This window comes from Lissotriton vulgaris, chromosome 11 (assembly GCF_964263255.1).
Source record: "Lissotriton vulgaris chromosome 11, aLisVul1.2, whole genome shotgun sequence".
Classification (NCBI taxonomy): Eukaryota; Metazoa; Chordata; class Amphibia; order Caudata; family Salamandridae; genus Lissotriton; species Lissotriton vulgaris.
This window is the reverse complement of record NC_141699.1, coordinates 76,081,949-76,226,127: the sequence shown is the minus strand read 5'-3', so window position 1 is coordinate 76,226,127 and position 144,179 is coordinate 76,081,949.

Sequence of the window (144,179 nt, the reverse complement as noted above, 5' to 3'; positions counted from 1 at the left end):
AGCACCCTCTTGTTAATAGGGCGATAGTTTTATCTCCGATTTTTTAGCTTTTAAAGCCAAAAAAGCGAAGATGAAGCCCTTGCTGATATGCCCTCTGGCTCTTTATACAGGCTTGTATGTGCTAGTTTGACTTCTAGGGAGTTCTTCGACTCTTAGACAGGCTTTTATGTGCTAGCTTTACTCATTGGTCCTTTTCCGTTCCCTTAGTCTCATAGCACCAAGAAATCACTGGTAAATATGTGCTTAGCAAGAATTATTAACATAACATAACATAACATAACATTTTAGGACAAGAAGTTGCGCTCAACCAAGACAGGCATGTAGAGGAAACAGGACATTGGCAAGGGGCATATTTGCCAAGTTCAGGGTCTAAATGGCATCAACTTCAAAGGATAACTGGACACATCACCAGGCCCCTGAATCTTTCACTTATGGTGAGATCTTAGGAATTCCAATCAACGCTTCTCCTTTTCACCAAATTGTGTGTTCCTGGCAAACGACTTCATCTTCAACTTCAACTTCAACTTCAACTTTAACTTGGAAGAAAAAATTCGACACCTCCCTTATGGCCTGGATACCCGTCACCCCCTCCCAACACAATCCCCAAGAATGGGAAGACGGATACAGTTCTTGAGCTTTTGGAAGGCGGGAGGGAGTTACCCTCCCGTCCGTATTTATTAAAATATGAAACAAAATTAAAACATTAAATAACAGTTTCATATCATGTACAATTACCTTTATACATTACGATGTTTATTGGCTAACCTTAACATATCTCTAATACAAAGGTTCTCCTAGCCGATTCTAAAACATCCTGTAAATGCATTTCTCAAGATTCAAATTGTACATCCTAACATTACGGGCCAACGGCAAGGTCGTAACCGGTGTCAGATCCCTAATACCAGACTCCCCCCCTTACTTGTGAGGGGCGGCCGCACAGAGGACTGTACCTCTGTGCCAACTTCCAACTTCCCTTAACGGGGGCCCATACTTACTCGACGCCATCTTGGTGGTCGTCCGAGGACTCGTGTGAGGTGTCTAGAAGGTAGCGTAGACCCCCCTCCCACCCCACACTGCTTACCACATCCGCCGTCGCGGATGTCCTGGCCCCGGGAAATTCCAAGGAGGGGACCAGTAGCCCCTCCTCCCCAGGGAGGGGTCTTGACCGCCTTCCCTTTCGGCGGTCCCATCCTTAGAAGGGTACCGCCTCCCCGTGTGAGGGGCCAATGGCCGCCTCCCCCCGGGCGCTCCCATCCATAATGGGTGGTGCCCCACCTCTAGGGATCTTCCAATTACTGCTCACCGATCATGACCTTACCGCCACAGGCCGGATAGTTGACCGGCTATCCGGACCCCCCACAAAAGCTCCTACTAAAGGTCATGGGTACTCAAACTCTTTAACCAAGCTAAGAAGTCTCCTATGAGTAAGACATTTCCCTCCCGGGACAAATGGACCCCATCCGCCAAATACATATGGTCCCCCCTGATACACCCATGTGGAATACACTGCAATTTACCTGTACGGAACAACCTACTCAACTTGTTATTAACCTTTTTTACTGACTGATTCAAAGCCGACACAGAGAGGGCCCCCCGCCACACCTTCCGAGGAATCATGTGTGACCATGCGATTGTGCACCCCGAAACCCTTCTTGCCAACCAACTTACTGTGGACAAAATTAACTCGAGAAGCACTCGTCGACCAACGGTCACCAAATCATTGCCCCCAAGATGCACTATGATTACAGATGGCGGTGACCCCGTCCGCCCTAACAGTCCCTCAATGAAACTTTGAAACTGGTCAATACAGAGCCCGCCCCTTCCGTGGAAGGTCACCCTGTACCCGTATTCCCGAGCCACGTGAATCATGTCACCTGCTTCGAATACGTCTGCGGCGCGCCTCACGTATGAGTGGCCAACGACCCACACCATTCTTTCCTCAGCCGGTGAACTTTGACCGCTGGTCCCCCGGTGTCGGGTCAACTGCACAGCCCGCCCCGCAAAGCCTGCTCGCGAAACTGTAAACCAAACAGAAAACAAGAAGCGTGAGTGCAAGACATTAACTTCATAACATGTGCAAACGCACATACCTTTTATAACAGTTCGAGGACCAACGTCCCAACCGCTTTACTTTTTCAACACTCAGACCCCTGGCTGTAGCCTCTGTAGCAGCCCCTATCCGGAAGGAATGGGTCCCAAAATCGCCCGGGTTCAAGCCCGCCGCTGCGATTGTCATTGTTAGCACCCGCTGAAACTGAAACCTAGTCAGTGGGGTGGCGTCGGTGTGCCTCAGCAAGCTTCCCCCCCATGATGCCGCCCTCTGCGTTAAATACTCCTCAACGCATGTAACCGGGCACATGGGAGATCCCGGAATCCGCTGGACTACCACACTGTCCCCGATCGCTCCCTGATCGGTCTTGGACCTGGCAATTGAGACTACCATTGTCTCCCCCTTAATTTGAACGTGCTCTCGACATAGACCTCCCCCCGTATCCTGCTTGTTCCTCGCTACCAGTTCGCTTACCCGCATAGCCCCATGGAATGCTAATGCAAAAGCGGCCCGGAATAGCACCGTCTCTGATTGAGATGAACATGTCGCAGGGAGTACGGACATTAACAGGGACAACCTTTCTAAACCTATCGGGTGCCTCTCATCCACTCTGCGACCCTCAATGCGTTGCCACCCACGCAGCGCCTTTTGTACCAGAAAGGACGATGTGGGGTCCTGGATGCCATGCGCCTGCGCCATGAAGGCAATGGCGGCCCGGTGCCTATTGGCCGTAGCCACTGATTTGCCTGCCTGATGTAAGGATACCAGAAATTTCAGGACATACTCATCCTGCCCCCAATGCTCCCCCCTAGCTGAACCCAAAAAGGACCAATAAGAACGGAACGCCCCTTCATATGCCTTCCTTGTCCTGGGTGCTAGACTCTCTCCCACGAGGTTTTGTAATCCGGGGCACCGAGAGACCAGAGAGCTTCGGGAAATGGTGCCGCCACCGAGTCCGCTGAGGGCAGAAAACCCCGGAAGGCCTGCATATGGGAACGAGAGAGCGCATCAGGTGCCTGGTTTAATACCCCTGGCACGTGTCTTGCCCTAAAGTGGACGTTTAGTCTCATACATAGCAGGACAATTTCCTTCAGTAATCTCAAAATCCATTTGCAGCGTGCTGCCTGACTATTGATACACTCAACCACGGTCATATTATCAGACCAGAACACCACAGAGCGATCACGAAACCCCTCTGGCCAGGTTTCCAAGGCCACCAGAATGGGGAACAGCTCCAGAAACACAATATTACCAGTGAGTCCATTATTGTGCCACCACTCAGGCCAGGTCCGTGCCGACCATTGATTGCCGAATATGGCGCCAAAACCTACACTCCCCGCCGAGTCGGTCCACAACCCCAGTTCTTCCGAGGAAACAGGTGGCTCGGTCCATACCACACGACTGTTGAAATCCGCCAGAAATGCCAGCCATATGCGCATATCCTGGCGAACCTCTGTTGACAGTCTTGTGCGGTGGTGCCCTTCCCTGAGGCCCACCATGGCTTGTGCGATAGAACGGGAAAAGGGGCGAGCCATCGGTACGACTCTCAGGGCAAAGTTAAGCTGACCCACAGCCTGCTGTAACTGATGGAGAGTTACTTTTCTTTCGCCGAGACATGTTTTTAGCGCGGCCCTGAATTTCATCACCTTCTCTTTGGGCAAGCGGAAGCACCCCTCTACAGAATCGAGCTCAATTCCCAGAAACTCGAGTGTAGTAGATGGCCCTACCGTCTTACCGGGTGCCAGCGGCACGCCAAACTCCTCCATAAGATTACAGAATTCCTCCAAGGCCTGTGCACATTCCGTGTCCCCGGCTGCCCCCAGAAACAGAAAATCATCAAGATAATGCATAACATGTGTAAAGCCCGTGGCTCTTGTGAACGCCCATTGCAAAAAACTACTGAATTTCTCAAAATACGCACAAGAGATGGAGCAACCCATTGGCATACATTTATCCATGTAATAGCGTCCCTGAAACATAAAACCTAGGAGACGCTGATCATCTGGGTGTACCGGGAGCAACCGGAACGCCGACTCGATATCTGATTTAGCCATCAGCGCTCCGGGCCCTAGGCGATTCAAAATGGCGACGGCCTCATCAAAGGATGCGTACCGCACCGAACAAACTCCCGGGTCAATCGCATCGTTTACCAAAAGGCCCCTAGGAGCTGACAAATTATGTATTAACCTGAACTCCCCTGGGTCCTTTTTGGGGACCACTCCCAGAGGTGAACAAACAAAATTGCCCACTGGCGGTATGCCATATGGTCCAGCAACCCGACCTCGGGCCACTTCTTTCCCAATCTTTGCCTGTACCACCGCCGTATTCTGTTGAACCGATAGTTGGTTCTTACATTGTGCTTCCCCCTGAAAATCCCCCGCCGGGATGCGGAAACCATACGAAAAACCGTCTCGCAACACCCCGGCGGAGATATGATCAGGGTATACGTTCAGCCAAGGGATCAGTGCCATGATATCAACCGGGGTAGGTAAAGGCGCCCCTCGGTCTACTTCAGACCTGTTTGGCGCCTCCTCTACCTCCCGTATCACCAGTCTTGGCTCTGCACGTACTCTCGGGGTGCGAGGACTGTCCTCACCCTGCACACTCATGCCTGAACCTGCAAGACCCCTGTGGCCTAGAACACTTGCCTCTGTTAAAGCTCCAGCAGACCCCTTTTTTACCCGAGTTGCCATTATTCCTTGTGTTCTGATCACTGCTTGTACCCGCCCGAAAGGGCGCCCCCAAAGAATGGCGGGAAGGCTCAACCTCGTTTCCACCTAAAGATGGCGACTTCGCCGTGCTCGACTTCTCAATTTTTTGCCAGGAAATGGAGTCGAAACAATCCCACGTCAGGGATGAGTCGTGCTCCTTGGACTTACGAAATATGCTATCATAACAACACCATTGATTGCCCCCATATGATTCATAAAATTCCATGATACGTGTCTGATAAACGGCTAATTCCACCAATAATTCGGGCCTACGTTCCCCCATAATTGCAGTGAACATTCCAAAAGCTCTGTCCCAATTGGCGATCGTTTCATCTACTCTGAAACCCGCCATCTTTGCGCGCCATACACTGGGATGCAAAAACTCTTTCTGGTTTTTTGCATGCTCAATCTCATAGTGATCGGTCAACAAGGAAAACATGTTCACATACTTATCCGCCCAAATCCTTTCTTTCACATCAATCGGGATATGTTGAACTACTTTTTCCCTCCTTGAGGGTACCGATCCCTCCCCCGCCATCAGCAATGGCTGCTTACCTGAACCGGTAGCTGTGACCGTTGTCGCTGCCGAACCAACGCCCGATACTGGTTGTTCCACGGGAGCCTGCGGGGAAACAAGAGGACACGGTGCCTTCGCAGCATCTCTCGATTGCCGCAACTGCTTCATTATCGACCTGGCTTCTTCAGCCGTGGCCCCCTCATTCTCTCTGCCCAACCATGCCGCCAACTGGGCAGCCAGTTCAGGAGGCATATCCTCCTCGTTCACAGGAGTGACCACCACAGGGATCGGTTGCCCCGCGTTCGGGACCGGAACTGGGGCCTCGATCGGGGTGACTGGGTTCGCTGGAGGTGATTCGGGAACCGGGGCCTCCCCACCCGATGCACCCTTCTTGGCCCTTCTACCTCTCCCGCTAGGGACTACTCCCGGCAATGCTGGTCCAATGACTCTCTTTGGTCCACCCGCACCATTCATTGCCGCCATCTGCTTCTTCATGTCCGCCATGTCCTTCACCAGCATACGAAGCATCTGGTCGGTCCCAACCCTCTTTCCGACCTTCTTGCCAGGCATCGTCCCGGATAATCCTCAAGGTCCTAGGTCAGGAAGCTTCGAACTCGCTGAAAGAAGAAACACAAAATTAAATTCTCAAAATTGGCTCTTGTTCCGTCAAGGGCTCACGTGCAACGAGGAGGTGCAGCTTCCAAGCACGGGAACAAGAGGATGCTTCCTTGGATTGCTGCTCCATTTATTCTTCTCCGGGCGGGCGTGGACCCTCCTCCGACCACCTACAGGGCATGGCCAACGGTGTAGGTGTCTAGGACAGCCCCTCTTGGGCGGGAAAAGGCGCGCCCCGGCTACGCCGCTTCTGGCATACCAGCCGTGACACGCCTCCCGCCCAAAATGGCTTCCCGGGGGGATCGGGGCACCCGACCATACGTTCGGGGGGACCGAGTGGTCGCCCCTTTCCATTCTTCCCGTCCTCAAGTTCTTACAGTGGCAGGAATGTGTTTCAACTTAATTAAATCTCTTAAAAATGTTTTAGCTTCTCTCACTAGCTGCCAGGAAAACAGTTGACTTCACTCTCATCCTTTCCAGGCTCGACTACTATAATAGTCTTCAGGCAGAAGCGTCGAAACTCACTCCTCACAAGCCTCAGGTGGTGCCACACGCCGCAGCCAGACTTGTGCTAAAACTCCCTAGACGGAGCTCTTCCTCCGCTGCTCTGAAAACACTACACTGGTTACCTGTGCTTAAAAGGAACCTTTTTACAATCCTTAAACTGGTCTTCAGAGCTTTCAGACTCTCTGGGCCTGGGTACCTGACTGCCAGATTCACACGTCACACAACTGCAAGAGCTCTGAGCTTCTCCCACGCAAATCTTCTTAAGCCTCCTCTTTACAGACTAAAAACCTGAGGCGGTAAATCCTTCTCGGTTCTAGGATCTAAGGCATGGAGCCAACTCCCTAGCGCTTTGCATTTCACTAAATCAGAAGCGCTATTCAAAAAGCTCTTGAAGGCCTGGCTCTTGCTGGCCCCTGATTCACTCTGCCTCTCCCCTATCTAGCCTCTGTCCATTATTCCCTCCTTTTTTAGCTGAGTACTCCGATTTAATTTCTAGCGCCAGGATGCTCCATCGCGAGTGATAGTGCGCTTATTAAGTTCGAGATTCATTCATTCATTCATCTCCCTGTGAGTCAGTGCTATAATCTATGAAAATTGTTGTAATTAAAACATGGGCTTACAACCAGTATTGAACTCCAGATGAAGAGCTGAACATTGGGTTGGAACTTTGCTCCACTAGTCCCCACCCCGGGCCCGGCACTTTTGGGCCGCTGGAACGTCACTTTTCGACATTCCGGTGGGGCAATGTGCAACTGCACATATATAAGGCCATGTAAAGCCACGTTATGTGGCTTTTCATGGCCTTATAAGTATGTGCCCCTTTCACACAGAAAACTGAGTGAAAGGGATGTTCCGTGGGGGCGTTCCCAGCAACATCCAGGGCTTTTTGACACTGCCCCAGATTAACGAGAAATCGTAAGTCTGAGGCAACGCTACAAACTTTCACCTCCCAAGGGGAGGCATAAGGAAGGCACAACAATGAGAAATATCTTTATTTCTCCTCATTTTTCCTCTTTCTATGTGTGCTGCATTCTGCAACACACGTAGAAAGAGAAAAAAGCCTGTTGTGGTTGTTGTTATGGGGGAAGGTTTCCCTTCCTGCACAAAAATAATGATCCCTGCAACGCAGGCACCCTTATACCATGGTGCAAAAGTGCCTACGTTGGTGCACGGCAGCCCATTGTGCACCAGTGCAGGGGAAAAGGGCAGGAATGTATCATATCTGATATATGCAGCGTATTCATGCCCTTTTCTGTGTGCTGCCCTATAGCAAAAAAAAACTTACATGAGGCCTCCGGTGACCACCAACACAAAGTGGGAGGGTTAGAGTGAAGGAGCTCGTAATACACAGAGACAGGCACTGCCCGGGATAAAGTAGCGCAAATGTGAACATTATTCAACTAATAGTTGTGTCCTAACAGCCACAGTCACCACCTTCTTCATGCACTCACTTGAGCCACCCTCACACCCAACTGGTGAGTTTCTGGTGCAGCTGCACTGGAAAGGCAGTGACTAAAGGGCATTGTGAAGTGCATACCCTCACACTAGTACCATGATGGTGAGGGTGAGGGAGGCACGTGTGCAGTGGCAAGGGAGGAGAGTGGAACACACATTCTAAGACTTGTGCAATGCAAGTGACGACGGCATGGGTGCTGTTGTATGAGAGCACAGTGAAGAGCATACTCTCACACTGGTGCCACGGACGTGAGGGTGTCCACGTGCGCAGGTGTATGGGAGCAGGGCAAAGGGAAAACTCTAACACTAGTGCTATGCAGGTGAGTGTGGCACATGCAGTGGTATGGGAGCAGGGGGTAGGGCACACCCTAACACTAGTGCTGTGCAGGTGAGTGTGGTACGTGGAGAAGTATGGGAGCAGGGGGTAGGGCACACTCTAACACTAGTGCTGTGCCGGTGAGTGTGGCATGTGCAGTGATATGGGAACAGGGGGTAGGGCACATTCTAACACTAGTGCTGTGCCGGTGAGTGTGGCACGTGGAGTAGTATGGGAGCAGGGCAAAGGACAAACTCTAACACTAGTGCTGTGCCGGTGAGTGTGGCACGTGCAGTGGTATGGGAGCAGGGGGTAGGGCACACTCTAACACTAGTTCTGTGCATGTGAGTGTGGCACATGCAATGGTATGGGGCAGGGCGAAAGGCACACCCTAACACTAGTGCTGTGCAGGTGAGTGTGACACACGTGCAGTGGTATGGTAGCAGGGGGTAGGGCACACTCTAACACTAGTGCTGTGCAGGTGAGTGTGGCACGTGCAGTGGTATGGTAGCAGGGGGTAGGGCACACTCGACACTAGTGCTGTGCCGGTGAGTGTGGCACGTGGAGTGGTATGGTAGCAGGGGGTAGGGCACACTCTAACACTAGTGCTGTGCAGGTGAGTGTGGCACGTGCAGTGGTATGGTAGCAGGGGGTAGGGCACACTCTAACACTAGTGCTGTGCAGGTGAGTGTGGCACGTGGAGTGGTATGGGAGCAGGGGGTAGGGCACACTCTAACACTAGTGCTGTGCCGGTGAGTGTGGCACGTGGAGTGGTATGGGAGCAGGGGGTAGGGCACACCCTAACACTAGTGCTGTGCAGGTGAGTGTGGCACACGTGCAGTGGTATGGTAGCAGGGGGTAGGGCACACTCTAACACTAGTGCTGTGCAGGTGAGTGTGGCACATGGAGTGGTATGGGAGCAGGGGGTAGGGCACACTCTAACACTAGTGCTGTGCCGGTGAGTGTGGCACGTGGAGTGGTATGGGAGCAGGGGGTAGGGCACACTCTAACACTAGTGCTGTGCAGGTGAGTGTGGCACGTGGAGTGGTATGGGAGCAGGGCAAAGGACAAACTCTAACACTAGTGCTGTGCCGGTGAGTGTGGCACGTGCAGTGGTATGGGAGCAGGGGGTAGGGCACACTCTAACACTAGTGCTGTGCCGGTGAGTGTGGCACGTGGAGTGGTATGGGAGCAGGGGGTAGGGCACACTCTAACACTAGTGCTGTGCCGGTGAGTGTGTCACGTGGAGTGGTATGGGAGCAGGGGGTAGGGCACACTCTAACACTAGTGCTGCGCCGGTGAGTGTGGCACGTGGAGTGGTATGGGTGCAGGGGGTAGGGCACACCCTAACACTAGTGCTGTGCAGGTGAGTGTGACACACGTGCAGTGGTATGGTAGCAGGGGGTAGGGCACACTCTAACACTAGTGCTGTGCCGGTGAGTGTGGCACATGGAGTGGTATGGTAGCAGGGGGTAGGGCACACTCTAACACTAGTGCTGTGCAGGTGAGTGTGGCACGCGCAGTGGTATGGTAGCAGGGGGTAGGGCACACTCTAACACTAGTGCTGTGCAGGTGAGTGTGGCACGTGGAGTGGTATGGGAGCAGGGGGTAGGGCACACTCTAACACTAGTGCTGTGCCGGTGAGTGTGGCACGTGGAGTGGTATGGGAGCAGGGGGTAGGGCACACCCTAACACTAGTGCTGTGCAGGTGAGTGTGGCACACGTGCAGTGGTATGGTAGCAGGGGGTAGGGCACACTCTAACACTAGTGCTGTGCAGGTGAGTGTGGCACATGGAGTGGTATGGGAGCAGGGGGTAGGGCACACTCTAACACTAGTGCTGTGCCGGTGAGTGTGGCACGTGGAGTGGTATGGGAGCAGGGGGTAGGGCACACTCTAACACTAGTGCTGTGCAGGTGAGTGTGGCACGTGGAGTGGTATGGGAGCAGGGCAAAGGACAAACTCTAACACTAGTGCTGTGCCGGTGAGTGTGGCACGTGCAGTGGTATGGGAGCAGGGGGTAGGGCACACTCTAACACTAGTGCTGTGCCGGTGAGTGTGGCACGTGGAGTGGTATGGGAGCAGGGGGTAGGGCACACTCTAACACTAGTGCTGTGCCGGTGAGTGTGTCACGTGGAGTGGTATGGGAGCAGGGGGTAGGGCACACTCTAACACTAGTGCTGCGCCGGTGAGTGTGGCACGTGGAGTGGTATGGGTGCAGGGGGTAGGGCACACCCTAACACTAGTGCTGTGCAGGTGAGTGTGACACACGTGCAGTGGTATGGTAGCAGGGGGTAGGGCACACTCTAACACTAGTGCTGTGCCGGTGAGTGTGGCACATGGAGTGGTATGGTAGCAGGGGGTAGGGCACACTCTAACACTAGTGCTGTGCAGGTGAGTGTGGCACGTGGAGTGGTATGGTAGCAGGGGGTAGGGCACACTCTAACACTAGTGCTGTGCAGGTGAGTGTGGCACATGGAGTGGTATGGGAGCAGGGGGTAGGGCACACTCTAACACTAGTGCTGTGCCGGTGAGTGTGGCACATGGAGTGGTATGGGAGCAGGGGGTAGGGCACACTCTAACACTAGTGCTGTGCCGGTGAGTGTGGCACATGGAGTGGTATGGTAGCAGGGGGTAGGGCACACTCTAACACTAGTGCTGTGCAGGTGAGTGTGGCACGTGGAGTGGTATGGTAGCAGGGGGTAGGGCACACTCTAACACTAGTGCTGTGCAGGTGAGTGTGGCACATGGAGTGGTATGGGAGCAGGGGGTAGGGCACACTCTAACACTAGTGCTGTGCCGGTGAGTGTGGCACATGGAGTGGTATGGGAGCAGGGGGTAGGGCACACTCTAACACTAGTGCTGTGCCGGTGAGTGTGGCACGTGGAGTGGTATGGTAGCAGGGGGTAGGGCACACTCTAACACTAGTGCTGTGCAGGTGAGTGTGGCACGTGGAGTGGTATGGGAGCAGGGGGTAGGGCACACTCTAACACTAGTGCTGTGCCGGTGAGTGTGGCACGTGGAGTGGTATGGGAGCAGGGGGTAGGGCACACCCTAACACTAGTGCTGTGCAGGTGAGTGTGGCACGTGGAGTGGTATGGTAGCAGGGGGTAGGGCACACTCTAACACTAGTGCTGTGCAGGTGAGTGTGGCACATGGAGTGGTATGGGAGCAGGGGGTAGGGCACACTCTAACACTAGTGCTGTGCCGGTGAGTGTGGCACGTGGAGTGGTATGGGAGCAGGGGGTAGGGCACACTCTAACACTAGTGCTGTGCCGGTGAGTGTGGCACGTGGAGTGGTATGGGAGCAGGGGGTAGGGCACACTCTAACACTAGTGCTGTGCCGGTGAGTGTGGCACGTGGAGTGGTATGGGAGCAGGGGGTAGGGCACACTCTAACACTAGTGCTGTGCCGGTGAGTGTGGCACGTGGAGTGGTATGGGAGCAGGGGGTAGGGCACACTCTAACACTAGTGCTGTGCCGGTGAGTGTGGCACGTGGAGTGGTATGGGAGCAGGGGGTAGGGCACACTCTAACACTAGTGCTGTGCAGGTGAGTGTGGCACGTGCAGTGGTATGGGAGCAGGGGGTAGGGCACACTCTAACACTAGTTCTGTGCAGGTGAGTGTGGCACGTGGAGTGGTATGGGAGCAGGGCGAAAGGCACACCCTAACACTAGTGCTGTGCAGGTGAGTGTGACACACGTGCAGTGGTATGGGAGCAGGGCAAAGGACAAACTCTAACACTAGTGCTGTGCCGGTGAGTGTGACACACGTGCAGTGGTATGGGAGCAGGGCAAAGGACAAACTCTAACACTAGTGCTGTGCCGGTGAGTGTGGCACGCGCAGTGGTATGGGAGCAGGGGGTAGGGCACACTCTAACACTAGTGCTGTGCAGGTGAGTGTGGCACGTGGAGTGGTATGGGAGCAGGGGGTAGGGCACACCCTAACACTAGTGCTGTGCAGGTGAGTGTGGCACGTGGAGTGGTATGGGAGCAGGGGGTAGGGCACACTCTAACACTAGTGCTGTGCCGGTGAGTGTGGCACGTGCAGTGGTATGGTAGCAGGGGGTAGGGCACACTCTAACACTAGTGCTGTGCAGGTGAGTGTGGCACGCGCAGTGGTATGGGAGCAGGGGGTAGGGCACACTCTAACACTAGTGCTGTGCCGGTGAGTGTGGCACGTGGAGTGGTATGGTAGCAGGGGGTAGGGCACACTCTAACACTAGTGCTGTGCAGGTGAGTGTGGCACGTGCAGTGGTATGGGAGCAGGGGGTAGGGCACACTCTAACACTAGTGCTGTGCAGGTGAGTGTGGCACGTGCAGTGGTATGGGGCAGGGCGAAAGGCACACCCTAACACTAGTGCTGTGCAGGTGAGTGTGGCACGCGCAGTGGTATGGGAGCAGGGGGTAGGGCACACTCTAACACTAGTGCTGTGCAGGTGAGTGTGGCACATGGAGTGGTATGGGAGCAGGGGGTAGGGCACACTCTAACACTAGTGCTGTGCAGGTGAGTGTGGCACACGTGCAGTGGTATGGTAGCAGGGGGTAGGGCACACTCTAACACTAGTGCTGTGCCGGTGAGTGTGGCAGATGGAGTGGTATGGGTGCAGGGGGTAGGGCACACCCTAACACTAGTGCTGTGCAGGTGAGTGTGGCACACGTGCAGTGGTATGGTAGCAGGGGGTAGGGCACACTCTAACACTAGTGCTGTGCAGGTGAGTGTGGCACGTGCAGTGGTATGGGAGCAGGGGGTAGGGCACACTCTAACACTAGTGCTGTGCCGGTGAGTGTGGCACGTGGAGTGGTATGGGAGCAGGGGGTAGGGCACACCCTAACACTAGTGCTGTGCAGGTGAGTGTGGCACGTGCAGTGGTATGGGAGCAGGGGGTAGGGCACACTCTAACACTAGTGCTGTGCCGGTGAGTGTGGCACGTGGAGTGGTATGGGAGCAGGGGGTAGGGCACACTCTAACACTAGTGCTGTGCCGGTGAGTGTGGCACGTGGAGTGGTATGGGAGCAGGGGGTAGGGCACACTCTAACACTAGTGCTGTGCAGGTGAGTGTGGCACGTGGAGTGGTATGGGAGCAGGGGGTAGGGCACACTCTAACACTAGTGCTGTGCCGGTGAGTGTGGCAGATGGAGTGGAATGGGTGCAGGGGGTAGGGCACACCCTAACACTAGTGCTATGCAGGTGAGTGTGGCACGTGGAGTGGTATGGGAGCAGGGGGTAGGGCACACTCTAACACTAGTGCTGTGCAGGTGAGTGTGGCACATGGAGTGGTATGGGAGCAGGGGGTAGGGCACACTCTAACACTAGTGCTGTGCAGGTGAGTGTGGCACGTGCAGTGGTATGGTAGCAGGGGGTATGGCACACTCTAACACTAGTGCTGTGCAGGTGAGTGTGGCACGTGCAGTGGTATGGTAGCAGGGGGTAGGGCACACTCTAACACTAGTGCTGTGCAGGTGAGTGTGGCACATGCAGTGGTATGGTAGCAGGGGGTAGGGCACACTCTAACACTAGTGCTGTGCAGGTGAGTGTGGCACGTGGAGTGGTATGGGAGCAGGGGGTAGGGCACACTCTAACACTAGTGCTGTGCCGGTGAGTGTGGCACGTGGAGTGGTATGGGAGCAGGGGGTAGGGCACACTCTAACACTAGTGCTGTGCCGGTGAGTGTGGCAGATGGAGTGGTATGGGTGCAGGGGGTAGGGCACACTCTAACACTAGTGCTGTGCAGGTGAGTGTGGCACGCGCAGTGGTATGGTAGCAGGGGGTAGGGCACACTCTAACACTAGTGCTGTGCAGGTGAGTGTGGCACGCGCAGTGGTATGGGGCAGGGCGAAAGGCACACCCTAACACTAGTGCTGTGCAGGTGAGTGTGGCACGTGGAGTGGTATGGTAGCAGGGGGTAGGGCACACTCTAACACTAGTGCTGTGCAGGTGAGTGTGGCACGCGCAGTGGTATGGTAGCAGGGGGTAGGGCACACTCTAACACTAGTGCTGTGCAGGTGAGTGTGTCACATGTGCAGTGGTATGGGAGCAGGGCGAAAGGCACACCCTAACACTAGTGCTGTGCAGGTGAGTGTGGCACGTGGAGTGGTATGGTAGCAGGGGGTAGGGCACACTCTAACACTAGTGCTGTGCAGGTGAGTGTGTCACATGGAGTGGTATGGGAGCAGGGGGTAGGGCACACTCTAACACTAGTGCTGTGCCGGTGAGTGTGGCAGATGGAGTGGTATGGGTGCAGGGGGTAGGGCACACCCTAACACTAGTGCTATGCAGGTGAGTGTGGCACGTGGAGTGGTATGGGAGCAGGGGGTAGGGCACACTCTAACACTAGTGCTGTGCAGGTGAGTGTGGCACATGGAGTGGTATGGGAGCAGGGGGTAGGGCACACTCTAACACTAGTGCTGTGCAGGTGAGTGTGGCACGTGCAGTGGTATGGTAGCAGGGGGTATGGCACACTCTAACACTAGTGCTGTGCAGGTGAGTGTGGCACGTGCAGTGGTATGGTAGCAGGGGGTAGGGCACACTCTAACACTAGTGCTGTGCAGGTGAGTGTGGCACATGCAGTGGTATGGTAGCAGGGGGTAGGGCACACTCTAACACTAGTGCTGTGCAGGTGAGTGTGGCACGTGGAGTGGTATGGGAGCAGGGGGTAGGGCACACTCTAACACTAGTGCTGTGCCGGTGAGTGTGGCACGTGGAGTGGTATGGGAGCAGGGGGTAGGGCACACTCTAACACTAGTGCTGTGCCGGTGAGTGTGGCAGATGGAGTGGTATGGGTGCAGGGGGTAGGGCACACTCTAACACTAGTGCTGTGCAGGTGAGTGTGGCACGCGCAGTGGTATGGTAGCAGGGGGTAGGGCACACTCTAACACTAGTGCTGTGCAGGTGAGTGTGGCACGCGCAGTGGTATGGGGCAGGGCGAAAGGCACACCCTAACACTAGTGCTGTGCAGGTGAGTGTGGCACGTGGAGTGGTATGGTAGCAGGGGGTAGGGCACACTCTAACACTAGTGCTGTGCAGGTGAGTGTGGCACGCGCAGTGGTATGGTAGCAGGGGGTAGGGCACACTCTAACACTAGTGCTGTGCAGGTGAGTGTGTCACATGTGCAGTGGTATGGGAGCAGGGCGAAAGGCACACCCTAACACTAGTGCTGTGCAGGTGAGTGTGGCACGTGGAGTGGTATGGTAGCAGGGGGTAGGGCACACTCTAACACTAGTGCTGTGCAGGTGAGTGTGTCACATGGAGTGGTATGGGAGCAGGGGGTAGGGCACACTCTAACACTAGTGCTGTGCCGGTGAGTGTGGCACGTGGAGTGGTATGGGAGCAGGGCGAAAGGCACACTCTAACACTAGTGCTGTGCAGGTGAGTGTGGCACGCGCAGTGGTATGGTAGCAGGGGGTAGGGCACACTCTAACACTAGTGCTGTGCAGGTGAGTGTGGCACGCGCAGTGGTATGGGGCAGGGCGAAAGGCACACCCTAACACTAGTGCTGTGCAGGTGAGTGTGGCACGTGGAGTGGTATGGTAGCAGGGGGTAGGGCACACTCTAACACTAGTGCTGTGCAGGTGAGTGTGTCACATGTGCAGTGGTATGGTAGGAGGGCGAAAGGCACACTCTAACACTAGTGCTGTGCAGGTGAGTGTGGCACGCGCAGTGGTATGGTAGCAGGGGGTAGGGCACACTCTAACACTAGTGCTGTGCCGGTGAGTGTGGCACGTGGAGTGGTATGGGAGCAGGGCGAAAGGCACACTCTAACACTAGTGCTGTGCAGGTGAGTGTGGCACGCGCAGTGGTATGGTAGCAGGGGGTAGGGCACACTCTAACACTAGTGCTGTGCAGGTGAGTGTGGCACGTGGAGTGGTATGGGGCAGGGCGAAAGGCACACCCTAACACTAGTGCTGTGCAGGTGAGTGTGGCACGTGGAGTGGTATGGTAGCAGGGGGTAGGGCACACTCTAACACTAGTGTTGTGCCGGTGAGTGTGGCACGTGGAGTGGTATGGGAGCAGGGGGTAGGGCACACTCTAACACTAGTGCTGTGCCGGTGAGTGTGGCACGTGGAGTGGTATGGGAGCAGGGGGTAGGGCACACTCTAACACTAGTGCTGTGCAGGTGAGTGTGGCACGTGCAGTGGTATGGGGCAGGGCGAAAGGCACACCCTAACACTAGTGCTGTGCAGGTGAGTGTGGCACGTGGAGTGGTATGGGAGCAGGGGGTAGTGCATACCCTAACACTAGTGCTGTGCAGGTGAGTGTGGCACACGTGCAGTGGTATGGTAGCAGGCCGTGGGGCACAGTCTGACACTAGTGCTGTGCAGGTAAGTATCTCAACAGGTTTCACTTTAAATGACAATTAGACATGCATGTATAAAACATTACGTGAACAGAAACAGGGAGACTCTATAATGATTTTTAAATGTGCTTGTGGCATCGTATAATTGAGGTCAAAGATAACAGATGTACAGTTGTAGCAGCACTGTAGGTAAATAAATATAAAACAACCCGAATTGGACTAGGTGCTCTAAATGTGTTCGTGACACAAAAGGTGGCGACGCAAGTGACAATTGTGTGATCAGCGGAAATGGCGCATGGTGCAGAAGTGCATGAATATAAACAGTGTATCCAGTGAACGATGTGGCTCAAAACAATGATTTACAATGAGAAATAAAAGTTTGAGAACAATTTTAGCAGAGCCACAGTAGGAGATGCGCCATCAGTTGCGCTGAGGGGTCAACGACGTTTCGACCCTATCAATCAGGATCATCTTCAGGACCGGGTTGTGAATATTAACGGTGCTGTACAGGGAGGAAAGGAGACGGGTAAGGTAAGGGAGGGGAGGTGGCAACGGATGCATGTGGGCGCGAATGAAGAGGCAGTCACAGGTTTTGTGCCGGGTGTTGGAGCGGGGCGGAGGAGGGGGGAGGAAAAAAAAGTGTAGATTAGTGGTACTATGTGGACAGTTAAACTGTGAGTGATGAAACATTGGCAGGAGGAGTGAATGGATCACAGGCGTGGCAGGGGAGCGGGTAGTGTGGGGAGAGGGGTATGAATTGTGGCTTGCCTGAGCGCTAGGGCAGAGGAGTAAGTGGGACAGGAGAAGGGGGGTGTGTGTACTTAGGCATGCAGTACACTGTGTTGTCAGTTAATAGGCACAGTTGCCGGGAGAGCAGAATTACAATAAGCCACGTGTGTGGTAACTGGCGCGGGACAAAGGGACATGACTTGGCACCGAGGTAATGGAATGGATAGCGTGTGAGGCAGGGTTTAACTAGGCGTTAAGGGAACGGGGTGAGGGGAGTGGGCAGGGGGAGCTGCGAAGGGGAAAAGGGAAGAGAGGGGATGCTACCTGGGAAGGCATGGATCCTCAGGGGTGTTGAGCCAGGAGGGCAAGCAGCGAGAGTCTCGAACGAATTCCAGAGATCCTACGCGGGGAAGAAACATGTAAATGAGCAAACGGACCTCTGTGTGTAAAGAAGGGAGAGACGTGTGCAGGGCTAAAAGGTACCTGGGGGCAGACACAATCAAATCGATGCTGTCAGATGGGTGCTAGGGTCCAGGAGGACAACGGCTGGGGAGGGTCAACTGCTCCTCGGTATCCCGTGGGTACGTCACTGATGTAGGGAAATCTGTATAAAGAGACAGCGGGACTGGTGAGCAGGGGGCCAAAACGTAGTCAGTGAATGGAGCAATGGGTTCGGAGCAGCTTACCTTGCAATTTGGACTTAATCCAGAGGTGGGGCAGGCAATCATGGACTCGCCGCGTTCGTGTGCAGAGTACTGAGGCAAGGATGCCGGTGAAAAATAAAAGCGCGTTTTCTTCCGGGTAGACACGTCACTCGGTCACTTGTGTGTGTCAGGGGAGGGGAGTGTCAGTAGTGACGCGGCGTGTGGGAGGAGGGAAGGGGAAGCAGGGTGAGTCAAGAGATCATCATGGATCTATTACATATTGCCCTGGAAAATAACTACTTCCTCTACCGCAATACCTTTTACCTCCAAGTCTGGGGTGTATCTATGGGGGCCTGTTTTACCCCAAACTTTGCAATTCTCTTTGTCCACAATGTGGAGAAGCGAATATGCTACTTACCAGTATGCATCTGTTCTTGGCATGTAGGGCTGCTGACATTCATATCTGTGCATAGATCGCCGCCTAGTGTTGGGTCCGGATGATCGCACATTGTTGTCCTGGAAGAGTCTTCGAAGTATCACGAGATAGGTGGCTTCTCCCCTGGACTACAGTGCTCATGGGCATCAACTCCATCCTCAGATTGTTTTTAGCCATTGTGACCAAGATGGAGTGAAACTAAGTGAATGGTGACCATGCTAGAAGTATGTGTGAATGCCGCAGCTGCTACGGGCGCCGGGGAGGAGGGCGGGCGATATGAATGTCAGCAGCCCTACATGCCAAGAACAGATGCATACTGGTAAGTAGCATATTCGGTTCAAGGCATGTGGGCTGCTGAATTCATATCTGTGCATAGAATACATAGCAGTCCCTCCATTAACGGCGGCTGCCCATGCCAGCTGCAGCAGTTTGGAAAAGAGTTTTTAGAACAGCCTGCCCTACAGCTGCCTGCTGTTTGGAGTGCACATCAACACAGTAATGTTTTGTAAATGTGTGTGTGGTACACCATGTGGCTGCTCTACATATGTCTTCCAAAGGAATATTTCCAAGGAATGCCATAGAGGCTCCCAACGTTCGGGTGGAGTGGGCCCGTGGTGGAATAGTGAGAGTGCGTTTGGCTTTCAGATAGCAGATCTGAATACATTTAACGATCCACCTGGCTATACCAGCCTTGGAAATGGGGTTACCTTTGTGTTGTGGCGCAAAGGCAACAAAGTGTTGTTTAGTCTTCCTAAAATCCTTGGTCCTATCAATGTAATACATTAGGGCCCTTTTGACGTTAAGTGTGTGGAGCATTCTCTCCGCTAGTGACTCTGAATTTTGGAAGAACACAGGTAGTTCTATAGTCTGGTTGATATGGAATTGAGACACTACCTTAGGAAGGAATTTAGGGTTAGTGCGAAGCACCACCCTGTTAGAATGAATTTGAATAAATGGCTCTTGGATAGTTAGTGCCTGGAGTTCACTAACTCGCCGTAGCGACGTAATCGCTATAAGGAAAGCCACTTTCCATGTCAAGAATTGAAGCTCTCAGGAATGCAGTGGTTCAAAGGGGGGACCCATCAGCCTGGTGAGGACCACATTGAGGTTCCACCCCGGAGCTGGTGGCGTCCGCGGAGAAATAACTTGTTTGAGTCCTTCCAGAAAGGCTTTAATGGCAGGCACCCTGAAAAGTGAGCGGTGCTGTCTGTTTTGGAGGTAAGCAGCCATTGCGGATAAATGTATGCGAATGGAAGCATAGGCCAAATTACATCTGTACAAATGTAAGAGATAACAAATGATGTTTTGAATAGATGCATCCAGCGGGTTAATGTTGTGGCCTGCACAATAAATGACAAACGGCTTCCACTTCGCCGCATAGCATGCTCTGGTGGTGGGCTTCCTTGCCTCACGGATGATGTCCATACAGTCAGGAGGTAAGTTGAGGTAGCCAAACTCTAAGACCTCAGGAGCCAGATCGCCAGGTTGAGCTGTTGCGGATCTGGATGCTGAATGTCGCCATGGCTCTGCGTCAAAAGCCTGGGTGTGAGGCGCAGCCTTTGATGCGGTACCACGGACAGTTCCAGAAACGTGGTGTACCATGGTTGGCGAACCCACGTTAGAGCAACCAGGATGAGAGTCATCGAGTGCTGCTTCAGCTTGCGTGCCACCAGCGGTATTAGAGGTGCTGGGGGAAAAGCGTACGCAAATTTGCCTGACCAGTTCATCCATATCGCATTGCCTTGCGACTGTGGGTGTGGAAACCTGGCCGCAAAGCTTTGGCATTTTGCGTTCTCCTTTGTGGCGAACAGGTCTATCTCTGGATGACCCCACATTTGGAAGTACGGGTGGAGTACTGATGGATGTATCTCCCACTCGTGCATTTGGTGGCTGTACCTGCTGAGTAGGTCCGCCATCTGATTGTCTTTGCCTGGGAGGTGTTCTGCCATGAGGAAGACGTTTCTCTGAATGGCCCACTTCCACATGCTCTGAGCCAGATGAGACAGCTGCGGAGAGTGTGTTCCTCCCTGCTTCTGAATGTAGTACATGGCCGTCATGTTGTCCGTCCGGATCAACATGACCTTGTTGAACAGATGTACTTTGAAGACTTTTAGTGCCATGAAGATCGCCATCAGTTCAAGAACATTGATGTGCATCTTCCTTTGTTGTGGTGTACATAGTCCCTGCACAGTGTAATGGAGTACATGAGCTACCCATCCCTGGAGAGAAGCGTCCGTCGTCAGTATGATCTGTGGCACAGGCTCTTGGAACGGTCGTCCCTTGCAAAGGTTTTGTGGATTCCACCAGTGCAGAGAGTTGTATGCCCGACCGCTCACCAACACTAGGTCTTTCAACTGAACGTGAGCCTGAGTCCACTGACGTGCTAAGCACTCCTGAAGCGGACGCATATGTAGTCTGGCGTGCGGGACTATGGAAATGCAGGAGGCCATCATGCCTATCAACTGCATGAACACTCGCGCTGGAAGCGAGTGTTGAGATCTGAATCTTTGTATCAGCGATTGAATGCTGTTGACCCTCACTGAATTTGGCTGTGCTGTGGCTGCCAGAGTGTTTATCGTCGCACCCAGATACTGCCGTATGTGGGCGGGTTGCAGGTGGGACTTTGGGTAATTTAGTGAGAATCCCAGATCGTGAAGAAGGTGAATGGTGTGGGACATGTGGGCGGCACACTGCTGGGCTGACTTCGCCTGGATGAGCCAGCCGTCCAGATAAGGGTAGACGTGAATGTTTTGTCTCCTTGGGTGCGCTGCCACCGTCGCCAGGCACTTCGTAAACACCCGTGGTGACCCCGAAAGGCAAAACCTTGAACTGGTAATGTTGGTTTTGGATGGTGAACCGGAGGTATTTTCTGTGTGACGGGTGCAGCGGAATGTGAAAATACGCATCCTTTAGGTCTAAAGTTGTGAGGAAATCCCCCTGACTGAGCAACGGGAGTACTTGCTGCAGGGTCAGCATATGAAAGTGCTCCGATAGAATGTACTGATTGAGGGGTCTGAGGTCCAGTATGGGTCTGAGGGACCCGTCCTTTTTTGGTATCAAGAAGTACAGTGAGTAAACTACTGTGCCTCTTTCTTCCATAGACACGAGCTCGATTGCCCCTTTTTGCAGCATGACGATGACCTCCTGCTGCAATAAGTGCAAGTGCTCATCGGACATAGGACGGTGTCTTGGGGGCATGTTGGGTGGAGTGGATGTTAACTCCAGACAATAACCGTACTGTATGAGCTGTGTGACCCACCTGACTGTGGTGATGGATTTCCAGACTGGCGGGAACTGCTGAAGTCTCCCCCCGACCGGTGTTGCGTGGTCGGGGGGCAGTGACAAGGCGTCACTGTTTGTTGGCGGCAGAGGATCTGGAGTTGTTGTTTCCATGACCCCTGCCTTTGGCGCTGTTACCACGATATCCACCTCGACTTTGTTTGGTGTATGTGGACTGCGTGTTGCCTTTGTAGTACTGCGTGGTTTGAGAGAGCTGGCCTCTGGAAACGCCTCTAGTGCTTGAGCGACGAAAAGACCCACCCCTGAATTGCTGGGACTGCAAGGCCCCCATGGACTTAGCAGTTTCAGTGTCCTTCTTAATCTTTTCCAAGGTGGTGTCCACCTCTGGGCCAAACAGATGATCAGGATTAACTGTCTGATTAAGAATGGTGGTCTGTATCTCTGGCTTAAATCCCGAGATTCTGAGCCAGGCATGTCGTCTCAGCATGACGCTAGTGTTGACAGCTCTGGCCGCGGTGTCAGCCGCGTCCAGTGCACATTTAATAGAAGCATTGGATATTAGCTTCCCCTCTTGGATGAACATCTCAGCTGCCTCTTTGTATTCGTCTGGCAGGTGCTGCAACAGGGTCTCCAGTGTGTCATAGTGTGCCCTGTCATACCTCGCTAGAAGTGCTTGTGTATTGGAAATGCGCCAGATATTGGCCGCTTGGGCTGCCACCCTTTTCCCTGATGCCTCAAACACCTTAGATTCTTTGTCTGGGGTAGGAGCATCACCCGTTGTTTGAGAATTGGCCCTCTTCCGGGCATTTGAAACAACAAGAGAGTCCAAAGGCAACTGTCCCTTGATGTAAGTAGGATCAGTAGGCGCTGGTTTATACTTCTTCTCAATCCTAGGGTTTATCACCCTGGCTCTGGTAGGCTCTTTAAAGATCTCCCCAGCATATATTAAGACACCCTTCAACATAGGTAGAGTCTTGACAGTTCTCTCTGAGACGGAAAAGGTGTCAAAGAGAAAGTCCACTTCAATGGGGTCAGCATGGAGCTGGACGTCATGATTTTTAGCCGCCCGTTCAATGAGGGCATTAAACGCAGCTGAATCCTCTGTAGGCGGCATTTTCACAGCATAGAGTTGAGTGTCTGGGGCAGAGTGAGGATCACCTGGGTCAGCACCAGCTGCCCAGGGTTCATTGGTATCTTCAGGGTCTGTGTAGACAGGATAGCTGTACTCATCCTCATCATCGCCTTCCCCAGCGTCCACGTCAGAGTAAGTGGGTGAGACATCATGGGCATGTGGAGAAAGTGGTTCCACAAGAACAGGAGTTGAAGTGGAATCCTTCTTTTTCTTCAAAGGAATTTTGTAGGACTCCATTGGCTGTTCTGGGGCAATTTTCCGTTTATGGAGGGAAAGTCTGCCCGTTTCAGCATCAATAAAGTGTTCTTGTTGTTCTTCCAATGAAGATTGTCGATGCTTCAAGGTTGGGACCACCGTCATCGACTTCGGCACCGAGGGCACCTTCTCGAGCACGCCGGCGCCCATCCTAGGGGTGAAAGCCTTCGGCGCCACCTTCGGCGGCAACGTGAAGTGAATGGGCGTCGACGCTTTGTGAGGTTTCTCGACCGGCTTCGAAGGTGGAGGAACTTTCGGGCCGACAGCCGAGCCCTTCTCCTTGATGCGCTTTAGGGAGTCCGCCACCTGTTTGGAGAAAGCGGCGGACGGCCGCGCCGAGTCGACGGGATCCTTCGAGGCACCACTAGGCGTGGACTCTCGGGGTGCGCCGCTCTTGGCCTTGTGTTGTTGACGCGGAGTCTCGAGAACCTTTGGATCACCGAGTCCCTTGTCGGTGTCGACCGTCTTCCGCGCCGATTTACTCGGCTCGACCACCTTGACCTTTGTCTTCGGCGTGGCAGACTTCGTCTCAACGCCCTTGACCTGTGTCTTTGGATCGACAACCCCCTTCTTCTGTGTCGGCGCCGACGGCTCCGAGGCCTTCGATCCGACCAAAGTAATGCGGACTTTCGGTTTCGAAGGGGGCACCAGGGCTTTTTCTTGCGTCGAGACCGTTGGTTTTACTTTCGGTTTCGATTTAGCAGGGTGCGGCTCAATAGTAATGTCCGTAGCCGAGCCCGAAGGCGGGGCCGTAGAACCCATTGTAAGATCTTGGGTAAGGCCTAGTGGCGATTCCTCGACCTGAGCCTTCGGAAGCGTTACGGCCCCAGTGTCAGTTTGAGTTAGCTCTTCGCTCGAGCTATCTTCCATGGCCCCAAAGGCCCCGTCGTCGTCTCCTACCTCGTCGACGACTTCTTCAGCTTCGAACATTTCAGCGTCCGCGTCGTAGTTATAGTCGACCTCCAACGCGGGATTCGACAGGTTTTACCAACTTCCCGGTCAGCTCCCTTCTCATCATCCCCGGCATCGAAGATGTCCACAGGCGCCGGTGCAGTTTGCTGGGCCTCCTGGCGCGCAGCGCGTCGATGCTTTAGCATCTTCTTCGACCTGAAACGGGAACAAGCCATGCAACTGGCTTCATCATGATCCTGCGACAGACACTTGTTGCACACCGGGTGGACGTCGATGTCTTAAGAAAGTTTTTTTTTTTTTTATCGACTCCGACTAGAGGGAACCAATATACATCCGAACCCAATGGCGGAAAAAAACAATCTGAGGATGGAGTCGATGCCCATGCGCACTGTAGTCCAGGGGAGGAGCCACCTATCTCGTGATACTTCGAAGACTCTTCCAGGACAACAATGTGCGATCATCCGGACCCAACACTAGGCGGCGATCTATGCACAGATATGAATTCAGCAGCCCACATGCCTCAAACACTCACATACCCACAACCACCAACCCCTTCCTGAGCAACATCAATCTCTACTCAAATTCACTAGCGATTCGAAACCCAATGACTTACCATTCCTAGATGTGTTGATACATGCCGAGGATGACAAAATTGGTACCTGCCTCTATCGCAAGCCCACGGAAAGAAACACCCTCCTACAATACTCAAGTTATCACCCACGAGGCCTCCGCGATGGCCTACCCTTCGGCCAGTTCTTGCGCATTCGAAGGAACTGTAAATGGCGCAAAGACTATTTCCGTGAACCTGACATCCTTATTAACAAACTCAGTGACAGAGGGTACCCTAAACGTCTGATAACAAGAGCACGCAAGAGGGCCTGGTACTGTCACCATGAGCATCTCCTCACACCCCAACCTAAAAAAAATGACAAGGATACTGCTTGTTTCTAAATTTAGCCCACGCAGCAACAAAGTTTCAAAGATCATCAAACACAATTGGCCAATGCTATGCTCATTCGAAACCTTTAAAGAACCACCTTTCTTCTCTTACCAACGCGGCGAGAATCTAGCCACACAACTCGTACATGCCATTACTTGGCCAACCAAGACTGCAGACAAGCACACCATTACCGCCGCTTGGGGCCTTTCGCCAGGTTGGACACTACAAATGTCAGAACTGCGTTGTGTGTGACCTCACAGTCAATACCAAGGAATTCCAATTTAACAACAAATCCTACAAACTCAAGAATCACACCAACTGCAGATCACAAAATGTCATCTACGCCATCCGCTGTCCCTGCGACCGCATCTACATTGGTCAGACCACCCAGATGATCAAACAGAGGATAATTCAAAACAAAAGCAGAATTCACTGCAAAGTTCTGACTGCACTTTTGGTCACACATTACATGGAGAAAAACCATTGCGACACAGATATCACCTGGCAGGTGATAGACCAACCAACCCTGCCCACCAGAGAGTTGATATCAAAGCCCTTCTGAACAAATGTGGGTGCAAATGGATCACCCTTTGTAACTCGGTGAACAACAGCCTTAACACCATTGATGAATGGAACAGTACCATCTGACCCCCTCAACTCCGCAAGTGTACTTTTTTGAATATTCTCTTTTTGCCTGATTCTTGTACTAGGCTCTTACTGTCCACTTTCCCTAACCTCTCCAATTAATGTACCCCAACTGTTCCACCACCTTTGTTCTCTTCCCCTCGATTTATTCCAACTTAATATACGCGGTAACTATGATCCATGGATCCCCTTTTTCATGCTGAACATTGCATTGACATGTCCACTCTCTTTTGGAGATTATATTGTATATTGTTTACTGTATCATTTTCTCCTATTAACCATTGCATTTTCATATCCGTTCTCTCTGCGATATCGCATTCACTGTTTTATCGGTGTTGACATACAATACACATGCCTTTATTCCCACTGTGAGCCCTTACTGTTTATCTCTTGACTCCCCCTGCTTCCCCTTCCCTCCTCCCACATGCCACGTCACTACCGACACTCCCCTCCCCTGACACACACACGTGACCGAATGACGTGTCTACCCGGAAGCAAACGCGCTTTTATTTTTCACCGGCATTCTTGCCTCGGTACTCTGCACACAAATGTGGCGAGTCCATGATTGCCTCCCCCACAGTTGGATTAAGTCCAAATTGCAAGGTAAGCTGCTTCAGACCCGTTGCTCCATTCACTGACTATGTTTTGGGCCCCCGCACACCAGTCCCGGCGTCTCTTTATACAGGTTTCCCTACATCGGTGACGTACCCACAGGATACCGAGGAGCAGTTGACCCTCCCCCGCCGATTTCCTCCTGGACCCCAGCACCCATCTGACACCATCGATCTGATTGTGTCTACCCCCAGGTACCTTTAAGCCCTGCACACGTCTCTCCCTTTTTTACACACAGAGGTCTGTTCGCTCATTTACATTTTTATTCCCACGTAGGATCTCCAGAATTCGTTCGAGACTCTTGCCGCCTGCCCTCCCGGTTCTACACCCCTGAGGCTCCGTGCCCTCCCAGGTAGCATCCCCTCTCTTCCTTTTTCCCCTTCGCAGCTCCCCCGCTCACCTTGCCCACTGCCCTCATCCCGTTCCCTTAACGCCTACTTAACTCCCACCTCCCACGTTACCCACTACATTACCTCAGCATAAGCATGGGCGAATTTTGCGAATCTCGCGTTCGCGAATTTGCGGATTTGCGAACTCGCAATCCGCAAAATCCGCGAATTCTTGCGAATTTGCGGATTTTTTTTTTTTTTTGTGTTCGCAAGGATTTCTGCCAGTTCGCGAGGGTTTCGTACCAGTTCGCAATTGCGAACTTACATTTCGTCGCGCAACGGTCGCGAATTATGTTGTTTCTACGTCTGGTTCATCATCACAGGTTCCCAGCACCCTCTGTTTCACCACTGCAACCCTCTGTTACATCAATGCCACCCTCTGGTTCATCATTACTGTAGATTATGGGGGGGAAAAGCAAGCACACCAGCCCTGCTTCAACTGAGATGAATTAATTTGGGGTTAGTTTATTAATGTGTCACTGTCTGGCACCTGCTTCCTTATCTGTAATTTTGCTTTCTGTTGCAGTGCATTTTTTTTCCCCAGGACCTTCTTTGTGGCCTACTTGTAGCTATTGTATGAGCCTGCTGTGAGGGTCAGAGCAGGGTCATACAATTGTTGCAACTAGCAACTGAATTCCGGAGGGGCCCCAGTCAGGAAGCACTACCGGGAATTGTTACTAATGATGAGTTTGAACTCTTGCCCCTGCCGAGTGCTTTCACTTTTGAAAAACTCGTTTTTCTGCAATTTCGCGGGGTTCGCGGGGTGCGAACACTCGCAAGATCGGATTCGGAAGCCGCAAATTCGTGCGAATATGCTATTTGTTTTTTTTGCGGCGTGTTAGTTGGCAAGGTTTTGTGCGTTTTTGCGAGCCGCTCGTAGCGCAAGACGCGAAGTTACCCTCGCGGTCGTTCAAGGGCGCAGCCATCTTGTTTGCCTGACGTATTTCCGTTTCCGGGCGCGAAGTGTAATCTCGCAAAGTTTGCGGCTTGCCAGTACAGTCTCGCGCGTGTTCGCAAGGAAAATCTCGCGCGAACTTACCCGCGCGGTCGTGAACGGGCGCGGCCATCTTGTTTCTCATTCATTGCTATGGTTCTGGGCATGGTCTTTGTATCCTCTGTCAATCTCTGCCATCCTTTGCTTGTTTGAAGTTTTTTTTTATCTATTTTACTTATTATCTATCCCTCTATTTTTCTAGCCCTATATTTTTGTGTTTACTGCTACTTTTGGTTAATTTTAAACTACTTTTGTAAACTCTTTTCTTTTCTACTCTTCCCTATTCTATTTTCTTTATTCCTTTCCGCCCAGACCATGGTGAAGGGAGCCGGGAAGCATCCCGAGAAGGGGAAGGGTCCCGCACCCCGTGTCCGGCTCCCGTGCGGGCGTTTGAGGGGGGAGCTAGTGATGCCACGGGAGATCTTTACCCCGGAGGAGGTGGCCCAACTCATTTTTTATGTTCAGCGCCGCCTCCCCAGGACCATCATGGGAGGCGGCAAGATCAGTGCCGGGTACGGGGCCCGGGAGCGCCGGAAGCGGTGGGAGAAGGTGTGCCAGGCCATTTACCACCACTCTCGGGTCTGGCGCACCTACAACCAGGCCACCCACCGCTGGACGGATGTCCTGACCCGTGAGCGAGATCTGCTCGACCTCCTTGGCCTTGAGATCCCCGGGCTTGGTGAGTAGTAGTAGCTATGTCTTTACTAGTATGTTTTCTCCTGCTGTGTTATTATATTGCAAATTTTTGTTTTTTACCAAGAGCAATAATGCTGCTCATTACATTGTAGGTACATTTTATTTCAAAATCTTCTGTGCATTTCAGGTACACTGCTCTCCTTCTCAGTAGTGTTGCTACTATGCTTATTTGTTTTAGATTTTGTGTTCATTTTGTGAGCCAGGAGGGCAAGCAGCGAGAGTCTCGAACGAATTCCAGAGATCCTACGCGGGGAAGAAACATGTAAATGAGCAAACGGACCTCTGTGTGTAAAGAAGGGAGAGACGTGTGCAGGGCTAAAAGGTACCTGGGGGCAGACACAATCAAATCGATGCTGTCAGATGGGTGCTAGGGTCCAGGAGGACAACGGCTGGGGAGGGTCAACTGCTCCTCGGTATCCCGTGGGTACGTCACTGATGTAGGGAAATCTGTATAAAGAGACAGCGGGACTGGTGAGCAGGGGGCCAAAACGTAGTCAGTGAATGGAGCAATGGGTTCGGAGCAGCTTACCTTGCAATTTGGACTTAATCCAGAGGTGGGGCAGGCAATCATGGACTCGCCGCGTTCGTGTGCAGAGTACTGAGGCAAGGATGCCGGTGAAAAATAAAAGCGCGTTTTCTTCCGGGTAGACACGTCACTCGGTCACTTGTGTGTGTCAGGGGAGGGGAGTGTCAGTAGTGACGCGGCGTGTGGGAGGAGGGAAGGGGAAGCAGGGTGAGTCAAGAGATCATCATGGATCTATTACATATTGCCCTGGAAAATAACTACTTCCTCTACCGCAATACCTTTTACCTCCAAGTCTGGGGTGTATCTATGGGGGCCTGTTTTACCCCAAACTTTGCAATTCTCTTTGTCCACAATGTGGAGAAGCGAATATGCTACTTACCAGTATGCATCTGTTCTTGGCATGTAGGGCTGCTGACATTCATATCTGTGCATAGATCGCCGCCTAGTGTTGGGTCCGGATGATCGCACATTGTTGTCCTGGAAGAGTCTTCGAAGTATCACGAGATAGGTGGCTTCTCCCCTGGACTACAGTGCTCATGGGCATCAACTCCATCCTCAGATTGTTTTTAGCCATTGTGACCAAGATGGAGTGAAACTAAGTGAATGGTGACCATGCTAGAAGTATGTGTGAATGCCGCAGCTGCTACGGGCGCCGGGGAGGAGGGCGGGCGATATGAATGTCAGCAGCCCTACATGCCAAGAACAGATGCATACTGGTAAGTAGCATATTCGGTTCAAGGCATGTGGGCTGCTGAATTCATATCTGTGCATAGAATACATAGCAGTCCCTCCATTAACGGCGGCTGCCCATGCCAGCTGCAGCAGTTTGGAAAAGAGTTTTTAGAACAGCCTGCCCTACAGCTGCCTGCTGTTTGGAGTGCACATCAACACAGTAATGTTTTGTAAATGTGTGTGTGGTACACCATGTGGCTGCTCTACATATGTCTTCCAAAGGAATATTTCCAAGGAATGCCATAGAGGCTCCCAACGTTCGGGTGGAGTGGGCCCGTGGTGGAATAGTGAGAGTGCGTTTGGCTTTCAGATAGCAGATCTGAATACATTTAACGATCCACCTGGCTATACCAGCCTTGGAAATGGGGTTACCTTTGTGTTGTGGCGCAAAGGCAACAAAGTGTTGTTTAGTCTTCCTAAAATCCTTGGTCCTATCAATGTAATACATTAGGGCCCTTTTGACGTTAAGTGTGTGGAGCATTCTCTCCGCTAGTGACTCTGAATTTTGGAAGAACACAGGTAGTTCTATAGTCTGGTTGATATGGAATTGAGACACTACCTTAGGAAGGAATTTAGGGTTAGTGCGAAGCACCACCCTGTTAGAATGAATTTGAATAAATGGCTCTTGGATAGTTAGTGCCTGGAGTTCACTAACTCGCCGTAGCGACGTAATCGCTATAAGGAAAGCCACTTTCCATGTCAAGAATTGAAGCTCTCAGGAATGCAGTGGTTCAAAGGGGGGACCCATCAGCCTGGTGAGGACCACATTGAGGTTCCACCCCGGAGCTGGTGGCGTCCGCGGAGAAATAACTTGTTTGAGTCCTTCCAGAAAGGCTTTAATGGCAGGCACCCTGAAAAGTGAGCGGTGCTGTCTGTTTTGGAGGTAAGCAGCCATTGCGGATAAATGTATGCGAATGGAAGCATAGGCCAAATTACATCTGTACAAATGTAAGAGATAACAAATGATGTTTTGAATAGATGCATCCAGCGGGTTAATGTTGTGGCCTGCACAATAAATGACAAACGGCTTCCACTTCGCCGCATAGCATGCTCTGGTGGTGGGCTTCCTTGCCTCACGGATGATGTCCATACAGTCAGGAGGTAAGTTGAGGTAGCCAAACTCTAAGACCTCAGGAGCCAGATCGCCAGGTTGAGCTGTTGCGGATCTGGATGCTGAATGTCGCCATGGCTCTGCGTCAAAAGCCTGGGTGTGAGGCGCAGCCTTTGATGCGGTACCACGGACAGTTCCAGAAACGTGGTGTACCATGGTTGGCGAACCCACGTTAGAGCAACCAGGATGAGAGTCATCGAGTGCTGCTTCAGCTTGCGTGCCACCAGCGGTATTAGAGGTGCTGGGGGAAAAGCGTACGCAAATTTGCCTGACCAGTTCATCCATATCGCATTGCCTTGCGACTGTGGGTGTGGAAACCTGGCCGCAAAGCTTTGGCATTTTGCGTTCTCCTTTGTGGCGAACAGGTCTATCTCTGGATGACCCCACATTTGGAAGTACGGGTGGAGTACTGATGGATGTATCTCCCACTCGTGCATTTGGTGGCTGTACCTGCTGAGTAGGTCCGCCATCTGATTGTCTTTGCCTGGGAGGTGTTCTGCCATGAGGAAGACGTTTCTCTGAATGGCCCACTTCCACATGCTCTGAGCCAGATGAGACAGCTGCGGAGAGTGTGTTCCTCCCTGCTTCTGAATGTAGTACATGGCCGTCATGTTGTCCGTCCGGATCAACATGACCTTGTTGAACAGATGTACTTTGAAGACTTTTAGTGCCATGAAGATCGCCATCAGTTCAAGAACATTGATGTGCATCTTCCTTTGTTGTGGTGTACATAGTCCCTGCACAGTGTAATGGAGTACATGAGCTACCCATCCCTGGAGAGAAGCGTCCGTCGTCAGTATGATCTGTGGCACAGGCTCTTGGAACGGTCGTCCCTTGCAAAGGTTTTGTGGATTCCACCAGTGCAGAGAGTTGTATGCCCGACCGCTCACCAACACTAGGTCTTTCAACTGAACATGAGCCTGAGTCCACTGACGTGCTAAGCACTCCTGAAGCGGACGCATATGTAGTCTGGCGTGCGGGACTATGGAAATGCAGGAGGCCATCATGCCTATCAACTGCATGAACACTCGCGCTGGAAGCGAGTGTTGAGATCTGAATCTTTGTATCAGCGATTGAATGCTGTTGACCCTCACTGAATTTGGCTGTGCTGTGGCTGCCAGAGTGTTTATCGTCGCACCCAGATACTGCCGTATGTGGGCGGGTTGCAGGTGGGACTTTGGGTAATTTAGTGAGAATCCCAGATCGTGAAGAAGGTGAATGGTGTGGGACATGTGGGCGGCACACTGCTGGGCTGACTTCGCCTGGATGAGCCAGCCGTCCAGATAAGGGTAGACGTGAATGTTTTGTCTCCTTGGGTGCGCTGCCACCGTCGCCAGGCACTTCGTAAACACCCGTGGTGACCCCGAAAGGCAAAACCTTGAACTGGTAATGTTGGTTTTGGATGGTGAACCGGAGGTATTTTCTGTGTGACGGGTGCAGCGGAATGTGAAAATACGCATCCTTTAGGTCTAAAGTTGTGAGGAAATCCCCCTGACTGAGCAACGGGAGTACTTGCTGCAGGGTCAGCATATGAAAGTGCTCCGATAGAATGTACTGATTGAGGGGTCTGAGGTCCAGTATGGGTCTGAGGGACCCGTCCTTTTTTGGTATCAAGAAGTACAGTGAGTAAACTACTGTGCCTCTTTCTTCCATAGACACGAGCTCGATTGCCCCTTTTTGCAGCATGACGATGACCTCCTGCTGCAATAAGTGCAAGTGCTCATCGGACATAGGACGGTGTCTTGGGGGCATGTTGGGTGGAGTGGATGTTAACTCCAGACAATAACCGTACTGTATGAGCTGTGTGACCCACCTGACTGTGGTGATGGATTTCCAGACTGGCGGGAACTGCTGAAGTCTCCCCCCGACCGGTGTTGCGTGGTCGGGGGGCAGTGACAAGGCGTCACTGTTTGTTGGCGGCAGAGGATCTGGAGTTGTTGTTTCCATGACCCCTGCCTTTGGCGCTGTTACCACGATATCCACCTCGACTTTGTTTGGTGTATGTGGACTGCGTGTTGCCTTTGTAGTACTGCGTGGTTTGAGAGAGCTGGCCTCTGGAAACGCCTCTAGTGCTTGAGCGACGAAAAGACCCACCCCTGAATTGCTGGGACTGCAAGGCCCCCATGGACTTAGCAGTTTCAGTGTCCTTCTTAATCTTTTCCAAGGTGGTGTCCACCTCTGGGCCAAACAGATGATCAGGATTAACTGTCTGATTAAGAATGGTGGTCTGTATCTCTGGCTTAAATCCCGAGATTCTGAGCCAGGCATGTCGTCTCAGCATGACGCTAGTGTTGACAGCTCTGGCCGCGGTGTCAGCCGCGTCCAGTGCACATTTAATAGAAGCATTGGATATTAGCTTCCCCTCTTGGATGAACATCTCAGCTGCCTCTTTGTATTCGTCTGGCAGGTGCTGCAACAGGGTCTCCAGTGTGTCATAGTGTGCCCTGTCATACCTCGCTAGAAGTGCTTGTGTATTGGAAATGCGCCAGATATTGGCCGCTTGGGCTGCCACCCTTTTCCCTGATGCCTCAAACACCTTAGATTCTTTGTCTGGGGTAGGAGCATCACCCGTTGTTTGAGAATTGGCCCTCTTCCGGGCATTTGAAACAACAAGAGAGTCCAAAGGCAACTGTCCCTTGATGTAAGTAGGATCAGTAGGCGCTGGTTTATACTTCTTCTCAATCCTAGGGTTTATCACCCTGGCTCTGGTAGGCTCTTTAAAGATCTCCCCAGCATATATTAAGACACCCTTCAACATAGGTAGAGTCTTGACAGTTCTCTCTGAGACGGAAAAGGTGTCAAAGAGAAAGTCCACTTCAATGGGGTCAGCATGGAGCTGGACGTCATGATTTTTAGCCGCCCGTTCAATGAGGGCATTAAACGCAGCTGAATCCTCTGTAGGCGGCATTTTCACAGCATAGAGTTGAGTGTCTGGGGCAGAGTGAGGATCACCTGGGTCAGCACCAGCTGCCCAGGGTTCATTGGTATCTTCAGGGTCTGTGTAGACAGGATAGCTGTACTCATCCTCATCATCGCCTTCCCCAGCGTCCACGTCAGAGTAAGTGGGTGAGACATCATGGGCATGTGGAGAAAGTGGTTCCACAAGAACAGGAGTTGAAGTGGAATCCTTCTTTTTCTTCAAAGGAATTTTGTAGGACTCCATTGGCTGTTCTGGGGCAATTTTCCGTTTATGGAGGGAAAGTCTGCCCGTTTCAGCATCAATAAAGTGTTCTTGTTGTTCTTCCAATGAAGATTGTCGATGCTTCAAGGTTGGGACCACCGTCATCGACTTCGGCACCGAGGGCACCTTCTCGAGCACGCCGGCGCCCATCCTAGGGGTGAAAGCCTTCGGCGCCACCTTCGGCGGCAACGTGAAGTGAATGGGCGTCGACGCTTTGTGAGGTTTCTCGACCGGCTTCGAAGGTGGAGGAACTTTCGGGCCGACAGCCGAGCCCTTCTCCTTGATGCGCTTTAGGGAGTCCGCCACCTGTTTGGAGAAAGCGGCGGACGGCCGCGCCGAGTCGACGGGATCCTTCGAGGCACCACTAGGCGTGGACTCTCGGGGTGCGCCGCTCTTGGCCTTGTGTTGTTGACGCGGAGTCTCGAGAACCTTTGGATCACCGAGTCCCTTGTCGGTGTCGACCGTCTTCCGCGCCGATTTACTCGGCTCGACCACCTTGACCTTTGTCTTCGGCGTGGCAGACTTCGTCTCAACGCCCTTGACCTGTGTCTTTGGATCGACAACCCCCTTCTTCTGTGTCGGCGCCGACGGCTCCGAGGCCTTCGATCCGACCAAAGTAATGCGGACTTTCGGTTTCGAAGGGGGCACCAGGGCTTTTTCTTGCGTCGAGACCGTTGGTTTTACTTTCGGTTTCGATTTAGCAGGGTGCGGCTCAATAGTAATGTCCGTAGCCGAGCCCGAAGGCGGGGCCGTAGAACCCATTGTAAGATCTTGGGTAAGGCCTAGTGGCGATTCCTCGACCTGAGCCTTCGGAAGCGTTACGGCCCCAGTGTCAGTTTGAGTTAGCTCTTCGCTCGAGCTATCTTCCATGGCCCCAAAGGCCCCGTCGTCGTCTCCTACCTCGTCGACGACTTCTTCAGCTTCGAACATTTCAGCGTCCGCGTCGTAGTTATAGTCGACCTCCAACGCGGGATTCGACAGGTTTTACCAACTTCCCGGTCAGCTCCCTTCTCATCATCCCCGGCATCGAAGATGTCCACAGGCGCCGGTGCAGTTTGCTGGGCCTCCTGGCGCGCAGCGCGTCGATGCTTTAGCATCTTCTTCGACCTGAAACGGGAACAAGCCATGCAACTGGCTTCATCATGATCCTGCGACAGACACTTGTTGCACACCGGGTGGACGTCGATGTCTTAAGAAAGTTTTTTTTTTTTTTATCGACTCCGACTAGAGGGAACCAATATACATCCGAACCCAATGGCGGAAAAAAACAATCTGAGGATGGAGTCGATGCCCATGCGCACTGTAGTCCAGGGGAGGAGCCACCTATCTCGTGATACTTCGAAGACTCTTCCAGGACAACAATGTGCGATCATCCGGACCCAACACTAGGCGGCGATCTATGCACAGATATGAATTCAGCAGCCCACATGCCTCAAACACTCACATACCCACAACCACCAACCCCTTCCTGAGCAACATCAATCTCTACTCAAATTCACTAGCGATTCGAAACCCAATGACTTACCATTCCTAGATGTGTTGATACATGCCGAGGATGACAAAATTGGTACCTGCCTCTATCGCAAGCCCACGGAAAGAAACACCCTCCTACAATACTCAAGTTATCACCCACGAGGCCTCCGCGATGGCCTACCCTTCGGCCAGTTCTTGCGCATTCGAAGGAACTGTAAATGGCGCAAAGACTATTTCCGTGAACCTGACATCCTTATTAACAAACTCAGTGACAGAGGGTACCCTAAACGTCTGATAACAAGAGCACGCAAGAGGGCCTGGTACTGTCACCATGAGCATCTCCTCACACCCCAACCTAAAAAAAATGACAAGGATACTGCTTGTTTCTAAATTTAGCCCACGCAGCAACAAAGTTTCAAAGATCATCAAACACAATTGGTCAATGCTATGCTCATTCGAAACCTTTAAAGAACCACCTTTCTTCTCTTACCAACGCGGTGAGAATCTAGCCACACAACTCGTACATGCCATTACTTGGCCAACCAAGACTGCAGACAAGCACACCATTACCGCCGCTTGGGGCCTTTCGCCAGGTTGGACACTACAAATGTCAGAACTGCGTTGTGTGTGACCTCACAGTCAATACCAAGGAATTCCAATTTAACAACAAATCCTACAAACTCAAGAATCACACCAACTGCAGATCACAAAATGTCATCTACGCCATCCGCTGTCCCTGCGACCGCATCTACATTGGTCAGACCACCCAGATGATCAAACAGAGGATAATTCAAAACAAAAGCAGAATTCACTGCAAAGTTCTGACTGCACTTTTGGTCACACATTACATGGAGAAAAACCATTGCGACACAGATATCACCTGGCAGGTGATAGACCAACCAACCCTGCCCACCAGAGAGTTGATATCAAAGCCCTTCTGAACAAATGTGGGTGCAAATGGATCACCCTTTGTAACTCGGTGAACAACAGCCTTAACACCATTGATGAATGGAACAGTACCATCTGACCCCCTCAACTCCGCAAGTGTACTTTTTTGAATATTCTCTTTTTGCCTGATTCTTGTACTAGGCTCTTACTGTCCACTTTCCCTAACCTCTCCAATTAATGTACCCCAACTGTTCCACCACCTTTGTTCTCTTCCCCTCGATTTATTCCAACTTAATATACGCGGTAACTATGATCCATGGATCCCCTTTTTCATGCTGAACATTGCATTGACATGTCCACTCTCTTTTGGAGATTATATTGTATATTGTTTACTGTATCATTTTCTCCTATTAACCATTGCATTTTCATATCCGTTCTCTCTGCGATATCGCATTCACTGTTTTATCGGTGTTGACATACAATACACATGCCTTTATTCCCACTGTGAGCCCTTACTGTTTATCTCTTGACTCCCCCTGCTTCCCCTTCCCTCCTCCCACATGCCACGTCACTACCGACACTCCCCTCCCCTGACACACACACGTGACCGAATGACGTGTCTACCCGGAAGCAAACGCGCTTTTATTTTTCACCGGCATTCTTGCCTCGGTACTCTGCACACAAATGTGGCGAGTCCATGATTGCCTCCCCCACAGTTGGATTAAGTCCAAATTGCAAGGTAAGCTGCTTCAGACCCGTTGCTCCATTCACTGACTATGTTTTGGGCCCCCGCACACCAGTCCCGGCGTCTCTTTATACAGGTTTCCCTACATCGGTGACGTACCCACAGGATACCGAGGAGCAGTTGACCCTCCCCCGCCGATTTCCTCCTGGACCCCAGCACCCATCTGACACCATCGATCTGATTGTGTCTACCCCCAGGTACCTTTTAGCCCTGCACACGTCTCTCCCTTTTTTACACACAGAGGTCTGTTCGCTCATTTACATTTTTATTCCCACGTAGGATCTCCAGAATTCGTTCGAGACTCTTGCCGCCTGCCCTCCCGGTTCTACACCCCTGAGGCTCCGTGCCCTCCCAGGTAGCATCCCCTCTCTTCCTTTTTCCCCTTCGCAGCTCCCCCGCTCACCTTGCCCACTGCCCTCATCCCGTTCCCTTAACGCCTACTTAACTCCCACCTCCCACGTTACCCACTACATTACCTCAGCATAAGCATGGGCGAATTTTGCGAATCTCGCGTTCGCGAATTTGCGGATTTGCGAACTCGCAATCCGCAAAATCCGCGAATTCTTGCGAATTTGCGGATTTTTTTTTTTTTTTGTGTTCGCAAGGATTTCTGCCAGTTCGCGAGGGTTTCGTACCAGTTCGCAATTGCGAACTTACATTTCGTCGCGCAACGGTCGCGAATTATGTTGTTTCTACGTCTGGTTCATCATCACAGGTTCCCAGCACCCTCTGTTTCACCACTGCAACCCTCTGTTACATCAATGCCACCCTCTGGTTCATCATTACTGTAGATTATGGGGGGGAAAAGCAAGCACACCAGCCCTGCTTCAACTGAGATGAATTAATTTGGGGTTAGTTTATTAATGTGTCACTGTCTGGCACCTGCTTCCTTATCTGTAATTTTGCTTTCTGTTGCAGTGCATTTTTTTTCCCCAGGACCTTCTTTGTGGCCTACTTGTAGCTATTGTATGAGCCTGCTGTGAGGGTCAGAGCAGGGTCATACAATTGTTGCAACTAGCAACTGAATTCCGGAGGGGCCCCAGTCAGGAAGCACTACCGGGAATTGTTACTAATGATGAGTTTGAACTCTTGCCCCTGCCGAGTGCTTTCACTTTTGAAAAACTCGTTTTTCTGCAATTTCGCGGGGTTCGCGGGGTGCGAACACTCGCAAGATCGGATTCGGAAGCCGCAAATTCGTGCGAATATGCTATTTGTTTTTTTTGCGGCGTGTTAGTTGGCAAGGTTTTGTGCGTTTTTGCGAGCCGCTCGTAGCGCAAGACGCGAAGTTACCCTCGCGGTCGTTCAAGGGCGCAGCCATCTTGTTTGCCTGACGTATTTCCGTTTCCGGGCGCGAAGTGTAATCTCGCAAAGTTTGCGGCTTGCCAGTACAGTCTCGCGCGTGTTCGCAAGGAAAATCTCGCGCGAACTTACCCGCGCGGTCGTGAACGGGCGCGGCCATCTTGTTTCTCATTCATTGCTATGGTTCTGGGCATGGTCTTTGTATCCTCTGTCAATCTCTGCCATCCTTTGCTTGTTTGAAGTTTTTTTTTATCTATTTTACTTATTATCTATCCCTCTATTTTTCTAGCCCTATATTTTTGTGTTTACTGCTACTTTTGGTTAATTTTAAACTACTTTTGTAAACTCTTTTCTTTTCTACTCTTCCCTATTCTATTTTCTTTATTCCTTTCCGCCCAGACCATGGTGAAGGGAGCCGGGAAGCATCCCGAGAAGGGGAAGGGTCCCGCACCCCGTGTCCGGCTCCCGTGCGGGCGTTTGAGGGGGGAGCTAGTGATGCCACGGGAGATCTTTACCCCGGAGGAGGTGGCCCAACTCATTTTTTATGTTCAGCGCCGCCTCCCCAGGACCATCATGGGAGGCGGCAAGATCAGTGCCGGGTACGGGGCCCGGGAGCGCCGGAAGCGGTGGGAGAAGGTGTGCCAGGCCATTTACCACCACTCTCGGGTCTGGCGCACCTACAACCAGGCCACCCACCGCTGGACGGATGTCCTGACCCGTGAGCGAGATCTGCTCGACCTCCTTGGCCTTGAGATCCCCGGGCTTGGTGAGTAGTAGTAGCTATGTCTTTACTAGTATGTTTTCTCCTGCTGTGTTATTATATTGCAAATTTTTGTTTTTTACCAAGAGCAATAATGCTGCTCATTACATTGTAGGTACATTTTATTTCAAAATCTTCTGTGCATTTCAGGTACACTGCTCTCCTTCTCAGTAGTGTTGCTACTATGCTTATTTGTTTTAGATTTTGTGTTCATTTCATTGGCCTGTGAAATTATGTATGAGTGTAGTTGAAAGAACTGCGCAATGCTACACACTAAGGTTCAGATTTTTAATTACCGGCGCATCCCTGCAAAGTTGCAGGGATGCGCCAGTAATTGTGCGTCACGCCACCATCACCCATGGTGCGCCGTATTTACAATGCGGCGCGCCATGGGCCCAAAACGTCACCAAAGCGTTACGCATCTGTGCCGTAAAGGTGGCGCATTGCTGGAGTTGCGTCGCAACGATGGTGCAGCTCCATCAATTCTCTGGGGTGCCCTATCTCCCCAATGCTGCGTCAAGCCGTACGTCTGCTTCAAGCAGGCGCAGGGTTTGAGTCACGCATCATTGTCCTCAAAGTGACTGATTGAAATCTTGTAGATTTCCCTCAGCCACTTTTAGGATGCGTTCCTGCGCAGGAACGCCCTCCCTTGCGCCGGAACACCCCTATTGGCGCAGGGCTTTACAACGTGATGCATCTCCCAGATGCGTCACGTTGTTAATATACGCCGCACCATTGCGCCTCTTTTGTGCTGTCGCTGCGTCACAAAAGTCACGCAACAATGGAGCAAAAGAGCCGCAAGGGCCTTATAAATCAGCCCCTACAGACTCAAGTCCAGTCCTTCCTTTGTACACATGGCGATAAGAAGAAATAGTGGTGGTGGATTAATAGTTTGAGTATTTTAATGACTGGTGAATGTAGTAGGAAACTTTAGTGTTGTCGCTGATCTTCAATCACGATGGACTTTGGCTGTCACTTTGCGTGCTGCGGACTGCTGCCTGCCAATCCTAGGCAAACCTTTTTAGTACTTTGTTTAGTGAGTTACATAGGGTAGTTTCCAATTCGACGGTCCGCAAATCAAGCAATACTAAAGTAATGACGTAGTCGACCACATGAGATTGGTCAATAATATATCCCGTGGAGTCGTTCCCTATTTGCTATTTCGCAAAAATATTTTGTTACTTTGTTAGTTCTTTTTTAAATGTTTGATTTGGTTGAGAAATATCATCCATGTTTTCTGTTTTTCTTTCTTTCATGTTGTACATCAGCTTCCCCCAGGGGCAAGAGGAGGACACAGGAGGAGGAGGAGGAGGGTGCTGTTGTCGATGCAGGCCAGGACCGGGCAGTCGAGGGCTCCTTTGCTGGCCCCAGTAAGTTTTAATTTTAATATAGAGTACTTATTTTTTCCTAGCGTTCCTCATTCGATTTTTTCTAAATCGTCTTTGATCTTCTTGTAGACAGGATCTAAATTCTTATCCTGCCTCGACTATGACTCCGTGTGGTATTACTAGATTATTCTTATTAGTCTGTCTGTGTAGCTAACTAAGATTGCACATTTGGCATTTCCATTGGACTCCCATTCTAGTCAGCAATAGCTCTATGCACTGAGTGTAGTCCTCTGGGATTGTCCATAATGTCTTTTCAAGTATTCTAAATGTTTATGCTTTGACCATTGCCAACAATAAAAAGGTGAATGACCACCACCAAGAAATAATAAGATACTACTTTACTTTTGGTTTGGATAGGAGGACAATCCATTCGACTACTGTTGCAGGGACAAATCTGCACAAACAGAACTATGGACACTAAATAATGCATCGCTTAGCTTATCAATTATAATAGGTGCTGTAACTGTTAGACTTTCCACATACCTCAGTGATAACAGACTTTGTAGTTGAACCCCCAATCTCCTTACTGACTAGATAGTGTGGCAGAGTCATTTAGCTCCCAAAGTCACCGATGGCAGAGGCACGGACTCATGCTTGCAAAAATTCGAAAACCTTTAGCTCATCCACTCTAGTCTGGAGGACCAAAAACCACAGAGTCTATTTAAGTTTAAAAGCTTTATTAAAAGTAAACACATTTATTAAATTCAAGTTTGTCATAAAAGTGAACGTGTAACTGAAAATGGAAAAGTGCTTAGTGCTGACGATTAATTGGACACATTTCTTGTGGTCGAGCCGAGCTCTCACCTGGTTTGAACTTGATCCTGCTCGTGTTCTTAGAAGTCAAGGTTCTGTCTGTTAGGAGAAAAAGTGGTGCGTGTTAAAAAGTAAAAAGCAAACATTCATCAGTTGTGCCAAAAAGTGCAGCAAGACAACAGCCTTCCCTGGAAAAAGGGACATTTTTACTCTAGAGTACACAGTCAAAAATTATTAAATTGTACACTTTTTTTCACATTTCTTTCTTCCTCCTAGACCAAATATTATATAGTAGTGAGTGGTGTATTCTAACATTATTAAATGTACTTTGTAGGTGGAACATCTGGAGACGGGGCCAGCGCGGAGGTGGTGGCATTGGACGAGGAGGACAACTCTGGGGAGGAGGCGGTGCAAGTGCCGGAAAAGGACATGCCTGTGAGGGTTCAAACGGTGGTGGCGGGCAGAGGTAAGCTATACATTCCTTAGTCATTGAGATTGAAGACTGCAGAGTGTGCTTTCTGCACGGGTGTATTATAAAAAAAAGCAGGTAGTAGCCTCCTCTAAATGTACTTCGACTTAGCTGTGAAGTTTTTGGCGAGAAGAATCCCAATCAGATCTGAGGTGAACTTGATGGATGGGATGAACGAAAAGCGAAAGAAGGGTGTAAGTAAGTGTGGAAGCACGAGAAATGTAATGATGACTGGCAAAGAAGAATGATATGTGTTTGCTTGGTCCCCGAGGTGGCTGGGAAGGTAAGAAAATGGTATGGTGCATGGCTGGGTGAATGATGAAGCAAGGATGGGTGGAAGGAGAACAGCCTGGGTGGGTGAGACAGAAACTGTATGTGTGCAATATACTTTGAATGGATGGATGCCTGGATCATTCATGGTACTATCTGACTCTTAGATAGCATATGTGAATCTAGAGAGAGTAGACGGTCACTGGATGAACTAAGTGTTACTTTGAAGAGCATGTAACACCGCACCCGCACGTCCGTTCCAGTGTAGGAAAGGCAAGGAAAAGAAGTTGTAACGTTGTCCAAAGACTACCATGAATAGTAGCAGTAGTTTGTATTGCAACTGCAAGCACAGCATATATCCAGTTATTACGGTGGACACTCCCTACCTCCCTTAATAACTTTAGTTTAGTAGTAGTACGTCATTCATGTGTGGGGGTATCACTGTTCACTCAATAATAAGCAAAGCACCTAAAGTCATCCCATATGTCATCAAATACATCCCATGTGAAGTGATAGATAATCAGATAATTTAGCTTCTTCATTTTCCTTTTCTAATACTCATTTGCACTGTAGGGTGAAAGCTAAATTAATTAAGCAGTAGCCCTTTTAACAGAGTATTCTCAGTGCCACCCGTAATAGAAAAGTAAGAGCTTCACCACCTGCATGTACTGGACCGGTACAGTAACGCAAGTCTGTCTCACTCACCATGGTGTGCGTCTGTTTTTCTCGGGTGCAAGTTCACTGCGCTGGCATTATGCCGGCTTGCATAAGATAACGTACCAATTTTCCTAAACAAGAGAGAAGAAGAAGAATAAGAGTGGTGTACTGTCATAGTCGACTGTAATAGAAGTCCATAGTGCTCGTAGAATTTGTTCCTTAAACTCCCACTAATGTTAGAGCAAGGATGAAGAAGTCGGAGGTTACATAGATACTGTCCTCAATAGTTATGCACTGTGCTTTCAATTTGCTACTTGTACTGTGACAACTTTCTGCTCAATCATTTTGTGTTAATCTTAAGGAGCATTGGTTACAGACTATGTCTTTCTTTTTTCATGTAGTTGCTCCTTCCAAATCCAAGACACCATCAAGGAGGAAGGAGCTGGCTCGAATGGCCCGGCAACGGAGGCTGGATGCCACTGTTGCTGAATATCGGCGGCTGGTGGCCCTGGAGGAGGAGGAGACACAGTCTGGAACAACAACAACGTCCACTGGGACAGCTGCATCCTCCTCCGTGCGGGCTGCCAGCCAGCTCAGTGCTCCAGCGGTACGGAACCGGGCTACCAAAGCCAAACACCACCGCCCAGCAGCAAAGAAAGCAGCTGCCCCTCACAGGATTTGCAAGGCACACCGGCGCCGCTTATCCCTCAGACTGTCCTACCTGGAGCAGGAGGTCCATAATTATAAGAACGTGGTGGAGGGCCTCCGCTTCGAACTTGCCACCCTCCGCAAGGAGCATGATGCCCTGGCTGCTAATTCCAACAGCACCCTGCCATAGTGTCCCTTGCCCCTTTTTTAGAGACTTTTGGGGGGTGGGAATTGGGAGTTGTGATTTTTGGGGACTTTTGAAGGACAATCGTTGGGGTTAGGGAGGGTCTTGCGGGAGATTCTTTTGTTAGGGCTATAAAGATATACTTTTTGAAACTTTATCTGACCATACCTGTTTTTTACTGCTTTTGAGTCTGGTGGGTGGGGGTTTAACATAACAGTAAGTTTGTTTTCCTGAATAGTCCTAGGACTTTAGTAGTACTACCGTCAATCAAATCTCTCGTCTCTCCTAATACTCCATTATACTACCTCCAACCAAACGCCTATCTTACCTGTAATTTCTGTTTGCAAGTAGGGCTAGGCCCAGGGCTGGCTCCACGGGAAACAGCAAATAAGGTTGGCAATCCTGGGCGGATAAAATTTCCTCATAGCGGTGGTACTAGTGGTGTGACACAGTGGCAGTTGCTTGCCTATGAAAAAAAAGAAAATGAAATCTGGTTTGTCCTCCTGAGCAATACAAAGGTACAATACAGAATATAGCAGGTGACAGAAGTACACTAGAACAGTGCCACGTTGTAGCCTAACAAATGTTAAAGTATAACTAATTCGGTTGAAGTTCTTTGACATTAGCCATGGGTCTTTGTCAAGCAGAGTAAGAATATATCCTCGGATTTCTTCACCAGCCTGTTGCTATCACCTTATCCTCCCCAGCAAGTGTGTGGATTTATTGCTGTAATTTAGTCACACATCAATCAAAACCACACAGCCCGGGGGAAGAGGGTTAGGGTTTGAAAAATGGATGGGTACGGGGGTTTTTGGGAAAGGTTTTGGGAGACAAGAAAAAGTAGCACAGCATGGACGAACAATTGTGAACATAAACAAATCTTTGGGTACAAACCTATCCATCAATCTTTGAAAGTGCATACACTACTGCATGCATGTCAGTTAAAAGTAAGTAGTACTTTCGACAACTGTGGAAGAAAGAATGCGACAGTACAGGGCGTGGGTGGAAATATTGATAACTATATTCAACATAAGGTCTCTGTAGCCAGATACCCGAGAGCCTTGCTGGTCACTATAAATCCATTCACAACAACACTCAATGGGGTTGGTCTGGAAGGTGTCAGGTTTACTCCCCGTGATCCAGTCGATGCAAATATGGTTCCACCTCCAAATGTCACCAACACCCAGAAGTGTAAACACAGGGTGTTCGAGGCATTAGGCGGGGGAGAAAAATAACAAACTAAAATAAAAAATGTGGGATGGGTAAAGGTAGGGTCAGCAGGGAAAGGATACCTGTAACAGAAGACAAGACAGGCATCAGTGAAGTGCTGGCCTAACATACAAGGGTACTCTCATATAGTCTCACTAAATAGTCTGCAAGTCTCCCGCCTACTCATGGGAAATGTAGTTTCATAGTACGGTAGGCGCTTAGGGGCTGCGTAACCTGACAGAAGGTATAGTAGATAGAAAAGGAGAAATTGCTTTTTTTCTAGGTGTCCCCTCACTCACCAGGGTTGCCCCTTGGTGACATGCTTCATCATTGGGGCCATCCCAGTCCTCTACGGGCTGGGGCGTGCTGCGACTTGCGAATTACGTAGGAGCACTTACAAATGACTATGTGTGGTGCAGATGTGATAGTGGAGTGGACTAAGTGATGTGTTAAGGGATCAATGTAGAAGCCGAGAGAGAGGCAAGAAATGCAGTCACAGTCAGAGAAAAAGGCAAGGGATACTGTATCTATGTGGTTGTAGTGGTCCTGTTGGAAGTGGTAAGTAAGTTGCCCGCAGAAAAAAAATCCTCCTATTAGCGGCACTCCTCCATTGCAGCCGACGCTTCGTCCATCGATGTTGGTCACCAGAAGACACCCTGTCCACTGCCTGCCTGATGCTGAATTGTGGCTCGCTACTGTGAAGCCTGACTCCATCCTTTTTTCCCCATTGCAGAGACTGAAACCCGGCCTGTAATTATTCAACGAAAAACAGGAAGTGATATAATATTACAACACCACTGATAAATAAATATAAGGTATGTAGGCTGTGGAGTGCAAAAAGTCACAATTTGTTTTTCCTAGTAGACAGTACAATGTTTTTGAAAGTGCGTACTCTGAGTCACCTTTTGAAGGATAAATAAGTATGGGCAAATTAATGTAGCGGATCTTGCCCCTCAAGCTAGGTGTACTGTAAACTGTGTTTTAGAACAAAATTAGATCTTCCTAGCAGTGCTCCCACCCAGACCCTTACTAAAGCCAGTCGCAAAAATGTAGAAGACCCCCAATCAAATCTCAAAAAACGAGGCCTAGCAGAAAACTGGTGACAAAACTTACTTTGAAAGTAAAAGTAGGCCGAAGTACCCTAATTACCCATTACCCACCGTGGATTGCATTCAAACCACTTGCAAGCAACCAAGCAAAAGTAGCCATAGCCAGCATCGCTCCAAGACTCGAAATCCCCCCCACTCAAACACATGCAATAGAAATACTGCTAACCCTAACGAACCCTAAGTTAAGAATAGTGGCAAAGGCTTTCTTTAACTATGCCAAATCCCCCCTTTACCACCATGGATTTTCTTCAAATGACTTGCAACCAAAATTACACATTCTCACGAGTGCTCTAAGACCCCAGAACTCAGTTTGAAAAATCTAGAACACCCCGAAACACATGCAATCCTGCTGCTAGGGCTAACCCTAACGAACCCTAAATTACAAAAAGTGCTAAAACTAAAGGCTTTTCCGCGCGGATTTTGTCCCAACCACTTCTACCCGGTATTAGACCTTCCCAGGAATGCCCCAAGACCCGGCAACCCACCCGCCAAGAAGCGTAACACCCCCAAACAGGCCAAAAGCAAAATCTCATACTTGCAATATTTCTGGGCCTTCGGTCCAAACGCGCTGCGTAGCTAGGCCATAAGTCGGGGTTGGCACGACGGATTTCCTGAAAAGCAAATGCAATCATGATTAGAGTGTCCCAGCAGTGCTCCCAGACCACGAAACTCACCCGCAAACACCAGGAAGCCCCCCAAACAGGCCCCCGAAAACGCTACATAGAGCAAAATGTCAGAAATAGCCAAAAAAAAATCGGCCTGGATTTTGTCCCAACCACTTCTACCCGGTATTAGACCTTCCCAGGAATGCCCCAAGACCCGTCAACCCACCCGCCAAGAAGCATAACACCCCCAAACAGGCCAAAAGCAAAATCTCATACTTGCAATATTTCTGGGCCTTCGGTCCAAACGCGCTGCGTAGCTAGGCCATAAGTCGGGGTTGGCACGACGGATTTCCTGAAAAGCAAATGCAATCAAGATTAGAGTGTCCCAGCAGTGCTCCCAGACCACGAAACTCACCCGCAAACACCAGGAAGCCCCCCTAAGAGCACCTCAAAGGCAAGCAAGTCATCAAAAACACAAAAAAAATTCCGCCTGGGATTTGGTCCAAAACACTTTTATCCGGTATTAGAGCTTCCCAGCAATGGCCCCAGAGCCGTCAACCCAGGAGAAGACGAGTAGAAGACCCCCAAACAGCCAAAGAGCAAAAGTACAAAAATGGGGACTTAGTCAATTTTTCACAAATTTCCCAAATCACTCCGCGCGCGCTCTGCAGCTAGGCCCTAAGTCCCCTCTGCCACCATGGATTTGCTTCAAACCTCTTGCAAAGTAAAGTATATATAGCCAGCAGTGCTCCCAGACCACGAAACTCACCCACAAACACCAGGAAGCCCCCCAAACAGGCCCCCGAAAACGCTACATAGAGCAAAATGTCAGAAATAGCCAAAAAAAAAAAATCGGCCTGGATTTTGTCCCAACCACTTCTACCCGGTATTAGACCTTCCCAGGAATGCCCCAAGACCCGTCAACCCACCCGCCAAGAAGCATAACACCCCCAAACAGGCCAAAAGCAAAATCTCATACTTGCAACATTTCTGGGCCTTCGGTCCAAACGCGCTGCGTAGCTAGGCCATAAGTCGGGGTTGGCACGACGGATTTCCTGAAAAGCAAATGCAATCAAGATTAGAGTGTCCCAGCAGTGCTCCCAGACCACGAAACTCACCCGCAAACACCAGGAAGCCCCCCAAACAGGCCCCCGAAAACGCTACATAGAACAAAATGTCAGAAATAGCCAAAAAAAAAATCGGCCTGGATTTTGTCCCAACCACTTCTACCCGGTATTAGACCTTCCCAGGAATGCCCCAAGACCCGTCAACCCACCCGCCAAGAAGCATAACACCCCCAAACAGGCCAAAAGCAAAATCTCATACTTGCAACATTTCTGGGCCTTCGGTCCAAACGCGCTGCGTAGCTAGGCCATAAGTCGGGGTTGGCACGACGGATTTCCTGAAAAGCAAATGCAATCAAGATTAGAGTGTCCCAGCAGTGCTCCCAGACCACGAAACTCACCCGCAAACACCAGGAAGCCCCCCAAACAGGCCCCCGAAAACGCTACATAGAGCAAAATGTCAGAAATAGCCAAAAAAAAAATCGGCCTGGATTTTGTCCCAACCACTTCTACCCGGTATTAGACCTTCCCAGGAATGCCCCAAGACCCGTCAACCCACCCGCCAAGAAGCATAACACCCCCAAACAGGCCAAAAGCAAAATCTCATACTTGCAATATTTCTGGGCCTTCGGTCCAAACGCGCTGCGTAGCTAGGCCATAAGTCGGGGTTGGCACGACGGATTTCCTGAAAAGCAAATGCAATCAAGATTAGAGTGTCCCAGCAGTGCTCCCAGACCACGAAACTCACCCGCAAACACCAGGAAGCCCCCCTAAGAGCACCTCAAAGGCAAGCAAGTCATCAAAAACACAAAAAAAATTCCGCCTGGGATTTGGTCCAAAACACTTTTATCCGGTATTAGAGCTTCCCAGCAATGGCCCCAGAGCCGTCAACCCAGGAGAAGACGAGTAGAAGACCCCCAAACAGCCAAAGAGCAAAAGTACAAAAATGGGGACTTAGTCAATTTTTCACAAATTTCCCAAATCACTCCGCGCGCGCTCTGCAGCTAGGCCCTAAGTCCCCTCTGCCACCATGGATTTGCTTCAAACCTCTTGCAAAGTAAAGTATATATAGCCAGCAGTGCTCCCAGACCACGAAACTCACCCACAAACACCAGGAAGCCCCCCCCAAACAGGCCCCCGAAAACGCTACATAGAGCAAAATGTCAGAAATAGCCAAAAAAAAAATCGGCCTGGATTTTGTCCCAACCACTTCTACCCAGTATTAGACCTTCCCAGGAATGCCCCAAGACCCGTCAACCCACCCGCCAAGAAGCATAACACCCCCAAACAGGCCAAAAGCAAAATCTCATACTTGCAACATTTCTGGGCCTTCGGTCCAAACGCGCTGCGTAGCTAGGCCATAAGTCGGGGTTGGCACGACGGATTTCCTGAAAAGCAAATGCAATCAAGATTAGAGTGTCCCAGCAGTGCTCCCAGACCACGAAACTCACCCGCAAACACCAGGAAGCCCCCCAAACAGGCCCCCGAAAACGCTACATAGAGCAAAATGTCAGAAATAGCCAAAAAAAAAATCGGCCTGGATTTTGTCCCAACCACTTCTACCCGGTATTAGACCTTCCCAGGAATGCCCCAAGACCCGTCAACCCACCCGCCAAGAAGCATAACACCCCCAAACAGGCCAAAAGCAAAATCTCATACTTGCAACATTTCTGGGCCTTCGGTCCAAACGCGCTGCGTAGCTAGGCCATAAGTCGGGGTTGGCACGACGGATTTCCTGAAAAGCAAATGCAATCAAGATTAGAGTGTCCCAGCAGTGCTCCCAGACCACGAAACTCACCCGCAAACACCAGGAAGCCCCCCAAACAGGCCCCCGAAAACGCTACATAGAGCAAAATGTCAGAAATAGCCAAAAAAAAAATCGGCCTGGATTTTGTCCCAACCACTTCTACCCGGTATTAGACCTTCCCAGGAATGCCCCAAGACCCGTCAACCCACCCGCCAAGAAGCATAACACCCCCAAACAGGCCAAAAGCAAAATCTCATACTTGCAACATTTCTGGGCCTTCGGTCCAAACGCGCTGCGTAGCTAGGCCATAAGTCGGGGTTGGCACGACGGATTTCCTGAAAAGCAAATGCAATCAAGATTAGAGTGTCCCAGCAATGCTCTCAGACCACGAAATGCACCCACAAACAGACGGAACCCCCCCTAAGAGCACCTCAAAGGCAAGCAAGTCATCAAAAACACAAAAAATTTTCCGCCTCGGATTTGGCACAAACCACTTTTAGTGCTTCCCAGCAATGGCCCCAGACCCGTCAACTCACCTGCAAAGAGGTAGAACAACACCCCCACAAGTGCTGAGTCTTTCTTCATTGGGCGTAAACCAGCCCTCTGCTTTGATGGAAATAGGAGTCTGGAGGAGGAGGATAGAGGAGCATGTTCTTCTGAACTTGTGAACCTGAGGAATGCAGACTGCGGCACCTTCAAATAAATTAGCAAACAAGTGAAGACAGTTCTGCTGATGGGCTTGTTTTTGTGATTATCTGATTAAAGTTTGAATTATATTAACTGTGCACAACAAAGAAAGACAGACACACAGGAATAAAAGTGAATAAGGATGAAAAAGAAAGTTATTGATTCGTTGTCTCATTTTCAGGGCTCGAAGTCGGTATCACGGTCCAGGAATAAGAATAAGGCTTCGTCATCATACTCTGCGAATTCAGCCAGGGTGAGGTCAGTGCCACCTGACAGAGTAGAAATTCCCTCATCTATGGTGCTGGCCACCTCCTCTTCATCCGGCACGCTCTCTCGTACTCTTATATCTGGTGGTATGAGGTGCTGATTCATCTTGATCATTGTTAACCTCTCCACATTTTTGGGCGAGAGGCGGCTCCGTTTGGGAGTTACAATCCCACCAGCCGCACTGAAAACCCGTTCAGAAGACACACTTGCGAGTGGGCAAGACAAGTAGTTTAAAGCCAGGTTGGTGAGCTGTGGCCACAATTCTTTTTTCCCATGCCAATACGCCAATGGGTCAGAATTAACATAGACCTCTGTGGAGTCATTCAGATAGTCCTTCACCATCGACTCAAGGTCCTCCTCCAAGGTTCCTCCACTTTGCGTAGCTCTTGCTGTGCCTCTGACCTTTTGAGAACCAAACCCACGCAGAGCTAGCCAATCCTCTTCAGCCTCCAATGTTTCTGTTGTCTTTCGTGCAGATGATCCGGTTGCCGGTGTCTTTAACGGCTGAGAGGTCACTTGTGCCACAGCCACAGGTGCAGAAGTGGATTGTTTTGACTGGGGATGGCCTGCTGATGTACTGCCATTTCCTTCAATTTCCAGCCGTTCTGTTTCAAACTTCTTGGCTGACAAGGCTAGCCAACGTTTGTACTTTGTAACATCTTCATCACCAAAAGGAAAGAATGCTCTGCCTGCCAGCGCCTTTTTGTAGCGTGGATCCAGAATAGTAGCACAAATGTAATGCTGTTCTGAGTGGATCTTTTTAAGACGTTCATCACCTTGTAGGAGCTCTAATAATTGCTCAGCCAGAAGCAAAGAGTCTTTCTTTTTGTCATCTTTTCCAAACACAGAACACACCTCCTTTAGTTGGTCCTCCAGCATGTACAACAATGGGATAGCTTTTCCCAAATTAGAGTCCTCCTTGCTGACTGCACGCGTGAAGACCTCAAAAGGACGAAGCATGCGTGTTAGGCTTTCAACTATGTTCCATTGCGGCCCACCCATCCTCAGCTCCTCTATACCCTCTTTCAAGAAATATTGATCGAGTTGCGTATACTGCTCATACAGACGCTCAAGCATGTAGAAGGTTGAGTTCCAACGTGTTACCACCTCCTGGATGAGTGCTTTCACTGGCATTTGACATTGATATAGCATGCTCCTCAGCTGCTTGCGGGCCTTAAAAGAATGCCTGAAATGCTTGCAAATTTTTCGGCAGTTCTCCAATACACTGTACGCTGCACTGCGTTTATTACCCAAGAATTTTTGGACAACCAGGTTTATACAGTGCGCCAAACACGGCACTCTGAAATAGTAACCGTCCCTCATGGCCTTAACTATATTGGAGCCATTGTCCGTGGAAACATAACCAACCTTGCGTTTTAGTGGGGACAGACAGTTAAGGACCTTTGTGTTAAAGACATCCAAAATGTTTTCTGCTGTGTGACGTTTCTCCAAACCAAACATGGCTAGTGTTGCATGTTTCCGAGCACCTTTAAAAACAATGTTAGTGTCAACACCTGAGTTTAGCTTTGCTTTAGCCCCTGAAAAAGAGACCCAGTGTGCAGTGATGCACATGTAATCAGCGCCTGCGCCACTGGTCCACATGTCTGTTGTCAGATGTATAGTGTGAACAGCACTCTTCTGCAAAGCTGCCCCAATCACCTTCAGAACATCTTCATGTAGTGCTGGAACCGCAACTCGGGCAAAATAGAACCGGCTAGGAACCTTCCATTTAGGGCAGAGCGCTGTCACTAATTCTAGAAAACCAACCCCTTCTACAAAAGAAAAAGGGAGAAGGTCCAGAGCTAGCATTTTAGCCAGCTTAGTGTTATACAGACGGGTCATTGGGTGGTTGCGTTCATATTGCGCTTCTGTAAACAACATCTTTTTAATGTTGCCCTGGACCAATGATTTACGGGATGATGATGATCTCTTCGACCCAGTTACGCTCGCTGATGAACTTTTCCGCATTGATGTCTCACTCTCTCCCACACTCTTAGTGTGGCTCCCATGGGGTGTGCTGCTGACATGGGAACTGGGTGTAAGTGAAGTGTTTGAATCGTCTTCTTCTACCTCCTCGTCATCAGCAGATGACAAATCAACGTTTTCATTACGTGCAATTCCGGCTTTCTTGACCGCCTCTAGGTGCGGAAACCATTCGACAGCGTGCCTTCTCTCAAGATGACCTCTCTGGCCTCCGGTACCATAGTTAGAACCAAGCTTACCACGACTAAATCGAAGCTTACAAAGGCTACAAATGGCTACGTTTTCCTTTTTTGGGCAAACACTAAAGAAGTCCCAAACTGGAGACTTGAAATGTCTTCGGGGGCCGGAGGAGGCGGCGATACTGGTGGTGGTGGTCCTGCTGCTAATGACAGATGAAGTGGAGGATGTGGATTGCCGAACTTCAGTACGTTTTGCACTTTCACCACCACGAATTGAGGTCGAGGACGAGGTGGGTACCTTCTTGCGAAGAAATATGGAAGCGGTAGGTTTTGGTGTACTACTTAACTCCAAATCTAATAATTCCATTTCCATTGCCTCCTCGCCGACATCATCATCACGCTCAGCAGCTTCTCGGGATAGGGTCAAAATGTCTCTTTGCTGCATGCCCGGTGGGGCTGCAGTGACCTTTGTGATGACTGGCTCGTCGTCATCGTGAGAGGCTTCATCACCAGCAGTATCTGTCACTTCTTGTTGAGCCTCATCACACTCCATAGGTTTGCGTTTTTGGACGACCTTCCTTTTACGCTTAGGTTCCGGTGTCAGATCATGGTGTGCCTCACTGTCAGACCGCAGTTGTGGTTCCCAAGCTGGATCGTTATCATCAGAAGGAGGTGGGCTTGAAGAAGATGTAGACACCCCCTTGATCTTTTCCTTGCTAGGGATGTGGAAGACAATGAATGATCATCAGGAGGAGTGGCTTCCAATGATACCTCGGCTTCATTGTCGATTTCCTGATGTGCCCCTACTTCGGGAGGAACAACTATTGTGGGCACTTGTGAACCTCCATGCACCTTTGCTTGCGCATCTCCTTTTGCTGCCTCTCCTTCCACATGTACTTGGGCGTGTACTTGCACATGGTGTTGTTGTTGCGGCTGTGTTGATTCAGGGACATTGCTGCTACTTTCTTGCGATGAGCCAACATCACTGGTCGATGGTGATTGGAGAAGTACACTGACTGCCTCTGAAGCACTCAAGGGCTTTGACTTAAGTTGGCGTGGTGGTGGAGGCACTGAACCCAATGGAGCAGGGGTGCTGCTCCCAGCTTGGTCCCCAGCAGAACCTGCTGCAGCAGGCGTACTTTTTTTTTTGCTCCCAAAAAACGTGGCGGGTGGCACACCAGCCTCCTTGGTACCTTGCTTCTTCTGCTCCTTACTAGCAACTTTCTTGCTAGAGGAGCTACGGAGAACTTTCTTTGGGGGCGGGGCCATCTTCTTCAGAGCAGGTCAGAGAGCAGGCCGCAGTTGCACGAATTGTAGAGTTGTCTGAGGCCAGACGTGACGTCGCGTGACATTATGCTGCACACACACACCGCTGCAGGACTTCTTCCTGGCACTGGTGGTTCTCTTGAGTCTTGTGCACCTAAAAAAAATGGAAGACAGAGGAACATCAGTTCAGTTATAGAGCACAAAAAAAAATCGAAAAACACTGCAAAATCAGCACAATCCCAATCCATCCATGCCCTCCATAATGTTTAAATTCAAGACAACCCACAGAAAGACTAGGCCCATGCAAGACTCACTAGTACCCCTGGGCATAAATAAAGGTTGAAAAGTAGGCAAAATGGTTGGAGGCCTAACAACAAAGCCTGCATTCAAAATGGCCACTTGCCTGCCAGCACATGGCCAGTGCCTGTAGCTGCACTCAAAATGGCCACCAGCCACATGGCATGTCCCTCCCCATGAACACACCCAAAAATCGAAAAACACTGCAAAATCAGCACAATCCCATTCAATCCATGGCCTCCATGATGTTTAAATTCAAGACAGCCCACAGAAAGACTAGGCCCATGCTAGACTCAAATACCCCTGGTGAAAAGGCCACAAGTACAGGCCCAAAAATCGAAAAACACTGCAAAATCAGCACAATCCCATTCCATCCATGGCCTCCATGATGTTTAAATTCAAGACAGCCCACAGAAAGACTAGGCCCATGCTAGACTCAAATACCCCTGGTGAAAAGGCCACAAGTACAGGCCCAAAAATCGAAAAACACTGCAAAATCAGCACAATCCCATTCCATCCATGGCCTCCATGATGTTTAAATTCAAGACAGCCCACAGAAAGACTAGGCCCATGCTAGACTCAAATACCCCTGGTGAAAAGGCCACAAGTACAGGCCCAAAAATCAAAAAACACTGCAAAATCAGCACAATCCCATTCCATCCATGGCCTCCATGATGTTTAAATTCAAGACAGCCCACAGAAAGACTAGGCCCATGCTAGACTCAAATACCCCTGGTGAAAAGGCCACAAGTACAGGCCCAAAAATCGAAAAACACTGCAAAATCAGCACAATCCCATTCCATCCATGGCCTCCATGATGTTTAAATTCAAGACAGCCCACAGTAAGACTAGGCCCATGCTAGACTCAAATACCCCTGGTGAAAAGGCCACAAGTACAGGCCCAAAAATCGAAAAACACTGCAAAATCAGCACAATCCCATTCCATCCATGGCCTCCATGATGTTTAAATTCAAGACAGCCCACAGAAAGACTAGGCCCATGCTAGACTCAAATACCCCTGGTGAAAAGGCCACAAGTACAGGCCCAAAAATCGAAAAACACTGCAAAATCAGCACAATCCCATTCCATCCATGGCCTCCATGATGTTTAAATTCAAGACAGCCCACAGAAAGACTAGGCCCATGCTAGACTCAAATACCCCTGGTGAAAAGGCCACAAGTACAGGCCCAAAAATCGAAAAACACTGCAAAATCACCACAATCCCATTCAATCCATGGCCTCCATGATGTTTAAATTCAAGACAACCCACAGAAATACTAGGTCCATGCAAGACTCACTACCCCTGGGCATAAATAAAGGTTGAAAAGTAGGCAAAATGGTTGGAGGCCTAACAACAAAGCCTGCATTCAAAATGGCCACTTGCCTGCCAGCACATGGCCAGTGCCTGTAGCTGCACTCAAAATGGCCACCAGCCACATGGCATGTCCCTCCCCATGAACACCCCCAAAAATCGAAAAACACTGCAAAATCAGCACAATCCCATTCCATCCATGGCCTCCATGATGTTTAAATTCAAGACAGCCCACAGAAAGACTAGGCCCATGCTAGACTCAAATACCCCTGGTGAAAAGGCCACAAGTACAGGCCCAAAAATCGAAAAACACTGCAAAATCAGCACAATCCCATTCAATCCATGGCCTCCATGATGTTTAAATTCAAGACAACCCACAGAAATACTAGGCCCATGCAAGACTCACTACCCCTGGGCATAAATAAAGGTTGAAAAGTAGGCAAAATGGTTGGAGGCCTAACAACAAAGCCTGCATTCAAAATGGCCACTTGCCTGCCAGCACATGGCCAGTGCCTGTAGCTGCACTCAAAATGGCCACCAGCCACATGGCATGTCCCTCCCCATGAACACACCCAAAAATCGAAAAACACTGCAAAATCAGCACAATCCCATTCAATCCATGGCCTCCATGATGTTTAAATTCAAGACAGCCCACAGAAAGACTAGGCCCATGCTAGACTCAAATACCCCTGGTGAAAAGGCCACAAGTACAGGCCCAAAAATCGAAAAACACTGCAAAATCAGCACAATCCCATTCCATCCATGGCCTCCATGATGTTTAAATTCAAGACAGCCCACAGAAAGACTAGGCCCATGCTAGACTCAAATACCCCTGGTGAAAAGGCCACAAGTACAGGCCCAAAAATCGAAAAACACTGCAAAATCAGCACAATCCCATTCCATCCATGGCCTCCATGATGTTTAAATTCAAGACAGCCCACAGAAAGACTAGGCCCATGCTAGACTCAAATACCCCTGGTGAAAAGGCCACAAGTACAGGCCCAAAAATCGAAAAACACTGCAAAATCAGCACAATCCCATTCAATCCATGGCCTCCATGATGTTTAAATTCAAGACAACCCACAGAAATACTAGGCCCATGCAAGACTCACTACCCCTGGGCATAAATAAAGGTTGAAAAGTAGGCAAAATGGTTGGAGGCCTAACAACAAAGCCTGCATTCAAAATGGCCACTTGCCTGCCAGCACATGGCCAGTGCCTGTAGCTGCACTCAAAATGGCCACCAGCCACATGGCATGTCCCTCCCCATGAACACACCCAAAAATCGAAAAACACTGCAAAATCAGCACAATCCCATTCAATCCATGGCCTCCATGATGTTTAAATTCAAGACAGCCCACAGAAAGACTAGGCCCATGCTAGACTCAAATACCCCTGGTGAAAAGGCCACAAGTACAGGCCCAAAAATCGAAAAACACTGCAAAATCAGCACAATCCCATTCCATCCATGGCCTCCATGATGTTTAAATTCAAGACAGCCCACAGAAAGACTAGGCCCATGCTAGACTCAAATACCCCTGGTGAAAAGGCCACAAGTACAGGCCCAAAAATCGAAAAACACTGCAAAATCAGCACAATCCCATTCCATCCATGGCCTCCATGATGTTTAAATTCAAGACAGCCCACAGAAAGACTAGGCCCATGCTAGACTCAAATACCCCTGGTGAAAAGGCCACAAGTACAGGCCCAAAAATCGAAAAACACTGCAAAATCAGCACAATCCCATTCCATCCATGGCCTCCATGATGTTTAAATTCAAGACAGCCCACAGAAAGACTAGGCCCATGCTAGACTCAAATACCCCTGGTGAAAAGGCCACAAGTACAGGCCCAAAAATCGAAAAACACTGCAAAATCAGCACAATCCCATTCCATCCATGGCCTCCATGATGTTTAAATTCAAGACAGCCCACAGTAAGACTAGGCCCATGCTAGACTCAAATACCCCTGGTGAAAAGGCCACAAGTACAGGCCCAAAAATCGAAAAACACTGCAAAATCAGCACAATCCCATTCCATCCATGGCCTCCATGATGTTTAAATTCAAGACAGCCCACAGAAAGACTAGGCCCATGCTAGACTCAAATACCCCTGGTGAAAAGGCCACAAGTACAGGCCCAAAAATCGAAAAACACTGCAAAATCACCACAATCCCATTCAATCCATGGCCTCCATGATGTTTAAATTCAAGACAACCCACAGAAATACTAGGTCCATGCAAGACTCACTACCCCTGGGCATAAATAAAGGTTGAAAAGTAGGCAAAATGGTTGGAGGCCTAACAACAAAGCCTGCATTCAAAATGGCCACTTGCCTGCCAGCACATGGCCAGTGCCTGTAGCTGCACTCAAAATGGCCACCAGCCACATGGCATGTCCCTCCCCATGAACACCCCCAAAAATCGAAAAACACTGCAAAATCAGCACAATCCCATTCCATCCATGGCCTCCATGATGTTTAAATTCAAGACAGCCCACAGAAAGACTAGGCCCATGCTAGACTCAAATACCCCTGGTGAAAAGGCCACAAGTACAGGCCCAAAAATCGAAAAACACTGCAAAATCAGCACAATCCCATTCAATCCATGGCCTCCATGATGTTTAAATTCAAGACAACCCACAGAAATACTAGGCCCATGCAAGACTCACTACCCCTGGGCATAAATAAAGGTTGAAAAGTAGGCAAAATGGTTGGAGGCCTAACAACAAAGCCTGCATTCAAAATGGCCACTTGCCTGCCAGCACATGGCCAGTGCCTGTAGCTGCACTCAAAATGGCCACCAGCCCCATGGCATGTCCCTCCCCATGAACACACCCAAAAATCGAAAAACACTGCAAAATCAGCACAATCCCATTCAATCCATGGCCTCCATGATGTTTAAATTCAAGACAGCCCACAGAAAGACTAGGCCCATGCTAGACTCAAATACCCCTGGTGAAAAGGCCACAAGTACAGGCCCAAAAATCGAAAAACACTGCAAAATCAGCACAATCCCATTCCATCCATGGCCTCCATGATGTTTAAATTCAAGACAGCCCACAGAAAGACTAGGCCCATGCTAGACTCAAATACCCCTGGTGAAAAGGCCACAAGTACAGGCCCAAAAATCGAAAAACACTGCAAAATCAGCACAATCCCATTCCATCCATGGCCTCCATGATGTTTAAATTCAAGACAGCCCACAGAAAGACTAGGCCCATGCTAGACTCAAATACCCCTGGTGAAAAGGCCACAAGTACAGGCCCAAAAATCGAAAAACACTGCAAAATCAGCACAATCCCATTCAATCCATGGCCTCCATGATGTTTAAATTCAAGACAACCCACAGAAATACTAGGCCCATGCAAGACTCACTACCCCTGGGCATAAATAAAGGTTGAAAAGTAGGCAAAATGGTTGGAGGCCTAACAACAAAGCCTGCATTCAAAATGGCCACTTGCCTGCCAGCACATGGCCAGTGCCTGTAGCTGCACTCAAAATGGCCACCAGCCACATGGCATGTCCCTCCCCATGAACACCCCCAAAAATCGAAAAACACTGCAAAATCAGCACAATCCCATTCCATCCATGGCCTCCATGATGTTTAAATTCAAGACAGCCCACAGAAAGACTAGGCCCATGCTAGACTCAAATACCCCTGGTGAAAAGGCCACAAGTACAGGCCCAAAAATCGAAAAACACTGCAAAATCAGCACAATCCCATTCCATCCATGGCCTCCATGATGTTTAAATTCAAGACAGCCCACAGAAAGACTAGGCCCATGCACCACTCACTACCCCTGGTCAAGGCCCCAACAACAGGTCAAAAATCGAAAAACACATAATTTTACAACAACAAAAAAATCGAAAAACACAGAAAAATCAGCACAATCCCAATTCATCTATGGCCTCCATGATGTTTAAGTTCAAGACAACCCACAGAAAGAATCAGTCCACCCACCACTGGGCAAAAGGCCCCAAAACAGCCCAAAAATCGAAAATCCCAAAATTTTAGTTGCAGCAACTGTAATGCCCCAAACAAACTTACTTGTAAAATTTCTAATCCAACAGTGATCCAAAGAAAGTCAAAAAGGCCTCAAATCCAAAGATCCAGCAGCATCCACAAAAAGTAATCCTTCCAGGTCCACATCCAAATGAAAAGTGACCAGGAGATGGACAAAGCACTGGGAGGAGCCTGCTGAACAGGAACAGGAAGTTGAAGACTATGGGGCACTTCCTTCCTCCCACCCCCCTGCCCCCCTCCCCAAAATGGACTCCTCGCTAAAAAAGTGCAGGCAAATGTCAAACTAAGGAGTTATTCACATAAAAATCATCATTTCTAGAAGGTTTATGCTGCTTGCTGGTGGATTTCTTGCGCAGAATTGCAAATTTATATTTTCGCTCGCCGCATCTCAAATCTCGCAATTGCGAAGTACCGCGAGACGTGATCTCGCCGTACTCGCGTTGACAAGCTATCGCTGGCAAGCCGCGATGACGTAATCGCGCTCGCCAATTCCCGCGGGATCACACTCACACAGCAAGATCCAAAATGGCGCAGCACTCGCAAACTATCGAAAAAAACAACTCGGCAAACGATGATAAACGCCGCGCGCCGCAAAAATTGTATCACCAACGCCGCGCGCCGCCAAAAAAATCCGCTGCGTGCGAATTTGCGGATTTTGCGGGAAATCCGCAAATCTCGCGGATTGCGGATTTCCCGAAAATCCGCAAAATCCGCGAGCGGAACGGATTTTCCGCCCACGCTTACCTCAGCACCTAGATACATCCCCCTGTCCTGCGCTAGTTACAACACATGTGGCTTTTTGTAACTCTGCTCTCCCGGCCACTGTACATATCAACAGACTACACAGTGTATTGCATGCCCAAGTACATACACACCACCCGCCTCCCACGTTACTCACTCCATTACCTCAGCACTTAGACAAGCCCCTTTGTCCCGTGCCAGTTATCACTCATACAGCTTATTGTAATTCTGCTCTCCCGGCAACTGTGCTTATTAACAGACAACACAGTATAATGGATGCCTAAGTACATACACCCCCCTTCTCCTGTGCCACTTACTCCTCTGCCATAGCGTTCAGGCACGTCACAATTCATACCCCTCTCCCCGCACTACCCGCTCCCCTGCCTCGCCTGTGATCCATTCACTCATCCTGCAAATGCTTCATCACTCACAGTTTAACTGTCCAACTAGCACCACTAATCTACACCTTTTTTTTTCTCCCCCCTCCCCCCGCCCCGCTCCAACACCCGGCACGAAACCCGCGACTCTCTCTTCCTTCGCGCCCACATGCAGCCGTTGACACCTCCCCTCCCTTACCTTACCCGTCTCCTTTACTCCCTGTGCATTTTTAGGTCTCGCCTGTCGATGCGCATGCGCATCGAGCTTGCGAGACTATGGGGGCTTAACCACTCTTTACCTAACTTGCAAGGAATCGTGGCGATTCCTTGCAGTGCCCGTGACTTTTAAGCTCAATGCGCATGCGCATTGAGCCTAAAAGCGCGTGCACATGCCCCCAGCCGTATTTTCCCTCAAGGTGCACTCCTCCCACACCCCCGCTCCGCCCCCTCCCCTGCCCGCCGCGTCGCATTTCTCCTCCCCCTCCCCTTCTCTGCCTTCCCTCCGTCTTGTCTCTTCACTTCGCCGTGCCTCCCCTACTCTCCTCCCTCCTCCTCCTCCTACTCTCCTCCCCCCCCTCCTCCTACTCTCCTCCCCACTCTCTCTCTCCCAGCACAACCTTTAAAATTCATTATTTTGGTTTGTCACGCTGATACCAAGGAACTTGCTATTTGCGAGGGTCCTTTTTTTTTTTTTTTTTTTGTGGAGGTTCATGAAGATAACTTTTAAGTGGCCCCTCGCGTGCTTAGTGCTTACCACTCCTGGGCCGAATTATATGGGTAGGCGACTGAAGAATATTACTTCCTTTTTATATACGCATTTTGTGCTTATTGGAAATTGTGGGAAATTAACTTTTGGCATGTTCCTTGGTGTTGACTGCTCTAGAAGTAGGACCTGGGACTGATATGCTTGTAATAGCTTTGCACAGTAAATTCGTTTAAATCCATTAATTAAAGGCACACCGTACCAGAAAATGTATTGATTCAAACCATGAATGAGTTTTGTTTTGGATTATGCAATTCATCTATTTGGAAGCATTCGTTTTGTATTCATTTAGGTTTGTGCGTTGCATGGGTACCTTTTGTATGGGTCTCGATCACTAGTGTACGAAAGCCAGTACTTCCCTCTCTGTAGCACTCCTCTCCCCGCTCCGCCCTCTCCCCTGCCCGCCGTGTCGCATTTCTCCTCCCCCTTCCCCTTCTCTACCTTCCCCCTCCGTCTTCCCCCTCCGTCTTGTTTACCATGGGCGCCCGCTTCACGGCCGCCATGCACATCAGCACAACCTTTAAAATTCATTATTTTTGTTTGTCACGCTGATACCAAGGAACTTGCTATTTTTTGTGGAGGTTCATGAAGATAACTTTTAAGTGGCCCCTCGAGTGCTTACCACTCCTGGGCTGAATTATATGGGTAGGCGACTGAAGAATATTACTTCCTTTTTATATACGCATTTTGTGCTTATTGGAAATTGTGGGAAATTAACTTTTGGCATGTTCCTTGGTGTTGACTGCTCTAGAAGTAGGACCTGGGACTGATATGCTTGTAATAGCTTTGCACAGTAAATTCGTTTAAATCCATTAATTAAAGGCACACCGTACAAGAAAATGTATTGATTCAAACCATGAATGAGTTTTCTTTTGGATTATGCAATTCATCTATTTGGAAGCATTCGTTTTGTATTCATTTAGGTTTGTGCGTTGCATGGGTACCTTTTGTATGGGTCTCGATCACTAGTGTACGAAAGCCAGTACTTCCCTCTCTGTAGCACTCCTCTCCCCGCTCCGCCCCCTCCCCTGCCCACCGTGTCGCATTTCTCCTCCCCCTTCCCCTTCTCTGCCTTCCCCCTCCGTCTTCCCCCTCCGTCTTGTTTACCATGGGCGCACGCTTCACGGCCGCCATGCACATAAGTAAAACATACAGGGGCAACATTTTAGTGCGCCCCCTGCAGTGCTTCTCTCCCCTGCTGCACTCTCCTGCTCTCTAGAGATGTGCCCTAACGACCACAGCTGCCATCTATGTCACGTAAATACAAAACATGTTGCATTCCAAATGCTATAGGTGTCACATTCGCGAAAGTTATAACTATTGGTGTTGTAAATGACAAAGCTATCAATTTAGCTATTTCAAAAACCAACAAATAAATAAAATATTTGTCATTTACAAGACCAATAGCTCCAACTTTTCTAATGCGAGACCTATTGCATTTCCAATGCTTATTTTTTAGTATTGAGTGTCTTTATTGATGAACATAAAAGGACAAAATACAGCAGGACTTTACAGGGTGCGCGGGTCAGTCCAACGGCCGGCCCAATTCTCATCATTCAGGAAAGGTACAAGACTCTAACCATCGCACAGGGAGGCAAAGGTATACACAGCAAGCCACCTACAACCCAGAATGGGCCAGCCACGTTATCAATACAGTGTGATTTAAAAACATCCCCCATGTACGTCATCATGTGTGCCAGCTGGGGAGTGTCCTAACCATCAGCTGAACTACACAGTCCGGGTTCAACCATCCTCCCCCCTCGTACCTTCCCGTCGCCATGGCGCCCGAAGTCCCCTCAGGGTTCCGCGCACCCCAGACATCTGAATGAGTCCAAAATTAACAAATCCCTCCCAAACAGTCCCACCACATACCCAACTCCCAATACTCCCTGTACCCCCCCTGTAACTCCCCTCCTCCCCCCCACCCCTGCCCGTATCTCCTTTTGTCCATGGTTCTCATCTACTCTCTCCGTTGGTCTCCTGCCTTCTTCATAACTGGATTAGTTCCTCCCCCCTCCGGCTCGGACTCCGTTAACCTCAAGAGTCGGAGGTATCTCGGACAAGTCACTTATTATTTATTATGCAATTTGTATTGCGCAAACTAAACCCGAAGGTGTCAAGGCACCTATCAAAAAAGGTCAAAAAATTGCAAAGCACCACTACAGGTACGCGCGTACAAAGAGGTGGGTCTTTAGGGCAGATCTGAAAGCTTGGAGAGTGGGGAGAGACCTTACTTCAAGAGGGAGATCATTCCACCATTTAGGGGCCAGATTGGAAAAAGCCTTACCCCCCCCCCATCTGGTCTTCCGGACACGAGGGACAGAAAGAAGAAGTCTGTTTAAGGAACGAAGGTTCCTGCCAGGATTATAGTGGGACAGAATAGATCCAATGCCAATGGGGCTGGTTTTATCTAAAGCCTTATAGACCATACACATGGACTTAAAAAGGATACGGTCCACAACGGGAAGCCAATGAAGCTGCTTCCGGGCAGCGGTGGCAGAGGCACATCGGGGTAGATCAAGAACAAATCTGGCTGCTGCGTTCTGGACCACCTGCAAGCGCTGTAGCTGGCTTTTATTCAGTCCAGCATATAGCGCATTGCTATAGTCCAGACGAGAGCCCAAGAGGGCAACAGCCAATTGCTTTCTTGCCTGTAGGGAGAGATAGTGCCTGATTTTCCTTAGTATATGGATGATCCCCCAACAGGTCGATACAGTCCTGTTGACCTGTTGGCACATGCTAAGGATAGGATCGATCATAACCCCCAGATTTTTAGCTGAGGAGGTAGGATCGGGGCAGACACCCAATGAATCCGGCCACCACTCAGCTGACCAGATCTCTTCCTTTCCTCCAAACACCATCACCTCAGTCTTCTCCCCGTTCAGTTTCAATGAATTGCGAATCATCCATTGGTCGACGGCCTCCATGCAAGATCTAAAGTTGGCGGCAGTCGACGTAACTGACTGGGAGAGAGAGACGAGGATCTGGGTGTCATCCGCATAGGAGACTACCTCCATCCCAAAAGTTCTAATAGGTCTGGCAAGGGGGGTCACATAGATTTTAAAAAGGGTAGGACTAAGCGCTGACCCTTGAGGGACCCCACATTGCACAGACAGGGATGGAGATAGAAACTGACCCAGCATCACCCTTTGCTCTCTATGGTCGGGAAAAGAGGAAAGGAGTCCCAGGGCCGCCCCCCGAACCCCAATCTCCTTCAGCCGAGATGTTAATACCGATGGAGAAAGGGTATCGAAGGCAGCCGTGAGATCTAAAAGGATCAGGAGGGAGGTCTGTCCCCCATCAAACCGTCTGCGGATGTTGTCAAGCACTATGGTGAGGGCAGACTCGGTGCTATGTTCCCTCCTCAATCCGTGCTGGGAAAGATCCAAACAGCCGGAACTCTCCACGAATGCAGCAAGATGTTTATTTAGATGGGCTTCTAACATCTTCGCGGGAGCCGGGAGCAGTGAGATGGGGCGAAAGTTTTTTAATACCCCAGGGTCAAGAGAGGGCTTCTTGAGCAGAGGTTTTACCACAGCATTTTTCCACTGCTGGGGAAAAATGCCCTCCTTCATCGCCCTATTCATGATGTCAACCAAAGGGGGAAGGAGGGATTCTCAGCACTGCTTGAGGATCTTTAACGGGCAGACATCTAGCGGAGAACCAGATTTAGTTTTGTTGAGAAGGATCTCAAGATCCTGGCAAGAGAGAGGGGGAAAGGATTCCAGACCCACGAGCCGAGGTAGTTCTACAAAATTAGACTCCAAGACAGCGGGCACTGGAGGCACAGCGGTAGAGGATCTTTGTGACTCCAAGGCAATGTAAATGTCTGAAATTTTGGACTGAAAGAAGGAGGCTATCTTGTTGCAGAGCTTCTGAGATGCAACCACCGGGTCTGGGATCTGGAGAGAAGTAAGAGCATCAACAATCCTGAAGAGCTCTCTAGGAGACGAAAGTGAGGATGTGAGGGCCGTAAAATATTCTTGTTTGGTCTTAATCACTTCCAGCTTGTATCTTTTTAACAGGATCTTATGGGCTTCTCTATCCTTAAGGTCCCAGCTAGAGTGCCATAGGCGCTCCTGTCTCCTTACTTCTTGTCTAAGGAGCCTTAGTTGTTCCGTAAACTCAGAAGCCAGTAAAGATAGAAATGGCTGCCATAGCTCGGCATAGCGCGCCCCCTCTCCTGCCCTGGACAGTGATAACCTTTCCATGCCCAAAACCATCCAAAGGCGGTGAAGCCAGCCCTGGCGCGTGGGTATTTGTCTTGTCCGCCAGTGAATGAATGAATGAACCGGTTCTTGTATATGCGCGGACTTAGCCCGATGGGCGTCAAGGCCCCTAATTCAAATAAGGAAGACAGAATAACTACCAGGTCCTATTTGCTCATGGGTAGGCCCTCTTGAAAAAGTAGGTTTTGAGAGCCTTTTTAAAAGATTCGATGGTCGGGAGAGTTTTTATTTCTGTGGGGATGGAATTCCACAGCTGCGGAGCAACCACAGAAAAGGCTCTGGCGCCCCATCTGGCAAGTTTGAAACGGGGAACAATCAGTTGACATAGTCCCGCAGATCGGAGGTTTCTTGAGGGAACATAACGCGTAAGAAGAGATCCGATAGCAGTAGAAGGACCATCCTTCAGTGCTCTGTGGGTCAGACAGAGAATTTTAAAGGCAATTCTGTGCTGCACCGGGAGCCAGTGGAGCTCCTTCCTGGCTGCGGTGGCTGAAGATGCTTTCGGAAGCTCCAAAACAAAGTGCGCTGCAGCATTCTGGAGAATCTGCAGACGATGTATCAGTCCTTTATTGGCTTCCATGTATAGAGAGTTGCAGTAGTCCAGCCTTGAACCAACCAGGGCGACTGCAACCTGTTTACGCGCCTGGGGTGATAGGTAACCACAAATTTTATTGAGCGTACTAATCACGCCCCAGCAGGTGGCCACGGTCCTATTGACTTGCAGGGACATAGAGAGCGCGGTGTCAAATAATACTCCAAGATTTCTGGCGGAAGGGGAGGGAGTGGGGCAGTTGCCAAGAGAAGAAGGCCACCACTCGCTCGACCACAGATTTTGACTCTTCCCAAAGACCAACACCTCCGTTTTTTCGCCGTTTAGTTTGAGGGAGTTTATAGTCATCCAGTCTGCCACATACTGCATGCAAACCCTGAAACTAGCGGCTGCTGTAATGACAGAGGTGTGGGTTAGTGATACCATGATCTGGGTATCGTCTGCGTAGGATACCACCTCCATCCCCTGAGATTTAACCAGTCGTGCAAGGGGGGCCACATAGATGTTAAACAGGGTCGGGCTCAAGGCCGACCCTTGTGGCACCCCACATTGCAGTGACTTGGCAGGGGAGAGGTGGTTCCCAAGCATAACTATCTGTTCCCTTTCGGTCAAGAAGGAGTTTAAAAGACTCAGGGCCGGTCCTGTAACACCAGCTTCCCTCAGCCGAGATGTAAGAATGGCGGGGGATAGGGTGTCGAACGCGGCCGTGAGGTCTAAAAGGACCAGAATCGTAGTTTGGCCAGACTCTACCTTGCGTCGGATGTTATCGACAACACAGGTAAGGGCGGACTCTGTGCTGTGATGTTTCCTAAAGCCGTGTTGAGTGTTATCCAGGTATTCCGAGGAATCAAGGAAGGAGGACAGGTGGAAATTCAGATGAGCCTCAAGCATCTTCGCAGGTGCTGGAAGGAGGGAGATTGGCCTGAAATTTTTCAACAAGGTCGGATCCAAGGATGGTTTCTTGAGAAGAGGTTTAACGATTGCTTTCTTCCATATAGGGGGGAAAGATCCTTGAGAAATGGCCAAGTCGAGAACCTGAAGCAAGGGAGGAAGGAGGCAATTTTTGCATTCTTTTAGTTTTTTCAGCGGTATCGGATCAAGGGGGGAAGCTGATTTGGTCCGGTTCAATAGTAGGTTCAGTGATTCAAGGGATAATGAAGTGCGCCGTAATGTTCTGTACCGCTGACCCCAATGCAATGGCTATGAGGCGGCCTCTCCTGGATTTTAAGGGATAGGTCAATGCATTAGGCAGTCCTAGTAGGATGTAGGTGGGAAAGCGAGGGATATCTGTGTCAAAATGTTCATTTACTTCCGTCAGTATCTGGTCCCAGTATCCCTGCAGCAAAGAACACTCCCAGAGCACATGAACCAGTGTGTCTATTTGCCCACAGCCACGCCAACAAAGGGGATCCCTGCTGCTGTCCATCTCATACAGACGTTCGGGAGTGTAATACCAGTAGGTCGCAACCTTCGTTAGCGTGTCTGTAAGGCCCATGTGATAGGCTGAGTGACGTGCCCTATAGTACACCCCCTCCCACTCTTTGTGTATAAGGGATCTCCCTAGCTCTCGTTACCATTGTGCCCAACCTGAGTGGTATGTATATCTGTGTTTGTGCATGAGCATCTTATAGAGGTCTGAGATCAGTTGCTTATCCGTGGAGCGGGTGATCAGCCACCGCTCGAAGGCCGTCAAGCGCCTGTCTGCCGAGGAGCGCACTTCTGTGTTGAGCGCCCAATGCCGGACTTGCAAGTAACGAAGCCTCTCGGCTTCTGAGAGACCGAATTCCTGACGGAACTGAGGGAAGGGGATCGCGCCTTCTGGGCCATACATATGATGAAGGGCATGACATCCGGCAGGTTTCCAGCGTGCAAAAGCTTTCCCATCCAGTCCCGGTTGAAATTCCGTGTTCCCGATGATGGGGGTGAGGGGCGATGGGCTGGTAGTGAGTTCTTGACTAACCCCGACACGGTCCCAGATTTCTAGCGGTACTCTAGTGATAGCGGACGCGTAGAGTTTAGGGGGTCTATGTTCCCGCCGCATAAAGGGGATCTCCTGAAGGGTCCATCCGGCGACCGCCTGGTCTTGAAAAAGCCAGTGTCTCCCGGATTCCCACCGAACCCATTCCGCTAGGAAGCACAGCTGTGTTGCCTGAAAATAAGTTGCAAGGTCCGGGATGTGAGAAGTTGGCCCGATATGCAACGTTCGCTATTCTAGCGACCGCTATGTATCGTTCCAACGACCCTTATGGTGTTTGGTTGTAAGTCAACCTATAGACCAGCTATCCTAGTAGCGTGGATACGAGCAGTCTAAGGCTAAAGACTCGAGAGGGCGCGTTAAGCCAGCTGTTTACCACACATGTACCCCTTGAACACCCAGTGAAAGGACACCACACAAGTGTTATGAAAATAAACAATATATATTTATTAAGAATCACAACAGCCCTGTACTCTTTATGAGGACAGGGTACTAAGCACAAACCAAATCTCTTTAGCAAATACTTCAAGTGCACAGTTTAGAACAAGTGTCCGGGGACACGGAAAGGTTAAGGCAAGTCGGAAGCGAGGGACTCGGGACCCTAGAGTAAGGAGGCTATGCAGGCACCGAAATGCCGAGTTACCTAGCCACAAGGGCTGCGGCTGCAAGTCTTACAGCTGTCGGGGTCTTCGCTGACGAGCCAGGAGCCGGAAGAAAAGGAGTTGCTGGCCGGCGACCAGTGATGAATAGTTCTTAGAGATCCAAGCCTGGATCGGAGATTGATGAAACCTGAAAGCAGAGGGGACCAAGTTCGTACTACTAGCCAGTAGTCAGAGGGTACCAGGAAGGCACCAGTTGGCCGTCACCTCGACCAGGTGAGTGGGCGACGCTAGGCTCTGCAGTCTCACGGACCAGGAGGCGTTGTCGGCGACCACGGTGGAGGTGCGAGCTGTCCCACGACGGATGTCGCTGTCGGCGTCTTGAGTGGACCAGGAGGGTCCGGGGTGCTTCTCAAACAGATGGAAGCAAGGGCCAGTCTGGAGCAACCAGACCGGCAGTGTTGATTCTCGGTTGTCGTCACAGAAGGGCACAAGCCAGCGGCTAGTGACCAGACAACGTGCTGAGCAGCGAGCAGAAGGGCCCCACGCAGATCGTGGAGATGCTGGGAGACTGCACTTCGGTGCTGGAGCGGCTCAGGGTCGGGGCTTCTCGGACCCCAGAGCACTCACCAGAGAGTTACCTCGATGGTCGTGCTGGTTTTTAAGAGCGTGCAGGTTCTGATGATGGCCGGTCCCTCGAGGTCTCGTCGCACCCACAGATCACAGCTGAGCTGATGACGTGGGTAGAGGTCAGAGGTGCCAGGGAAGCCGGTTTCTCGTCGAGCTGGGCCGTCGGATTCCTGAGGAAGGACTTACAGCAAACCGCAGAGTTCTTAGATGGTGCCCGCTGATGCAGGGTGACTACTCCTTAGCCACAAGGGAGAAATCTTGAGAAGAGTCTTGAAGTCCTTTCGTAGAAAGTATTCTTGATTCAAAGATGATCTAATTTGGAAGGGTCCCCGCTCCGGCCTTTATCCTAAAGAAAGGGGTGGGTACATGACTAGGTCCTGCCCTAAGGGTGGGACCAGGAAGGGGGGTAGTTACACCCCTCTCCCCTGCCGGGCTTTCCCCAGGCCAGGGCTGTCGCCCCTGGAACTGGTTCTAACCGGCAGATGCGTAGTGAGCACCGGGGTGCCACTCCGCAGTCACCTTCTCGCAAAAGCCCTACCTACCCAGAATACACAAACCCTGTCTGGGACGGTGCGAACACCGCCCTCGACAGGAAACCCTTTGTCCAAGCGCTCCTCGCTGGAAGGACTCCCAGCAGCAGGAGGTCAGACTCGTGTCTGTGGTGGCAGCATCCATTTTGTGGAGCTGAGGCTTTCGTTAACTTTAACCGGGGTTCACAGTTACGTACATGTCGTGTCCCTCTAGAAGGGCGGAATGCTAACCTCGTCGCCAGAGTTGGTGAGAGGGCAGCATCCCGATTCGTATGACACCTTACTCGACATGTCTTGATAACGCGACACCGAAGTTACCGATATGGTACGCGTTATCATGGAACAGCCATTGGGTCTTGATTCCGCAAGCTGCAACCGGGCTCGGCTCGGGCCAGAGCTTAGTTCACACGAGCCCATGCACTCTGCCTTCAGGATTGTCAAGGCCTGCTATAGGAGTGACTGATAGGAACTCGGGTGTCCATTGGAGGGTTAGATATAGGGCTACTATATCTAAAGCAAAGGGTGATTACACGACTTCGCCCCAGCTGTCATGCAGCCAGTTGTGTCAAATTTAGGAGGCCAGCCAGGGGTGGCATAATACATGCTGCAGCCCCTGGCGGCCCTGGGTACACCTATGCCCTGAGTTACAGGGTCTGATAAGGTGGCCCAGTACCAATTGGTAAATGCACCTAGGGTACATCTCGTAATTTAGAAAGAGAACAGCCAGGCTGTGGGTCTGATTGGCAGGCCCACAGCCAGAGAAAGTCGTAAACCAGTGAAACAAAAGCAAAAAAATCTGGGTGATCATAGGATTGCAGACCCTACTCTCCTACATGACCCCCCCCCAAACGTCGGAACAACTAGCTAACCTTGACCAGGTGAGTCTTCTTGTTCTAAGTGGAAATATCTGGAGAGCCCATCGGCATTGCCATGATCAGTACCAGGTCTATGTTCCACTGTGAAGTCCATCCCCTGTAGGGAAATGGACCACCTAAGCAGTTTGGGGTTTTCACCCTTCATCTGATTTAGCCACAAGAGGGGCTTATGGTCGGTCTGAATATTGAAGTGAGTGCCAAACAAGTATGGCCTCAGCTTCTTCAGGGCCCAAACCACAGCAAAGGCCTCCCTCTCAATAGCTGACCAATTCTTCTCTCTAGGGGTCAGCCTTCTGCTTATAAAAGCAATGGGCTGGTCTTGACCATCAAAATTCAGTTGAGAAAGAACAGCTCCCACACCCAACTCAGAAGCATCTGTTTGGACAATGAATGGTTTGGAGTAGTCCGGACTCTTGAGGATAGGCGCCGTGCACATGGCCTGCTTTAGGTCATCGAATGCTTTTTGACAGCTCGCTGTCCACTGAACCTTTTTTGGCATTTTCTTACTTGTCAGTTCATTTAATGGTGTCACGATGGAACCATAGTTCCTGACAAACTTCCTGTAGTAACCAGTCAGGCCCAAGAAAGCTCGAACCTGAGTCTGGGTGGTTGGAGGAGCCCAGTCCCTGATTGACTGTATCTTGCTCTCCAGTGGCTGAACCTGACCTCCACCGACAAGGTGGCCCAGGTATACAACCTGTGTCTGCCCTATCTGGCACTTGGTGGCCTTGATAGTGAGACCTGCTGCTTGCAGTGCCTCTAACGTCTTCCGCAGGTGGACCAGGTGATCCTCCCAGGTGGAGCTAAAGACAGCAATATCGTCAAGATACGCCGCACAGAAGTCATCCAGCCCAGTAAGGACGTGATTCACCAACCGTTGGAAGGTGGCAGGTGCATTTTTCAGACCAAAGGGCATCACCACGAACTGATAATGCCCACCAGGGGTTGAAAATGCGGTTTTAGGCTTGGCGTCCTCAGCTAACCTGATTTGCCAATACCCAGCTGTCAGGTCAAACGTACTTAAGTAGTTGGCCGAAGCCAATCTATCGATAAGCTCGTCTGCCCTTGGTATTGGGTGGGCGTCAGTCTTAGTGACTGCATTGAGACCCCTGTAGTCTACGCAAAACCTCATCTCTCTCTTACCACCCTGGGTGTGAGGTTTCGGCACTAGTACTACGGGACTAGCCCAAGGGCTATCCGAGGGTTCAATGACTCCCAGCTCCAACATTTTCTGCACTTCATTTTTGATGCAGTCTCTAACGTGATCAGGCTGCCTGTAGATTTTACTCTTTACGGGCAAGCTGTCACCAGTGTCGACCTCATGGGTGCACCAATCGGTCTGACTGGGTGTCAGAGAAAACAGATGTCGGAACGACTGAAGAACCTGTTTACAGTCGCTCTGTTGATGTTCGGAGAGGCTGCCACAAAAGACAACACCATCTACCGAGCCATCGTCAGGATTCTGAGAGAGCAGGTCGGGGAGAGGGTCACTCTCCTCTTCCTGTCCCTCATCTAGGGCCATGAGCAAACTCATGTCCTTCCTGTCGACATATGCTTTTAGCCTGTTGACATGAAGCACCCTGTGGGGGCTCCGGGGAGTTCCCAGGTCGACCAGGTAGGTGACCTCTCCCTTTTTCTCCAGGATGGTGTGGGGCCCGGACCATTTGTCCTTGAGTGCTGCTGGGGCCACTGGCTCCAACACCCACACCTTCTGTCCGGGCTGGTAAACAGTCAAGACAGCCTTTTGGTCATGCCAAGTTTTTTGGAGTTCTTGGCTGGCCTTAAGGTTTTCGGATGCCTTCTCCATGTATTCAGCCATCCGCGAGCGGAGGCCGAGCACATAGTCCACTATGTTGGTTGCAGGCTTTTTGAGAGGTCTCTCCCATCCTTCCTTCACCAAACACAGGGGTCCTCTTACAGGATGCCCGTACAAAAGTTCAAAAGGGCTGTAGCCAACCCCCTTCTGTGGGACTTCTCTGTAGGCGAACAAGAGGCAGGGAATCAGGACGTCCCATCTACGCCGAAGCTTTTCCGGTAGTCCATGAATCATCCCTTTTAGGGTCCTGTTGAATCTCTCAACAAGCCCATTGCATTGTGGATGATAGGGTGTAGTGAACTTGTAGTTGACACCACATTCCTTCCACATAGCAGTTAAGTAGCTCGACATAAAGTTTGCACCTCTGTCGGAGACGACCTCCTTAGGGAAGCCCACTCTGGAGAATACTCCAACTAGGGCTCTTGCCACAACAGGTGCTGTAGTGGTCCTAAGGGGAATAGCTTCAGGATACCTGGTGGCATGATCCACTACCACCAGTATAAACTTGTGCCCTGATGCTGTCGGTGGTTCCATGGGACCGACGATGTCGATCCCCACCCGTTCAAAGGGCACCCCCACCACAGGCATTGGTATAAGGGGGGCCTTTGTCGTGCCACCTGACTTACCACTGGCTTGGCAAGTGACACAGGAGCGGCAAAACTCCTTGGTATCTTCGTTCATGTGAGGCCAGTGAAAGTGCGAGACAAGCCTGTCCCACGTTTTCGTCTGGCCTAAGTGACCTGCTAAGGGAATCTCGTGGGCCAAGGTAAGTAGGAAACCACGCTGAGACAAGGGGACGACCAGCCTCCTGGTCATGCCAGGCTTGGGGTCTCTTGACTCAGTGTACAGGAGTCCATCTTCCCAGTATACCTTGTGGGTACCTGTGGCGTTCCCAGCAGCCTCAGCAGCAGCCTGCTGTCTGAGGGGTTCAAGAGAAGGGCAGTCTAACGGGTCCTTCCCCAGATCTTCCCTTGAGGGTCCCCCTGAGCCCAAGAATTCAACTTGATCAAGTTCGAACTCCCTCGGCTCAGTTTCCCTCAATTCCTGTAGGTCAGCCTCCTCTGAGACTTGATCCTCGACCTGGGGCAAGGGGGAAGGCGCAGCCTTAACCCTACTGCTCTTTTTCTTGGGAGGTGTCTGGTCCGTTGTTCCAGGATCCAGCACCTGTTCAGTGGGGCATTTCCTGACCTGTGACCTAGTCACAGCGAACACATGTGCTGGCAAACCTAACATTTCCATGTGAGTCCGGTGCTCCACTTCTGACCATTGTGACGACTCCAAATCATTGCCCAACAAACAATCCACTGGGAGGTCTGGACTAACTACAACCTTCTTTTGGCCAGTTACCCCTCCCCAGGAGAAAGCTACAATTGCCATACTATGATTGGTAGTGACATTGCTTGCATTGGTCACCAGGAATTCTGTACCTGGCATGATCTGTCCAGGGTCCACAAAGTCAGGCGTCACCATGGTGACGCTGGCACAAGTGTCCCTATAGGCCTGAGCCATCTTTCCATTGATGAAAGGCGTCTGTCTGTATTTGCCCAACGTATTGGGGCTTACGTCAGGGGACACGTCCACGTCCCCTGTACTGACAAGGACGGCCTGAGTGAGTGTACCAACTAAGTTGTCACGCCCCTCAGAACCCAGGGTTAACCCTACTAAACCCTTGGGAGGTGCACTACCACTGCTGGCTGTACTAGGGGGCACAGGTGCCTTAGGGGCTGCAGTGGCAGGAGGCTGCCCTCCTCCTTTCTTGGTGCACTCACTAAACCAGTGAGACTTACTTTTACAGTACTGGCACCATCGTTTGGATTGGCCTTCTTTCTTCTTTTGGGGAGCCTGACCCCCACCCTCTTTGGGTTGTTGGGGACCTGTCGAAGACTTCTGGTCATTTTGTTCCCCCTTAGAATCTTTACCCTTCTGGTCTGCTTTCTTCTGACCACCTTGATTCTGGCCCTGGTTCTGCTTAACTCTCGTACGAACCCATTTGTCTGCCTTCTGTCCCAATTCTTGGGGAGAGGTCAGATCCGAGTCGACAAGATGCTGATGCAACAACTGGTTCTGACAATTGTTTAAAATTTGTTCTCTCATCATCAAATTGTACAATCCTTTGTAATCAGTAACCTTACTGCCCAGCAACCAGCCCTCAAAAGCCTTAGTGGCACAATCGACAAAATCAGACCAGTCTTGAGCCTGCGTTTTCTGGGTATCCCTGAACAGCACCCTGTACTGCTCAGTGGTTAGGCCGAACCCTTCAACGAGTGTATTCTTCAAGACTTGGTAATTGTTAGCGTCCTCTACCCTTGTGGTGAGAAGCTTGTCTCTTCCTTTACCTTCAAAGGAGAGCCACAAGATAGCTGCCCACTGACTCTGGGGAACACCTTGCACAGTGCAGGCCCTCTCCAAAGCAGTAATCCATTTGTGGATGTCGTCCCCTTGCTTAAAGGGGGGCACTATCTTCCCAAGGTGTTTCGTATCGAAACTCTTTTCCCTATTACTAGGTACATTGCTGCCACCAGTGGGGACTGCCCCACTTAACTGTTGCTCTCTAGCAAAAGCAAGCTTTTCCTTGGCCAGGGCAAGTTCTTCCCTTTCGATCCTCAGATTAGCTGCCCTTTCCTTAGCTTCGTACACTCTCCTCTGAGGGGACGTCATCCCTCTTTGAGAAGAGTTGCGAGAGCCATTGGTTCGAACAGATCTGCTAGAGCCTCTTGACAGAGACCTAACTCGTCCATTCCCAATGTTAAGCGCACCTGACAGTAGCGCCGGGGGTCCCCCAGTACCACTATCATGTCTGCTTAAGTTGGACCGTGTCAGTCTGGCGACTTCTACCTGTCCCTTATCTGCCTCGTCCCCAGAGAGATCCTCATCCTCACCCTCCTCGCCGTCTTCGTTCTCAGTTGCGAGGTGGATGAGGTCAGGATCGCCCCGGGTTCCCTCGAGGGGAGGCATGCCTCCTTCTGGATTAGAAGGGCTAAGAAGCTTCTCAGCCTTTCTGGCATCATAAGTCTCTAGGAGACCAATCAGAAAGGAGGTGGTGGGGTTAGCCCCTTGCTTAATTTTCCTAGAGGTACATACTTGTCGTAACTCATGGAAGTTAAGCGCAGTATATCTTGACGGGATGACCTGTGGAGGGTCAACTGACACAAGGGGAGACTCAGAGTTTCCTCCTTTGTCCGACATACTGTTTCTAGTGTGGTGTAAGTGATGCACCTACCTACACTATGTGTTTGCCTACTTTTCCCTTGCTAAGAGTTGTAGCCAAGGTGTGCTAAGCCTTGAGGAGCTACAACAGCTGGTTCAGTAGAACTCAGAGTATTCTAAGCTTTAGTTATATGTACTAGCAGTACTTGTGTGATCTTTCAACAAGATATTCTTAGGATACGTGTGGTAAAACAACAGCAAGCTCAAATCCCAACCGCTGCTCACCAATGTGAGAAGTTGGCCCGATATGCAACGTTCGCTATTCTAGCGACCGCTATGTATCGTTCCAACGACCCTTATGGTGTTTGGTTGTAAGTCAACCTATAGACCAGCTATCCTAGTAGCGTGGATACGAGCAGTCTAAGGCTAAAGACTCGAGAGGGCGCGTTAAGCCAGCTGTTTACCACACATGTACCCCTTGAACACCCAGTGAAAGGACACCACACAAGTGTTATGAAAATAAACAATATATATTTATTAAGAATCACAACAGCCCTGTACTCTTTATGAGGACAGGGTACTAAGCACAAACCAAATCTCTTTAGCAAATACTTCAAGTGCACAGTTTAGAACAAGTGTCCGGGGACACGGAAAGGTTAAGGCAAGTCGGAAGCGAGGGACTCGGGACCCTAGAGTAAGGAGGCTATGCAGGCACCGAAATGCCGAGTTACCTAGCCACAAGGGCTGCGGCTGCAAGTCTTACAGGTGTCGGGGTCTTCGCTGACGAGCCAGGAGCCGGAAGAAAAGGAGTTGCTGGCCGGCGACCAGTGATGAATAGTTCTTAGAGATCCAAGCCTGGATCGGAGATTGATGAAACCTGAAAGCAGAGGGGACCAAGTTCGTACTACTAGCCAGTAGTCAGAGGGTACCAGGAAGGCACCAGTTGGCCGTCACCTCGACCAGGTGAGTGGGCGACGCTAGGCTCTGCAGTCTCACGGACCAGGAGGCGTTGTCGGCGACCACGGTGGAGGTGCGAGCTGTCCCACGACGGATGTCGCTGTCGGCGTCTTGAGTGGACCAGGAGGGTCCGGGGTGCTTCTCAAAAAGATGGAAGCAAGGGCCAGTCTGGAGCAACCAGACCGGCAGTGTTGATTCTCGGTTGTCGTCACAGAAGGGCACAAGCCAGCGGCTAGTGACCAGACAACGTGCTGAGCAGCGAGCAGAAGGGCCCCACGCAGATCGTGGAGATGCTGGGAGACTGCACTTCGGTGCTGGAGCGGCTCAGGGTCGGGGCTTCTCGGACCCCAGAGCACTCACCAGAGAGTTACCTCGATGGTCGTGCTGGTTTTTAAGAGCGTGCAGGTTCTGATGATGGCCGGTCCCTCGAGGTCTCGTCGCACCCACAGATCACAGCTGAGCTGATGACGTGGGTAGAGGTCAGAGGTGCCAGGGAAGCCGGTTTCTCGTCGAGCTGGGCCGTCGGATTCCTGAGGAAGGACTTACAGCAAACCGCAGAGTTCTTAGATGGTGCCCGCTGATGCAGGGTGACTACTCCTTAGCCACAAGGGAGAAATCTTGAGAAGAGTCTTGAAGTCCTTTCGTAGAAAGTATTCTTGATTCAAAGATGATCTAATTTGGAAGGGTCCCCGCTCCGGCCTTTATCCTAAATCAAGGGGTGGGTACATGACTAGGTCCTGCCCTAAGGGTGGGACCAGGAAGGGGGGTAGTTACACCCCTCTCCCCTGCCGGGCTTTCCCCAGGCCAGGGCTGTCGCCCCTGGAACTGGTTCTAACCGGCAGATGCGTAGTGAGCACCGGGGTGCCACTCCGCAGTCACCTTCTCGCAAAAGCCCTACCTACCCAGAATACACAAACCCTGTCTGGGACGGTGCGAACACCGCCCTCGACAGGAAACCCTTTGTCCAAGCGCTCCTCGCTGGAAGGACTCCCAGCAGCAGGAGGTCAGACTCGTGTCTGTAGTGGCAGCAACCATTTTGTGGAGCTGAGGCTTTCGTTAACTTTAACCGGGGTTCACAGTTACGTACATGTCGTGTCTCTCTAGAAGGGCGGAATGCTAACCTCGTCGCCAGAGTTGGTGAGAGGGCAGCATCCCGATTCGTATGACACCTTACTCGACATGTCTTGATAACGCGACACCGAAGTTACCGATATGGTACGCGTTATCATGGAACAGCCATTGGGTCTTGATTCCGCAAGCTGCAACCGGGCTCGGCTCGGGCCAGAGCTTAGTTCACACGAGCCCATGCACTCTGCCTTCAGGATTGTCAAGGCCTGCTATAGGAGTGACTGATAGGAACTCGGGTGTCCATTGGAGGGTTAGATATAGGGCTACTATATCTAAAGCAAAGGGTGATTACACGACTTCGCCCCAGCTGTCATGCAGCCAGTTGTGTCAAATTTAGGAGGCCAGCCAGGGGTGGCATAATACATGCTGCAGCCCCTGGCGGCCCTGGGTACACCTATGCCCTGAGTTACAGGGTCTGATAAGGTGGCCCAGTACCAATTGGTAAATGCACCTAGGGTACATCTCGTAATTTAGAAAGAGAACAGCCAGGCTGTGGGTCTGATTGGCAGGCCCACAGCCAGAGAAAGTCGTAAACCAGTGAAACAAAAGCAAAAAAATCTGGGTGATCATAGGATTGCAGACCCTACTCTCCTACACGGGATCCCTATCCCGCCTAGTTCCGGTGCTAGAATAGCTATCCGTAGCTTCAGGCGAGGCTTCCTCCTATTCCATATAAACCTCGTCAATTCCGATTGGATCGTTTTATCCATCCTCGCGGCGAGCAAGGGGAATTGTGCGGAAGAGATATAGAATTTGAGGGAGAATCGTCATCTTGACCGCTGCGACTCTGCCCAGCCAAGATATAGGGTAGTGCTTCCACTGCCCCAACTCACGCCGGATTTTCCGCCGCAATTGTCCATAGTTAATCTCTACGGAGATCTGTAAGGAAGGCGCCAGTTGAATCCCCAGGTAGGGGACCGACTCCGATGCCCACTGTATGGGAAACGCCGCTTGCAGGTGGGTGCGAGTGTCTGCCTCTAATGACAGGTCAAGGGCCAACGACTTAGTCATATTGAACTTGAAGCCCGAGATCCGGCCAAACTGTGTGAGGTCAGCAATACATGCTGGAAGGGAGCTACGAGGTTTGGACAGTGATATTAACACATCATCAACATACAGGCTTATGGTGTGGAAGTCCCCCCCAAACTTGATCCCTTGTACCTCCGGATCCGACTGGAGTAGTTGCGCAAGAGGCTCCATATAAATGGCAAACAACAGGGGTGATAGCGGGCAACCCTGTCTGGTTCCTCGCTCTATCTTGAACCTGGGCGGCGTGCAGCCATTTACCCGTACCGAAGTAGAGGGGAACTTGTAGCAGTTCAACACCCTGGTTCGGAATTTGGGTCCCATGCCTGCCTTCAGTAACACCTTTTTCTAAGTAGGGCCAGTGTACCCTATCAAATGACTTCTCAGCATCTATGGCCAACATCATATACTCCCCCACCGTGCGGGCAGCCTTTTCAAGCAGATGGAAGGCCCTTTTGGTGTTGTCAGAGGTCTGCCCTCTCAGTTCCCTTACCTCCTGCTTCCGCGTGACCTCGCGTAACTTATGCGACAGAAGGCGCCCGGAGCGGTCCCCACCCGTATAGTACTCATGACGCAATCGCAAGGCGGCGTATTCGGCCATGTCCAGGTCTAAGGCTGCAAGCTGTTGGCGGGCCACTCTCAGTTGCCACCATACTCTCGGGCCCCTGTCCTTCTGTGTATTTGTTTGAGTTCCCTGGTCCGTCGTGTAAGCTCGTCTCTTTTGACTTGTCGTTCCGCATTCTCTGCTGTCGCGACATAAATAAACTCCCCCCTGAGGACAGCCTTCAGTGCGGCCCACTGTGTGGCCAAGGTGGTGTCAGTGTTGCTATTGTGAGTAAGGTAGTCTGTTATTACGCTTTGGATTTTGGCTGTCACCCCTTTCCTCTGCAGTAGTGATTCTCGGAGGCGCCACACTCTATGAGAGAGTTGCTCTGTAGGCACGGAGAGGCTGACTGTGACCGGCGCGTGATCGGAGATGGAAGCTGTGCCTATGTCAACACTTGAGACAAGGGCTTGGGTGGCTGTGGAAGCGAGCAAGTAGTCTAGTCGCGCGTAGGTTTTATGGGTAGCCGAAAAATATGTGTAATCCCGCTCTCCAGGGTGAAACGAGCGCCAAAGGTCCACCAAGCCCAAATCCCTCACTCGGGTCAGACCCAAGTCCCAGAGCGCTCCCACATGTGTGGTGCGTTGACAGGACCTATCCAGGGTGTTGTCAAAAACTAAATTCAGGTCCCCACCCAACAAGAGGTGACAGTCTGTTGTGTCTGTGATGTCGGTAAGTGCCCTGTGAAAGAATTTTTCCTGCCCTTCATTGGGCCCGTAAATCGTGCCAATCGTATACGTCACATCCTTCACTGCAAACCTATATACCAGTAGGCGGCCTTGAATTTCGGCGGTCTTGCCCAGCACCTTCTCTCTAAACTTTTGTGTCACCACGATCGCCACCCCCGCCTTTTTGTCAGGGCTTGAAGAGAAAAATTGAAGGGGGAATCTGTTGGATTTAAGCCGATGACAATCCCTGCCCAAAAGGTGTGTCTCCTGTAGGAGGCAAATGTCCGCTTGGGACTGTTCTAACTGCAGCAGTGTTGCTTTGCGCTTGACGTGGTTGTTCAATCCTCTCACGTTTAAAGTGAGAATAGTTCTCTCACTCCTCGGCATCTAGCCATACTTGTTCGTGACCCCGCTGTGGTAACCACCCTGTAAGATCTTCAAACATTTAAGACCCCAGTCCCACGGCTGTGCCTCGAGTCCCGGAGGAAGGACCAACCCTCCCAAAAAATGAGCCATGGACCAAACCTTCAACCCCAACCCCTTCCCGCCCCACCCTCTCAAACTGATGTAGTCCTTCATCCTGAGATGAAAAGGAAAAAAAAGCACCCAGCATGGGGTAGTCTTATGTATTTGTCCGGGAGCACTCTCCCGCCAACAGCCGCTCGGATTGAACGGGTAGATCTGCCAATAATTCTTCGTGAGCCCTCATCCTGTGGGCTCAGCACCACCATCAACTGCCACTGCCTCCACCGCCGCCCGTTGACCGGCTGCAATTTCCGTCGCTGGAGGTTTCTTCACTTTCTTCCTCTGCCGCTGCTGGCGCCATTGGGGCCTCTGCTCATCCGTCTCTGATGTGGCTCTCCAGGTCTCATCCTCCTCTTCCGGTTGTTCAATGCTCAACAGACTGCAGGCCTCCGAGAGTGATCGGAGTTGGTACTGTTTGTTCTCTAGCCGAAAGACCAGACGGAAGGGGTGACCCCAGCTGTATGGTATATTCTTCACCTGTAGGTGGGTCGTGACTGGTTTAAAGAGACGGCGCTTATGTAATGTGAGGGCCGCCAAATCCTGGAACAGCAGCGGCGACGTGCCCTGGAATGAGATCGGATGCTTCTGTCATGCGTTTTGTAGTATCTGCTCTATCGTGCGGAAATCCTGGACACAGGCCAAAATGTCCGGAGGGGCCACCGGCGAAGCCCGAGGAGGTCCCGTTCTGTGTGCTCTGTCCAGATGGAGTTTCGAGTACAGTGGCCTCCCCAGCACATGATTGAAGAGCTCTCTGGCATAGCGGAACGTGTCCTGAGTGGCATCGGATATGGCAACATTCCTAATACGTATGTTGTGGCGCCTTGAACGATTCTCCAGGTCCTCCATGTGAAGTTGAAGATCTACCTGTTGGTCATGCAAACGAATGATTTCCTGTTGCAGGGCCGCCAGCTCGGTATCTTTATTGTGAGCCCTTAGAGGAAGCAATAACGATTTCAAGTACCGGTCCTCTAAGTAGCACACCCTCTAATAAATTAGATTTTTCCCTTCCTCAATTAAATTTTACATCCTGCTCAGGTCCAGTGTTGAATAATTCAGCTGAGGGGTCTCCAAATATTAATGGGAGGTTAATTTCTAATTCTTTGTCCTCTTTAGAATCAATTCTTTCTTCAATTCTAAGTTTACTTGAAAAGTTTGTGGGAGGTTCGGAATGTATTTTTGACACTGTAACACAAATTTTGCAAGTTCTCTTGTTAAGTAAAAGGGAGTTAGTGCCAGATCTCCCCATACCATCGGCTTCTCTGTTGGTGCCGCCGAAAATAAGCGCTCTCTCCGCTTCGGCAGTTTTGAATTCAGCTCTATCTTCTCCGTTGGCAGACGATCAAAAGGAAAAGAAGCCTGTAGTTCTCTTAGCTGTCACCAATCCTTCTAAAGTGGTTTCGGCTGGCGCTAATTGTATAGCTCCAATTAGTGACAAGATAGAGGTAATAGTAACTTCCCCTCCCATTCCTAAATCCGAAATTCCTTCCCTTTTTCCGATTTTCTCCTTGCCATCAAGTAAAGAAGAGGAGATTCCTAAAGTAAATACGGGTTTGATGGGAAAAGTGAGCCCCTTGAAATACAAAAAGAGTAGAATGAAGAAGAGGAAACCCATCCGAAGGTTCGCTAAAAAAAGACAGAGGAAACTTCTTTTTGATAAGAATGTTGAATTAAGTATAGACGATTCCCCACAGGTGGAGCAGTCTCCTACCTCTCATGTAGAAGTTAGGGTTGTCTCACCCAAAGAAGACGCTCCTTCCACTGGTTTAGGTCCTATAAGCTTCACTAATCCTTTCCTTCCCAAGGTTTCCTACTCTTCTGCCAATCCTTTTTCTTATTGTAATGTTAAAGCAGGATCTTGTCAAATTACTTCTAAGGTTACCTCCCCTCCTGTCATCCTGTGCCCGTCCTCCTTGAATCCTACAGCTACACCGTTTCAGGTTCCATCCTCAACGACAGTTATTGTCCCAAAAGAGAAAATAAATGTGGATACGTTTTATCTCGATTTTTCTCCCTTATTTGAACCAGATTTAATTTTAAACAGATCCGCCCTATTGTTATGTTTTAAAGAGATCGAAAGTTTGAAATTAATTCAAACGTCCGATCTAGACATTGTACTTCTCCTTAACTCCAACATGGGGAAACCATTAAGATCAACAAGGGTGAAATTTCATTCGAAAGTTGTGTTAAATCTTGTTCTACAGTGGGCTGAAGAATTACAAGTTAGAGGGATTGATGTTATGCCTTACTTTGGGGAAAAACGTACTCAAAGTATTTTTGCTAATTCTTTATTATCACTTCCCTCTAATATGGAAGTGCCGCTGTCGGATTGGTCTAATCTCAGATCAGAGGACTTAAAAATCTGTGTGGCTAGGAATGAAAGACTTGTTTCATATAAAAACCCTCCCCTTAAGCAGACAGTGAAGGATGATCAATCTAAATGGAGTTGGTTACCCGGTGTTCTAGCGAGTAAATCAGCTCCTGGTTCTAAACAACATTCCAATTTTTAACAGAGAGCTGAAATTTATCTCATGGAACTCGGCCGGATTCAAGGATTATAAGGAGAAATTGGGTTTGCTACATTCTCTAAAAGCAGATATAATCTGTTTGCAGGAAACATGGGTTGAAGGAAGATTAGCCTTGGAAAAAGACTATTTTGTTTTGGATTGCAGTGCAACCAGCACTAGAAGGGGCCATGCTAAGGGAGGGTTAGCATGTTTGTTATCTAACAGATTGCAATGGAACTATTCACATTATTTAGATCCAGGAAAACTGTTCCTAGCAATAACGCTAAAAGATGTATTTGAAGATTGCCCTAATAGATTGTTGATTGTGGTAAATATTTATATCCCCCCCAATTGTAGTTTTAATGCTGGTCTAAAAACTCTGTTCACTTTTTTAACTAAAGTGTTGGATATTTCCCCAACTCCGCATGTGTTAATGTTTGGGGATTTAAATTGTAATATATCCAACTGTGGGTTGGAGTTGTTTAGAAATATTCCACTGGAAGAGTCTTTGAATATACCATCTGCCCAGTTTCCCCCCAAAATTAAAACTAACAAAAGAGGTAAACTTATATTAGATGGTTTACTTAAAGCTGAATGCTTAATAGTAAATGGGAGGCTTCCATCTGATATCCCGGCGGCTTATACTCGCAAATCTAATAAGGGAAATTCTATTATTGATTTTATCACGGTAGATTATGCAGGTTTTCACTTATTGAAGGATATGAAGGTCATTGAGACTAATCTTAGTGACCATAATGCATTGATGCTTTCTGTCTCTATTAATCTTCCGAAAGTGGATCCGTGGAGTCTGGATACAGATTCTGTGAATTTTGATTCCAGCTCAGGGAAATGTTTTTGGAACTCTTGTACTGTTGAAAATCTGGTGCCTCTTTTGAATTTTACTGTTGAGAATTTACCCCTCTGGGAAGGGAGAGAGCTGTTGTGTTTTAACAATTTTTTAGATTCTGTGACTGTTAGTGCAAAAAAGAAACCAGGTGTGAAACAATCTCCCGTAGTCCCTCATTCTTTACGGGCTTTAAACAGAGAAATAAACAAAGTTGTAAGGGGGCAATTTTTACTCTTCTCTCAAGAAGCTAAGTCTAAGTTGTTTATTTTAAAAAGAAGGAGAGCTAGGCTTAAGGCCCGCTTAAAACGTTCTAAGGAAGATGCCCTCTGGATCCAACTGAGGGAAGCTTCTTATAATGGTCAAGCCAAGATATTCTGGTCCTTAATTGGCAAAGGTTGTGGTACCAGAGCCTGTCCTTCGCCTATTGCCATAGAGGAACAGGTGTGGGTTCATTATATCGAGAAGTTGTACAGTAACAATAATTCCCATGTTTTTAATGTTGATTCTGATAATGTTCCTCGTATACTTGACTGTCCAACGGAAAAGGAAATTGAATGTGCCATTAAGAATATGCGTTCCTCTGGTGCGATGGGTCCTGATAAAATCCCAATTTCAGTATTAAAAAACCAGAGTGAACTTTGGAGCAAAATACTCTTTCCAGTATTTAAATTTTGTTTCTCTAGCGGAACAGTCCCCCCCTCCTGGAAAGGAAGCATTATTGTCCCTTTATATAAAAAAGGGGCAAGAGATCTACCACAAAACTATCGCCAAATTGCCTTGCTTGATGCCATTGGTAAGGTCTTTGCAAAATGTGTGCTTATTTTAATGAATCAATGGGTAGTTGAACATAAAATCCTTCCCATGGAGCAAACAGGTTTCAGACAAAATCATGGAACTTTAGATAACCTGACTGCATTGCAAGTTATTAATGAAAAATATGTGAAAGTCCGTGGTGGTCAGGTATATGGCGCCTTTATTGACTTCTCCACCGCCTTTGATAAGGTAGATAGAAATTTGTTGTGGAGAAAGTTATCTAACTTAGGTATGCCCTCATCCCTTATTAAGTTAATTCGCGCCCTCTATTCTGACACTTGGTGCAGAGTTCTACTTGGAGGTGAACGTGGTGTATCTAAATTAATCCCCACTGCCAACGGGTTGAAGCAAGGTTGCCTTTTGGCTCCACTGCTATTTTCCTTATATACAGTTGACTTACCCATCACTCTTTCTGCTTGCACCGGCATTGCCCCGTCCTTGGGTGGAGTTGCAATTGCATGTCTTATGTATGCAGACGACATCCTGATTTTGGATCTCACGCCAAAGGGCCTGAACAATCGGTTGCATGCACTCTCTGATTATGCTGAAAGCCATTTCTTATCAATAAACACGGCAAAAAGCAAGGTGATTTGTTTCTCCGGTAGAAAGAAGCCTAAATGCCCTAACTATCCATGGGTTGCGGGGGGGAAAAAACTGGAATGTGTGAAATCTTATACCTTCCTAGGCAAAATTGTCACCTATAACTTAAGTGACAAACAACACATTGACACTAACTCTCGGAAGGCTATTTCGCAGGGAAAGAGTTTAGTTTCCCTGTATAAAGCCACAGGTAGAAGGCATTTTTCTATTCTTTTAGATGTTTTCAGAGCGAAAGTTCCGGCCTCCCTGTTATACGGAATTGAGTTAGTTGATCTAAAAAAGTGGAGTTTTTTAAACTCTGCGGAAGGGAAAATTTTACGTAGTTTAATTTCGGTAGGTACAGCAAATTTAACTGCCTCCTTGAGACAGGAACTGGGTTTACGTAGCAGCTGGGTTCAAGGTCTGGCAAGTATCATACGTTGGGTAGTAGCTCTATCCAAAGGTGAACCTAATACCTTAAGAGATCTTATAAAAAATGAATTATTAGGATCTTTTAATGACTTCTCACTGATTGTAAAAAACTTCAGATTTGCTGTGTTACAATTGAAATTGGACGAGGAGAATTTATTCTCATTGTCCTCTCTTCAATTAAAAACTGTTCTGAGGTCAGCATCTTGGGAATTGGGATATTGTCAGGATAGAGATCTCTGTCTAGCGAAAAAAGGTTGTACGCCTGTTGCTGAATCTTATACCCTGCGGAAAGCTCAACCGTATATGCATTGGAATATCTCCCATGGCGCCAGGCGCCTGGTATTTTTACTAAGACATAATATGCTTCCGCTGAAAGTTCTACATGCCAGCTGGTTTGGTCATTCGGCATGCTGTGATCTTTGTCAATTGTATGATCAGGACTTAGATCACGTCATGTTTGTTTGTCCTACGCTGATGTCTTGCAGGCGTAGATGGTTAAGACCAATTTGCTTACAACTTAACATATTATCTGCTTCTTCGTTTAAGGCAGCCTTGATTAACCCACCTAATGAAATGTTTGCTTTTAAACTGTACAACTTTTTTAAATGTTTTTTGGACCTGTATTAAGATGTCTTTTGTAATTGTGATGGAATAATATTTTACGTATTTCTTGTTTTGTATGTACATGTTGTTTTATGTGGACCTCATAAAGAGTTCCTTATCATAATAAAATAAACTTGAAACTTGACATTGTCACTCTTGGTCTCGAGATCTGCCACTCGTTCCCCTATGCCATCCATCTCCCGCCGTACTTCTTTGATTTCATTGGCAAATTCTGTCTTGAAAGTTTGAATGTCATCCCGCAGGGATGTGAAAAGGAATTCCAGAAATGCCTTTGTGATGGGCTCTGCTCCGCTGCCTGTGCCCTGCTCCATTTTCTTAGGGGCTGAGACCGCAATGTCTTTCTGTGGGGGGGTTTACGTTTTCGCGACTAGTTCTTTGACCGTTTTGCCGCGGGAGCCCCTGCCAGCCGACATTCCGTGACCCCGATAGTTGGCTGCTCGGCGGCTCCGTCTCCCCGGTCTGCAGTCTTGGAAATGCTCCCCTCTGCTCCCGCAGGGCGATTCTGGTTCTCCGCTGTGTCCGCGCCCCTCTTTCGCCACTTCTGGTACGTTCGCCTCTCTCCTTCTTAGCTGCCCTCCGTTGTTATAGTCTTACGCCGTCCATGCAGACTCCGGACCAGTCGGACTCTTGCCTGCTACCCCGGGGGGGCACACACCCTTCCCGGCACTCCCAACCGTGCCGCAAACTGCCTCCGTGGTGTCCTCCTCACCTTCCCGGCTCTCGGACCGGTGGGCTTCCGAATCCGGCCTCCCTGAAGCCGTGGCCGTAAACGTCAGACAAAGTCATGTAATGGCGCTTCGCCGCACCGGGGGACTCCTCACAGCCTCGCCACCTTCGCCTGTAGCCCAAGGCCTCATGCACCCCTGATCCACCTCAGCTCTCAGAGCAGGCCCGTCTGTGAAGGGTGCTCACTTCACCGTTTATTCACTCCTCTGCCCCAAACTCAGGCTGCCTCTCACCCGCCTTGACTCCGGCCGCTCCCGCCGCACCCCCGGCCGTTGCTCTGGCTCCCGGGCTCTTCTCGCGGCACCGTGACTCTGCCGCCTCTCTGGGCCTCTGGCGCCCCGGGCCTTACAGCGCTCTTCTCCCGCTGCGCCCGCGGCGCTTTTACCGCCGACAGCTGGACTCACCCGGGGGAACAGGCAGCAGCCTCGCAGACTCCGCGCCCGGGGCCTCGGGATCCAATGCGCGGCCCTCCACACTTGCCCGGATCGGGCCTTGCGCCTGGCTTGGTGGGGGATGGGTGCCTTGCGGGATGCGAGCGCCAGGCAGCCGGGCGAGCGCGATCCACCTCTTACGGCGTGCTCTCAGGTCCCGTTCCGCTCTGTCCACAGTCCCGGCAGCTCACGGGTCTGACACAGAGGACTCCGGAGCGCCAGAACCGGTGCTGAGAAATGGCCGCCGGCGGGAGCAGTGAATTTACACGTCTGCTCTCGCCGCCATCATGGCCACGCCCCCTACATTTTTTTTTTAAACATATTTTTATTAATGACATGAACGCAGAGTTAGAGTAAAATACAGAATAGAGAAAAACCATTGTATCACATAAAAAAAGAAAAGCAGAGAACAAAAAAGAAAAAGGAAAAAAAGGAAGAAAAGAGGTATATTTTGGCAAGCAACACAAATTAAAACACTTAAATACAATGAATTGAATATAAATAGCCTTGTGCACATAAAAAGAAGAGAGCAACATGGGATAATATCCGATACACGATGTATAACTTCAATTTACCAAACAAACAATTACATATGCATCTTCCTAGACAAATTCTCCCCATATTTTTTTCACTTTGCATAATAGTCTTAAGCCCCCGGATTTAGCTAGTGCACATTACGTTTTATATGTATCTGTTATGATTGCCCACCACTCTGGCATCGATGGTGAATCCTGTGTGATCCATACTCTGGCCACTGCGAGCCTGGCGCAAGCCAGTATAATGCTGATAAGCTGTCTTAAGTGAGGATCGCACATTTGTGGGCCCAATTGTATATCTCTGGCAGTAAATGATATTGATCTGTTCAATTTGTCTGAGATGGTCCTTTCCAAGTTTCTCCAAAATGTTAGTAATGCTGGGCAAGAATACATCATATGATCAAAATCAGCATCAAATAGACCGCATTTAGGGCATCTAGTCCTATCACTACTTGAGTTGTTAGAAGCGCATTTCGAGATACGTGTAGTAGAGAAAACAGATAGTCTTGTATGACTGCAATCTTAAGCTAGATGAGTGAGCTAATTTACGAACAGAATCCAATGCGGAGGAAATATCATCAGAAGTGATATTAGACTCCAGCTTCTGACTTCAACGTAGACATCATCAGTCTGAAATTTAAAACTTCTAGATACAGAACTAATCAATGATTTATTCTTAGCTACATGGATACACACCCATATACACGAATCCGACAATGTATTGATATTGAGACTGCAAATTAAATAGTCTTTAATTTGATAGTATTTTAAGCGCATGCTCTCTGTAGCTTTATAGAGCATACTAAGCCTCTCAAATGTTAAAAACCCATTACTATCGTATAGATCCCCCAGATTTTTAATACCCAGTTGTGTCCATAATCTCCCCCCACCATGGTGAAAAATTCCTGGTAGAGCTGGATTGTCCCACATAGGGAGTCTGGGATGGTATAACGACATTTAAAATTTACTAACAATAGCTCTCCATAGGAAAACAATATCTCTTGCAGTCTTAAATTTGACCCGCTTAAAGTAGTTCGGATCAAATGTGTGATATAAAAACATTTTGGATTCAGTTCCCAGCATAAATGTGTAGTAGAAAAATGGATCTTTATAAGGGAGTATTAAACTACGGATACGACCTATAAACGTCGACCAGAAATATGCTTTGAGATCAGGAAATTCAAGACCCGTATCGTAAGGTAATTTAAGTATATCAATTGCGCGCCAAGCTTTTTTATAGCCCCAAATAAAGCTACTTAGTATGCCATCTAAATGTTTAAAAAAAAGATTATTAATGCAAAATGGAATTTATCGAAATAAATAGATACATTTGGGGGAGGATCTTCATTTTAATTAAATTAATCATGCCTATCAAACTCAGTGGGACTTTGTGCCATTTTTTTAAAGCAATAGCCCACACGCATCCGTTGCCACCTCCCATCCCTTACCCGTCTCCTTTACTCCCTGTACAGCACCGTTATTATTCACAACCCGGTCCTGAAGATGATTCTGATTGATAGGGTCGAAACGTCGTTGACCCCTCAGCGCAACTGATGGCGCATCCCCTACTGTGGCTCTGCTAAAATTGTTCTCAAACTTTTATTTCTCATTATAAATCATTGTTTTGAGCCACATCGTTCACTGGATACACTGTTTATATCGATGCACTTCTGCACCAAGCGCCGTTTCCGCTGATCACACAATTGTCACTTGCGTCACCACCTCTTGTGTCACGAACACATTTAGAGCACCTAGTCCAATTCGGGTTGTTTTATATTTATTTACCTACAGTACTGCTACAACTGTGCATCTGTTATCTTTGACCTCAATTATACGATGCCACGAGCACATTTAAAAATCATTATAGAGTCTCCCTGTTTCTGTTCACGTAATGTTTTATACATACATGTCTAATTGTCATTTAGAGTGATACCAGTTGAGATATTGTTTCTTTGTTCTCATGTACCTACCCTAACCTCAACGTGGTTTATGGGTCATTCTCCTGTAGTTAAATACAAGTGTAGATGAGTATGTCAAACGTGCAGTGTTATGGGAGCAGGGCAAAGGGCACGCTCTAACATTAGCGCTGTGCAGGTGAGTGTCACACACGTGCAGTGGTATGGGGCAGGGCGAAAGGCACACCCTAACACTAGTGCTGTGCCGGTGAGTGTGTCACATGTGCAGTGGTATGGGAGGGTATGTAACTGTTACCACGCATCTTTTAGCACGATATACTGTTACAACGAATCTATTACAACGCAGGACCCTTTACCACGAATACCTTTACAACGCATTACCCTACAACGCATATATTATTACAACGCATACCATTACAACGTAAGTATAGGTAAGTTTATCTTTTTTTTAAAACATGTATTAGGGGTATTGGGTTTGGGTTTTGGGGTACAGGGGTATTTTTAGGTTTCAGGGTTGGGTTTGGGTTTTGGGGTACAGGGGTATTTTTAGGTTTCAGGGTTGGGTTTGGGTTTTGGGGTACAGGGGTATTTTTAGGGTTCAGGGTTGGGTTTTGGGGTACAGGGGTATTTTTAGGTTTCAGGGCTGGGTTTGGGTGTTGGGGTACAGGGGTATTTTTAGGTTTCAGGGCTGGGTTTGGGTTTTGGGGTACAGGGGTATTTTAGGTGTCAGGGCTGGGTTTGGGTTTTGGGGTACAGGGGTATTTTTAGGTTTCAGGGCTGGGTTTGGGTTTTGGGGTACAGGGGTATTTTTAGGTTTCAGGGTTGGGTTTGGGTTTTGGGGTACAGGGGTATTTTTAGGTTTCAGGGTTGGGTTTGGGTTTTGGGGTACAGGGGTATTTTTAGGTTTCAGGGTTGGGCTTGAGTTTTGGGGTACAGGGGTATTTTTAGGTTTCAGGGTTGGGTTTGGGTTTTGGGGTACAGGGGTATTTTTAGGTTTCAGGGTTGGGTTTGAGTTTGGGGGTACAGGGGTATTTTTAGGTTTCAGGGTTGGGTTTGGGTTTTGGGGTACAGGGGTATTTTTAGGTTTCAGGGTTGGGTTTGGGTTTTGGGGTACAGGGGTATTTTTAGGTTTCAGGGTTGGGTTTGGGTTTTGGGGTATAGGGTATTTTTAGGTTTCAGGGCTGGGTTTGGGTTTTGGGGTACAGGGGTATTTTTACCATTTTTAACATGTATTTTTAAAATATATATTAACATATTCTTTAATTAAATGTAATTTAAATAATTAAACTATTTTAATAATTATTGAGCAAAGTTTTGAAATGCACCGCTCCAACAGTCAAATTTACACCATATATCGGTGATCGAGTCTGTTTTCAAAACGAATATTCCAAATGAGTTGACGCTGAGTCCGCAGTTGCAAAAAGTGTTCAGATTCTTTAATGTTCCAATTGAAAAAAGAAAACCAGCCAACGCGTTTCGTTCCGTCAGGCGGAACTTCTTCAGGGCTGTAGATCATAGATAAAACATACAAGAAATCCACGTGTAAATACCTTCAAAGGCATAAATTTGCAACATACATAAAAGACAAACAGTGTTAGCTTAACCATGTCAAGCTAAAGTTAAAAACATGCCACCATTAAAAATGCAGCAAATACATCCTACCACAAAAAGGAAATTGTCCTGTCTTTTTCATTCAGTTTTTCTGCTGCATGAAAAATTTAAAAAGTGGAAGAGAAACAGTTCTTAAGTTTCACCTTCCGGAATGGCCTCCGGTTTAAATCATCATCAACAATCCAATTTGTATAATATAAATCAATATTATCTGTCAGGAAAAAACATTTTGTTGGTTTTGTAGTATTTTTCACACCCATTCAGTTTGCATATAATGATGCTAAAGTTTGCAATTGGTAGAAACAGCGTCCTCATTGTTTGATCTTTATATCAGAATATATGACTGCAACACATTTCTACGTCAAACACTTAAATAATCCATCAGATTAGGTTTACTGTTCCTCAAAGCTGTTTGTTTGTGGACTCAAGAAGACACACACAGCACTATTACAATGAAGAGTATCAAAATAGAAAAATCACATTAGCATGAATTGTACTGTGTATATTACTACGTCACCCCAAAATGTAGATTTCTAATGCCTCACAGTGGGGACACATCAGGGGCATCCGCTGTTCAACGAATGGAACCATTATCCAAATATTTCTCCATCATGGACAATTCCCTTACCCCTGTAGTCAAACATACCGGTCCAAAAAAACGCGTACAGCGACATTGCAATATCCCAACAGAAAACTCCAAATCCAATTAAATTGAATTAAATTAAATAGCCAGTCTATATAGTATTGACACTTTGTGTATAACCTATTTATGCAGATATGAAAAAATCTCTCCTACCGTAATGGTAGTTGGTAAGTATAAGTGTTTCATGAGCCGAGATCCCGAGGAAAGATTGATGTCTATCTCCTTTTTCTGGATTTTAGTAACCAAAGTCAATCACAAGATGCAAGTTACGGATATGGTAGTCACCTGAAGGAAGTATATATAAGAAACATAGACATGTATGTCCAGACAAAACAAACTTTCAAAAAGTCTTCAATTTTAAATACATTAAATAACCAAAAACCATGTCATGACCCTATCTGCAGAGTCAATAAATACCTTATAACTTCAAAGAGAAGTGCTCCTTGAGAAGGCTCTCCTGCTTTCTCATCCACAGTCACGGTACGCTGTGTTGTTTATTGCAGGCTGAAGGACTGGGTTATTTAAGACCCAGCGGTGCCAGGGGACAACACCTGAAACCTTCGTGGGTAACCTGCTCCGGCGTACAAATGACAGAGACACGGGACACTTCCTTCGGCGTCAAAGATTCGAGGTTTATTTACTGCAGGGAACACAGAAGTCACAGGAAGTACAACGAGTGTAAGTTCGAGGAGACTGCTTCAAATTGCTACTGTGGATCGCTCCTTTTATACAGTTTTCTCCCATAGAGTTACATGGTACACAAAGGTTTACAACTCGGTTCCCATAATTATCCCCGAGAGGGGTCACTTTGGTCACTTTGATACATTCAAGGTCCGGGGCATAAGTGCGGAAACATTTGGCGGTTCCCAACTGTAAAAACCCATCTTCCCACCATTAGTACATTCCAATCGGCAGTAAAACAGATCGAAGAAGGAACAAGGACAGGTGCAGAGGAAGATGGAAACAGTGGGGAGATCGAAAAGGGTGTAAAAGGGGAGGTATCGGGAAACACGAGCTACAGGCATCAAAGGGACGTGCCTAATGAGATGCACGGCTGAGACAATAGACCGGCACGGCAGGATGAGCCTCGAGCGGGGCCATCTGCCTTACAGTATCATCCCCCTCGTCATAAAGACACTTTCAAGGGACATGTGTCTTCCGCGGATGTCTTGGGAATCCCAGGGTCGCGAAACGGACAACGTCCGTTCGCTGGCTACTTGAGGGCAAGAAACAAAATGGATGCCGTATCTAAGATGGAACCCGTGGGTACAGATGAAAAACCCACGTAACAAACGAACGGTTTAGGTTAGCACAGCGAAACTGCGCACACCCACTAAACTCGTCATTTGCGGTTCATAGATACCAGACTCGACCATATTCGTGCGAGTCGAAAACACCACTTACAATTGTCACGGAACCTCAGACGCTCCTTTTGCCCTCATGTAGGCAAGCACTAGTCGGAATCATACTCGATATTCATCAGACCATCTAGATGTTGCTGTAACATAGCTCTGTCCAACCGAGTCCCTTTGGTAACAGGTGGCTGTCTTATACACGTTGTAGCACAGAGGCCACATAAGGCAGTACCACACTGCACACAAAGGCAACACGTGAACAGGAATGCCACAACAACTCCGATAATCATCAGAATCTTCCAACCCCAAGTCGACATCAGGCCCCAAAACCACCCAAGTAGCGTTCAATCCCCTAAGTCCACGTGTATGGACTCAGAGATCTTATGCAACTTTGAGATGGCTTGATAGACGGTCGGAGCGTTATCTGGAATGAAAATACAGCAGCTCGAATGGATCACCTTACATACCCCACCTCGATCTGCTAAGATCGCGTCTAAAACCATACGGTTTTGTAACGTCATAAGCCTATCCGCCTGAAGTTCTGTGGTGATATTACCAAGGGCACTGGCAGTAATATTAGCTGTCGATTCCACCACTCGAGTCAACTGTCTCAGGTTCCTACTATTAACCATAGGCCCCCAAAACGGGAGGAAACCCTTGAAAAAGTCTCCTGCCTCTTGACCGGCAGTGTCCTCTTCGCTAATTACGCCTCTCACAACTCTAGTCTTGTGATAGTCTGCGTCTACAGTGAACGTCGGAGGCAACAGATTTGCGATAAAACATGAGCCCACAAAGTCGGAGGGCAACCATGCATACGCACGATCATGGCAGACAGAGTATGTACCCTTGGCAGCCAGAAACACAGAGGACGAGACCATCGGCAGAATGTAATTCTCGGTGCAAGCACTCTCTCCAAGTCGGGCTTTCGATCTTTGGCCACGACCCATTAGACAAAAATTACCAATGTGGGGTACGACCCATATCGGAGGCGAGCTTTTAAGCTGTTTTTCACTCGTGAGCGCACTATACTTGTACCTCTTCCTCTGGGATGAGCAACGGCTCATAGATATCTCTATCTAAATCTTCTATCGCTATAGACAAAGGCTTATGATACGAGCCAGGGCCAAAGTAGGGAGAACGTGGCTCTCGACTGGGGTAAGAATCTAGTGCGCTTCGAAATATTGTTTGGAATGCTCGAGCTGAACCCTGGGAACTATACGGTAAGACCAGATATGGAATTCCCTTATCCGTGGTATGTGGCATCAGCCCACACACCCAACAATTAGTAGTATTAACCACTAACTGGTGCTGATGAAGGAGCTGAATAAAGGAATTATTTCGGAATTCTGCACGTCTAGCCTGCTCGTGTTCAGGTAGGATATGGAAAGAATGAGGGGATGCAGTGGAGGTAAGTTTAGGGTCAGAAGTAGGAGTAGGTATGGCAGAAGTTAAGAAGTACGACATCATGTAATACACCCCACCCGCCAATAGTGCAGAAACAGTCAAAAGCAATACGAACATTTGAAACATAAAACATTTGGTACGAATAAGTTGTTGCAGTTTGAATCTTTGCGCCTGAGCTTCTTCCAAGTCCATCAGCTTTGAAAACGCCATCCCCTATGACCGTCCGCAACGTTTCTTGACGCACTTCGTTCTGTGTAGCAGTAGTCAATCCCCAGGAGTTCCCAGGAACCGACGGTCTTTAACCTAGCGTCAAGACCTACTAACCAGAAGAAAGTACACGCGCGGCCCTACGGCCTTTATTCACAATGTATATGCAAAATGTCTCTCAGCTGTGGAAGCAAAAATACATATGGAACGAAACTCAATATATACAAAAATAATTACAATGATACGGGTGTTCAGACTGGTCGTGGAAAACGGGAAATGCAATTGTCAAGGGACAAAACGAAATCTTTTTATTTGTCCTTAGTGCTGGATCGCAAAAAGTATCGAGTTTTCCCAGGACGTGTATGTTCATCAAACAAAGGATCCGATGAGGGAACAGAGTCCTGCTGATCAGTCGAATGTTCCGGTCTTGAGTCTTTTGGTGGCAAATGTTCATCAATGTCTTTCTGCTGCACTGAGGATTCTCCGACAGGTTGTGCGTCGCTAAAAGGTACAAAAGCCGGCAATCCTTCGGATTCAGCTGAAGCAATGCCCCTCCTCACTCACGAGTCTGCCGGTAAGGGTATAGGAACTTTCTTCGTATGGGTGGCATGCACCCAATTTTTCCGGCCTTCTAAACGGACGGCAGTTCTCGTGGCAAGGAGGACCTGGTAGGGTCCAGTGAAGCGGGGTTCCAAATTCTTCTTACAGGCAAAGTTGCGCGTTACCACCCAGTCTCCGGGCTGGAGCTGGTGGCCTGGACCCTCCGTCTGCGTCGGCAATGCTTCGTAAACCTGTTGGTGAATTAACCTCAGTTTAGCAGTCAGATCATGAAGATAGTCAATCAACATTGGATACTCAAGACTAGAGAACACACCCGGTCTAGGGACCCCCCAGACATTCGCAGGACGACCGAACACTATTTCATAGGGACTGAGCCCTACTCGGGAGTGTACGGTTGCCCTAGTTGACAGTAACGCTAAGGATAAAGCGTTCGGCCACGAAAGACCAGTCGTAGCCTGAATCTTCGCTAGCTTTAGTTTAAGGGTGCCGTTATACCCTTCTACCAAACCAGCTGACTGGGTATGATTGGCGCTATGGAATTTTTGATTAATTCCAAGGCCCTTACACACACTCTTCATCACACTCACCACAAACTCACTTCCGTTATCAGACCATACAATCCGAGGCATTCCATACCGAGGAAAGTATTCCTTCAGTAGGATTTTCGCAGTCGACAGGGCAGTATTGTCTTTGAGAGGGTAGGCTTCAATCCATCGGGAGAACGCGCAAACCACAACTAAAACATATTTCAGGTTGTTGCATCGCTCCATATGGATGAAGTCTAATTGAATCACCTCAAAAGGACATGAAGGGGGAGCAAAATGGCCAGGAGGTGTTGGGGTTCCCTTACCAGGATTGTACAACATACATACCATACAATTCTTAACCAACCGTTCAGCATATTTCGTGATACCATCATTCTTCCACACATGGGACAACAACTTACAAATACCTTTCACACTAATAGGTGCTAACCCATGCGCCATTGTCACAACAGCTAGCACATACGCATCCGGTAACATCCATCTCTTATGTTCCGACAAATCAACCCAACAACCATTCGCATCCAACTTTCCCGTACTTTCTTTCCACTTCGTCTTTTCAGTATCGGTGGCCTCCTCTTGAATCGCTTTCACACTCTCGATAGTGTCCTCACACATACTAGTCTCTGTAGGCCACCTAACCGAACTCGTCACATACATTCTAGTGCTAAGGTTCCGGGCAGTCTCCTTAGCAATCTCATCCGCAAATGCATTACCACGACCAACATCATCCGTCACCTTACGATGTGCACTACATTTAACAATCGCTACCTGCTTAGGCAACGTGAGTGCATCCAAAAGATCATTCACAAGCTGTCCATGCTGAATCTTCGTACCATGCGACGTCATAAAACCTCTCTCTCTCCACAACCGTCCAAAGCTATGGGCGACGCCAAATGCATATTGGCTGTCGGTAAACACATTCACACGTTTCCCTTTCGCTAACACACACGCTCTAGTGAGAGCAATCAGTTCTGCAGCCTGCGCAGAGTTCTGATTCAATCTCGCAGTTTCCACGACAGTATTCAAAGTTACAACAGCATACGCAGTAGTCACATCACCATTCGGCAATTTAAAACATGAACCATCCACATACAAGGTTCCATCGGGATCTTCCAAAGGGGTGTTTTTAAGGTCCACTCGAACTTTTGTTTCCTCTTCAGCCCTCAGATAGCAGTCATGGGCTGCTATTTCATCTGACTCTGTGCTAATTGGTAACAAAGTCGCCGGGTTCAGAACATTACAACGTTTTATCTGAATATGACTTGCCAACAGCGTCAACTCGTACCCAGACAACCTCGCACTCGTCAAGTGCTGAGTTTTCGTACGATTCAAAAGAGTGTCGACCGCATGCGGAACCATCACCGTAAGCATATTATCCATGACCAATCCTGCTGATTGTTGGATGGACACCGCAGCTGCCGCTGTTGCTCTCAAGCAACTCGGCAATGCTCTAGCTACCGGGTCCAAGGTCGAGGAAAAATATGCACATGGACGTTGCTTACCACCAAAAGGCTGCTTGAACCAATCTTCAGCAGCTGCAGCGAGCTGACGGTCGACCCTCCTATCCCCCTCCCATGGTCGGATCATTTTCTGATACCATTTTCCTGGTCAACCCATAAGGTCCCTCAGCTACCCCCCCGGACAACACTCAGGAGAAACTGGTCAAAACTCCAGTGGGAATCCTGGCGGCTTAGCCTGGACACTACCCATCCGCCTCCCTGCTCAGACCCTAGTGCAGCAAACGAAAATTATGTTAGCTGGATCACTAACTCACTAGACAAGATCCTCCCCCTCCAGAGATCCTCATCTAAAAGAATGCAGAGATCGGCGCCCTGGTTCTCTGACCGTTTAAGAGAACTAAAACGCTGTTGCAGGCAACGAGAGAGAGCCTGGCGTATGGATTTTCTTCCGGAAAAAAAGGACGCTTATAAAGAGGCAATAAAAACTTACAGAGACGGGATCAGGACGGCGAAAGCAACTTTCTACTCTGACAAAATCCTAGAGGCCAAATCAAAGCCCAGGGAAATTTTCCAGATAATAAAAAACTGCTCAAATGTCACCACTGCCCCCCCTCCGACTAAAACCCAAGATCAATGCAACGAGTTTGCGGACTTTTTTCACAATAAAGTCCTGAAAATTTACTCTACCTTTCAAACAGGACTCACAGTTCCTGAGATAGCTGACCCACCCTCTCCTAGAACACTCCCTTCCCTTGTCCAGTCAACCCTCGAGCACTTCCCTCCCTTGGACCTCGACACCCTTGGTAAAATGGCACGGCAAGTCAAATCGGGTTCCCCACGCGACCCAGCCCCACCAGAAGTTTTGATGCAAGCACATGAAGCCACCCTGCCTGTTATCTTGGAACTCCTTAACACATCCATAGCCTCATGTGTTGTTCCTACAGCATGGAAACAAGCCATGGTGCGGGCGCTGCTGAAGAAACCAAACTTGAACCCCGACGATTATTCCAACTATCGTCCCATCTCTCTTCTCCCTTGGGCTGGCAAGGTGTTGGAAAAATATATAAACGTCCAACTGGTCCAGTTTATTGAAAACCACTCCCTACTGGATACATCCCAGACAGGTTTCAGACCGAAACATGGCACCGAAACTGCCTTATTAGCGGTCGCCGAGGAATCTCGAAGGGTTCTGGATCAGGGAGGATCAGTGGCAGTGATCCTCCTTGATCTAAGCGCCGCCTTCGATACGGTCAGCTATGCCACCCTGCTGAACCGTCTCCGGGACATCGGAGTCTCTGGCGACGCTCTAAGGTGGTTCGGCTCCTTCCTGTCCGACAGATCTTTTCAGATCTTCGATGGTGACACAATATCAACCAGCAAGCCCCTCAGCTGCGGAGTACCACAGGGCTCCTCTTTGAGCCCTGTGTTATTCAATGTCTACATGAAACCACTGGCTGGAATCGTCGAACCGTACGGCATCAAAATTGTGTCGTACGCCGACGACACTCAGTTAGTGGTGTCATTGGCTCAAGAGAACATCAGTCACCCCCAAGGAGGCCTGCTGAGCTGCCTAGAGGACATCAAGGAGTGGATGACCAGCTCCTCCCTCAAATTAAATGGAGATAAAACAGAGCTTATGCTCCTAGGCCCAGCCTCGCCAACATCTTTTATCTCCTTGTGGCCCCAAGCCCTGGGCACTCCTCCCACCCCCAAGGAAAGCGTCAAGAGCCTAGAAGTGCGGCTGGACAGCAAGCTGTCCTTTTCCACCCAGGCGACCAAGCTGTCCGCCACCTGCTTCGGTATCCTCAAAACGCTAAGAAAGGTCCTTCCACTGCTACCTCTAGAAGCCAAAAAAGTGGCAATCCAAGGCCTCATCCAGTCCCGCCTTGATTCAAACAATGCTCTATACGTAGGGGCTCCCGAGATGACTCTCCGGAAACTCCAGATAGTGCAGAACTGCGCAGCACGCACCCTGTTAAAGATTCCACGAACCCAGTCAGCCAGACCTGCATTGAAAAGTCTTCACTGGCTGCCAGTTAAACACAGAGTGTCATTCAAGGCGTTGTGCATCGCACACCGGGCATTTTGGAAAACAGGACCCGCTATTAACAGCAAGCTTGTCATTCCCTACCACCCAAACAGGAATCTCCGCTCCTCTGAGGCTCTCCTGGCAGTGGTTCCTCGAGTGAAGAGAGCTAGATCCGGGGGTAGGCTGTTCTCATTGAATACCGCTAAACTTTGGAACACTCTCCCCCTCTCACTCCGTTCCAACCTGGACCTGCTGTCATTCCGCAAAAAACGGAAGACTTTATTATTCTCCCAAGCCTCCGAGCTTTAAGGTGTCACGTCATTGTCCCTCCGATTCTTACCCCCAGCGCTTGGACGCCCCCGGGCAGCAATCGCGCTTAATAAATCGATTTCCATTCCTTTCCATTCCATTCCGTTAAGACACTCAAAGCACAACCTTCCCTCTCGTGAACATATAATGTAAACGGCTTGCTGTAGTCAGGGGTACCTAACACAGGAGCCGAACACAATGAGTCACGCAATTCAGAAAAACTCTTCTGACACTCTTCCGTCCATGGTAAAGGAGTTGAAACATCCTTGCACGTAAGAGCCACCAATGGTTTCGCTAGCAATGAAAAATTTGGAATCCATTGCCTGCAATACGACGTGATACCTAGAAAGGCACGCACATCTCTTTGGGTTGTTGGCACAGTCATTCGCGCAATTGCTGCAATTCTCTCTGGGGTCAACCGCCTTCCCTCCTTTGACAATAAGTGACCTAGATAGGTTACTTCTTGACAACAATATTGGAGTTTAGAAGGTGACACCTTGTGATGTAAGTCACAGAGATGTTGCAGCAACGACACCGTAGCAATTTTGCAAATGTCCTGAGTATCTGCAGCCACCAATAAGTCATCAACATATTGGATTAAGGCCGCACCAGCCGGCAACGAAAACGCATCCAGTTGACCCTTCAAGGCTTGACTGTAAATCGACGGACTCTCACAGTAGCCCTGAGGAGCACGTTTAAACCGGAAGCTGCGACCACCAAGAGAGAAACCGAAAAGGTCTCTGATTTCTTCGGCAATCGGAATGCTAAAGAAAGCATTCTTCAAATCGATCACCGAAAACCAAGATGCAGAAGCTGGAATCAAAGTCAGTAGCGCCGTGATGTCAGGCACAACAGGGAACTGAGGAATCACAATTTTATTCACCTCCCGTAAATCGATAACAAAACGATAAACAGGCGGTTTTGAAGGGTCAGTACGTTTTAGAATGGGCAGTACAGGGCTGTTGCACACGTTTCCCCGCGTTTCTTCAATAACATCTTTCTCGATCAGATCATAAATGATCACTAACAGTGCTCGTTCACCATCAAGAGAGATTCGATACTGGGGAATACGTGGCAACCGTACATTAGATTTCAGCTGAACAACATAAGGTGAGATGTCAAGCAGGCCCACATCATTGGGACCTGTAGCCCACAAAGATGCAGGAAGAGAACTCAATTCCGGTGGAAGCTTATCGAGAGACAAGTACATAGGAGAGACAACCCTCTCACCTAACGTAAGCTTTACACCCGCAGGAGAACAATACAAAGTTGCATACAAACGTTTTAGCAAATCCAGGCCCAAAAGATTTTCACCACACCCAGTAGTTAGAATCAGCGGAGTTTGAAGCTCACGAGGCCCAATTGTAAGGGGCAAAGGGCGCGAAACTGGATTGCTAACGGGGGCGCCAGAGAATCCAACGGAAACATTTTTTAAGCCAGACAAAGGTGCGCCGGGGAGTTTCGAATGCATTATGGAACTTTTCGCTGCACCAGTGTCCAACAGAAAAGGCTCAACGACGCCCGATGTAGCAACTGCGACGTAAGGCCCTCTCTGATCAACCGGAACTGATACCACTCCCTCTCCTTGTCTATGGCTGTCCTAGTAATTACTATCGTCAGTTCCCTGATCGACGTAATAATCATCTACATTGTACTGCGCAGATCGTCCTTGCGATGATCCATGTTGGTCAAAACAGTTATTGGAATTTGATGAGTTATCTGAACGATCATTTTTAACACCATGACCCCTACCACGTGATGTCTGCTGAGAACCACCACGACCTCCTCTAGATGAGTTACCACTGTTACGATTGTTTAGAACAGGACAGTTGAATTTTAAATGACCCTCCTGTCTACAATAGGCACACTGATTGTACCCTAACGAAGATCTTTGGGAAGAGGAGTCATTTCTAGATTGCGACCTATTCGATTGCGACTGCGATCTATTTTGCTGAGGAGCATTCTGATTTGAACGCGGAGGATAGGCCTGCTGCAACAACACTTTCGTTTTAAGTTCTTTTGTCTTTTTATCAGCGCGGTCGTTCTCTTCTTTTTCTCTGTTTTCGTAATACTGTGCCGTAGCCAATATTTGAGCAGATGTAGAGACGGCCCACGCACTCTCAGAATTTTTTAATTTATTGCTCAAGTCGGGCAATAAGTTAGAGACAAATTTATCCACAAACAACCGTTGACCACCCTCAGTGCCCATATCCTGCCCACTATGGTCGATGAATGCCTCCTCAAATCTCGTAAAGAAATCAGAGACACTCTCGTCCTTCTTCTGTTTACAGGCTGACAATTTGTCCCAGTTCACCCCCATAGCTGGCATAAGTGTTTTCATTAGTGTAATTATTCTTTGAGGGAGATCAACAATCAACTGCTCGGGTTTAGCACCACCAGTTTGCAACCCATCCGCCGCTACAAGGGCAGCCCAATCACCACCTAATTCGTTTGGATGATTCTCCTGACGAATCTTAGCCCATACCGGTTGAGGTACGACATTGCCGAACAGCATGTCGATATCGGCAAGATTCATTATCGTAGCGTCTACGAGCTGCGACAATTCTTTATAGTACCCTGCAGGATTTTTGCGAGGGTCAGGCAAAGATTGTTTCACCTGCAACACTTCCGATCGTTTCCATGGGAGATGTATCCACACTCTCTGGAAGTATGGTGGAATAATGGGGTTAGCATTAGGATCGCCTGGCATCCACACTGGTGGAACTTCCCGCATGGGGAACTGACCAGACGCACCTAACTGTCTCTCAACATCCTCAACGAACAAGGCTTGAGGTATCGGAGAGGGACGGAAAGATAACAACCGCTCAACAGCGCGTCGAACGTTGGTATTCACTATCATTCCACTCGAGAACTGAAGCTGTAGATCAGACAAAGCGGTCAACACATCGTCAGATGCATCGGCCGATATCTGGTCGCGCAGAACCTTGCACATTTCTTCGAAGACGTACCTCTGTGTCAGTACATTAAATTGACAGAACGTATCAAGTACAGCACGTGGAGGATTTCTAAGAGGGTGCGTCATCAAACCCATCGCCATGTTATATAACGCAGCACGTTCCCTGTTACCGGGAAGCTGACTACGTCTTTGAGGACCGTCCGAACCAGCGGACCCAAGAACAGGGCCAAGAGAATTGAAGAAGCTAGCCGCAACCGGAGGGGTACGACATCGAGTAGAGGGAGAAGTATAGCATAAGGGATTAACAAGAGAAGAGGTAGAAGCAGAAGAAGCAACAGGAGTAAGTAGGGTAGGAGCAGTAGCGGGAGCAGGAGTATGTGGAAGCGGAGGAGCAGTAGGAACAGCAGTAGGCAAAGGAGCAGGAACAGCCGGAAGAACAGGTAGAGGAGCAGGTACAGGAGCAGGGACAGGGGGAACCACAGGAGCTGCGGTACCCTGTGCGTACGGAGGTGGTGATTTCATATGATAGGACATTAAAGGATCCTCAACTAATTCTTCCTTTTTATCCGACTCCGTTGGCAAAGCAGGATAGCATTTATCTATGGACATACGCTGTAGCCTATCAAAAACTTCCTTTTCCTTATCCTCCTTATCACGCTGAAACTGCTCTGCTTTCTTTACAATAGTAGCAACACCATCTCTCTGATTACGTTTAGTCTGTCTGATCTCTTTCTGTCGGGCTTCTTTACGCCACAACCGAAAGGCATCAAACATGGCCGGCCTTGACTTTTTCTCAAACAATTTAGCCTCAAGATTATCTAAGATCGTGGTCTCAAAACTACCATGAGGTGGCCAACTAAGGGCACCATCTTTTTTAGTGTAACGAATCCAGTATTCATTAAAAGTAATCGGGCCTAGCCCGTGCTTACTGTAGAGCTCATAAGTGGGAGTTCCAACCGGAGGTATCGGACAAGAGTCCTCCAGTCGGGAATCCGTACCACAACGTCTGAAACAATTAAACAGAGTACTGCGACCAGGCATCTTGCACACTAGCCGAGTTCCACAAACGTCAAGGGTTACGGGATTTACCAAGTCCCTGCAAAGAGCAACAACCCTCGGTCTTTGGCGGCTGCAGTCGTCAAATATCACAACAAAGTACCAAGAACCACAAATGCAATGGAACCATGCAACAACTAAGCAACCACAACCAAGAACTCTGGGAGCGACCCACAAATACTTAACTCAAAGATCGATGGCGTCACCAGGAAGGCCCGTCAATCGTCTCGCTATACCAAGGTCTACGCCAGGCGCCAAAACAAGTCTACAGTCAGGGCAGCAGTCCGTCGCAGCCGTCAGGAGGCGGGAATCTTCGCGGGAAAAGTCTTCGGGCCACTTATTTCGACAACAGGATCGATGAAGCGGAGTGCACCTTCCCTCGGAGATTTCACACGAAGTTCCTCACGATCGTCGGGCTTGGACCGGTACCACTGATGCAGCCCCACGTTGGGCGCCAACTGAAGTACTGGGTTATTTAAGACCCAGCGGTGCCAGGGGACAACACCTGAAACCTTTGTGGGTAACCTGCTCCGGCGTACGAATGACAGAGACACGGGACACTTCCTTCGGCGTCAAAGATTCGAGGTTTATTTACTGCAGGGAACACAGAAGTCACAGGAAGTACAACGAGTGTAAGTTCGAGGAGACTGCTTCAAATTGCTACTGTGGATCGCTCCTTTTATACAGTTTTCTCCCATAGAGTTACATGGTACACAAAGGTTTACAACTCGGTTCCCATAATTATCCCCGAGAGGGGTCACTTTGGTCACTTTGATACATTCAAGGTCCGGGGCATAAGTGCGGAAACATTTGGCGGTTCCCAACTGTAAAAACCCATCTTCCCACCATTAGTACATTCCAATCGGCAGTAAAACAGATCGAAGAAGGAACAAGGACAGGTGCAGAGGAAGATGGAAACAGTGGGGAGATCGAAAAGGGTGTAAAAGGGGAGGTATCGGGAAACACGAGCTACAGGCATCAAAGGGACGTGCCTAATGAGATACACGGCTGAGACAATAGACCGGCATGGCAGGATGAGCCTCGAGCGGGGCCATCTGCCTTACAGTATCATCCCCCTCGTCATAAAGACACTTTCAAGGGACATGTGTCTTCCGCGGATGTCTTGGGAATCCCAGGGTCGCGAAACGGACAACGTCCGTTCGCTGGCTACTTGAGGGCAAGAAACAAAATGGATGCCGTATCTAAGATGGAACCCGTGGGCACAGATGAAAAACCCACGTAACAAACGAACGGTTTAGGTTAGCACAGCGAAACTGCGCACACCCACTAAACTCGTCATTTGCGGTTCATAGATACCAGACTCGACCATATTCGTGCGAGTCGAAAACACCACTTACAATTGTCACGGAACCTCAAGGCTGTTATCCTAAAATAATATTCACTGAGTAACTAATTCAGTTACAAAAATGCATATGAACTGCATAACTCATACTTTGTTTTAGAAAACATCTAAGTTTCATGTGAGGTATGGGAAATTACTATCACATACATTAAAAACGCATGGTGTGCATGTTGTTTAATGTCGCTTGCTTAGGCTCGTGGATCTCTAGTCAGCTCCATAGACACAGTCTCATTAAGGTAGTTACCTAAAAGATCAATGCAATTATAACCATTCTTGCACTTGGTGGTTCCTTGCACTACTACAGGCATAATGCTCTCAAAAATAAAAACCACAGTTCAATGATAAACCCCTATATAGTCATACCGTAACGAAATTGGACAAGGACTCACTTGCCCTTAGTTATAAAAGCTTATCACGTACTCTCGGGTGTAATCGAGAATAACCATATGTGGGCCCATATTATAGACGGATGTGCGCTAATTGCGTGCCAATTGGTATTGCAAACGAGGCACAGGACATTTAAGGAACTGAAAAGATGCCCCCACAGTGAAATCCGGGACCACCATTCCACTTCCAAAGCGCAATGGAAGAAAAACACACTCGACCCTCAAAGTCCATGCCACAATTAAACAAGACCCGGGCCTGCCAAGCGACATCTGCAATGTGCAAGGAAAGGCCGTATATATCAAAAATTATTATAATCGCCATCATAAGTAGGAATGCATTATAACATTATCACCATGGTTGTTAAAGGCGTGCGTGCTATGAACAAAAACAAGGGGTCGGGTAAGGGTCCTACCTGTCAGGGTCCCATTCAGTGCCCTCAGTCGGCGTCTCGGTGTTTCACGCGCCAAAGCCTCTCCGAACGTTATTACGGCGCCCTGTCCGTGGGATAGGTTTAAAAAGGTCACTCCTACTCCACGTGTCTGTGGTGCGTAGATCCACCAGCCCATACCACTACTTCTGAATCGAAAACGGCCGCCATATTAAGCTAGTCAGAGGGACAGCTTCAAAGGTAGTAATTATATGAGTGGACCGACACGAGAGTCGTGGTCACAACAAATATAGTGCGACAAGATATCTGATCTGGATTGGTTGTTTATATAAACGGAATATATATTAGGAAATGATTCGAAAGGGTCCGTTTAAAAACAATAAATAATTAGATATGGAGATAAAACAATATCAAAGGGTGAGATTATCGCTAGCGTTCCACACGAGCCCGGACCGGCACCTTGACAACAGGGAAAGTACAATTCTAATCAGAGATTACAAAACATTATAGAAGGCACTTTGAAAAGAAATGAAGAAGCACAATGTATATGTTAGGTCTAATTAGTGCTACATCGGTTCTGCATGATCCATATCGAAAAATGTTAGAAACCTTGATTAAAGACGGACAAAGTGATAAGACAAGTGGAGCAATAGGAGGATTTGAAAAGGGGGGTTATATAAGAGAGATGCGGAAAGGCACAGGGACAGATAAAGCAAGTGACAAAAAACCATACTCCATAGTTTGTTAGTTTTCATCTCTGCAATGCTGGTCAGTATGTTTCAGTCATAATAGAAATAAGCAATATCTAATTTAAATAATAATGCATTTCGTCCTCTGTATTGTGTCCCATCTCCACACCCCGTAAGCGACATATCCAAGACGCTTCCCTTTTCCTGAGGGTCAGTTCGCGATTTCCCCCTCTTGGATGCGGTGGTATATAGTCAATACCCTGGAACCATAGTACCTTACTATCTTTATGATGTTCTTGCATATGATAGGTCAAGGGGTACTTTAGATCATAGTTTTTTATGGCACGGGTATGTTCCTGTATCCTTAGTTTCAAAGGTCGTATAGTGCTTCCAACATATATCATTTCGCAACTACAACCAATCACATAAATCACGTGGCTAGTGTTGCAGTTGATATAATGCCTTATCTCATATTCTCTGTCAGTGTTATATCTGAATTTTTGAAAATTTGACTGTTGGAGCGGTGCATTTCAAAACTTTGCTCAATATTGATCTTTCCCAAAAGTTGTTGGGATATACTCTTTGGACAGGGAGTATTTTGAAAATTGCACGCCATTTGAAAGATAACTGTAATATATACATTGGTGACAGCTGGATTGGTGCTTATAGGTTGTCAAAAGTGGTCCACTGTCCATACTTTGCTTTAGGAAATTTCTTATTTTAATAATTATTAATTATTATTAATTACATAATTTAAAAAAATTATATACTTACCTATACTTACGTTGTAATGGTATGCGTTGTAATAGTATATGCGTTGTAATGTTTGTAATGGGGTACAGGGGTATTTTTAGGTTTCAGGGTTGGGTTTGGGTTTTGGGGTATAGGGTATTTTTAGGTTTCAGGGCTGGGTTTGGGTTGTGGGGTACAGGGGTATTTTTACCATTTTTAACATGTATTTTTAAAATATATATTAACATATTCTTTAATTAAATTTAATTTAAATAATTTAACTATTTTAATAGTTATTAATTATTATTAATTACATAATTTAAAAAAATGATATACTTACCTATACTTACGTTGTAATGGTATGCGTTGTAATAGTATATGCGTTGTAATGTTTTGCGTTGTAAAGGTATGCGTTGTAAGGGATTTTGCGTTGTAAAAATTGCATGCTAATGGTATGCGTGCTAAAAGTATGCGTGCTAACAACATACATCCGTATGTGAGCAGGGCGTAGGGCACACTCTAACACTAGTGCTGTGCCTGTGAGTGTGGCACGTGGAGTGGTAAGGGAACAGGGGGTAGGGCACACTCTAACACTAGTGCTGTGCAGCTGACTTGCAGTGGTATGAGAGCAGCGTTAACGGCGTACTCACTAGTGCAATAAAGGTGAGGGCGGCACATTTACAGTGCTATGGGAGCAGGTTGTTGTGCAAGAGGCTACATCTAACGGCCAGGAGCAGCAGCACCCCCCCCCCCTTCATTAATACACACAGCCACTAGAGTGAAAGTGAAGGGCGCAGCAAGGTGAAGGCAGAGGGCGCTGCCGCGCCTCAGTAATAACCAGTTCTTTGAATTGGCTGGAGTACCGGCCCTTTTTTATTTTGAGGAGGAGAGTACTGGCACTTCTCAAGAGAAATGCAATACCTTTAATTGGAGAGTACTGGCACTTCTCAAGAGAAATGCAATACCTTTAATTGGAGAGTACTTGCACTTCTCAAGAGAAATGCAATACCTTTAATTGGAGAGTACTGGCACTTCTCAAGAGAAATGCAATACCTTTCATTGGAGAGTACTTGCACTTCTCAAGAGAAATGCAATACCTTTAATTGGAGAGTACTGGCACTTCTCAAGAGAAATGCAATACTTTTAATTGGAGAGTACTGGCACTTCTCAAAAGAAATGCAATACCTTTAATTGGAGAGTACTGGCACTTCTCAAGAGAAATGCAATACCTTTCATTGGAGAGTACTTGCACTTCTCAAGAGAAATGCAATACCTTTAATTAGAGAGTACTGGCACTTCTCAAGAGAAATGCAATACCTTTCATTGGAGAGTACTTGCACTTCTCAAGAGAAATGCAATACCTTTAATTGGAGAGTACTGGCACTTCTCAAAAGAAATGCAATACATTTAACTGGAGAGTGCTTGCACTTCTCAAGAGAAATGCAATACCTTTAATTGGAGAGTACTGGCACTTCTCAAGAGGAATGCAATACCTTTAATTGGAGAGTACTTGCACTTCTCAAGAGAAATGCAGTCCTTTAATTGGAGAGTACTGGCACTTCTCAAGAGGAATGCAATACCTTTAATTGGAGAGTACTTGCACTTCTCAAGAGAAATGCAGTCCTTTAATTGGAGAGTACTGGCACTTCTCAGAGACAAGCATGTACTCTGCTACAGAGTACTTGCACTTTAATTTTTCCATTACAAGCACTGGTAATAACCACATAAAGTAAAGTCAGAGGTGGGGGAGTTCATTCAGAGTTCCTACAGTTTCTGCAAGTCTGCCCCCCCCCCCCCCCCCCCCCCCAACACACACACGCGCACGCACGCACACACACACTTTTCCAGGATCCAGGAGGGTGGTGGACGGGAGGATGGTAAAGCTGCAGCAGTGGGGCACCTCTGACAGCAGGACGAGAGTGCCAAAAGTATGGGGGGGCTGGGTACATCGTCCCCAGCGGCTGAGCTGCCAGTGAGTGAGGGCCGCAATATCGGCAGGCACGCGCGCCTGACTTAAGGGGCCTTAACTCAAGCACAGATCTCCAGCGCTGCCGCGGCGCCAGCATCCCAGGTAAAGAGGAGGCGGCTTTATCACCATGGCAACCTCCGAGTGATGGAGCATCTCCAAAGCCCTCGGCGCGCGGGGCTCTCGGCTCCAATGGGCCATTTAATCCCGTCGACGGTGTGTGTTTACCGCTAAAGTTGTGATGAATTGATTGTAGCCGCCGGCGCTGCAATCAGCCCGGAATGAAACTTTGCAGTTACTGTCAATGATTACAGACCGAGCGGCACTCAAGAGGCAGGGGCGGCGCGGCCTCTCGACATGTTTCTACCCACACCATAATTGGTCTGTCGCGCGTCCGCGTAAGTGATTCTGGAAACAAGTCTGAGGTAGCATTTACGGAAGATACATTCGAGAATCATTGCGGTTCCTTAACCCGTCCATCACCACGTGAAACCACTCGCACTTTCAGCCTCCAAGTCCTGCGTTGTGAATAGATAGATGGGCTGCTACGAACACGTATGTGGTATTTATTCTATGTCTGAGATATTTCTGTAGTGCAACCCTAGTAGACGCAAAGATATAGTCACTGAGCAATAAAAGGAGGAGCAAGAGAGGGCAGTGGCTGCATCGTGATGTAGTGTTCTTTAACGAGGTGTGTCTACAGCCCCCCGGGGCTGCGGAGGTCCCGGGTAATACCCTAGTGCTGTTCCAGATCCTGGGTGCATAGATGTAGGGAGACAGTTACCTTGTTTTTTGGGTCTGGCATTAGCTAAGACTGTTTGGTTTTCCAAAAATAATTAATCTTATTAGGCCTGGGTGGAGTTGGAACTGCACAAAGTGACCCAAAAACTTGGCAGCGCTACCCGGAGTAGCACAAGCGCCAGAGTGCCTTAGGTCACACCGTTCGCACTGATTTCTAGCGCCGAGTGTTTGGCCCACGCTGGAAACTCAGCGCAAACGGCACCTTGCACAGCATAGGAGGTGGTGCTTCTTTCTGCTGCTCAAGTAGATTTTCAACTCAAACTGCAGCTTCCTCAACGCGAAAGGATGGTTTCTCAAGACGAGCAGCCGCATCCATCCACCACTGCCTGCGTTGAGAAATCTCGCTGAAAGGTGGTTGAGCACTGGATTTTCCTCGCTCACGCGTGCCAACAGCACAAGCGAGGAAATAACTCTGTGTAGTCCGTGGACTGTGGAAAACTCCGCAACCTGAGCAGAGTTCACCTCCCAGGCCTTATTCTTATAGAGGGTTTCAGCCAGCCTTCTTCATCCATTGATCTATTACTGTCTCATTCACATTTTTCTTCCACCCACTGCAGCAGGGGGCAGTGCTCAGCCTACTTCAGCCATTGGCTAACTTGAGTATGAGAGGCAGCATTCTACCCTTTCACCAGGAGCACATCCACCCTCAAAACTGTTCCCTAAAGTGCCAGGAACTACTACCGAAATGTATGCTTTATGAGAAACAGAATACTTTTGCTTATGGCCAATATTTTTATTTAGGTTGATGAGCGCCCAGCAGCCTCCTTAAAAATAAAGTTTTGCAAAAATCATTACAAAACATGGGCAGTCCAAAAAGACTGACAGTCAAAACCAGACCTATTGGCTATGCCAATTCTTGTTCTTTCTTGAACTTCTTTGTCTCCAGTCTCTTGGTATCTTGCTGTGATTGTGCTGAGAGCCATCAGATATGGAGACCTTCTCACCTTGTCAGCCAGATAGGCGGAGTACAGGGGGTGTTGGCTTAGTAGATGATGAGGCTGGCTTTGAAGATGGTGCAGGGCTTCAAGGGGAGTCAGTGGAGTTCCATCAGAATGGCTGACCTTTTGTCTTCACACGTTGATGTGTTGTCGTATAGTATGCCTTTAGTGCTTGGAGGAATGAGGCGCTATATGTTGAGGGATGGGGGATTTAAAGACTATTCAAGGCATTGGAATTCTGGGGGCTTCAGGCTGTTGACAGGCCCCCCTCAGGAGGACCAGGGGAATGTCCAAGGGTGCACATGGCTGTTGCAAGAATGACTAGAACTTCTTCAGCCACTTCACAAACGTCTTTGGCCACTAATATCATTTTGACAGTGCTGAGGGAAACAAGGGGGACCCTTGGAGCCACAGATCTGCAGAACCCTAGTTATTTAGATTCGGCCTATACATTTCCAAAAAGGGGGTAAGCCCCCGCTTGCCCACCAGAGGCACAGGCTTTGATACAAAGTTTTTTTAAATGCCAGAATTGAATGTATACACATGGAAAAAACTTTGCAATTGTTATGACATCTGTTATGAATTCATGCAAAGAGAGAAAAATAGGCCTGGATTCCTCAAGGGGTCGCGCTGCCCTTGCGTGAAGCAAGGCGACGCAAGGCAACATAAGCCCTTAAGTCAGATTCCTACGCCACGCAGAGCCACAGACATTACTAAATCTGGGGTAACGCAAGGCAGCGCAAGTGATGAAGGCGGTCCATGGGGGAGCATGGGTGTTCCCACGCATCCACCAATGGTGTTTGGTGCACTCCCAGACGTACTACGACCAGTAAACCTGGGAATGCTTCAAAATGCTACGCCATCACGGATGCGGCGTAACAAGGAGCAACATCTTTATTTCTCCCCGGGGCATATTATCAAGGGGGTTTATCTCCGCTTTTTTGGCTTTAAAAGCCAAGAAAGCGGAGATAAAATTATCTCCCTATTACCTAGCTGCCGCTAACACCAGTTAGCGACAGCTAGTAGGAGATAGCGACCATCTTGGGCCCCACTTTGCATGTCAGCGATATTTATCACTAATGAGATGCAAAGTGGGCGTGCCAAGATGTTAGCGACTGAAAATAGTCGCTAACATCGCTATCTCCTATTACCAACTTTTGGAGATATTCGCGCTAAGCGCAAATATCTCCAAAAGCTAACACCTGCCCTGAGCAGTTCTTAGCCATGTTATCCAATGGGAGGTGGATAACATGGCTAAGAGCATTAGCTCGCTAATGCATGAATATCGCGGACTTTTCAGCGATATTCATGCTTTGCGGCGATTTTTACCGCATTTGCGTTAAACCTTGGTAATACCAAGGTTTATTTGCGGTAAAAATTGCCGCAGCGCTGCGGTAAATTTTTGTCTCTAACCAAGTAATAGCGATAATTATCGCTATTGCTTGGTAATATGTCCCCCCCGTTATTTCATCTTTCTACGTGTGCTGCATTGTGTGAATTTATTATATATACCGCAGCAATACGAAGGATTTTTGCGTGTGGATATTTAATGCTGGCATTTCCAAAATCATCTTGACAATGTGCTTAACAAAATATGATTTACAAGGAAAAGTGAACACGATTGAAATGTTGCAAATGTTAAACAGGTTAACCCCTTCGCTGCGGGGCTTATTTTTCCGCTGTGCTGGGAAGGGAGGGGGGCGCGCACGGCGCCTGCATGCTCATGACGAGCTGAGCTCATCATGAGGCACGGCGCTCCTGTGCTCATGACGAGCTCAGCTCGTAATGACCACACCCGTTCCCGTGGAACGCTCAGCACAGCAGGGGAATTATCCCCGCATGCGAGCGTTCCACGGCTCATGACGAGCTGAGCTCGTCATGAGCACCGGAGCGCCGTGGCTCATGACGAGCTCAGCTCGTCATGAGCATGGAAGGAGTTAATGTGAGAAAAGTAGCAATAACATCACTTTCATAAAAATAAAAAAAAGATTTCTTTTTCGCTTTATTCCCTCTCCCCGAGATCCTTAGTCCCTTTGGCTCCTGTGCTAGCACCGTATTTATAACGTCTTATAGATAAGCAGCACAAAAGAGTTCCTTGGACTTTTCATGGTCAGGCTAGACAGCACACCTGTCACCAGATAAATGATGTGAGCAAAACATGTTGGTTGCAGGAGTAAATGGTTTGATTGGGCAGAAGGTGTGTGTTTCCACAAAAAAAAGTGTTTCCCTCCACGCTGCTGGGATCATTTTGTTAATTTATCCAGATGGCTGGGATTGAAATTTCAGGGGCAACGGCATGACATTGTAATGCTGTAAAAGTGTCTTAGATAACTAGATAGTTGCCTTTCTCTGACATCAGCATACATGGGAGGAGGGCGGTCATTAACCTACATGGAATTTTAGCTCGGACTTGACCATGCATCTGTCACCTGACCTTTTAACCTACACCAATATTATTCTACAATTCTTTTCTTCCACACACATATATATATATATTAACTCCCATGCGGTTTACTTGTAATGTTTCAGATTATCATACAACATTCCTTTAAAGTCAGAACTATTGGCAATGCCAATGCTTGTCTTTCACAATGCTACCCCCACTCCCTTTATAGTATGGACATGCTTTCACAGTGTTGACTTCAGGTATTTATTGGGTCATGTTTAGGGGTCAGAGCTGAGAGGGATAAAGGGGCTCAGACACCCTCCACCTAATACTGTAAAACACAAACCAATCCTTACCCTCTGGACTTCTAAAGGCGAGCCGTTCAACCATCTACATGCAATGAATGTATGTTGTCATCCCGCAGTCTTTTTCCCCACAGGGAATCACAATGAGGTTGTCTCAACGACCGCGTTGTGATTCCGCCTACCATTACTCCGCAAGTCGGAACAACGACTTGCGGAGGCGGGCGCTGGATGTTGGAATAGTATAATTTACTATTCCAACTCCAGTCTGTGCGGACACTAGGGAAGATGTTGGATTTTAAATCAAACACCTCCCCCCCCCTGTAACTTGTTGTTCCGACTTGTGGAGTAATGGTATGTGGAATCACAACACGGTCATTGTAACGACCGCGTTGTGATTTCCTGCGGGGAAACAGATTTGTGGTAAACGTTGTTTACTACATGCAATAGACAGCTGAGTTCTCTCTTATTTGATAGGACTAATTGAAGCTATATTGAACAGTTAGCCAGTGGGAGCAGCAGGCAAGCATATAAACCCTTGGGTATAAACCCTGTGGTGCTGAAGAGCAACCTCCTGGTGTGACTAAAGTTCAACAGATGCCATGGGCCAGTCTCAGTCGGGCTTCCCTTCAACCGTGCTCGCTTATGGGAATGCAAAGTTATAGTTGTCAAGTGGGTACTTCTAATCCCAGACAACTATTTCAATATCATAACTGAGTGTATGTGCACCTACTGCTGACCGACCCTAATGCTTTATCAAATGTCAGGTAATACTGGAGTTTGCTGGGAGTGTCCTTAAAATAATTAAAAAGATTTCAGAGCGGTCTTTTCTCTTCAATACATTTTGCATCCTTAGTGTGATTCAGAAAACACACAACATGCTGAAATAATGAAGGTCCACATGTTTCATTGCGCACACCACCATGACAGTTTCATCAGGACTGAGGGAAAAATCAGCCCAGTGTATGTGTCTCATATATACACGTGCAAATCAAGCAGAACAAGCATTGGCATAGCCAATGGGTCTCCCCTCAGGGACTAACCCGCTTTGCAGAACACATCCACTTTCCAACCACCGTAAAAGTACAATTCAATCTCTCCTCTCTGAAACCACTCTAGAAGGGTGACTTAATCTCTCCTCTCCCCAATGACAGCTGAAGGTCAACTCGATCCTTTGTTTAGAGTGAACAAATCCCTCTTGAAGCAAACAGAGCAGAAAAGTGAATTAATGTCTTAACTTTGCAACAACACAAACAGGACCGTTTAATCCCTCCTCTCGGAAACTCCAGGAGAAGAGCAAATTAATCCCTTGTCTCCCCAATGACAGAAGAGCAAATCAATCTTTCCTTTCAGGGTGAACTAGCCCCTCCTCTACACAACCGCATCACAGGAGTTAATCCATTCCTTCTCTTTGCAAGCACACAGAAGGATCATTTAAACCCTCATCTCTAAAACCACAGCACAGGAGCAAATTATTCCCTCCTCTCTTCTTTGTTTTTGTTAAATAGTTTTTATTGAAGATTCATAGAGCAATAACAAAGTATCAAATGCAAGTTCAAATACAATGATTGGCAATGTGGAGAAAAGATAAAATCAATGGAACATTAAAGATAGGTATTATTTTATATATAAAAAAGAAAGGGACACAACAGAAAAGAAGAGGAGGAATAAGGAATGAAGCAGGAGGAAGAAGGAAAAACAATAAAAAAATAGAGTGTAGAGAAAGAGAGAGAGAAATATAGATAATTAGAGTAATGAAGAGTACAAAGATAGATAAGTAGTACAGGGTAACCAATATGAATCCAGTTTAATTTTCTGGCATCATGATAATGAGGAGACTGTAGATGTTCTGTGCTCATCGCAAATAACATGTAACCTCGTTATCTCAGAGAACTTTGAAGTATTTTTTCTACAGGAGAGTATAACTTTAAAAGAAATTGCAATAAAAAGACCAAGAAACAAAGCATTAGGGGAAAAGTGGTCAAGGTCTAGGAAAACATTTGGGATTGTTAGCGATCACAGTGGAAGATCTTTAAGCATTCAGACCAAATTGGATTCCATAAATTAGAAACATAAGAATAAAAATAGAGGAAATGAGTTGAGGTGCCATTGGAAATGGAGCAAAACCAACATAGCGAAGAAGTAGATGAGTCGAATTGAGAGACACATTCTGGGGTAAGAATAGCTCTATTAAAAATAAAGAATAGTGATTGTGTAATGTGCGCAGCTTTGGAAGGGATAACAATTTTAAGACATAATTTATCACAGTAATGAACGGAAAACAATAAGGAAAGGTCCGTTTGCTGTAATATTCCGATTGGATTTCTTTGTTCGCACAGAAGTTGGCACTAATACAATTTTGTGTCTAGAAGCAGATTTAGGAATAGAATCATGTTGAATATTATTTAGAGGTGTCAAAGGTAGGGGTGAAACTGGAGGAGGAGGAAAGATATGAGTAGTTAAAAAGAGATGGATAGTAAATTATGTTCCTTTAAAAAAAAATACTAGGTAAACTGTGTTGTGCTTGCAATTGCAGAAAGGGTATAATAGAGTCGCATTTTATAATTTGGTGGACACACATAATACCTTTTTCTTTCCAGTGTTTAAAGTAAAATGATTTATGGTGAAATTTGAGAAACTTATTGTACCAAATTTAGGAAGACAGAAAGCATTGTTGAAAATCAAGATGAGCTGAGATAACTGTATATGATAAATGTTATGAATATTTAAAAATGAGATTTTTGAAAATAAAGGTACTGTTAGACGTATGAATCGCATCTTTGAATGAAAAATCCTTCAGGACGGATCATTCAAATGCAATCCATAGTGGCATGGGAGAGACATATGGACAAATGGAAATCATTTGTGAGAAATAATAATTAGGAATTTTGAAGGGTAACAGAGCGAGTGTGTAAAGGACATGTGGTACAATCATCATTTTTAGGGACTCCAATCTGCCACACTATGATAAGTGCAGAGGGGGGCCAAGATGAAAGCAACGTTTGTAATTGGAGTTTTGAAATATTAAAGTTATGATTAATAATGTTGGAAATAGCAGGAGAAATCCAAACATCGAGATATTTAATTCTGTTAAGGCACCAAGTAAAGTTAGTGGGCTGATTCACAGAACTAACTTAAGACAAAATCCTAAACTTACTACTTTTGGTATTCACAGAAGTTAGAATTTTGTCTGAAATTTGACTTAAGTTTGTCTTAAGACAGACTTAAGACAGAATCCTAACTTAATTCTGTCTTAAGTCTGTCTTAAGTCAAAATCCTAACTTCTGTGAATACCAAAAGTAGTACATTTAGGATTTTGACTTAAGTTAGTTCTGTGAATCAGGCCCAGTATTACAAACATATACTGATAATAACTAGACAAGTATGAGGGTGACAGCGGCCTATAAAGGTGCTACCACCTTTCCTTTCCTTTTAGGAAGTAAGTCACATTATATAAACAGTAAAGTGTGCTCAATTGAACAGATAACACTATGTCACCCCAATTGTGTAAAGTATATGAGAGACAATTCCCCAATTCACAGACAAAGGGAAAAATCATGACTAATCTCTCCATCTCTAGAAGAAGGGAGACCCCATCTCTTGCTGTGACCTTTCCAGAGAGCTTGACAGGACGCATGTACATTCTAATATTTATTCCAGTAAATGTGTGCACACCAAGGTGTGGCATCACGTGGGTTGTGTCACTGAACAGCGGCTTACAAATTAATAGTGCAGCAGGTGGAGTTGCACCGTGGCCCTTTAGTATGAGGGATCCACCTCACCACAATTAGTGACTGTTTTTACTACCAAATCAGGGATTGGGGGCTCAAATTCATACTTGCTGTATGGCTCTTGTAGCCTTCGCTACACCAGTGTCACAGAGGTGGAATACATCCATCACTGGCTCGCGGGATTGCATGTGCAGATACTACGAGGAATAGTGGGACTAAAGTCTACCAGTAGAAGATGACTTTGCTACCACTGCTAACTGTGGTATCTACAAGAGCTTCAGCTGCCTCCAGATGCCACCCTGCCAACGGATTCAGTATCTTCTTGCTACAATATATATTTGACATGAGTCTGGGGCAGAAGAAAAACAACCATGTTGCTTCTCCTAACTTCTTGTTTTGGAACTTTCCGAGTTGGGATATTGGCCTATTCCACAAGACGGAAAGCTGGTGGCTGTGAAATGTTTGGGCAACTAAGAGTAGGGCTATGGGAAGATCTTCACATGTGAAATATTCTTGTTCAAAATCAAAACAAAGTCTGATTCTTCACCAAAACACAGTCCTCAAAAACAACAAACAGTTGAGACACCTCCCTGCATACCCAAAGCATGGCATCTATCCTTCTTCACACTCAAATTACTCCATTCCCCTAAATAAATTCCAATCCAGGTCCATTCGGCAATTCCCACCATATTTATAGTCTACCCAGGTTAGGAAAGGCTGCAGAGGGACAGCTCGCTAACCACTGGATGAGTTCTTGGTCAAGGGATATCTGGTGCAGAGCACCAGTCAAGCTCCCAGCCCTTTGTTGGTATTTAAACTCCTCATGAAGATTCTAGATCAGACATCACATGGTAGACAAAGGACACTACTCGCTCCCCGTCCTTCCAGACTTATCAGCCGCTTTCACTACTGCTCACCATGGCAACTTGAGCACTAAAGTACCATGTCCTGATCTGGTTTACCTCTTTTCTGGATCACCGACATAAGTATAGATTTACTATTCCTAACTCCACATCTACCTACCTTGAAGCTATATATATAACCAGGGTACATACATGTGGAGTTATATATAGTAAAACTCTGCTTACCCATAGAAACTTACCTTTGCAATATTTTTGTCCTCAAAATTCTTGACACAATATTTTGTCCCACGATATATCTGTTTCTGATATTTTATCTAAACACCCTCTTTTATCACCAATAGGCCTGGGCATGAAGTTCTGCTCTGCTCACAGAGTTTGCTGAGTTTTCCCATTCCGCGCTCAACGTATCGCGCAGAGCTAAAAAAAACTCAGCTCAGTGATAGTTTTTTCTTCACTCGCCAATGTTAAGTTGGCGAGTGTGAGCTAGGAAAATCTTACTCCAGACCACCTCCCGGTGAGATTTCTAAACGCGGGCGGTCGCGGATGGCCACGACTGCTTGTGTTGAGAAAACTTCTGTTTGCGTTGAGGAAGCTGGCGCTCGAGTAGAACATCTACTCGAGCAGCAGAAAGAAGCAGTGCCCTCTTCAACTGGTGCTGTTCGCACTGATTTACCAGCGCGGACAAACACCCAGACAACAAATCAGTGCGACCTAATGCACTCCACCGCTTGCTAAACTCCCCGTAGCACGGTTGAGTTTTTTTGTCAATACTCAGAGTTCCGCATTGTGGAACTCCACGAACTCTGCCCAGGTCTATTCACCAGCAGACACCAATTGTTGAGGGAGGAAATTATTGAGGATCAGTGATACAAATAACATATGGTATAATTTACATTTATCCGAGGCTTCCCGGGAATGTGCATAGGATGGTGATGTCCTCTGTTGCCAATGTTTTTCGGTACATGTTTGTGTCATGCGCATATTTCTAGATCGAGGCACCAGTATTCTCAAGGACGAGACTCATGAGCTCCGAGGGCCACTTAAATAAAGCACGTGCTTCGCTAATATCCCGAGGAACATTTCAGTGCTTTGTGGTTGTTCTTACATAATGATTCCCCATGCTCACCAATTGTTGTCTGTGGGTGAATAGGCCTGGGCAGAGTTCGCAGAGTTCCACTATCTGGAGTGCAGCTGTATGCCCCGGTGACTGCACAGCTGTTTCAGTATCAGGTGTAGAGCGGTCTCAATGAGATGTGCACAGGTGTATTCACTATCTTAAGTGCAGCTGTATGCCCCAGTGGCTGCACAGCTGTTTCACCATCAGATGTACTGTGGTCTCAGTAAGATGTTCACAGGTGTATTCAGCGACGACCCGTGTAGGGCGTTCCACCGGGAGGTGACGTGGGGCGGGGAAGGGGCAGGGTGGGGGGTGTAAAATACGGGAAACGGACGATTACAGGTAAGTAACGTAAAAAATAAATAACAGAGATTTTGTTGTGCGCTCTGCATCGCATTTGGCGTTGCAGTGCGCGCAACGAAATTCGTTCTATTTATTTTTCACGTTACTTACCTGTGATCGTCCGTTTCCCGTATTTTACACCCCCCGCCCTGCCCCTCCCCCGCCCCACGTCACAACCCAGTGGAACCCCCTACAGGGACCGTCGCTGGGTGTATTCACTGTCTGGAGTTTAGCTGGGTATGTAACTGTTACAACGCGATTTTTACCACGCATACTGTTACCACGCATACCATTCAACGCAGGATCCTTTACAACTCATACCTTTACAACGCATGACATTACATCGCAGATACTATTACAACGCATGCCATTACAACGTAAGTATAGGTAAGTATATTATTTTATTTTACCTTTTTTTTTAATTACCAAAATATTAAAAATAATTAAATTAATTAATTAAAGTAATTTTATATATAGTTTGGGTTTTGGGGTACAGGGGTATTTTTAAGGTTCAGGGCTGGGTTTGGGTTTTGGGGTACAGGGGAATTTTAAGGGTTCAGGGCTGGGTTTGGGTTTTGGGGTACAGGGGTATTTTTAGGGTTCAGGGCTGGGTTTGGGTTTTGGGGTACAGGGGTATTTTTAGGGTTCAGGGCTGGGTTTGGGTTTTGGAGTACAGGGATATTTTTAGGGTTCAGGGCTGGGTTTGGGTTTTGGGGTACTTTTAGGGTTCAGGGCTGGGTTTGGGTTATGGGGTACAGGGGTATTTCTAGGGTTCAGGGCTGGGTTTGGGTTTTGGGGTACAGGGATATTTTTAGGGTTCAGGGCTGGGTTTGGGTTTTGGGGTACAGGGGTATTTTTAGGGTTCAGGGATGGGTTTGGGTTTTGGGGTACAGGTGTATTTTTAGGGTTCAGGGCTGGGTTTGGGTTATGGGGTACAGGGGTATTTTTAGGGTTCAGGGCTGGGTTTGGGTTATGGGGTACAGGGGTATTTTTAGGGTTCAGGGCTGGGTTTGGGTTATGGGGTACAGGGGTAATTTTAGGGTTCAGGGCTGGGTTTGGGTTATGGGGTACAGGGACATTTTTAGGGTTCAGGGCTGGGTTTGGGTTTTGGGGAAGAGGGGTATTTTAAGGGTTCAGTTTTATTAAAATACTTAAATTTAATTAAATACATTTATTTTAGTAATTTTATTATGTATTTACAAAAGTATATATATATATAATTTTAAAATTACAATGACATTAATAAAAAATGTATTTAATAATTAAATATTTATTAATTAATTTTTTTAAAAATAATATAATATTTAAAAAAAATATACTTACCTATATTTACCTTGTAATGGCATGCGTTGTAATAGTATCTTCAATGTAGTGTCATGCGTTGTAAAGGTATGCGTTGTAAAGGGTCCTGCGTTGTAAATATTGCGTGGTAATGGTATGCGTGGTAAAAGTATGCGTTTTAACGTCATACATCCGTTTAGCTGTATGCCCCGGTGGCTGCACAGCTGTTTCACCATCAGATGTACTGTGTTCGCAGTAAGATGTGCACAGGTGTTTTCACTACCTTGAGTGCAGCTGTGTGCCCCGGTGACTGCACAGCTGTTTCACTATCAGGTGGTCAGCGGTCTCAATGAGATGTGCACAGGTGTATTCACTACCTTGAGTGCAGCTGTATGCCCCGGTGACTGCACAGCTGTTCACTATCAGGTGTAGAGCAGTTTCAATGAGATGTGCACAGGTGTATTCACTACCTTGAGTGCAGCTGAATGCCCTGGTGGCTGCACAGCTGTTTTAGTATCAGGTGTAAAGCGGTTGCAGTAAGATGTTCACAGCAGTGGTAGAAGTGGGCGGGATCGGAAGGGCACGGCGTGCCCCTACTTTTACAAATTATTTCAGTCCGTTCCCCTACTTTTTTTGTCCCGGGACGGCAAGAATAGTCCTACTAAAACAATAACTTTTTCATTCAGCTTCCAGGGGTGGCTCACAGTTCTCTGTTGAACTCCAGGCTGCAGCAGCCCCTCCCTGAGCTCTCACAGACTGAGGGCAGGCCCATTGTCATTCCGATTGAGGCTGATTATCCCTTTCCGAATGACATCCACTGATGTGTCTGCAAAGCATACCTGTTGCCCTGAATTTTTGTTGTGAATTTTGACCCCTTGTCATGAACTTTTACACTCACCATCCTGAATTTGCGCCCTTGATTAGCAGTGGATTCCAGAACAAGGAGTGTAAAATCCTCTGTGTAGAGGATGCTGGGGTGCAGGGAGGCACAGAAACTAGTTTATTTTAACAAACTGACTACACTGAACTGGGAACCTGTGCACCCTAAACTGGAAACACAGTGATCCATGACGTTTACATCTAATAAGCATACATATCTGCAGTATTGCATTAAAAAAAGTAACTATGCTGGACTGGCCGTTCCAGGCATCAGGCGTTTCCCAGGGCGACTGGAAGGTTGGGGCCAGTTTAGTTTGGGGGTCCGGTTTTGTACAAGTGCGGGAGTTTTAAAAACACTGCAAAGTTCATTGTATATTAAGTAGGTTTCGTTCAACAATACAAGTGCCAAGATAACTTTGGTGATCAATGTACCTGCTGGAGGGAGATGGGAGCATGTTTTGTCTGGTGGCTGTTTTACTCACCTAAGGTAGCGCAGAGGGGTAATATGCCTGCTGCAAAGGACATGTACCATGCATATCAAAGAGCAATATTTTATGTGCATAGTTCAGTGGGTATTGCTTTGTGTTCACTTCCCGAATGAAAGGACACTTGAATACATATGGCCTGGCAGTTCGGGCTGGACTGGTCCCATTGGGCGCAGGCTCAAGACTGATTTGCATATGGCTGAGTCCAAACTGGAATGGCATGGTGAGCAAAAAAACGATGGATTTAGGCCAAGATCTCTGTACTGGGGGTGAATGCATGACATTGTTCTGCATTCTGTCCACCAGTTGTTCTTTTTGCTATATTATGATTGAGCAGCTATCTGGTTGACATGAATATGAAGGAGCCTTTGTGGGTTTCCGTGAGTCTAGATTCTCCTGAAGAGTCCCTATCTCTTCTGAGCCCTGCTTAACACATGTGTACAGGAGGAGCCCTGTATTCATGTCCTCAATGTTTGAGACAAAAAATACTCATGGATTTCTGAACAATGAGAGTAAAAGCATTAAGGGAACATGTTGTTCCTGCTTATATTTCACACGCTTTACATAAACCTGTATTCCCTATGAGTGTTTGCTTTTTCCTCAATTAAACCTCAAATAAACATGTGTTGGACTTGGCCCGTCTGGCAGGTCCACCCCTGAAATTTTGTGCTCATTATATGTGTCCGGGGAATGGTGATTCCCCTTCTGAGTGTGTGTGTGGTGAGAGAGACCTGCCTCCCATAGGAATGCATGGGAAATGTATGTGGCTCGGGTAGTTCCTGGTGCGTGGGGCGGGCCGGGTCGTGTTTGGTATGAATGCGCTCGTGAGGTTGAATGCTACAAGATGATGTACGCGGCATGTGTGTGACTAGAAGGGAAGGGCCACTTCTAGACTTTGGTGTGTGTGTGCAGTAGGTGTACTGGCGCCTGATTGGCTAAAGCTGGCCGGGCCTTCCCCCACCAGGCTGGCTCCACCCCCCTGGGGTGCGTCCAGTGTCCCTGGCCTGGCCAGTAACCTGAAACTCCTTATAACCAGTTCTGGCTGGTTCTCTCCCTGCCTGCCCCTTTGGGAGACAAAGGAAGCTCCTGTATAAAAGGAGGGTGGGCCCTCTTCTCTCTCTCTTCTTCTTCCTGCTTGGGACCCTGCCTGGGTCGTGCTGCTGCTTGGGCTCAGGGAAGGGCGTGCCCCCCTGGGCCCTGCTCTGCTCCTGAACTACGGACCCCCCGAACTTCCTATGGCTTCTGCTTTCCGTGCCCTAGCCCGTGGGAGTGCTTCCCTGCGGTCCTAGCGCCCTGGGGCGCTTCATCTATGCTCCTAGCGCTCGGGAGCACTCTCTTGCGCCTTGGGGCGCTTCATTCATGCCCTCGCGCTGGGAGCGCTATATCCAACAAGACTGGTGCCCACCCGGCGTCTGCCTCGTGCTACAGAGGCTCTGCAACCCCAGCGAGTGCCTACCTCGCTTTATCTCCTTCCTGGCTGCCTTATCGAGGGAGCCGGGCCCTCGTCAATTTCCCCTGTGTGTCACCGCCGCAGCCCGGGACCCCGCGTGAAGCCCGCCCCCGGGCCGCGCTCTGATTGGCTGGCGGCCCGGGCTGAGCTGATGACGATTCCCCGGGCCGCGCTCTGATTGGCCGGCGGCCCGGGGAGCTGTGGAGAGAGCCGCGAAGGCAGGGGTCGGCGGGAGCCTACTCCGTGCCCCTGCGTCCCACCAGGACCACTGCCGCTTCCCCCCCGGGGCCCTCAGGAGTGAGAGGGAGCCCGGGAGAGCGAGGAGGACCGGCGCGTCTGCCCGCCCACCGGTGAGTGCTGCAGGAGGGGAGGCGGGGCGTCGGAGCACATTGTCGGTGCTCTCCCCTCCCCTCCAGCGCGAGCACGCCTGCGCCTCAGGGCCCGAGGGGCCCCCAGTGATGCCGGGTCCCCCGAGGGGGGGCCCCGCCTACCTCAGTTTCTGTCCTGAGCCCCGCGAGGCTCCGTCACGGCCCCCTGGGGTCCCCATTGATGCCAGGCTCCCCCCAAGGGGGGCCCCGCCTGCCCACAGTGCTTGTCCTGAGCCCCGAGGAGGCTCCAACGTGCCCTGGCCCCCCGAGCTCCGAGGCGGCTCCCACGTGTCCTTACCCCTGGGCCCCGAGAGGCCCCACCACGTGTCCCTGACCCTGCGAGAGGCTCCACCATTGCCCCCCTGTCCCCCCGAGCCTGCAGGGCTGTGTCCAAGTCCCTCAGCGGCCCAGCACTTAGTGGGCCGCTGCCACGTTTAGGTTTGGCCCGGGCCCCTTACAGCCCACTCTGGACATCGAGACTCTCAGGCGCCCTCGCCCAGGAAGGCCATCGGGCCTAGGGGGCGCTACTGACTATTACCAATGGGATGCTGAGAATTCTTATGTGTTGCCCTGCTGATGTGGGCCTCTGTTGTGTTATGTACCTTGCCTCATGTATGTCTATGCTGGTTAGAGAGAGTTCTATTGCTAGTCCTATGAGACCCCGGGGCGTGACGTATTCTAATGCTAAGCTCCTGGCGATTATGTGTCTAGTCCTAGTCCGAGGAAACTCCCAGTTGTTATATGTTCTAAATGCCAACTCCATCATGTGCACCTTCCTGGCAGTGGCCCCTTGGCCCTGGCCTGTACCTTTTCCCTTGTAACCCCTGCCGTGCCTCGAGCCCATTGTAAAGTGTATGTTCCTATGTGTCCTTCTTAATACAAAGACTATTTTCATATATACTTGGTGTGGAGTTCCTTTTGTGGGAGGCCTGGGATGTTGCTGTTGGTGGGTGCGTGCGCAAATGCTTCACACATGTCCTCCGAGATAGGCCTGGCTGCCCGCGCCGCGTTACCTAGAGGGCGAGCAGGGGTCGACTTTATATAGGAGTGGCGGTCTCTGACTGGCTGTGGCGCAAGCCCTGGCCGGCCGGGGGTCCCATTTCCTACACTGGTGGCTAGCGGTGGGATCCGGACTTGTGTTTGCGCAGTACCACAACGATAACTGGCCTCCCTACAAAACTCTGCATGGTAAATGGTCGCAAAGAAAGGAGATTATTGTTTTTATGAGGTTACTTAAATGTCCGTTCTGTGAAAAATGTATTCTGGTACGCTATGACTAGGTGGCCCTAGCTCGGGAGGGTAGATCAACTCCCTAGTGCAATGTGTTTTCTGGATTCACCAGAAGGGTGGGATCCAGTGGTGGCAGCGTGATTGTGTTCAAGGTGTATGGTCCCTGTCCCTTCCCTGGAGTAATGATACCTGCGCCACATGGGTCAGGTCAGGTTGCTAAAAAAATGTCTGTTCTGTGGAAATGTTTAATGATTAATAGAAGTACCTGTTCGGTGGAAAGTTTTTTAAGGTTACTTAAATGTCCGTTCGGTGGAAAAATGTGTGCGTATACACTGTGAGTTAGGTGTCCCTAGCTTGGGAGGGTAAATAATCTCCCTAGTACAATATGGTTTTCTGAATTCACCAGAAGGGTGGGATCCAGTAGTAGTAGTGTAATTGTTTTCAATGTGTATGGTCAGGTTGCTAAAAATGTCTGTCCTGTGGAAATGTTTAATGATTATTAGAAATACCTGTACTGTGGAAAGTTTTAAAGGTTGCTTAAATGTCTGTTCTGTGGAAAAAGTGTGCGGGTACACTGTTAGTTAGGTGCTCCTAGCTTGGGAGGGTAAATCATCTCCCTAGTACAATATGGTTTTCTGGATTCACCAGAAGGGTGGGATCCAGTGGTGACTGCGTAGTTGTGTTCAAATGTGTATGGTCCTTGTCCCTTCCCTAGAGTAATGGTACCTGTGCCACAAGGGTCAGGTTGAGGAATCAGGGGCGGTGGAAAACTGTCTTACCAGTCTAGGGGACGGGGTGTGGATGAATGTTGAGGTGTGCTGAGGAATGGAGTGTAAGTTCTCTGGGATGGGGAGCTTGCTGAATCAACGACAATAGTGTCCTTCCTTACCCCGCTGAATGTGTTGGATGCATCATGTGTTCCGTACACCGCTGAATGTGTTTGATGCGTCAGGTGTCCCCCCCTCTTCCCCGCTAAATGTGTTTGACGCATCGTGTCTTCCTTACCCCGCTGAATGTGTTTAAGGCGTCAGGTGTCGCCCTGGCTGAATTTAGGTTGAGTTGTATCCCGGACAAGGAAGACCTGCTGGCGCTGCCGCGGCTTGCCTTGGGGAGAGCTGAACACTGAGACCTGCTGGCGCTGCCGCGGCTCATCTTGTTGTGTTTTAGGTGTCAGGTGTCGCCCTGGCTGAATTTATGTTGAGTTGTATCCCGGACAAGGAAGACCTGCTGGCGCTGCCGCGGCTTGCCTTGGGGAGAGCTGAACACTGAGACCTGCTGGCGCTGCCGCGGCTCATCTTGATTGTGTTTTAGGCGTCAGGTGTCGCCCTGGCTGAATTTATGTTGAAGTTGTATCCCGGACAAGGAAGACCTGCTGGCGCTGCCGCGGCTTGCCTTGGGGAGAGCTGAACACTGAGACCTGCTGGCGCTGCCGCGGCTCATCTTGTTGTGTTTTAGGCGTCAGGTGTCGCCCTGGCTGAATTTATGTTAAGTGGTATCCCTGTTGTGTTTTAGGCATCAGGTGTCGCCCTGGCTGAATTGATGTTAAGTGGTATCCCGGTCAAGGAAGACCTGCTGGCTCGGCCGCGGCTTGCTTTAGGGGAGAGCTAAACGCTTAGTTCCCAGGTGGAAGACCAGTGGAGGGAGGAAGTTCCAAGACTGGTAGGAAAGTGTGTTCTGAGGGTGTTTCTCCTGGGAGAACGCGGAACCTCAGAAGTAGAGGTAGGGTGGGGCATTCTTGCCCGTGACCTCTGGCAAACCTGAGGGTGCGGACCCTAGGTGGAAGGAACGGTGGTAGTCGTGGCTACACTGAGAAAGGGAGTGGAGAATGGCTATTGTGGGCCAGGGGTTACCACCCCCCACTTCGGATTAGCAGGGACCAGTGGTATCTGGATGGCTTAGGGCCTGGTCCTAGTCATGGACAACTAAGGAGTACCAGGTGGGTAGCCTGGTTAAGCCTATGTCTTCATTTTTTTTTTTGTTGTTGTTGTGTGTTGTTGTAACTTTTATTATTTTCAGTTTGTATATGTGTCGGTCCGGCGGTGCGGGCCGCGTCCACGTTCTATCGCCCTGCAGCAGGGAAGTCCATCACGGTAGTGATTGGTCTGCCCTGCGTTTGGGCTGGGAGGGGCATGTGTTGGACTTGGCCCGTCTGGCAGGTCCACCCCTGAAGTTTTGTGCTCATTATATGTGTCCGGGGAATGGTGATTCCCCTTCTGAGTGTGTGTGTGTGGTGAGAGAGACCTGCCTCCCATAGGAATGCATGGGGAATGTATGTGGCTCGGGTAGTTCCTGGTGCGTGGGGCGGGCCGGGTCGTGTTTGGTATGTATGCGCTCGTGAGGTTGAATGCTACAAGATGATGTATGCAGCATGTGTGTGACTAGAAGGGAAGGGCCACTTCTAGACTTTGGTGTGTGTGTGCAGTAGGTGTACTGGCGCCTGATTGGCTAAAGCTGGCCGGGCCTTCCCCCACCAGGCTGGCTCCACCCCCCTGGGGTGCGTCCAGTGTCCCTGGCCTGGCCAGTAACCTGAAACTCCTTATAACCAGTTCTGGCTGGTTCTCTCCCTGCCTGCCCCTTTGGGAGACAAAGGAAGCTCCTGTATAAAAGGAGGGTGGGCCCTCTTCTCTCTCTCTTCTTCTTCCTGCTTGGGACCCTGCCTGGGTCGTGCTGCTGCTTGGGCTCAGGGAAGGGCGTGCCCCCCTGGGCCCTGCTCTGCTCCTGAACTACGGACCCCCCGAACTTCCTATGGCTTCTGCTTTCCGTGCCCTAGCCCGTGGGAGCGCTTCCCTGCGGTCCTAGCGCCCTGGGGCGCTTCATCTATGCTCCTAGCGCTCGGGAGCACTCTCTTGCGCCTTGGGGCGCTTCATTCATGCCCTCGCGCTGGGAGCGCTATATCCAACAAGACTGGTGCCCACCCGGCGTCTGCCTCGTGCTACAGAGGCTCTGCAACCCCAGCGAGTGCCTACCTCGCTTTATCTCCTTCCTGGCTGCCTTATCGAGGGAGCCGGGCCCTCGTCAATTTCCCCTGTGTGTCACCGCCGCAGCCCGGGACCCGCGTGATGCCCGCCCCCGGGCTGCGCTCTGATTGGCTGGCGGCCCGGGCTGAGCTGATGACGATTCCCCGGGCCGCGCTCTGATTGGCCGGCGGCCCGGGGAGCTGTGGAGAGAGCCGCGAAGGCAGGGGTCGGCGGGAGCCTACTCCGCGCCCCTGCGTCCCACCAGGACCACTGCCGCTTTCCCCCCGGGTCCCTCAGGAGCGAGAGGGAGCCCGGGAGAGCGAGGAGGACCGGCGCGTCTGCCCGCCCACCGGTGAATGCTGCAGGAGGGGAGGCGGGGCGTCGGAGCACATTGTCGGTGCTCGCCCCTCCCCTCCAGCGCGAGCACGCCTGCGCCTCAGGGCCCGAGGGGCCCCCAGTGATGCCGGGTCCCCCGAGAGGGGGGCCCCGCCTGCCTCAGTTCTTGTCCTGAGCCCCGCGAGGCTCCGTCACGGCCCCCTGGGGCCCCCAGTGATGCCGGGTCCCCCGAGGGGGGGGCCCCGCCTGCCTCAGTTTCTGTCCTGAGCCCCGCGAGGCTCCGTCACGGCCCCCTGGGGCCCCCATTGATGCCGGGCTCCCCCCGAAGGGGGCCCCGCCTGCCCACAGTGCTTGTCCTGAGCCCCGAGGAGGCTCCAACGTGCCCTGGCCCCCCGAGCCCCGAGGCGGCTCCCACGTGTCCTTACCCCTGGGCCCCGAGAGGCCCCACCACGTGTCCCTGACCCTGCGAGAGGCTCCACCATTGCCCCCCTGTCCCCCCGAGCCTGCAGGGCTGTGTCCAAGTCCCTCAGCGGCCCAGCACTTAGTGGGCCGCTGCCACGTTTAGGTTTGGCCCGGGCCCCTTACAGCCCACTCTGGACATCGAGACTCTCAGGCGCCCTCGCCCAGGAAGGCCATCGGGCCTAGGGGGCGCTACTGACTATTACCAATGGGATGCTGAGAATTCTTATGTGTTGCCCTGCTGATGGGGGCCTCTGTTGTGTTATGTACCTTGCCTCATGTATGTCTATGCTGGTTAGAGAGAGTTCTATTGCTAGTCCTATGAGACCCCGGGGCGTGACGTATTCTAATGCTAAGCTCCTGGCGATTATGTGTCTAGTCCTAGTCCGAGGAAACTCCCAGTTGTTATATGTTCTAAATGCCAACTCCATCATGTGCACCTTCCTGGCAGTGGCCCCTTGGCCCTGGCCTGTACCTTTTCCCTTGTAACCCCTGCCGTGCCTCGAGCCCATTGTAAAGTGTATGTTCCTATGTGTCCTTCTTAATACAAAGACTATTTTCATATATACTTGCTGTGGAGTTCCTTTTGTGGGAGGCCTGGGATGTTGCTGTTGGTGGGTGCGTGCGCAAATGCTTCACACATGTCCTCCGAGATAGGCCTGGCTGCCCGCGCCGCGTTACCTAGAGGGCGAGCAGGGGTAGAATTTATATAGGAGTGGCGGTCTCTGACTGGCTGTGGCGCAAGCCCTGGCCGGCCGGGGGTCCCATTTCCTACAACATGTTTATCCATTGTTTGAATCAAATAATGTTATAACCTGTAACTGGTCAGTGAAATGCTAAACGTACTAAAAATGGTATGTTTCGCTATTTCTAGCCACACCTTTGACTCCGCCCACTGACCCAATCTTTGGTTATTCCCGCCCCCTGATTCTCCACCCACAGTTCCCCTACTTTTATTTCCCCACTTCGACCACTGGTTCACAGGTGTATTTACTATCTTCAGTCCAGCTGTATGCCCTGGTGGCTGCACAGTAGTTTCACTATCAGATGTACGCTGGTCTCAGTAAGATGTGCACAACTGTATTCACTATCAGAGTGCAGATTACTCATAAAAGCTGTACAGCTGTATGTGCTAGTGGGGTTCTGCTGCATTCACTAACAGGTGCAGAGCTGTATAGCTGTCAAGTGTAGAGTTGTATAAGTATTAGAAGCAGCACTAAATGATGTGCGTTAGTGCTCACAAACAGCTATGCGCATGTATTAACAGACTGACGTACAGCTGTATCACTATGGCACCGCAGTGATAACAGACGCGCGACTGCATTCACTATCAGGATCTGAGCAATGTTCACTAGCAAATATACAGATGTTTTTATTATTATGTGCATAGCTGCATTCGTACGTGCAGCTCTGTATTCATTACTTGGAGCTGTATTAATTAGCACGTGCATCCGCACTCATCACCAGATGCACAACGGTATTCACTATCAAGTAAAATCTGTAGTCTCTATTCGGGTTTAGACTGTATTCATTAAGATGTGCATAGGTGTATTAATTAACTGGTGCAAAGTTGTGATTTCTATCAAGGTTACGGCTCACAAGCCGAACAGGCACGCAGCTGAATTCAGTAACAAATGGACAGCGTTTTGCACTATTGACTATCAAATCAAATGTGTAAGATTATAACAAAGGGGAAAATGCATCGTATGCACAGTTGTATTCACTTTTAGGTCTGGGGGTTAAGGATATTGGTTAAATGATTAAAGTTACTAACTTAGATAGAGGTTTGGAGTTTGTGGCGTAGAACTGGGAGTTTAAAATATAGGATTAAGAGTTGAGGGTTTATGGTATAGGATTTGGGGTTTAGCAATGTATGTAAAAACTTTGAATAATTATAAAACTATTCCACCGGATGAGATTCTGTTCAACCACATGAAATTCATTTTTCCCAAAAGTATTTGAACATTTTCTGTTTCCATGCACATTAAGCCAGTAACATTAGTCAAAACGTGCTTACAGTGCAAAACAGACTTTGGATAAACTGTAAGCGCAAAAGCATTACTTGCAGCTCCCTGCTGGCCTAATTTTAAAAATGTTCTTTTGGCGCCACCTGCAGGCCTAATCTAGCTTTACAGCACCAAAACTCAGACAATCATTTGCAGCGCGCAAGCCCCCAGCCCCCTGAGCCTCCCCTCACTCTCACTGGCCACTACTGCATAAACCGTGGCAGTGCACCTGCCGTAGTCTGAATAGACTACCCTAGTTTTGATCTGGAAAGTCTTACAGCACCCCAGAAGGCTAACGACGCCATTACCATGCCTCGTGCAAGCAATTAGTGCCACGACCCAAGTGCTCGGGGCGCTAGCTTGCACGAAATCTGCGCCGATTCTCAAATCCTCATCGTTTACAGACTCATTTCAAAATCCGAGGGTGATGTTCGGGGGGTGGGCAGTCAGAGCTGCATAGTATATTGTGGCAGAAAATGGTCACGGGTGACCATATGCCATCCGCCACTGGGGACCTTATAGCCATTGGCCCACACTTACAATATAATGCATTGTGGGAGTTGTAGTCGTGAGCTGCATCAATGAGAGTATAATACTGCACTGTACTTGGAGCCGTTTTAAAAGGTGCGCCCAGGATTGGAGCTTTCCTTCCTCAGGGGCTGCACAGACCCCGGATGATGATAACATGACGTGCACTTGTGGAACTCTACTTTCACCTTCAAAGAGGTCTTTTGACTCTACCGACAGATAGCAGATGTTCACTGTTACCCACCTCAGTGATATGCATTTTATCGACCTCGAAAGGATAAAAGGCTGAGTTGATCTGCTGGGATCAGAACCAGGGCCTAATTTATTGGGATTTGGCATAAAACAGCCCGGCGTCATCTTGACGCCGGGCGTCAAGGTGAGTGAAAGGGCAGGAATGCGCTGTATTTATCCAAAAAGGGGGTAAGCCCCCGCTTGCCCACCAGAGGCACAGGCTTTGATACAAAGTTTTTTTAAATGCCAGAATTGAATGTATACACATGGAAAAAACTTTGCAATTGTTATAACATCTGTTATGAATTCATGCAAAGAGAGAAAAATAGGCCTGGATTCCTCAAGGGGTCGCGCTGCCCTTGCGTGAAGCAAGGCGACGCAAGGCAACATAAGCCCTTAAGTCAGATTCCTACGCCACGCAGAGCCACAGACATTACTAAATCTGGGGTAACGCAAGGCAGCGCAAGTGATGAAGGCGGTCCATGGGGGAGCATGGGTGTTCCCACGCATCCACCAATGGTGTTTGGTGCACTCCCAGACGTACTACGACCAGTAAACCTGGGAATGCTTCAAAATGCTACGCCATCACGGATGCGGCGTAACAAGGAGCAACATCTTTATTTCTCCCCGGGGCATATTATCAAGGGGGTTTATCTCCGCTTTTTTGGCTTTAAAAGCCAAGAAAGCGGAGATAAAATTATCTCCCTATTACCTAGCTGCCGCTAACACCAGTTAGCGACAGCTAGTAGGAGATAGCGACCATCTTGGGCCCCACTTTGCATGTCAGCGATATTTATCACTAATGAGATGCAAAGTGGGCGTGCCAAGATGTTAGCGACTGAAAATAGTCGCTAACATCGCTATCTCCTATTACCAACTTTTGGAGATATTCGCGCTAAGCGCAAATATCTCCAAAAGCTAACACCTGCCCTGAGCAGTTCTTAGCCATGTTATCCAAGGTGGATAACATGGCTAAGAGCATTAGCTCGCTAATGCATGAATATCGCGGACTTTTCAGCGATATTCATGCTTTGCGGCGATTTTTACCGCATTTGCGTTAAACGTTGGTAATACCAAGGTTTATTTGCGGTAAAAATTGCCGCAGCGCTGCGGTAAATTTTTGTCTCTAACCAAGTAATAGCGATAATTATCGCTATTGCTTGGTAATATGTCCCCCCCGTTATTTCATCTTTCTACGTGTGCTGCATTGTGTGAATTTATTATATATACCGCAGCAATACGAAGGATTTTTGCGTGTGGATATTTAATGCTGGCATTTCCAAAAGCATCTTGACAATGTGCTTAACAAAATATGATTTACAAGGAAAAGTGAACACGATTGAAATGTTTCAAATGTTAAACAGGTTAACCCCTTCGCTGCGGGGCTTATTTTTCCGCTGTGCTGGGAAGGGAGGGGGGCGCGCACGGCGCCTGCATGCTCATGACGAGCTGAGCTCATCATGAGGCACGGCGCTCCTGTGCTCATGACGAGCTCAGCTCGTAATGACCACACCCGTTCCCGTGGAACGCTCAGCACAGCAGGGGAATTATCCCCGCATGCGAGCGTTCCACGGCTCATGACGAGCTGAGCTCGTCATGAGCACCGGAGCGCCGTGGCTCATGACGAGCTCAGCTCGTCATGAGCATGGAAGGAGTTAATGTGAGAAAAGTAGCAATAACATCACTTTCATAAAAATAAAAAAAAGATTTCTTTTTCGCTTTATTCCCTCTCCCCGAGATCCTTAGTCCCTTTGGCTCCTGTGCTAGCACCGTATTTATAACGTCTTATAGATAAGCAGCACAAAAGAGTTCCTTGGACTTTTCATGGTCAGGCTAGACAGCACACCTGTCACCAGATAAATGATGTGAGCAAAACATGTTGGTTGCAGGAGTAAATGGTTTGATTGGGCAGAAGGTGTGTGTTTCCACAAAAAAAAGTGTTTCCCTCCACGCTGCTGGGATCATTTTGTTAATTTATCCAGATGGCTGGGATTGAAATTTCAGGGGCAACGGCATGACATTGTAATGCTGTAAAAGTGTCTTAGATAACTAGATAGTTGCCTTTCTCTGACATCAGCATACATGGGAGGAGGGCGGTCATTAACCTACATGGAATTTTAGCTCGGACTTGACCATGCATCTGTCACCTGACCTTTTAACCTACACCAATATTATTCTACAATTCTTTTCTTCCACACACATATATATATATATTAACTCCCATGCGGTTTACTTGTAATGTTTCAGATTATCATACAACATTCCTTTAAAGTCAGAACTATTGGCAATGCCAATGCTTGTCTTTCACAATGCTACCCCCACTCCCTTTATAGTATGGACATGCTTTCACAGTGTTGACTTCAGGTATTTATTGGGTCATGTTTAGGGGTCAGAGCTGAGAGGGATAAAGGGGCTCAGACACCCTCCACCTAATACTGTAAAACACAAACCAATCCTTACCCTCTGGACTTCTAAAGGCGAGCCGTTCAACCATCTACATGCAATGAATGTATGTTGTCATCCCGCAGTCTTTTTCCCCACAGGGAATCACAATGAGGTTGTCTCAACGACCGCGTTGTGATTCCGCCTACCATTACTCCGCAAGTCGGAACAACGACTTGCGGAGGCGGGCGCTGGATGTTGGAATAGTATAATTTACTATTCCAACTCCAGTCTGTGCGGACACTAGGGAAGATGTTGGATTTTAAATCAAACACCTCCCCCCCCCTGTAACTTGTTGTTCCGACTTGTGGAGTAATGGTATGTGGAATCACAACACGGTCATTGTAACGACCGCGTTGTGATTTCCTGCGGGGAAACAGATTTGTGGTAAACGTTGTTTACTACATGCAATAGACAGCTGAGTTCTCTCTTATTTGATAGGACTAATTGAAGCTATATTGAACAGTTAGCCAGTGGGAGCAGCAGGCAAGCATATAAACCCTTGGGTATAAACCCTGTGGTGCTGAAGAGCAACCTCCTGGTGTGACTAAAGTTCAACAGATGCCATGGGCCAGTCTCAGTCGGGCTTCCCTTCAACCGTGCTCGCTTATGGGAATGCAAAGTTATAGTTGTCAAGTGGGTACTTCTAATCCCAGACAACTATTTCAATATCATAACTGAGTGTATGTGCACCTACTGCTGACCGACCCTAATGCTTTATCAAATGTCAGGTAATACTGGAGTTTGCTGGGAGTGTCCTTAAAATAATTAAAAAGATTTCAGAGCGGTCTTTTCTCTTCAATACATTTTGCATCCTTAGTGTGATTCAGAAAACACACAACATGCTGAAATAATGAAGGTCCACATGTTTCATTGCGCACACCACCATGACAGTTTCATCAGGACTGAGGGAAAAATCAGCCCAGTGTATGTGTCTCATATATACACGTGCAAATCAAGCAGAACAAGCATTGGCATAGCCAATGGGTCTCCCCTCAGGGACTAACCCGCTTTGCAGAACACATCCACTTTCCAACCACCGTAAAAGTACAATTCAATCTCTCCTCTCTGAAACCACTCTAGAAGGGTGACTTAATCTCTCCTCTCCCCAATGACAGCTGAAGGTCAACTCGATCCTTTGTTTAGAGTGAACAAATCCCTCTTGAAGCAAACAGAGCAGAAAAGTGAATTAATGTCTTAACTTTGCAACAACACAAACAGGACCGTTTAATCCCTCCTCTCGGAAACTCCAGGAGAAGAGCAAATTAATCCCTTGTCTCCCCAATGACAGAAGAGCAAATCAATCTTTCCTTTCAGGGTGAACTAGCCCCTCCTCTACACAACCGCATCACAGGAGTTAATCCATTCCTTCTCTTTGCAAGCACACAGAAGGATCATTTAAACCCTCATCTCTAAAACCACAGCACAGGAGCAAATTATTCCCTCCTCTCTTCTTTGTTTTTGTTAAATAGTTTTTATTGAAGATTCATAGAGCAATAACAAAGTATCAAATGCAAGTTCAAATACAATGATTGGCAATGTGGAGAAAAGATAAAATCAATGGAACATTAAAGATAGGTATTATTTTATATATAAAAAAGAAAGGGACACAACAGAAAAGAAGAGGAGGAATAAGGAATGAAGCAGGAGGAAGAAGGAAAAACAATAAAAAAATAGAGTGTAGAGAAAGAGAGAGAGAAATATAGATAATTAGAGTAATGAAGAGTACAAAGATAGATAAGTAGTACAGGGTAACCAATATGAATCCAGTTTAATTTTCTGGCATCATGATAATGAGGAGACTGTAGATGTTCTGTGCTCATCGCAAATAACATGTAACCTCGTTATCTCAGAGAACTTTGAAGTATTTTTTCTACAGGAGAGTATAACTTTAAAAGAAATTGCAATAAAAAGACCAAGAAACAAAGCATTAGGGGAAAAGTGGTCAAGGTCTAGGAAAACATTTGGGATTGTTAGCGATCACAGTGGAAGATCTTTAAGCATTCAGACCAAATTGGATTCCATAAATTAGAAACATAAGAATAAAAATAGAGGAAATGAGTTGAGGTGCCATTGGAAATGGAGCAAAACCAACATAGCGAAGAAGTAGATGAGTCGAATTGAGAGACACATTCTGGGGTAAGAATAGCTCTATTAAAAATAAAGAATAGTGATTGTGTAATGTGCGCAGCTTTGGAAGGGATAACAATTTTAAGACATAATTTATCACAGTAATGAACGGAAAACAATAAGGAAAGGTCCGTTTGCTGTAATATTCCGATTGGATTTCTTTGTTCGCACAGAAGTTGGCACTAATACAATTTTGTGTCTAGAAGCAGATTTAGGAATAGAATCATGTTGAATATTATTTAGAGGTGTCAAAGGTAGGGGTGAAACTGGAGGAGGAGGAAAGATATGAGTAGTTAAAAAGAGATGGATAGTAAATTATGTTCCTTTAAAAAAAAATACTAGGTAAACTGTGTTGTGCTTGCAATTGCAGAAAGGGTATAATAGAGTCGCATTTTATAATTTGGTGGACACACATAATACCTTTTTCTTTCCAGTGTTTAAAGTAAAATGATTTATGGTGAAATTTGAGAAACTTATTGTACCAAATTTAGGAAGACAGAAAGCATTGTTGAAAATCAAGATGAGCTGAGATAACTGTATATGATAAATGTTATGAATATTTAAAAATGAGATTTTTGAAAATAAAGGTACTGTTAGACGTATGAATCGCATCTTTGAATGAAAAATCCTTCAGGACGGATCATTCAAATGCAATCCATAGTGGCATGGGAGAGACATATGGACAAATGGAAATCATTTGTGAGAAATAATAATTAGGAATTTTGAAGGGTAACAGAGCGAGTGTGTAAAGGACATGTGGTACAATCATCATTTTTAGGGACTCCAATCTGCCACACTATGATAAGTGCAGAGGGGGGCCAAGATGAAAGCAACGTTTGTAATTGGAGTTTTGAAATATTAAAGTTATGATTAATAATGTTGGAAATAGCAGGAGAAATCCAAACATCGAGATATTTAATTCTGTTAAGGCACCAAGTAAAGTTAGTGGGCTGATTCACAGAACTAACTTAAGACAAAATCCTAAACTTACTACTTTTGGTATTCACAGAAGTTAGAATTTTGTCTGAAATTTGACTTAAGTTTGTCTTAAGACAGACTTAAGACAGAATCCTAACTTAATTCTGTCTTAAGTCTGTCTTAAGTCAAAATCCTAACTTCTGTGAATACCAAAAGTAGTACATTTAGGATTTTGACTTAAGTTAGTTCTGTGAATCAGGCCCAGTATTACAAACATATACTGATAATAACTAGACAAGTATGAGGGTGACAGCGGCCTATAAAGGTGCTACCACCTTTCCTTTCCTTTTAGGAAGTAAGTCACATTATATAAACAGTAAAGTGTGCTCAATTGAACAGATAACACTATGTCACCCCAATTGTGTAAAGTATATGAGAGACAATTCCCCAATTCACAGACAAAGGGAAAAATCATGACTAATCTCTCCATCTCTAGAAGAAGGGAGACCCCATCTCTTGCTGTGACCTTTCCAGAGAGCTTGACAGGACGCATGTACATTCTAATATTTATTCCAGTAAATGTGTGCACACCAAGGTGTGGCATCACGTGGGTTGTGTCACTGAACAGCGGCTTACAAATTAATAGTGCAGCAGGTGGAGTTGCACCGTGGCCCTTTAGTATGAGGGATCCACCTCACCACAATTAGTGACTGTTTTTACTACCAAATCAGGGATTGGGGGCTCAAATTCATACTTGCTGTATGGCTCTTGTAGCCTTCGCTACACCAGTGTCACAGAGGTGGAATACATCCATCACTGGCTCGCGGGATTGCATGTGCAGATACTACGAGGAATAGTGGGACTAAAGTCTACCAGTAGAAGATGACTTTGCTACCACTGCTAACTGTGGTATCTACAAGAGCTTCAGCTGCCTCCAGATGCCACCCTGCCAACGGATTCAGTATCTTCTTGCTACAATATATATTTGACATGAGTCTGGGGCAGAAGAAAAACAACCATGTTGCTTCTCCTAACTTCTTGTTTTGGAACTTTCCGAGTTGGGATATTGGCCTATTCCACAAGACGGAAAGCTGGTGGCTGTGAAATGTTTGGGCAACTAAGAGTAGGGCTATGGGAAGATCTTCACATGTGAAATATTCTTGTTCAAAATCAAAACAAAGTCTGATTCTTCACCAAAACACAGTCCTCAAAAACAACAAACAGTTGAGACACCTCCCTGCATACCCAAAGCATGGCATCTATCCTTCTTCACACTCAAATTACTCCATTCCCCTAAATAAATTCCAATCCAGGTCCATTCGGCAATTCCCACCATATTTATAGTCTACCCAGGTTAGGAAAGGCTGCAGAGGGACAGCTCGCTAACCACTGGATGAGTTCTTGGTCAAGGGATATCTGGTGCAGAGCACCAGTCAAGCTCCCAGCCCTTTGTTGGTATTTAAACTCCTCATGAAGATTCTAGATCAGACATCACATGGTAGACAAAGGACACTACTCGCTCCCCGTCCTTCCAGACTTATCAGCCGCTTTCACTACTGCTCACCATGGCAACTTGAGCACTAAAGTACCATGTCCTGATCTGGTTTACCTCTTTTCTGGATCACCGACATAAGTATAGATTTACTATTCCTAACTCCACATCTACCTACCTTGAAGCTATATATATAACCAGGGTACATACATGTGGAGTTATATATAGTAAAACTCTGCTTACCCATAGAAACTTACCTTTGCAATATTTTTGTCCTCAAAATTCTTGACACAATATTTTGTCCCACGATATATCTGTTTCTGATATTTTATCTAAACACCCTCTTTTATCACCAATAGGCCTGGGCATGAAGTTCTGCTCTGCTCACAGAGTTTGCTGAGTTTTCCCATTCCGCGCTCAACGTATCGCGCAGAGCTAAAAAAAACTCAGCTCAGTGATAGTTTTTTCTTCACTCGCCAATGTTAAGTTGGCGAGTGTGAGCTAGGAAAATCTTACTCCAGACCACCTCCCGGTGAGATTTCTAAACGCGGGCGGTCGCGGATGGCCACGACTGCTTGTGTTGAGAAAACTTCTGTTTGCGTTGAGGAAGCTGGCGCTCGAGTAGAACATCTACTCGAGCAGCAGAAAGAAGCAGTGCCCTCTTCAACTGGTGCTGTTCGCACTGATTTACCAGCGCGGACAAACACCCAGACAACAAATCAGTGCGACCTAATGCACTCCACCGCTTGCTAAACTCCCCGTAGCACGGTTGAGTTTTTTTGTCAATACTCAGAGTTCCGCATTGTGGAACTCCACGAACTCTGCCCAGGTCTATTCACCAGCAGACACCAATTGTTGAGGGAGGAAATTATTGAGGATCAGTGATACAAATAACATATGGTATAATTTACATTTATCCGAGGCTTCCCGGGAATGTGCATAGGATGGTGATGTCCTCTGTTGCCAATGTTTTTCGGTACATGTTTGTGTCATGCGCATATTTCTAGATCGAGGCACCAGTATTCTCAAGGACGAGACTCATGAGCTCCGAGGGCCACTTAAATAAAGCACGTGCTTCGCTAATATCCCGAGGAACATTTCAGTGCTTTGTGGTTGTTCTTACATAATGATTCCCCATGCTCACCAATTGTTGTCTGTGGGTGAATAGGCCTGGGCAGAGTTCGCAGAGTTCCACTATCTGGAGTGCAGCTGTATGCCCCGGTGACTGCACAGCTGTTTCAGTATCAGGTGTAGAGCGGTCTCAATGAGATGTGCACAGGTGTATTCACTATCTTAAGTGCAGCTGTATGCCCCAGTGGCTGCACAGCTGTTTCACCATCAGATGTACTGTGGTCTCAGTAAGATGTTCACAGGTGTATTCAGCGACGACCCGTGTAGGGCGTTCCACCGGGAGGTGACGTGGGGCGGGGAAGGGGCAGGGTGGGGGGTGTAAAATACGGGAAACGGACGATTACAGGTAAGTAACGTAAAAAATAAATAACAGAGATTTTGTTGTGCGCTCTGCATCGCATTTGGCGTTGCAGTGCGCGCAACGAAATTCGTTCTATTTATTTTTCACGTTACTTACCTGTGATCGTCCGTTTCCCGTATTTTACACCCCCCGCCCTGCCCCTCCCCCGCCCCACGTCACAACCCAGTGGAACCCCCTACAGGGACCGTCGCTGGGTGTATTCACTGTCTGGAGTTTAGCTGGGTATGTAACTGTTACAACGCGATTTTTACCACGCATACTGTTACCACGCATACCATTCAACGCAGGATCCTTTACAACTCATACCTTTACAACGCATGACATTACATCGCAGATACTATTACAACGCATGCCATTACAACGTAAGTATAGGTAAGTATATTATTTTATTTTACCTTTTTTTTTAATTACCAAAATATTAAAAATAATTAAATTAATTAATTAAAGTAATTTTATATATAGTTTGGGTTTTGGGGTACAGGGGTATTTTTAAGGTTCAGGGCTGGGTTTGGGTTTTGGGGTACAGGGGAATTTTAAGGGTTCAGGGCTGGGTTTGGGTTTTGGGGTACAGGGGTATTTTTAGGGTTCAGGGCTGGGTTTGGGTTTTGGGGTACAGGGGTATTTTTAGGGTTCAGGGCTGGGTTTGGGTTTTGGAGTACAGGGATATTTTTAGGGTTCAGGGCTGGGTTTGGGTTTTGGGGTACTTTTAGGGTTCAGGGCTGGGTTTGGGTTATGGGGTACAGGGGTATTTCTAGGGTTCAGGGCTGGGTTTGGGTTTTGGGGTACAGGGATATTTTTAGGGTTCAGGGCTGGGTTTGGGTTTTGGGGTACAGGGGTATTTTTAGGGTTCAGGGATGGGTTTGGGTTTTGGGGTACAGGTGTATTTTTAGGGTTCAGGGCTGGGTTTGGGTTATGGGGTACAGGGGTATTTTTAGGGTTCAGGGCTGGGTTTGGGTTATGGGGTACAGGGGTATTTTTAGGGTTCAGGGCTGGGTTTGGGTTATGGGGTACAGGGGTAATTTTAGGGTTCAGGGCTGGGTTTGGGTTATGGGGTACAGGGACATTTTTAGGGTTCAGGGCTGGGTTTGGGTTTTGGGGAAGAGGGGTATTTTAAGGGTTCAGTTTTATTAAAATACTTAAATTTAATTAAATACATTTATTTTAGTAATTTTATTATGTATTTACAAAAGTATATATATATATAATTTTAAAATTACAATGACATTAATAAAAAATGTATTTAATAATTAAATATTTATTAATTAATTTTTTTAAAAATAATATAATATTTAAAAAAAATATACTTACCTATATTTACCTTGTAATGGCATGCGTTGTAATAGTATCTTCAATGTAGTGTCATGCGTTGTAAAGGTATGCGTTGTAAAGGGTCCTGCGTTGTAAATATTGCGTGGTAATGGTATGCGTGGTAAAAGTATGCGTTTTAACGTCATACATCCGTTTAGCTGTATGCCCCGGTGGCTGCACAGCTGTTTCACCATCAGATGTACTGTGTTCGCAGTAAGATGTGCACAGGTGTTTTCACTACCTTGAGTGCAGCTGTGTGCCCCGGTGACTGCACAGCTGTTTCACTATCAGGTGGTCAGCGGTCTCAATGAGATGTGCACAGGTGTATTCACTACCTTGAGTGCAGCTGTATGCCCCGGTGACTGCACAGCTGTTCACTATCAGGTGTAGAGCAGTTTCAATGAGATGTGCACAGGTGTATTCACTACCTTGAGTGCAGCTGAATGCCCTGGTGGCTGCACAGCTGTTTTAGTATCAGGTGTAAAGCGGTTGCAGTAAGATGTTCACAGCAGTGGTAGAAGTGGGCGGGATCGGAAGGGCACGGCGTGCCCCTACTTTTACAAATTATTTCAGTCCGTTCCCCTACTTTTTTTGTCCCGGGACGGCAAGAATAGTCCTACTAAAACAATAACTTTTTCATTCAGCTTCCAGGGGTGGCTCACAGTTCTCTGTTGAACTCCAGGCTGCAGCAGCCCCTCCCTGAGCTCTCACAGACTGAGGGCAGGCCCATTGTCATTCCGATTGAGGCTGATTATCCCTTTCCGAATGACATCCACTGATGTGTCTGCAAAGCATACCTGTTGCCCTGAATTTTTGTTGTGAATTTTGACCCCTTGTCATGAACTTTTACACTCACCATCCTGAATTTGCGCCCTTGATTAGCAGTGGATTCCAGAACAAGGAGTGTAAAATCCTCTGTGTAGAGGATGCTGGGGTGCAGGGAGGCACAGAAACTAGTTTATTTTAACAAACTGACTACACTGAACTGGGAACCTGTGCACCCTAAACTGGAAACACAGTGATCCATGACGTTTACATCTAATAAGCATACATATCTGCAGTATTGCATTAAAAAAAGTAACTATGCTGGACTGGCCGTTCCAGGCATCAGGCGTTTCCCAGGGCGACTGGAAGGTTGGGGCCAGTTTAGTTTGGGGGTCCGGTTTTGTACAAGTGCGGGAGTTTTAAAAACACTGCAAAGTTCATTGTATATTAAGTAGGTTTCGTTCAACAATACAAGTGCCAAGATAACTTTGGTGATCAATGTACCTGCTGGAGGGAGATGGGAGCATGTTTTGTCTGGTGGCTGTTTTACTCACCTAAGGTAGCGCAGAGGGGTAATATGCCTGCTGCAAAGGACATGTACCATGCATATCAAAGAGCAATATTTTATGTGCATAGTTCAGTGGGTATTGCTTTGTGTTCACTTCCCGAATGAAAGGACACTTGAATACATATGGCCTGGCAGTTCGGGCTGGACTGGTCCCATTGGGCGCAGGCTCAAGACTGATTTGCATATGGCTGAGTCCAAACTGGAATGGCATGGTGAGCAAAAAAACGATGGATTTAGGCCAAGATCTCTGTACTGGGGGTGAATGCATGACATTGTTCTGCATTCTGTCCACCAGTTGTTCTTTTTGCTATATTATGATTGAGCAGCTATCTGGTTGACATGAATATGAAGGAGCCTTTGTGGGTTTCCGTGAGTCTAGATTCTCCTGAAGAGTCCCTATCTCTTCTGAGCCCTGCTTAACACATGTGTACAGGAGGAGCCCTGTATTCATGTCCTCAATGTTTGAGACAAAAAATACTCATGGATTTCTGAACAATGAGAGTAAAAGCATTAAGGGAACATGTTGTTCCTGCTTATATTTCACACGCTTTACATAAACCTGTATTCCCTATGAGTGTTTGCTTTTTCCTCAATTAAACCTCAAATAAACATGTGTTGGACTTGGCCCGTCTGGCAGGTCCACCCCTGAAATTTTGTGCTCATTATATGTGTCCGGGGAATGGTGATTCCCCTTCTGAGTGTGTGTGTGGTGAGAGAGACCTGCCTCCCATAGGAATGCATGGGAAATGTATGTGGCTCGGGTAGTTCCTGGTGCGTGGGGCGGGCCGGGTCGTGTTTGGTATGAATGCGCTCGTGAGGTTGAATGCTACAAGATGATGTACGCGGCATGTGTGTGACTAGAAGGGAAGGGCCACTTCTAGACTTTGGTGTGTGTGTGCAGTAGGTGTACTGGCGCCTGATTGGCTAAAGCTGGCCGGGCCTTCCCCCACCAGGCTGGCTCCACCCCCCTGGGGTGCGTCCAGTGTCCCTGGCCTGGCCAGTAACCTGAAACTCCTTATAACCAGTTCTGGCTGGTTCTCTCCCTGCCTGCCCCTTTGGGAGACAAAGGAAGCTCCTGTATAAAAGGAGGGTGGGCCCTCTTCTCTCTCTCTTCTTCTTCCTGCTTGGGACCCTGCCTGGGTCGTGCTGCTGCTTGGGCTCAGGGAAGGGCGTGCCCCCCTGGGCCCTGCTCTGCTCCTGAACTACGGACCCCCCGAACTTCCTATGGCTTCTGCTTTCCGTGCCCTAGCCCGTGGGAGTGCTTCCCTGCGGTCCTAGCGCCCTG